This window comes from Ambystoma mexicanum, chromosome 14, assembly GCF_040938575.1.
Source record: "Ambystoma mexicanum isolate Mex_15411 chromosome 14, UKY_AmexF1_1, whole genome shotgun sequence".
Classification (NCBI taxonomy): domain Eukaryota; kingdom Metazoa; phylum Chordata; class Amphibia; order Caudata; family Ambystomatidae; genus Ambystoma; species Ambystoma mexicanum.
The window spans coordinates 300863357-301007535 of NC_090940.1; positions in this window are offsets into that span (position 1 = coordinate 300863357).

The following is a 144179-nucleotide window of genomic DNA, read 5'->3' on the forward strand; positions in this document are numbered from 1 at the left end:
TAGCATCAGGGCCTTCATGCCAAAGTCTCTTCATTCAGAGGGCCTGATATGACAAATAAACGATAAATTATTTCACTGTTTTAGATTATCACAAATACTCAATTTCTTAGGCAAGTCTCTGTTCACTTCGGATCCCCCTCAGCCGGGCTCAGACCCTTTCACCACAATGTTCGTACATTATGTATGCATCTAAATCTTTGCAGCGTATTCTTTCTCGGGTGACTCACCATTCACCCTGGTTCCCCTCAGTCAGACTCAGATCCGCCTCGGTCGGGCTCAGACCTCGGATCCCCCTCGTTTGGGCTTAGATTCCATTTAACACAATGTTCATGTTACTCACCGAACGGGAGTGGACAAGACAGGAGGCCAAACCGGCGAGACGGTGCTTTGATTGAAGAGCTCGGGTTGGAGCCTCCACCTGAGCCTCCTCTCCATGAGGGAAAAAACGACCTTCCTGATGATATGACCCACTGCTGTTTATTGTACCAGACAGAGGGACCGATCACCCGAAAGAGCGGGGAGAAACACGCCGCCATGGACCCAGCTGCAAGAAACAACACACGATTAATCACTTGGAATAACAGTAGTACCACTAAGTGGAGATAAGACAGAATAATACCGGAACAACCCAGTCCCTGTTTCCTGAACCCACAACGCCCTAGTCCCCCCCCCCTCCCCCCTGGAGTTCTAGACAAGGATTTAGAAACAACCTAAGAGGTGTAGATAACAAGGAGAACAAAATTAAGGGCACTGAAGGTCTTACCCTAGGAAGTCGAAGTTCCCTTATACTCCAGGATGCAGAACACAACGACAGTGTAAAATAATAAACGGGGAAATGTTAGTTGGGTAGCTTTTCCCGGGCGGAACGAGGGACGCACTAGATCCGGGTGGGTGCACAACTGCAAGGCGTCCCAAGGTGCACTTAAAGGGTGGAACCAGGTAGGCAGTCCTTACAACAATCCTCAAGTCGGTACACGGGCGAGCAATAAGTGAACATAATCAGCAGGCTGGCAGTCCTTACAGCAATCCTCAAGTCGGTACACGGGCGAGCAATAAGTGAACAGAATAAGCAGGCAGGCAGTCCTTACAGCAATCCTCAAGTCGGTACACGGGCGAGCAATAAGTGAACAGAATCAGCAGGCAAGCAGTCCTTAGTTTCAGAAAAAGGGTTCGATACACAGAGCGTGGTATGAAGGAACATACAACGATACAAATAAGCTTCAGGAACAAGGCGATAAGACGGAACTTTAACGCCGGCTGTAACTTTCAAACAGAAGCAGCGTCCTCCGGGTTACAGCCGCTTAAATCAATGAGGAGGTGGAGCAGAATGAGGGAGGCAATCGTGATGTCATGGACTACGGATTCCCTAGGTTTCATGGGAACCGTAGTTCGAAGACCGTCTGGCTGATGCGGTAGTCGTAAGCCTCCAGGGCATTCTCCACTTCATTAGGAATGGCGCCACAGAATACCGAACGGAACGGCGAAGCGCAATAGTCTTGCCAAATGCCCCTTTCCGCTGTCGGACCTGGGGTAAGTATAAAGCACGGGGTCTTAGTGTGGAACGGTGCCGAGGCGTGACAGCATCCACCCCCAAAGGCGGCACCAACCCCCTGCGCGCATGGAAGGAGCGCAGAAGCTTAGGACAGTGTATATTATGCAGCGGTTCCCAATACCTGTCTTCAGGACCGTAGCCCTTCCAGTCAACTAGGTAGAACGGGCGACCCCTGCGTAGTCGAAAGTCCAAGATATCCGCCACTTCGTATTCAACCTCGCCCTGTACCCGGACGGGAGAAGGACGGAGTGGCAAGCGAGTAGCAGGAGGACAGGGCTTCAGGAGGCATACATGAAAAACCGGATGTAATTTCCATGAGGCGGGTAGAGAAAGCCGTACTGCCACAGGACTAATCATATCAGTGATAGAATAGGGACCCACAAATTTGGGCAAAAGCATGCGTTTACCAGGAATTTTCAGGTTGCGTGTCGACAACCAGACCTTCATGCCCACCTTGTATGTTGGGGCAGGACTCCGATGCCGGTCAGCATATTTCTTGGCCCTATTCTGGGCAGCAAGGAGATGCAAACGAACTGCCGTGTGGATGGACTTGATGTCCCGAACGCACGCCTGGGCTGCCGGATTGTCCAAGGGAACAGAAGGGTCCAAAGGCAAAGATCGTGGATGCTGCCCATACATGGCGTAGAAAGGTGACACCCCAGAAGCCGAGTGCAAAGAGTTATTATAGGCAAATTCAGCGGGCAACAACATTGATAACCAGGAAGACTGAAAGCGTAGGCACAGACAACGGAGGAACTGTTCCAAAGTAGCGTTGGCTCTCTCAGTCTGCCCATCTGTCTGGGGGTGATAGGCAGTGCTGTACCGATCGTCAATGTGTAAAGAAGCAGTTAAGGCTCTCCAAAAAACGCGAGGTAAACTGTGGGCTGCGATCCGACACCACGATGGATGGTAGGCCAAAGAAACGGAAGATATTCTTGAGGAACAAAGATGCCAACGCTGGTGCTGAAGGCAGACCCTTACAAGGAATAAAGAGTGCCATTTTGGTGAAATAGTCAATGACGACCCAGACCGTATCAAAACCGTCCACCGGAGGTAATTCCACTATGAAGTCCATGGAGATCATATACCACGACTTGTGCGGCACCGGAAGCGGTTGCAATAAACCCACTGGTTTGGACCGTGAGATTTTGCATTGGGCGCACACAGAACAAGCGGCCAGATAGTCAACCACATCCCTGGACATAGAGGGCCACCATGCCCAACGACGCAAAGAGTCCAGAGTTTTTTGTTGACCCGGGTGGGCCGCTATCAATGAGTCATGAGACCATTCCAGGGCGCGGAGACGTGCTTCACCAGGTGGCAAGTATAAGCGACCCTGAATGTATGGCAATCCCTGTACAACATCGAGATTGAGGGCCACGCATTCCTCTGCATGTGAGGAAACCCATTCCGAGACCAGGGAACGAAGTGAAGGCTGGGGTGTGCAGCCACAAACCACTCTACAAGGTAACAATAGAGAACGGTCTGATGCAGAACTGCCCGGGTTGTGATCCAGACGCGACAATGCGTCGGCACATGTGTTGAGCCGGGCCGGTCGGAAGGTGATGGTGAAGTTGAACTGGGAAAAGAAGAGATGCCAGCGGGCCTGCCGAGCGGTGAGGCATTTCATTGATTTAAACGCCAGGAGACTTCGATGGTCAGAGAAGACTGTGACCAAATGACGTGCACCCAGTAAATGGTGCCTCCATTCCGAGAGGGCATCCTTAATGGCCAAGAGTTCTCTTTCAGTGATGGGGTAGTTCCGTTCATATTGGGTCAGTTTTCTGGAATAATATGCGACTGGATGGACCTCCCCTGAGTCAGGACAACGCTGAGACAGTATCGCCCCAATGGCGGAACCAGAAGCATCCGCCTCCACTAGAAAGGGTAAGTGAGGATTGGGATGTTGTAACACTGGAGCGGTGGAGAATGCAGCTTTCAAAGCCTCAAAGGCGTTCTGTGCTTCCTCGTTCCATCGATATGTTTTCTTAGAGCTTGTCAGAGCAGTGAGAGGAGCTGAGATGGACGAAAACGAGTGGATAAAACGCCTGCAGAAGTTTGCAAACCATAGAAAGGACTGCAAGGCTTTGGTTGAGGCAGGGACAGGCCATTCAAGTACCGCCTTAACTTTGGAACGACTCATTCTGATGCCCTGATTGGTTAGGTCATAACTGAGAAATTCGACCTCAGTAGAGCTGAATACACACTTCTCCGCCTTGACGAATAGATTGTTTTCCCTAAGTCGTTGTAATACAAGGCGTACATGTTCAGTGTGTTGTTCGCTGGAGGATGAGTATATTAGGATGTCGTCCAGGTAAACAACAACAAACTGGTCCAGACAGTCATGAAAGATGTCATTCATAAAGGCCTGAAAAGTGGCCGGAGCATTACAGAGTCCGAAGGGCATCACTAGATACTCGAACAGTCCATACCGGGTTTTAAACGCCGTTTTCCACTCGTCACCTTCACGCATTCTGACGAGATTATAGGCGCCCCGGAGATCCAATTTGGTAAAGATAACAGAAGAACCAAGTTGATCCAAAAGGACCGAAATCAGTGGAAGGGGGTACTGATTTTTTATTGTAATAGCATTCAATGCTCTATAATCAACACAAGGACGAAGGTCTCCCTCTTTCTTAGGGACAAAAAAGAGGGGAGACGCTGCCGGAGACTTAGAGGGTCTAATAAACCCTGTAACCAAAGATTTGTCGATGTATTCCTTCAGTACCTTGTCCTCGGGTATGGTAAGAGAATATACTCTCCCAACCGGGATTTTAGATCCCGGAACCAGATCAATAGGGCAGTCATACGGTCTGTGAGGTGGTAAATGATCCACCCCCCTTTATCAAACACATCCCGAAAGGAGAGGTATTCCGAAGGAATGTGCGTAGTGGTAGAAACGGCCCGATGACTGACATGGACGCTACCAACGCCTGAGAGGATGATTCTGGATACACACTTGTGTTCTGAAAACATTTTTCATTGCACACGGAGGAAGGAAACTGAACCACCCTGTTTGCCCAGTCGATAGCGGGGTTATGGTGTCGTAACCAAGGGATTCCCAATATGACCCGAAACTGAGGAGCTTTGATCAAATCAAACGATAAGGTCTCCACATGTCCTTCCTCTGTTTGCATCCGGAGCAGGGACGTGTTCTGGGTAACCAGACCGGAAATCAAGGACGTACCGTCAACTGCATGTACCGTTTCGGGTTGAGTTTTGGGCAGAACTGGTATGTTGTTTTTTACAGTATAATCGTAGTCCATATAATTACCGGTGGCCCCGGAATCAATAATGGCGAGGGATGTAAATGAAGCGCCAGGAGTCATGGTAAAGACTACCGGCAGGTTGACTGGGGCAAAAGCGACCTCGTGAGAGTCCAAAGAGTGTACCCCCGGCGTAGGGACTCCATCTATCGCCGGGTTCTGGCGTTTCCCGCCTTTTTGTTGGGTCTTTTTGGACAATCGCTTAGCAAGTGTTCGGCCGATCCACAATACATACATAAATTATGTGATCGCCGGTGCTCCCGTTGTGCAGGTGTTAAAGGACCTCGGACGGCCCCCACCTGCATGGGTTCCGGAACAGAGGAAGGAAGATTGACAGAATCCAAGGGAGGGGGCATTGGTGTGGTAGACTTACGTTCTCCTTTCCGTTCAGTCTTTCTAGCGTCAATCTGTAATACCAAGTCCAGAAGTTCACCGAATACGGTAGGGACTACTGGTACTGTGGCTAGGGTGTCCTTCAGCTCTTCAGACAGCCCTTTATAGAACACTGCTGACTTCTTCTCCTCGGGCCAGTCAGTCTCGGCTGCGAGTTGATTGAACCTGGTAAGATAAGTGAACAGAGAAGAAGTACCCTGACGTAAGTTCAGGAACTCTAAGTCTGTAGCTTGGGATTTATAACGGGTATCGGAAACCCTATTCATAGCAGTGATGAGAGCATCACAGTCATACAAGACAAAGCTATTTGTCTCGAGTAACGGATTGGCCCAGGCTGCAGCCGTCCCTCCTAGATGCGAGAGGACAAAAGCCGCCTTCGTGGTCGAATTGGGAAAGGCTGCAGGGCGGCAAAGGAAGTGCAGTTTGCATTGATTAATGAACGTCCGATAATGCTTTGGATCGCCAGTGAAGCGTTCCGGCGGGGCCAATGGAAACTGTGTAGCCATGAGAACAGGGGCTGCCGTGAATCCCGTCGTGGAGGCCGAAGAGACACCGGAACCAGAAGCAGTGGCACCAGACGTGTCTATCCCCAGTGTATGTGGAGGGGGGAAGCGTTGCAAACCATCAATTCGGTGGTGCAAGGCATCATGTGCTGCCGTCATGTCCGACCGTAAGTCGGATACCAAACGGACCAGAGCAACCAAGGGGTCCGTCTCTTCCATGGCTTCTGTTTCTGTTACTCACCGAACGGGAGTGGACAAGACAGGAGGCCAAACCGGCGAGACGGTGCTTTGATTGAAGAGCTCGGGTTGGAGCCTCCACCCGAGCCTCCTCTCTATGAGGGAAAAAACGACCTTCCTGATGATATGACCCACTGCTGTTTATTGTACCAGACAGAGGGACCGATCACCCGAAAGAGCGGGGAGAAACACGCCGCCACGGACCCAGCTGCAAGAAACAACACACGATTAATCACTTGGAATAACAGTAGTACCACTAAGTGGAGATAAGACAGAATAATACCGGAACAACCCAGTCCCTGTTTCCTGAACCCACAACGCCCTGGTCCCCCCCCCTCCCCCAGGGAGTTCTAGACAAGGATTTAGAAACAACCTAAGAGGTGTAGATAACAAGGAGAACAAAATTAAGGGCACTGAAGGTCTTACCCTAGGAAGTCGAAGTTCCCTTATACTCCAGGATGCAGAACACAACGACAGTGTAAAATAATAAATGGGGAAATGTTAGTTGGGTAGCTTTTCCCGGGCGGAGCGAGGGACGCACTAGATCCGGGTGGGTGCACAACTGCAAGGCGTCCCAAGGTGCACTTAAAGGGTGGAACCAGGTAGGCAGTCCTTACAACAATCCTCAAGTCGGTACACGGGCGAGCAATAAGTGAACAGAATCAGCAGGCAGGCAGTCCTTACAGCAATCCACAAGTCGGTACACGGGCGAGCAATAAGTGAACAGAATCAGCAGGCAGGCAGTCCTTACAGCAATCCTCAAGTCGGTACACGGGCGAATAATAAGTGAACAGAATCAGCAGGCAAGCAGTCCTTAGTTTCAGAAAAAGGGTTCGATACACGGAGCGTGGTATGAAGGAACATACAACGATACAAATAAGCTTCAGGAACAAGGCGATAAGACGGAACTTCAACGCCGGCTGTAACTTTCAAACAGAAGCAGCGTCCTCCGGGTTACAGCCGCTTAAATCAATGAGGAGGTGGAGCAGAATGAGGGAGGCAATCGTGATGTCATGGACTACGGATTCCCTAGGTTTCATGGGAACCGTAGTTCGAAGACCGTCTGGCTGATGCGGTAGTCGTAAGCCTCCAGGGCATTCTCCACTTCATTAGGAATGGCGCCACAGAATACCGAACGGAACGGCGAAGCGCAATAGTCTTTCCAAATGCCCCTTTCCGCTGTCGGACCTGGGGTAAGTATAAAGCACGGGGTCTTAGTGTGGAACGGTGCCGAGGCGTGACAGTTCATAATGTTAGACACAATTGCTTTAACCAAAAGCTTTTAGCTGATCTCCCTCCAACAAGTTTGGACCAACCTTCTATGTGATTTCATCAACTATCAAAGACTTTGAGATATGCACAGTGTTTTGATTGCCCCGTTGCAGTACCACTTCGATTTTGCAATTCTTTATCACTCTTCACATTTGCCACCTTTCAGCTGGACACCTAACAGAGACTTTCAAATAAGCACCCATGTGGTGCTGCACCACTCTGTTTATGGTATTGTATCTTGATTTCAAAGTTCAATCACTCATCCGCTTATTGATTGTATTCGCATTGCTTGCCACATACGTTTCATACACTGTTCTCTTTAGTTTTCATTATACAATGTTGCCGCTTGCAACCTTGGCTTCAACACAGACTGGTCTGGTATCAGTCTCCCCAACTCACCGGCGGTGCTGGCTTCATTAGCGCTGCTTTGTTGCAAGAGCCAAGGACAGTACCATGGCGGCACATGATTCATCCAGCCTTGATTGTCGACGCGGAAGAGCCCAGGGTACCTTCTACACACAATGCAGCGTTCTTCAGCCTCGATTCCTGGTCTTATGTTTGCTATTCTCAAAGGCGCCTGAAAGTAACAGTTGTCATGCCTTCGGGTCGTTCCTCCGGCCATGTCCCGTCACCCAGTCTTGTAACCCGTCTCTCCCATTCACCTGTCTCCCGGGGCTCACGCAGGCAACCCAGTTTGGCTCGCGCGCTGGCAAGACAAACGCCATACGCCTTACAGTCGCGGTTGCGGCCGTTTCTCCATTGGCAGTTGCCATGGAGATTAGGCCGCCGCTCGAGCAGTAACACACTCGCTCGTATCGTTGTGGCCCGATCACGTGACTCGATTACACGGTCATGTGCCCCAGGTTCGCGGTCACGTGACTACGTTTAGTGTCATGTGACCAGGAAGAAGATGGTATTTAAACGGTGCAGTGCCTGTACACCACGCTTCACAGCTGGTTTACTTGGAGACTCTGTTTGGCTTGCTTACCCGTGTTGCTTACCTGGCTTCCTTGGACCTAGCTTTTGTTTTCTGGACTTCTTGTGGATCGCGCTCGGCTATTGCTACGTCGGCTCTTCTGCTCATTACGGCTCCTGACCCCGGACTGAACTACGGACTTCCTCTGGATCGTGCTTTTTGTTCTTCCATTGGTTCGGACGGCTCTTCCTGGCTTCAGACCTTTTTTCTGCTCAACGGACCTCTCTTGGGCCTCCCTGATTGCACCTCTGCACGCTTGGTCTCACTTCCCAGTTGGTGGCTGTCATCTGATTACCTGGGGCCCTTCTACAAATCAGACACTCTCCAGGTGGAGACTGGCGAAGACCATCCGGACCTATCCCTTAGGGTGGGTCCTTTGCCTACGTGAGTCCCGGAACCATCCTCCCGTTCAGGTTCACCATCCCTTTCATCAAATCCTCGGTAAGACTCTGATTGCCTTCTGACTAATACATGTAGTATCCTGTCTGCTTGGTATATAATCATTGCCTTTTTTCACAGCTGCCTTGGGGTTCCTAGTACTTCGGTTCCGGCTCCGGATCTTCTCCACCTGTGGCCTCAAAGGTTGCACAGGGAGTGAATTAGTGATTCTCCCTGTGTGGCACTTGGGGACGGAGGTCTCCTATATCTTCACGACTCTCAACGCAAAACAGACTGTGAAGCCTGTCGTGTAAGATATGGAGGGTGCCGCTGAAGACCCCCTGGCCGCTGTCATCCAAGCAATCACGGTACTACGGGCCGACATGGTGGCTGCTAATACAGCAGTCCATCAGCGTCTTGACCTGTTACAGAGCGCCCAACATCCCTTACCCGCGGACCCGGAGCTCGGAGACGCCACTCCAGCACCGGTATCCCTTGCACACCCAATCCCGACTCCCTCGGCTCCCGTTCCGGTGGTCCTGCCCTCTCCCTTTCCTTTGGCTGCCCCAGAAAAGTTCCATGGGGACCCGAGGAAGTTTAGGACTTTCCTTAACCAGTGTAAGTTGCACTTTTTGTGTCGACCCCTTGCTTTTCCTGATCCTACCACCAAGGCGGCATTCACTCTATCTCACCTAGCCGGCACGGCTGCTGCTTGGGCAAACCCGCTGTTAGAAACCGATCATCCTGCCCTCTATGATTTCGACCAGTTAGTATCAGAGATGTCCCGAGTATTCGACACCAGGTATAAAGCACAATCCCATGATCTAGAACTGCTGGACCTGTCCCAGGGTAAGGGCTCCCTCATTGAGTACATTACACGATTTAACCAACTGGCAGCAGAGACCTCATAGCCCGAAAGCAAAAGATCGGTTGTGTTCTATAGAGGGCTAAGCAGCCCTATGAAAGACGCCTTGGCTATGGTACCGTCTCTACCAGTTCAGTTCCCGGCCCTGGTGGACTTGGCTCTCCAAGTGGACGCACGGCGCTCTGAACGCAGGGCTGAGGCCGGGTTTTCCCAGACTGCCAGCTCTGCCGTCTCGTCGTCTTCCTCTGAGTCCACCGGTGAGCCTATGCAAATAGGGGGTGTTAGGAGTCCCATCACCTCGAGAGAGAGGGAGCGCAGAAGGGCTGAGAACGCCTGCTTTTACTGCGGCTTGGGGGGGCATTTTGTGAAGGAGTGTCCCCGGAGACCCAGACCCAAGAAACAGGGTTTTCATCCAGCTCGATCCTAGATACGGGGGTAGGATCGAGTTCTCCATGCCCTTCCCCGAATCTCACTCCATCGTTTGGTCGAATCAGGCCTATTCAAGTAGAAGCCACCATACAGCCTGCCCCTGGTATCATCCACCCCGTGCAGATCATTATTGATTCCAGGGCCTCCGGGAACTATATTGATATCACTCTAGCCCAGACACTGAACCTACCTCTGATCAACAAACCCCGACCCGAACCGGTTCAAGCAGTCGACGGGACAGAACTTGCTTCTGGTCCCATTAAGCAACAGACCACCCCCCTCGTCCTGACCATCCAATCAGTCCATAAGGAAACCCTCCACTTTGATTTGATATCCATGCCTCAGTTCAGCGTCATAATAGGAATGCCTGGGTTACGGGAACACAACCCGCATATCGATTGGGGAACGGGACACATACATTTCGAATCCGAGCTCTGTCAAAACTTCTGCCTCCCCGTGGACAGAGAGGCAGACACCCCAGCATTAGCTCTTGGTGCTGTTGCCCAACTCTCGATACTGGGCGACGACATTCACCCTGCCTCGCATATAGTGGGTTTAGTCACCACTCACATCCCTGTGGTTTATCAGGATTACAGAACGCTATTCGATCAGGGCTCCTCTGAAGTACTCCCTCCTCACCGCCCCTATGACTGTCCGATTGACTTGGTTCCCGGGGCCTTGGTACCCTCAGGCCGCATCTATTCTTTGTCCCTATCGGAGGACCTGACTCTTAAGGAGTACATCGATAAAGCGCTGCGTCTGGGTCACATACGACCGTCTAAGTCATCTGCAGCTAGCCCCATATTCTTCGTGCCTAAAAAAGAGGGCGACCTTCGTCCTTGTGTGGATTATCGTCGGCTCAATGCTGTCACGGTTAAGAACCGCTACCCGATTCCACTCATCTCTCCTCTTTTGGACCGGTTAACCCATGCCTCCATATATACCAAGTTGGATTTGCGGGGGGCCTATAACCTCGTCCGCATCCGAAAGGGAGACGAATGAAAGACCGCCTTCTGTACGCGGTATGGCCTTTATGAGTATACGGTCATGCCCTTCGGCCTATGCAACGCCCCGGCCACTTTTCAGCATTTCATTAACGACATCTTCTCGGACATATTGGACACGTTTGTGGTGGTGTATCTTGATGATATACTCGTCTTCTCTCACACTCTGAAAGAACACATACAACATGTACGAGAAGTGTTGTCCCGGCTGCAAAAACACTCGTTGTTTGTTAAACCCGAAAAATGTTTGTTCCATGTGACTAACGTGGAATTCCTAGGGTTTAACATCACACCTGGTGGTCTGGCCATGAATCACACCAAAGTACGGGCGATCCTCGAATGGCCAACACCAAAGACCCTAAAGACCTTGCAATCCTTCTTGGGTTTTGCTAATTTTTATCGGCGCTTTATCTCTGGGTTCTCTTCTCTCGTGTCCCCTCTCACGTCCCTTACCAGTCCTCTTGTTCCATTCAAGTGGCAGGAGATACACCAGCAGGCCTTCGAGGCGTTGAAGAACGCCTTTACCACTGCCCCTGTGCTCCAGCACCCCGACCCTGACCAGCCTTACGTCGTTGAGGCTGACGCCTCTTCTTTTGCATTGGGGGCAATCCTGTCACAAGCCTGTCCCGCTACAGGGCGGCTTCATCCTGTAGCCTTCTATTCACGCAAGTTCAGCCCCGCAGAAACCCACTATACCGTAACCGAAAAAGAGCTACTGGCGGTGATGGACGCCTTCCGAACCTGGCGTCATCACCTGTTGGGGGCCAAACATAAGGTTACGGTATACACAGACCACAGGAAATTGCAAGACCTGGCAGCCCTGAAATGCGTAAACAGCAGACAGGTCAGATGGCACCTGTTCTTCGCCGCTTTTGACTTCCAGATTAAACATCGCTCTGGTTCAGAGCATAGCAAGGCCGACGCTTTGTCTCGCTCCCCTGGGGGGGTTTCGTTACCGGTGTTTCCTGACACGCTCTTACCCCGGGGGCATGTTGTCTGCACATGTACACCCCCTCTGGCACTACTAGAAGAGATTTGTTCTTGGGTTCAAAAGCACCCCGATCAGCTGTCGGAATGGGATCCCACTTATCACAACGGTCTGCCTTATGTACAGGACCGCCTAGTTCTCCCTTCCACTGACACCAGAAACCTAGCCCTGGAGTGGTCCCATGACGCCCCGATCAACGGTCACCCGGGCCAGGCCCGTACCTTGGACCTCTTGAAACGCTGGTGTTGGTGGCCTTCCATGAGACGTGACGTGGGCTGTTACGTAGACTCATGCTCAGTCTGTGCTCAGGGCAAACATCATAGGGGTCGTCCATTGGGGCTTCTGCGACCCTTACCCGTGCCACCAAAGCCTTGGCACACCCTGAGCATGGATTTCGTAACCGATTTACCCAGGATCCAGGGCTACGACACCGTATGGGTAGTGGTCGATGTCTTCACCAAGATGGCCCGTTTCATCCCTTGTCATGGTATCCCGTCTGCCCCTACCTTGGCCAAGCTCTTCTTTGATACCATTTTCTGTCTATACGGCCTTCCCTCTGTCCTTGTGTCCGATCGAGGCTCTCAGTTCACATCCCCTTTCTGGCGTGCCTTGACCGCTCTGCTAGGTATCGATGCACGGTTCTCCTCCGCATACCACCCAGAAACCGATGGCCAGACCGAGAGAACAAATCAGTCCATGGAACAATATCTGCGTTGTTTGATGCTGCAACAACAATCGACCTGGTTGCAGAACATACGTTATGCTGAATTCGCCTACAACAACGCTACACACTCTTCCACTGGTTTCTCTCCGTTCTACGCCATGTATGGCCAACATCCCCGAGTCCTCCCTGTCCCCGACATTTCACCCACCGAGAACCCTGCCGCAGCAGCCTGCGTTCAGGATATGTCAGCCCTCCATGCCCAGGTCCTCGTTCATCTGCAGGAGGCACAGGCATCCATGAAGGCTTCCATAGACGCTAGGTGTACCATGGCCCCTTTGTATCCCGTTGGTTCCCGGGTTTGGTTGTCCTCCCGACATCTCCGCTTGAAGGGCTGTCGCAAACTGTTGCCCCGTTTTGTGGGTCCTTATGTTGTTTGCCGAGTCATCAAACCGGCGGCCTATCGCCTAGTTCTCCCTTCCTCTTGGCAGGTACATCCTGTGTTCCATACCTCCCTCCTCAAGCCCTGCCCGTCCTCGACACGTCTTCGCCCCGCTCCTGCCCCTGTTTCCCTGGATGCGCCTGATGTTTTCGAGGTCTCAGACATTCTGGGGTCCCGTTTCCTTCGGGGTCGCCTGCAGTACCTGGTCGATTGGTTGGGTTTTGGTCTGGAGGAGCGTACCTGGGTCTCTGCCTCGGATGTCCATCCCCCCCGGTTGGTTGCTCGGTTTCATCGGGAGCATCCTTCCTGCCCACGGGTTCGTGGGCCTTTGGGGGGGGCTCTGTCATGCCTTCGGGTCGTTCCTCCGGCCATGTCCCGTCACCCAGTCTTGTAACCCGTCTCTCCCATTCACCTGTCTCCCGGGGCTCACGCAGGCAACCCAGTTTGGCTCGCGCGCTGGCAAGACAAACGCCATACGCCTTACAGTCGCGGTTGCGGCCGTTTCTCCATTGGCAGTTGCTATGGAGATTAGGCCACCGCTCGAGCAGTAACACACTCGCTCGTATCGTTGTGGCCCGATCACGTGACTCGATTACACGGTCATGTGCCCCAGGTTCACGGTCACGTGACTCCGTTTAGTGTCATGTGACCAGGAAGAAGATGGTATTTAAACGGTGCAGTGCCTGTACACCACGCTTCACAGCTGGTTTACTTGGAGACTCTGTTTGGCTTGCTTACCCGTGTTGCTTACCTGGCTTCCTTGGACCTAGCTTTTGTTTTCTGGACTTCTTGTGGATCGCGCTCGGCTATTGCTACGTCGGCTCTTCTGCTCATTACGGCTCCTGACCCCGGACTGAACTACGGACTTCCTCTGGATCGTGCTTTTTGTTCTTCCATTGGTTCGGACGGCTCTTCCTGGCTTCAGACCTTTTTTCTGCTCAACGGACCTCTCTTGGGCCTCCCTGATTGCACCTCTGCACGCTTGGTCTCACTTCCCAGTTGGTGGCTGTCATCTGATTACCTGGGGCCCTTCTACAATACAGACACTCTCCAGGTGGAGACTGGCGAAGACCATCCGGACCTATCCCTTAGGGTGGGTCCTTTGCCTACGTGAGTCCCGGAACCATCCTCCCGTTCAGGTTCACCATCCCTTTCATCAAATCCTCGGTAAGACTCTGATTGCCTTCTGACTAATACATGTAGTATCCTGTCTGCTTGGTATATAATCATTGCCTTTTTTCACAGCTGCCTTGGGGTTCCTAGTACTTCGGTTCCGGCTCCGGATCTTCTCCACCTGTGGCCTCAAAGGTTGCACAGGGAGTGAATTAGTGATTCTCCCTGTGCGGCACTTGGGGACGGAGGTCTCCTATATCTTCACGACTCTCAACGCAAAACAACAGTCTTTCAGTGAAAAGGTAAAGGGCACTTCCCTCATTGCAATCCTCTACGGTTTTGCCAGCTTTCTCCTTGTATTAAACTGCCATTTTGGAACCACTGCTTCCTTGTGTGCTTTGCCTTGCTCAGAGTGTGCTTTTGTGCTCTGCCTTTTATCCATGTGGGGAAGTGCGCTGGAAGTCAGGTGTGTGTATTTGTCAGGGATTGCCTGACCCTGCCTGACCATTGTATTGGGACATGGTATACAGCTCAGGTGTTAGTCCGTTTTCTCTCACAGTGAGCTGCCCATGGGAAAGTGTTCTTATTGGGAAGGTGTGGGGGGGGAGGAGGATTGAGCTCCTGAGTATCCTACTGGTAGGATGGGGTAAAGGTGTTAAAGGGAAGGGGATATCATGTCTCACCATTGGTGAGATATTGGTGGGCCACTTCCACTCCCAAAGGACCCATCACCCAGGTCATCCTCCCGCACTGGTCCCCCCCCCAGGAACTGGATCCAAAAGTGATGGGTGTGTCCTGGCAACCTGAATGACAGATCTCCAGGGACTAGCGGGTGAGACACCGTCAGGTATCCCACAGCACCTAAGCATAGTTGAACACATGTATGGATACAATAGAAGATTGCAGGATTCTGACAGGAGTGTACAGGAGGAATTTACAATTTAGAAATGTGGGGCCAAATAAACAGAAGGCTGTTAACCAAATACAGGGATTCCAACGTGATGCAATTGTGAGTCTTGAGCCAGATGGCAGATGATATGTGATCAGAGTAGAACAATCTGAAAAGAGTTAATGCATTTAAATGTGGAGACAAACAACAACAATATTTGACGACCTAATTTTGTGAATGGTTTGCATTAATTCTACTATCATGGTGTATATGTAAATAATCTTTAGTCATGCCAGTTTTTAACCGTAGAGATGCATCCCTAAAAGCTGCCTTTCTGGTCTTTCTGGACTTTAAAAATAGTGAAATTGAGCAAGGCAGTGTGTCTTCAAATATTTTCTGACAGTCTGTGTAATGTTGTACAAGAAAAGTATATATATATTTTTTATTTTAAATATTATACAGAACAGTGGCATTTTGAATTACAAAAATGCAAACAAATCAATGTCAGAATCCCGAACAACTCTCCTCCTGAAACCAGGTAAAGTTCTGATGGACAGCACTTCCTATCCGGCCATTACTTTATTCAACAGTGATGTTAAGAGTATTACAAAAGTCTTAGCCAATGGCCTGATGGAGGTGCTACCGAAGTTGGTGAAGTCAGATCAAACTGGTTTCATTGCTGGCCAATCTAAATTTGGCAACATAAGAAGAACAATACATTTAGTGGAGAGGGGGACATGTGCGGGACAGACATTTGTAAGCCTGGCTTACTCAAAAGAAGTGCTAACCTCATTTGGATTCAGGTCAAGATTTATAAAATTATTTTGAACTAACTTTCAGATTCCATACACTAGAATCAGGGCTAATAAAACATTCACCAACTCTATCAAAATTAGCAGAGGCTTGGAATCCTATTTGATGCCAGCCATCATCTTTTTACCACATGTAAGAATAGAGAAACTCTCCATCTGCCAATTCTGACTTGAAACTATCTTACACGCTCGCCCGGACTGACACCAGTGAATTTGACCCAGTGTCCAGCATGGTAAGAGTTTATGGAAAACTTCCCGAATTATGAACATCCCATTTCCATACAAGCTGGAGTTAATGCAATGGGGGGGACGTGGCTACATGGCCGCTTGAGTGGACGCGTTTTGCGAAAGCTCCCGTGGTAGGACATTGATCTTGGAATATGTAGGTGCTTTTCCTGCGCTGCATGCGCCTGCCGCACTCCCAGGGAATCATGAACATATGGGGCACGATCAGAGTGTGAAATGGGCCGGATCCGTTGCAGAACGAGTGTGGCACTGCCGATGGAAGAATTGTGATGCCCGTGTCTCGGGGCTCACCAAGATGGCGGAAGGAACACAAAGGGTCATAAACCCCCGCCACCGCGCCTGATGAGAGGTGGCAGATGAGGCGCAGCTGAGACCGCGCCTGTTGCGTCCTGGAAGGACGAGCGGAGCTCGGCGTGCACATCATTGGAGGAGGACCCGTGCTGGTAGGCTGGGACCCTGCCGTGTCAGGAAGTTGTCGCCGGAGCCCGCGAGGGGTGTTTGCGAGCGAGGTTGTGAAGGGGCTGAGCTGAAGTGGTTTGACCCCCGAACTGTGGCGGCGCCGGCACGCAGGACAACGGTGTTCCGGGTTTCATGCCCAGTGCTGGACAGTTGGCAGCGCTGATGCTGATCGGAGGGGGCCCCCCCGAAGCGTTGCGGCCCTCAGAGGCGCGGCTGCAGCGAGCGGCGCCGGCCTGAGGAGAGGCCCTGACTGAGGCGCTGCGGGTGGGGTCGCTGGCCCTGTTCCGCCACGGCGTTGGATGCAAGGTTAGTGTAAGCAGCTGGGACCGACCCAGAAGGAGCGCACAGCGTTCGGTGACGCCACGGGGGAGCCTGTGGATGCCCAGAGACTGGGGCCTGGCTCGGTGGCGAGAGGCCGGAGGAGGTGGGCACAGCGCTGGACTAAGGAAGCGCAGCTGGCCCCCCACGGACACCCACAGGTGGGGCGGCGCGGGCACCCATAGCTATGAACCGATCCTAAGGTTGATCATTGGAGCACACAGGGCTGCCGAACTGCATGCCCCTTCCGGATTGCCCCGGCTGAAGTGGGGACGCTAGTGCTATGGCCCAATGTTATGAACTTGTTGTACTTCGGTGGGGGATAATGCGGACAGGCAGCCTGGATGGGGCTAGCGATCTGGCCTCTGGCACCTGGTGACATTGTTTGCCGGGGCGCCGGGTGATGGCCGCCACATTGTATGTCACAGTGGGCATGCAGGCAAATAGAGCCGCCGGGAAGGGGCTTCAGCTTTGTGAGAGCAGAACAGCCTGAATTTCTGCAGGGGTGGACAAGGCCCGTTCCGAGGGCTGGACTGGGGGCTTGCGGATACCTACATACAGGTTGCCTGAGAAAGGTGACCTCCATAGGGCAGGTATTGACCGTATTCTGTGTGGATCGAAGGTGACGCGTGCTGGGCCAGCAAAATGCCGGGGGGGCTGTGCAAGCTCTAGAGGTACACACGAAGGCCCGGACTAATTGGGGCTGGAGTTTAGGGTTTGAGAGGCCTGAATAAATGGACATCAATACGTGGGAGGACACAGCCCACTCCTAGAGCAGATAAGCGGCTTCAAGGCACCCCTTATGTGGCCCATTTGGGCCCTGACACCAGTTGCAGCTTTTCCTCGCTGGGGCTGGTGGCCATAGACAGCGGGACCCGCCTACACGTGGCTGATAGGACACAAAGACTAACAAACCCCTAAGAACAAAGGGCAAGCATCCCACGTTGGATGAACAGGCCAAAACACCACCAGGTGCGGAAGGTGCCAGCAGCAGGGACAAAACCTCAGTCGCGGGTGCAGTCACTATGGGCACGAACCAGGACGTCCTTGCTGCGATTGCTGACCTGAAAGTGGCCTGGGAGACCAAACTGGGACTGGCTATGACAGAATTGAAAGCGGCACTAGAGCTCAAAGTTGGGGCGGTTCAAGAGGAGGTGAATCTTCTCCGGCAAGATGTCAGGTCTCTGGCAGAACGCACAGGGAACTTAGAAAAAGAGGTGGTCCCGAACACAGCGGATTGTGCAACTCACAAATTGGAACTTCACGCCCTAGTACAACGCGTGGGGAATCTGGAAAGCAGGGCGGAGGAGGCGGAAGGACGCCCCCGGAGGCATAACATCCGCATAGTTGGTTTGCCAGAGGGAGTTGAGGGACTAAACCCTACGGAGTTCTTTGAATCTATGCTGCTAAAGGAAATAACCGGAGGAGTGTTGACCCAGGGGTTTGCAGTGGTGAGGGCGCATAGGGCTCTGATGAGGAAGCCGCCGCCGGGAGCTCCTCCTAGGCCGGTGATCGCCAAGATCCTAAACTATCGAGATCGGGAAAAAATCCTTGAACACTTTCGGAAGGGTGGAACAATACAAAGGGGGTCGGCAAACATAACCGCATACGCAGACTACACCCTGCAGGTACAGCGTAGTCGCATGAACTTTGGGACTGTGAAGAGAAGATTGCGTGAGGCGGGCCACAGGTACATGCTGCTCTACTCAGCAAAGCTGAAGGTGTTCCACAAGAACAGAACCTTGTGTTTTGAAATCCCAGAAGACACCATGAGGTGGCTTGACACGCAGAGCTGCCCCCAAGAGTCGGGCAGCCAGACGGGAGAGGGAGAAGGAGGAGATAAGTAATATGTGTGTGTGGCACCACGGATGTCGCAGCCTAAGACATTGGGACTTGATTATAGTGTATGACATGGCCTATGGGCGTGCGTAGGTAGGGATATAAGTGTGTATGATCCGTTAGCACTGAGATCCATGATAAACGTGCGGGAGCCTTGCAGAGCCAGCCCTCATACCCCCACTAAGTTAAGCTTAGTTAGGTCACCGGTCGCCCGGTGACACCCTGCCGGGTTTCTGCCCTCGGCACTTCGAGGCAGGACCAGAAGCAGGGTCGCCTGAGATCCTGGGATGGAGATGGGCATTTGTTGGGGTTGGGTGGGGTTGGGGGAGGGTAAGGGTGGTGTGTTGGGGTTTGTTGTTGGGGAAGGGGGAGTATAGGGGAAGAGGGCGGGGAACGAGCCAAATGGAGAGTCATATGAGGCGGGATGGGACGCCAAGAGAGAAGGCGGGACATCATATAAATGGCGTTGGGGTGTCTTAGCGTGGTCACCTGGAACGTGAGGGGCCTCAATAGTTACTTGAAGCGTAATAAAGTAATGATGTACCTAAAAAGGATGAGGATTGACATAGCACTATTACAGGAGACCCACCTCACTAGGGAGAAATTGGAGGTGGTCAAGAGAAAGTGGAGGGGGAGCGTGCCGGGAGCTACATATTCAGCTTAAGCTAGGGGAGTGATCACATGGGTAGCACCTCATGTACCATTCCAATTGTTTCAGTCTACGGGGGACACAGAAGGCAGAATGATAGTAGTGCGGGGGATTCTGGAAAACCGGGAAGTGAGCATTATAAATTTGTACACCCTTAACCAAGATACAGCGGCTTACTTTCGGACCCTATATGGCAAAATTAGCGTACTATTGGGTGGCATGATCCTATGGGGAGGGGACTTCAACTGTACACTACATCCTAGGATGGACAGATCAGATGGTAAACTAGACAAACCCTCCCCGGCTGCAAAGGTATTGCAGGCACTGCTGAGAGCTTTTGAACCCGTAGATGTCTGGAGACAGTTGCACCCAGCAGACAGGCAGTATTCACACTATGCGGCACCACATGACTTGCACACGAGGCTGGACTATGTGTTTGCTGCTGCTGAGATAGTGGGCAAGACAAGGGGCGCGGAATACAAGGCCAGAGTGCTTTCGGATCACTCCCCCCTGGTTCTAGAGTAGCGACATCAACCCCCCAGAGCGCGAATCCCGACGTGGAAACTCAGAGGGAAGGCCCTGCAGGATTCGGGATTCCGGGAGGATCTGAGGGAGGCGATCACTGAGTACTTTGATATCAACACCGGTAGCGTTCGATCTACCGGAACGGTGTGGGAGGCATTTAAAGTGGTGGTGCGGGGCGCAGCCATTTCAAAATCCAGAGGGATCCAGGGTGACATAGAACGAGAGTTGCAGGAATCAGAGAGGGAGTTAGAAGACAATGCGCAGGGGAGGTGCCTCTCGGGAGGATGGGGCCAGGACGAGACAGCTACAACAGGCCAGCGGTGAGCACTGGGACAGATTATGTAAATTAAGCTACAAGAAATATGTGGAGAGACAGCATGCGGGGGGAGATAAGCCGGGCAGACTGCTGGCCTGGCTATATAAGAGCGAAGCATCACAGCCAGCGATCAGGGAAATTAGGGGAGTGGAAGGCCAGATCCTGGTTACCCAAGAGGGAGTTAATGAGGAGTTCCTCAGATATTATAAACGTCTGTATGAGGATCCGGGAGAAGAAAGAGACCAAGAAATCCAGGAAACGCTGGAAGACATAGGCTTGCCCACTCTAGATGACTCAGAACGAGCAGATCTGGATGCCCCAATCACATCAGAAGAACTAGAGACACTATCTCTAGATTCAGCACCTGCCCACGTGTAGAGCCCCGGGCTCAGATGGGCATCCTAGCGAATTCTACAAAACCTATAAATTAGAGTTGATCCCCACGCTGCTGGATATGCTTAATGAGGCGTTTGAGCATGGTAGGTTGCCGGAGTCCCTTCGGGAGGCGGTGAACATCCCGCTCTTGAAACCGGGTAAGCCTAACACAGTCTGCGGGTCATACAGATCCCTATCGATGCTTAATAACGACAACAAGATCCTCATGGCAGTGCTAGCAAACAGGCTCAAGCGAGTCATAGGCAGACTGATACACCCCGATCAAACGAGCTATGTCCCTTCTAGGAATATAACAGACAATCATAGGAGGCTGCACCATATTATTGATCAAACAGAGAAGGACCCAGGAGAACTAGCTATTGTCTCGCTAGATGCGGGTAAGGCCTTTGACTCGTTAAGATGGCGCTGGCTGCTGGCGACTTTGAAAGGATATGGAATGGGGCTGAGGTATCTTAGGTGGGTCAAAATGTTGTACAGCTCCCCAATTGAAAGGGTTAAAATGGGCGCCACTATCTCAAATAAATGGCAACTTAGCAGGGGCACCAGACAGGGTTGCCCTTGGCCACCTATGTTGTATATACTAACGTTGGAGCCATTGGCAGTCTTAGACAACAATATGGAGAGATAGGGATCCACACTGCAGGTGGTCCGCATCTCATATCCTTATACGTGGATGATATACTCCTGTATCTGCGCTTCCCTGAGGAGAACTTACAATACATCCTGGAGGTGATGGAACGATACGCTACCCTCTCCGGCATAGCCGTAAACCCTAAATTATCCAGCATGTTCCCCCTAGGGAGATATAGACGTGCCCTGCCAAATAGCTTACCAGTATTGCCAAACCCCTGGAGTACCAAGACGTTCCGATATCTTGGAATTGATATATACCACACGACAGGCGAAGAACACAAACACAACACAGAAAAGGCAGTCGCAAGCATCAAAAATAGCATGGGATTTTGGTCCAGGTTACTCCTGGCCATGATGGGGAGGGCTGCTCTGGTTAAGATGGTAGTCCTGCCCAGGCTGCTACATTTTTTTGTAAGTATCCCATATGTGATCCCTAGGCGCTTCTTCGCCAGCCTCCACAGCCTGTGTAGGGGTTTCATATGGCATAACTCCAGGAAGAGGGTGGCCCTCTGGAAATTACAGAATTCATGTGACAGGGGAGGTATAAATCTGCCGAATTTTGAGTTGTATTACTTGCCGGGAACGCTGCAATATGTGACTAGGTGGCTGTCTGACGTAGAGACGGCGGAAACCAGGCTGTTGTGTATGGATCCCGCTCCCTACTTCCTCAGAGTGACAGTGCGGCTACCTAAAACAAAGATAATGGGAATGGCGAGGCTGTTGGTGCTGGGCTGGGAGGTATGGCACAGAGCATGGCAGATGGTGGGATGTCCGGCTCCGTTCTCCTTGCAGGTACCGCTAGTGGCGCTATGCAGAGAAGATCCCCAACTGATAAAATGGGTCCGTAGATACTGGGAACCGTCGGGCCTGGCTACCCTAGGAGATATATGGCAGGAGGGGGAGGCACTGGAATTCAAGAAGCTAGTAGAGGACACCGGATGCATAAAGGCCAACACATTACCCATTCCAGAATTATTAAACCAGTGCGAGAAAGGTGGCCAGTGGTGGTGCTGGCAGAGCAGCCTGATGCCACCCTGAGACGATGTATGACTTCTCGGAGGGTGGACATGAGGTATCCCGCACATATGAGTTACTGGGGACCAAGGCGGAGAAGGAATTGCTCCTACTGAGGCGAGTTTGGGAATAAGAGGTGGGAGTACCCATGTCAGATGGGCTATGGGAGAGAGCCCAAAGGTATCAGAGGAAGGTCTCCCGGAACGCGAGACTTCAGCAGATCCAACTATATGTCACACATAGAGCATACTTGACCCCCCGCAAAATTGCCAGGTTTGGGCCTGCCCGGAGGTGGGCAGGTTTTGGACAGAACTGAAGACATGCCTGGCAGGGAAAGATATTACACTGGAGGTGGAGTCAGCTTGGGCATGCATGCTTGGGGGCTTTCCCAGACCACGTAATCTCAGGCACATTAGCAAGATGAAAGACCTGGGCTACATCCTGGCTAAACGAAGGATTGCAATGTGCTGAAAGCCAGCCCATAGGCCTAGTATAGAGTTGTGGTGGGCTGACCTCATGAAGTGGGCTGAGGCGGAAACGGCTGCTTGGTTTGAAGCGGCCAGTGGAGGGGGGGGTGGGACCCTTAATAGAATGGCGGCAACTGGGGGGGTGGGACCCTTAATAGAATGGAGGCAACTGGTGGCCTCAATGGTGGGCTCCTCCCAGGCCAACTGCAGGGACATCGACATAGAAGAGACAATGGCAACACACCCGCCTGAGGATGAACAGGCTCAAGACATGGACACAGGGGTTCGAGTTAATGGGGTGGGAGGGAGGACAGAAGAGTGAATTTTGTAATGTTGTGTGGTGAAACTTGACCATGGAAGTCGTAATTATTTGTAATGTTTGGTATGTTGTTATAAAAATTTTAAAAAAAATCTAAAAAACAAAATGCTATGGGGTGGGGGTGTAGGTCGCTATAGGTTGTAATGAAAGTTTGGTCAAGGTTAGGCACACATTTCTTGTATAATATGTACCTGGATGGCACATTTGTTACAAAAGAGCAGTTTACAAACAAAGTTGGCAATGACTTTCGATTGGGCTTTCAATATCATTGTACGTGTTTGGCAGTCAAATCCTAGTTCTCATTGTACCCAGGATACTCGCCACTCACCCATCCTTAAATAGATAATCACATCCATAAACAAATTCCGTATCATATCCACGCTCTACAAACTATTCCAAAATCTGACCCCCCATTACAATTCTGTAAGCAGGGAACATTGGGAAAGAGATCTAGGGAAGGAACTAGAGCATCATTGTTGACGAGCCAGTGCGAGCATACCTGGAGGCTGTCCCTTAATACCAAAAAGAAGCTAATCCAATTTAAAATCTTGCACCAGGCATCCATCACTCCCATTCCCCAGAGGAGGTTTGGCCCCACCGTTTGACCCCACCCACAGTGGAAAATGTCGAAAGTGTCACTCAGAGGGTGCAGATTTTATTCACTTGATATTGTCTTGGCCTGTAGTGTTTAGGTTTTGGGACACAATTAAGCTATTTCGAAAATACTTGATATTAATATCCATCCCTTATGCTGACTGTATGCTCAAATGAAGAGCTTGTCTCAAGTCACAAATAAGTTACTGCCTATATGCTTAATTGCAAAGCTCTGCATTGTTATGACCTGGTCCAGTCTGTGGCTCCATCTTGTACTCTTGGTTGAAGGACTTAACGTGGTACTGTGAGATGGACACCTCTTACCGAGCACTGACACCTTTGGAAAATATCCCATTGGATATTTTGGAACTTTTCTGACATTTCCTATGAAAAGATCCACCAGCGACTGCGGCTAACCCTGCACTGGCATGATACTTACTATTAGAAAGACCTGGCTTTTTACTTTGGAGGTTGTGGTGTAATTGACGTTCTTCATCATTCAATATTGTATTGTGAGCTTTGGAATAGATGGCATTTTCTAAGCATGTCCTGTTAGTAGTTTATAAATAAAATCTTGAAATAAATATTATCAGAGGCACCCGAGAGGGTTGCCTTCTGTCAGAGCAAATCTTTGATCCGGCCCTGGAGCCTCTGGCCTGTAAACTGTCAGATTGGAATATTTAAGAATTACGTTCACCTCCTTGTATGGAACACTATTGAAGTCGAACTTTCCTAAGTTATTTAAAGACTGTGAGAAGGACCTGAAGAGATGGGACCTTCAGCAGAATTCTTGGCTAATTGGAATTATGGCGATCAAGGTTCCTCTTCTCCCCAAATTGTTGTACACCGTTCCTGCTCCCCCTGTAAAAGTATCATCACATTGGATCACAAGACTTCATGAAAAGGTCTTCTCATTCCATTAAGGTAAGAAGAGGCCTATATCTCACAGAAAGTTTTATGTTGTTCACCGTTACAAGGAGGATTAGGTTTACCATCCTTTAAAAGACACATGTGTGGCACAGATTAGCTCATTATTTGACTGGATGAGTGAGAAAGAGATAAAGAAATGGCGAGATGTGGAAGAGAGAGCTTTGACACTGGCACTAGAAGAGCTCCCATTGTCATCAAAAAGACAAAGGTTATCTGGGGCCTCTTACTATCAACATTTATATTTACACTGTAGTATTGTGATGGAAGTTGTAAGATGATAGGCTTAATCAAAGGTTTGGGTCCTATAACTCCAGTTTTAAATAATCCTGATTTTTCACTGGGTACTATGAAGGCATCATGAAGCAGACACAGACAACTGAAGTAAATGTTTGGGATATAACAATTTATTTAATAAAGATGAGGTTGGAAAAGGCCTAACTTGCTTTATGCTTTGGTGGGATTTCCCTAACTAAATGAAACTAAGGATAGTCTGCATCATGAAGTCCAAAGCAAATGTCTGTCTGTGTCCTAAACCTATACTTGCCCCCACATCTACTTGTATATAATGTGTAGGGATGTCAGCATCAAAATGCGAAGTGTACAAATAAATGTTCAGTGCTTCTTCCAGCTCTTGATTGGACAAGGGTGGTTCCCTTCCTAAAAATTCAGGATAGTTCACTTTACCAAAATGAGGGATTCCATCCCCAAGCCTTCAAGCCTATCAATGTTCCAAAACAACACCATTTATCAGGATACTTCCCAGATTTTCTGGCAGTGTTGCCATTCATCAATTTCACCAATATTACTGAGTTCAATTTATTAACCAATATATGATTGAGGTTTTCAGCTGGGCAGTGATATTTCACAATGATTTAGACTAATACCCCATTGCACAATAAACTCCTGTGCGAGTGATATTTCGATGTATGCTACTGACCTGTTCTACAACTTCTCGCTCTGCAGGTTTGCAACTGAAGTTGCCTGTTTTTGTTAACCCTTTACACCTTTACCTTAGTTGAGAGGGGTGCCACTTATGCCACAAACCACTTCCCCTGCACGTTCCTCAAAAATGCAAATCGATAGCGAATTGCCAGGAGCTAAACGACATCTCTAAGATTTTCCTAAAAAAGAAATGGCAGGTTAGGGGTTTCAAAAAGTAATCACTCTCTGCCCACACAGAATGTAAAATGGATGGTAGTCCTGGCAGTGTCAGGAGGCAGAGTACATTTGCATAAAGCACTACCGCATGCCATTTCAGTTCTGCTCTGACGAGTGATTGATTGATTGTTTATTTATTGTGCGCTTATACACAAGTGTTTCAAAGAGCAACCATGCATGGGAAAGGAAGGCATAGGGAAACAAGACAAAGGATCTTACTGGGCATGGTACATTCAGATTATGCAGGTGAACAAAGAAGGAAGTGCGTGGGGGGAGGGCAATAGGGACAAGTGCGCCCAGTCCTGTCAGAAAATGGGTTAAGTGCAGAGAGATGCCACTCTCATAGGTTGTAACCGAAGTGCAGTAGTGCTGCGGCAAGTGCAAGGCCTGGGGGCAAGTACAGGAGACTGGCAAGGAATGCTTGGGACCTATGAGGCTCTGAAGGTATAGCAAACAGCCAGTCAGCAAAACTGAGCAGAAGTAGAGGAAAGAGAGCAGAAATAGGTGGTTAGCAGGGGAGGGAGAGAGAGAAGGAGTTGTCGAAGAGGAAAGTCTTGAGAAGTTTCCGGAATTGAAGGGGATCCGGCTCAAGATGGAGAGAGGCAGGGAGGCTGTTCCAGAAGGAGGCACCTGCAGAGGATAAATATCCCCCCCAAGTCTCTGCTCGGTTGTTGTAGTGTGTACTGACCTATCCCCGTGGTTAAACATAGTTATCAATGAGTTGTGTGATGTCAACAGGTGGTGACTTTGGTTGCACTAAATACAACAGGCTTAAACCTCAGAAAGGGTTCGTGATTTTTGCCATTTAATTGTCTGAAAACCTCCTTTATTTTGATTCTTGTTTGGGAGCAGTTAACAGTTTCACAGAAAAGGATGATCTGGACTTGAGTGGCCTTCAGGTTGTTAAACTAAATCCCTTTTTTAGCTTTCTTGATTTAGTGTATTCCTGTCATGGTCCATACCCCCACACATCAGGTGCAGACCAACATGCCCAGGACTTCGACTTCCATGAGGGCCTTTAAGGCCCCAAAGGCTCTCTCAGGGGCCTCCTGGACTTGGTCCTGGCGCCGTTGGCGCCAGGCTCATGCTGCCATCACCAACATGGCAAGTTTCAAACTAAGTGAAGCAGGTGTGGATCAATCTGAGGCAGGCTGAAGGAACTACTTGCCTACGGAACTATTTGCTTGGGTGTGGTTGCTGGGACTACTTTACCTGGGGACTACTTTCTGAAGGCTATATAAACCACACATTTAGTACAGAACACGTTTCGCGTTATTCTGCACTCCTGCAGCGTAACACTCACCGTGTCTGTTACCTTCAGGCCAGTCTGCTACAATGCCAGTCCAGTTTCTTCTCGAGCAACCTGCAAAGGAAGGAAAAGACAGCAGGTTAGCTGCGCTGGTCAAGGATTCCACATCGCTATCCAGCGCATCGTTCATACCTACCTGAGAGCTGCTCTTTCCGGCGAACCAACAAACCAACGAACCTCCATCTCTCGACCACTCCCATCTTTCGCCCTTCCGCTCCGGAGTCGCTGCACCTGTCGGATGCAAGAAGAAACATCAGATTACCGCATTTTGGGGAAAAGCCACTTTGAACAGTCAACTCATTGCAGCGTCATACTCACCTGAAGGCCGCTCCTACTAGCGATCCCGCTATCCTTCACCATGCGGTCCGAGGTACAGCACCTGCAATACAAGAGCAGCAGGCCTGTCGCACAGAAGAGCAATAGCACATATAAAGACTTATCACAGAACGCTGGTGTGAACTTACCTTTTCTCGGAAAACAACTCTGCGTTCTACGTACTTTCACATCAAAGGGAAACCTACAAGGGAAAGACAACGAAGAGAAACTTGGGCAATTTGAACTCTTTGGAGAACCATATAGATGGTAAAGACTTACCCATTGAATCAACGTTGTCTGAGACTCGACAGGATCAGTGAAGTAACTGGATCCTAGAACTCTACGCACCCCTGCATACTGTTGCAGGACGGAGAGCCTGCCATTCTTAAAACAAAGGTGAGACATAGCAGAGGGGCTTTAAGAAGACCACGGGAGGCGGGTGTGGGCCTTCCGCCTAACAGTTGGGTAACGTTTCATTTAACTATTTAGACGCACCTTCGTGACGGCACGGATATAGTGGAGACACATGAAACCATTTAACATCAGATCTGCCAGTCCCGTTCGGCGCCCCTGTGGAGACCAGGTGAGCGTAACAGAACACGAAGCCTCACACAAACCTCTACCTGGGCACCATGGAAACCTCTGAGACGGATCAACTAGCCCAGCCTTTGAGGGAACTCAGAGCACAGGTGCATTCGGTTCGGCAAGAGACTAATGCTCTAGGAAGGGAACTCATTGTGGCAAAAGAGTGCACTGATGACCTTGCCAGACAATTACTCCAAGCCCAGGCTAGTAATACGCCGTTACCCGCGATGGGGGGGATCAATCTCATCTCAACCCAGTAACAGGTGGTCCTACTGGGAGCCATACCCTTAGCTCCACCAGAACACTTTGCGGGAGACCCCAAGCGGTTTGCGGTCTTTATGAACCAGTGCCGTCTACACTTTCTATGTCGGCCAGGGGCCTTTCTGAAGGATAAATCCAAGGTGGCCTTTGTGCTTTCATACCTCAGCGGCAGCGCAGCAGACTGGTCAATACCATTAGTTAATCAGATGATCCTCTCCTCCGAGACTTCCAGGGGTTTCAGCAGAATATGGAAAAGCTGTTTGCCCGACACTCCCAAGGCCAGGCCTTAGATAACAAACTGCTGTCTCTTCGCCAAGGGAACCAAGACTTGTTAACTTACATTGCAACCTTCAATAGATTAGTGGTAGAGACCGGTTGGCCGGAAGACAAAAGGACTACCATATTTCATCGGGGTTTGAGAGGTGAACTGAAGGACGCCTTGGCCCAAGTCGTGAATCCTCCCCGAGACTGTTCGGAGTACATAGACCTTGTGGTGCAATTAGACCACAGGTTGCAGAACCGGAAAGCTGATGGAGCTAAATTTGATAATCGAGTGTTTGTGCGTCCGAAAGACAACACCCCCAAGAGTTCAGACACTTCGGAACCCATGCAAATCGGTGGTGTTCTAGGGCTGTTATCTAAATCTGAGAGAGAAAAGAGGAGACAACAACAATTGTGCTTATATTGCGGAATGGCCGGTCACTTCCTCCGAAACTGTCCTGTGAAACCTCCCAATAAGGCAGTCGGGGTTGCCGACAAGGTCAGTGACGAACCAGAGCCGGAAAACTACCCTGCCCGGCAAGCGTAGAGGTCCGCTTGTCGAGCGAGAAGAAGGATTCCCAGACCTTGCATCTAGCCTTACCAATAATCCTTATTAGTCACCAGCACCCGTCTCGTATGCACGCAGTTAGGGCTTACATCGACAGTGGAGCTATAGGTAACTACATGGATCAAGAATTGGCGTCAAGGATGTATCTTTCTATGTCTCAAAAAGCAACAACCGATTTGGTCACCACCGTCGACGGAACAGAGATCTCTTCGGGTCCTGTAACACACTCGACGGAGGAGATGACCCTGTTGTGCCAAGATGGGCATCGAGAAACCATTGTGTTCGACTTAATCAAGGCCCCGCAATTTTAAGTAATTCTGGGAATACCGTGGTTAGAACGCATAATCCTTGCATAGACTGGCGTGACAAGAGGTTAACCTTCTCAGAATGTGCTCATACTTGCTATCCAGAGAAATCACTGCCAAAGCAATCGCAACAGTCATGGGTCCAGCAAATCAGCTACCCCAGGAATACCAGGATTTTCAGGACGTTTTTCAGAAAGATCAAGCCAACACGCTACCACCTCACAGGCCATATGATTGTCAGATCGACCTAATACGTGGAGCTCAGATCCCATGCAGCAGAATTTACGCCCTCATGGAACCCGAAAATCTTCACCTAAAACAATACTTAGATCAGTACCTGGCTAACAGCTTTATTCGTCCGTCCAAATCCCCGGCGGCCTCCCCCTTATTCTTCGTCCCAAAAAAGGAGGAGGACCTAAGAACTTGTATCGACTACCGTACATTAAACCAAGTGGCAGTTAAAATTTGGTACCCCCTACCTCTAATCCCGGAACTGCTGGACCAAGTAAAGGAGGCTCGAATTTACACTAAACTGGACCTCAGAGGGGCGTACCATCTCGTACGAGTTAAAAAGGGGGACGAATGGAAAACCACCTTCCACACTAAGTATTGAATTTTCGAATATCAAGTGACGCCCTTTGACCTTTGTAACACCCCGGCAGCATTTCAACATTTCATGAACGATGTCCTTTGAGAGCTGATCGACGTTTGTGGGGTCGTATATAATGATGATATCCTTGTGTACTCGGCCTCAGAACAGGAACACGTAAAACACGTTTGTGCCGTACTTGAGAAACTTCGGCAACACAAGCTGCATGCCAAATTAGAAAAATGTTATTTCCATGTTACAGAGGTCGAGTTTCTAGGGTTCGTTCTAGCGCCAGGTGGAGTGCGAATGGATTCGCGGAAAGTGGATGCTATCCTTAAATGGCCCTCTCCAACTTCGGTGAAAGGAGTGCAAAGCATGCTTGGATTCGCAAACTTCTATCGCAGGTTCATTCCAGGTTTTTTCGCATTTAGTACATCCCATCACATCCTTGTTACGAAAGAACAAATGCTTCCAGTGGTCTGACGAAGCTGAAAAGGCCTTCCAAGACTTGAAAAAGAAATTCACCTCAGCTCCGGTTTTAAAACATCCACGCCCAGACCTCCCCTACGTGGTGGAGACTGATGCGTCCAGCTTGGCGATGGGGGCGGTTCTTTCTCAGAAAGATCCCAAAACAAGTCAACTTCATCCGGTGGTCTTTTGGTCATGAAAATTCACGGCACCAGAACTGAACTGTGCTATAACCGACAATGAGCTTCTGGCCATCAAGGCAGCATTCAAAGCATGGCGACATTACCTCCTTGGGGCCAGGCACACCATCACTGTGATTACCGATCACCGAAATCTACAGTACCTCAAGTCAGCCAAGGCCCAGTCCTCTCGCTAGCTCTGATGGGCTTTATTTTTTGCATAATATGATTTTGTGATTACGTACCGACCCGGTTGCCGAATCGGCAAGGCTGATGCACTGTCCCGTATAGGGATGGAAGAGGCATACTCAAATCCGGATCCCGTACCCATCATCGCAGGGGGAAGAATCCTTGGAATCATCACTCAACTAACCCTGGACGACATCCACAAGCACCTCTTCAATTCTGAGGCTTTACAAGAGTGGTCGACCAAAAGCAACCATCATTCTGTTCTTGAACACTTACCTTATTTTCAAGGACGGCTCTACTTACCTAGTAAGGAACTGCAAAGACAGGTTATCTCAAATTATCATGAGTCATTTATGGAAGGCCACCCTGGAATTGCAAAAACTGAAGCCAAGATCAAGAGACATTTTTGGTGGCCAACATGACAAAAATATATCAGACAATTTGTACTATCATGTGGTATTTGTGCGCAGAACAAGGCCCAAAGAAAGAAGCCACCAGGTCTATTACAGCCTTTGGCCATACCGCCTACACCCTGGCATATGTTATCCCTTGATTTTATCACGGATCTTCCTCCCTGTAACGGCTTCAACACCATATTAGTGGTGGTAGACTTATTTTCAAAAATGGCCCATTTCATTCTGTTAAAAGTCTTGCCCTCCGCTTCAACTTTGGCGAAGGAATTCCTAGAACAAATTGTCCGGATACACGGATTCCCCTCCGTCTTAGTCTCAGATCGGGGCAGTCAATTTATTTCACAGTTTTGGAGAAAATGTTGTCAGTTGGCCCAAATTGATGTCAGACTTTCGACCAGCCACCATCCCCAAACGGATGGTCAAACCGAGAGAACCAACCAAACATTAGAGCAATACCTAAGATGCATGTTGCATCAAACTGAAGGCAATTGGAAGGACATTTTATGGATAACCGAGTATGCCTACAATAACTCTTTGCATTCCAGCACAGGGCAAACTCCATTCTATACAATATATGGAATACATCCACGAACCTCAGAACTCGACCCACCTCAACATTTGGAAATGCCTTCCATGTGCAGTCTGCACACAACCATTACCCAAGCCTTCAAGAGGGCAACAGAACATTTGAAACAAGCTAAAGAAAGATACAAGAAATCTGCAGATCAACATAGGAGTGAAGCTCCTAAATACCAGATTGGAGATGAGGTTTGGTTAGCCTCCACACATATACCACTAAAAGGAACCCACACATTCAACCCCAGGTATTTGGGACCATACACCATCAAGGCCATCATCATCCCAGTGGCTGTAAAACTGGAGCTACCTCCAAACATGCGAGTCCATCCAGTATTCAACATTTCCCTTTTGAAACCAGTACAACCAGGAACTCGGAAAACAAAACCGCCAAGACCTATTTTGGTAGACGGTAAACCAGAATTCGAGGTGAAAGACATTCTGGACTCAAAGTGGGTCAAATCAAAACTTTTCTGTCTAGTTGACTGGAAAGGCTATGGTCCCCAAGAAAGGTCATGGGAGCCAAGTGACCACGTTCATGCACCCCGCCTAGTAAACCGGTTCCATCGAAATTACCCGACCAAACCCGGACCAGCGAGACAAACCACCTTGGGAGGGGCCTTGAGGGGGAGTGCTGTCACGGTCCATACCCCTACACATCAGGTGCAGACCAACCTGCCCAGGACTTTGACTTCCATGAGGGCCTTTAAGGCCCCAAAGGCTCTCTCAGGGGCCTCCTGGACTTGGTCCTGGCGCCGTTGGCGCCAGGCTCATGCTGCCATCACCAACATCGTAAGTTTCAAACTAAGTGAAGCACGTGTGGATCAATCTGAGGCAGGCTGAAGGGACTACTTGCCTAGGGAACTATTTGCTTGGGTGTGGTTGCTGGGACTACTTTACCTGGGGACGACTTTCTGAAGGCTATATAAACCATGCCTTTAGTACAGAACACGCTTCGCGTTATTCTGCACTCCTGCAGCGTAACGCTCACCGTGTCTGTTACCTTCAGGCCAGTCTGCTACAACGCCAGTCCAGTTTCTTCTCGAGAAACCTGCAAAGGAAGGTAAAAGCATCAAGTTAGCCGTGCTGGTCAAGGATTCCACATCGCTATTGTCAGGTTGCTTGATTGTCGTGAACAATATGATACCTCCGTCCCCAAGTACCACAGAGAGAGAATACAATATTACTCCCTATGCGATCATTGAGGCCACATGTTGGTAGTTCTTGATGCCCGGAACCATGGAATGTCGAAACCCAAGGCAGCTGTAAAAGAAAACCTTTATAAGCAATCAAATGAGTACAGTACAAGCAAAGAAGCAGGATAAAGAGCAGTACTTACCTAAGCTGATGGGTGATGGAGCCCAGAATCCTATGATGGGTGATAATTCTGTGGAGGGGCACGTGAGCTGGTTTCCCCGATGACAATAGGGAGAAGAATTGTAGACTGGGTATAGACCCAACCTGCCCTCCTGTAACTGATGAAACGAAAGGACCAAAATCCAAAGTACTTGGTAACGTAATGCATTGAAGAGGAAAATGCCAAGCCCATTCAGGGTAATCCAAGACAGTCCAGAAAGCATTCCGAGTTCAAATGATCCAGCAAACAGAGCCAAAGGACGTGAACAAAGCAAATCTGAATAACAGTTCAAGAGTCAAGAGCCGTGAAACATAAAGTATCCGAACGCCGTACAGAGTCCTCCAAAGAACAGCTGTGAAGCGCGGAAGTGCAGAAGTTCAGCGCTTAAGTAGTGGATACTTCCGCATCACCTGATCCGCGAGTGAGACGGATGAACGCGTCACGTGACCCGCAAGCGCGACACGTGAGCGTTGTTTAGATCTCAATGATCTCAATGATCGTGGAAATGACTTTCTGCGTTCAGCGTCCTGCAGCCAGCGTCTGCGAGCTCCCTCCTTCAGACGCCATGGCAGACGCCAGCGAAGGAACGGGGAATCCCTGAGTCTGCATATGTGGCCCTTGGGGTAAACCCGCTCACGTGACACCCGTCCACTGTGAGTGACAGGAAATGGGAACCTGGATGGGGTAACTGATACATTGTGAGTGTTGCCTGTCCTAGATGTTTGTGAAATAGGGACGGAATGAGAGGACACCGTGACAGAGCCCCCCCCAAAGGCCCATGACCCCGTGGGCACAATGGATTGTCCCTATGGAAACGGGAAACCAAACGAGGGGCATGAACATCACCCGCGGGAATCCATGACCACTCCTCCGGTCCATAACCCTTCCAATCCACTAGACACTGCAAACCTCCCCTGAAGAAGCGAGAACCCAGAATCGCAGACACCTCAAAGACATCCGGGGAGGTAGGGGAAACCGGGGCCCCAGGGGAACGAAGACGGGTAGGACCAGGGCAAGGTTTGAGAAGAGAGGCATGAAAGACAGGGTGAAGCTGCCACGAAACCGGGACTCGAAGGCGATAAGCCACAGGGTTGATCACCCGGGAGACCACAAAGGGACCAACGAAACAGGGCAACAACTTGCGGCAACCCTGCAGATGTAGATGACGAAAAGAAAGCCAAACCCTATCCCCCACAGCAAATGAAGGGGCAACAGAACGCTTCCAGTCCACGGCAGCCTTCATTGAATCATGGGCTTCTTTGAGGTGCAGCAAGGTCTGCGCATGGACAGTCTCTGATACAGGAAGAGGCAGCCGGATTACCAGAAAGCGAGAAATCCGGGATGGGCAAGATCTTAGGCTGCTGACCATACAAGAAATAGGGCCTCATTACACGGAAGGCGGTAAGGGTTAATGGCCACTGGTAATGGTACCGGTGACCGTTAACCCTTAGCGCCTTACTGCGAGGTCCCTTTGCGGGTTGGTACTTTAACGCCTGCTTTTTAGCAGGCAGTAAAAACCAACCCGCAAAGGGACCAGGGTGCTAATTACGGTACCGCAATTTGCGGTACCGTAATTAGCACCTTCCCCATTCCCATTATGCCCTATGGGGCAAAAATGGGAATGGGGAAGGGCAATGAGGGAAGGGGTAATTACCGCCCCGCCAACCTTGGAATAGGGCGGTAATTCCCCTTTCCTCCAAGGCGGTGCCGGTATTTTACCGGCATGGACCAAGGTGCTAATAGCACCTTGGTCCACTGCCTACCGTGTAATGAGGCCCATAGAAGGGAGAGAAACCAGTGGAGGAGTGCACCGCGTTGTTATAGGTGAATTCAGCCACATGCAAGATGCAAAACCAGGACTGTTGATGCTGGAGAGTCAAACAACGCAGGTACTGCTCCATGGTTTGATTAACCCTCTCGGTCTGTCCATCCGCCTCAGGATGGTAGGCCGAAGAGTTACGTGAATCGATCCCCACTAATTTAGTCAAGGCACGCCAGAAACAAGAAGTGAATTGAGGACCCCTGTCGGACACCAACACTGACGGCAAACCGAAAAGGCAGACGATGGACTTAAAAAACAATTCCGCCAGGACAGGAGTAGAGGGAATGCCCGAGCATGGGATAAACCGTGCCATTTTGGTGAACGAGTCTACCACAACCCAAATGGAATCAAAATCCTGAACCCTGGGAAGGTCCGTCACGAAATCCATCATCAAGGTATGCGTAGAGGCTGTAGGAGTCCCAACGGGCGTCCTTTCCGATGTTTGGATTGGGCACAAACAGAGCTGGTGTTAACATAGCATTCTACATCCCTTCTCATGGAAGGCCACCAACACCAGCGCTGAAGAAGCGAGAGTGTTCTTCGCTGACCAGGATGTGCATGAACAGGGAGATCATGGGACCATTCAAGAGGCAGATTGCGTACATCAGTGGTAGGCAGAAACAACTTGTTCTGAAAGAAGGGCAGACCGTCTTGTAATACCAAATCCCAATCTGGAAGTAAAGACGCCTGAGTGGAAACCCACGAGCGGACCATATGCAGCAGAGTCAGAGAAGGGGTACAAAGACATATCACATGTTTCTTATCTAGCAAGATTTCCGGATAGACTGGCAATGAAACCCCCCCAGGAGAGTGAGACAAAGCATCCGCCTTTCCATGAACGGTACCAGGACGATGCATGATCTGGAAATCGTAAGCGGCAAAAAACAGGTGCCACCTGACATGTCTGCTATTTGAGCATTTTAGTGATGCTAGATCGCGAAGATTCTGATGGTCCGAGAAGACCGTCACCCGGTGTTTTGCACCCAGGAGATGGTGACGCCAGACTTGGAGAGCTTCTTTAACAGCTAGAAGTTCTTTTTCGGTCACCGTATAGTGACACTCTGTGGGGGTGAACTTCCGGGAGTGAAAGGCAACTGGATGCAATCGTCCAGTAGTGACACACTTTTGAGATAGGATTGCCCCTAACGCGAACGAGGACGCGTCAGCCTCGACTATGAAAGGAAGATCACTGTCAGGGTGTTGAAGGACAGGAGCAGTGGTAAATGCAGCTTTAAGGGTATCAAATGCAATCTGTTGATCATTGGACCAATTGTATGGGATAAGAGGACTGGTCAAAAGAGTAAGAGGCGCTGCTATGGAGGAAAATCCAGAAATGAATCTTCTATAATAGTTTGCAAAACCCAAAAAAGACTGCAATGCTTTAAGATTGGTGGGAACCGGCCAGTCAATACTGCCTTGACTTTGGCACGGTTCATAGTGAGGCCGTCGGGAGTGATGTGGAACCCTAAAAACTCAATGTTGTCAGTGTGAAATTGGCATTTTTCGGGCTTTGCAAAAAGGGAGAACATGCGTAAACGTTTTAGTACCTCCCTTATGTGTAGGATGTGTTCCTCTTGAGAACGTGAAAAAATGAGAATGTCATCTAGATAGACCACAATGAATACATCTAGAATATCGCTAAATATCTCATTCATGAAACGCTGGAATGTAGAGGGGCATTGCACAGGCCGAAGGGCATGACCAAATATTCGTATAACCCGTAACGAGTGCAAAAGGCCGTTTTCCACTCATCACCCTTTCGCACACGTACTCGATTATATGCACCCCTGAGGTCCAACTTGGTATACACTGAAGCATGCGTGAGACGATCTAAATAAGGCGTGATGAGTGGTATAGGATACCTATCCTTTTTGGTGATGGCATTCAGGCGTCGATAGTCAACACATGGGCAGAGGTCTCCCTCCTTCTTTGGGACAAAGAAGATGGGACTGGCCGCTGGGGATGAAGATGGGCGTATGTGACCCTTACGTAGGGATTCTTGAATGTAAGCTTTCAAGATCTGTTCCTCAGTGGGAGATAGTGAGTAAATACGAACCTTTGGGACAACAGAACTTGGTAGTAACTCAATAGGACAATCTTACGTCCTGTGAGGTGGAAGGATTTCCGATGAACCCTTATCAAAGACATCCAGGTAGTCCCGATAGGGTTCCGGAATTGTCTCTGCTACAAGACCAATAATGTGTGTGTCCGCCAAGGCAACGGAAGAGGGTTCCAAGGAGAGTTGTGAAACAGTACTGAGGAGTTGGGCTGGAGTGTTCCCAGTAGGAGGTATAGTGAGGCAAAACTCCTGGCAAACTTCTGACTCAAAAAGCACAGAACCTATCTTCCAATTGATCAAAGGGTTGTGCAGGTGCAACCAAGGAATGCCCAAAATAAGGCCGTATTGGGGCATGGATATCAGGTCAAAACTAATGGTTTCTTTGTGGGTGGTTTGTATGACCAAAGTGAGAGATGCTGTCTGTTGTTTAACTGGGCCAGAAACTAAAGAACTCCCGTCTATAGTCTGCACGGGTTCTGGTCGGGTCGTAGTGATGAGAGGGAGATTGAGTGTGTGGGCCATATTGATATCTATGTAATTACCAGTGGCACCAGAATCGATGACGACGGTAACTGAATGTGAGACCTCAGTGCTGGGTTGTAACAATGCATGTACCATCACGGGTCTGATGGTGCCAAACGCAGGTACCTGGTCCGGGGAATGACATATAGCGCTCAAACCCGCCCCCGGCTCTATGGTCGAGCTGCCCGAAAACCCCCTTTGGGCGACGTGGACATTCTTTCACAAAGTCACCAATCAACCCACAATAATAGGAAGCATTGTCCACCCTCCTGCGTTCTCTTTCCGTGGAAGTTAAAGGGCTACGTAAACCTCCAACTTGCATATGTTCTGAAGCAGACTCGGAATGAGAGGATACTGCAGAAGGGATAGAACCAGAAAACCCAGCTTCAGCTTTCCGTTCTGAGCGTCTGGCGTCGACCTGGAGAGCCAGATCCACTAAATCGGGGAACGATGTGGGCAAGGAGGGAACTACTGATAGTGCATCTTTCATAGTGTTGTTCAGACCCTTGTAGAACACAACAGCCCTCTTGCTCTCGGGCCATGAAGTCTCAGCTGACAGTTGATTGAATTTTGTGATATATTCAATGAGTGTTCCCCTGCCTTGATGTAATTCTAACAGTTCTAGATCCCTGGATTGGGCTTTGTGACGGGTGTCAAAGACACGTGACATCTCGGTCACCAGGAGGTCAAAGTCGTATAATGCCGGGTTATCGTTCTCAAGAAGTGGGTTGGCCCAGGCAGCAGCTGTACCAGATAAATGTGACAACAGAAAGGGAGCCTTAGCATTAGGATCGGGGAAGGAGGTAGGTCGGCACAGAAAGTGTAACTTGCACTGATTGATAAATGTGCGGTACATGGTGGGATCCCCCTGGAATCTTTCAGGTGCAGCCAATGGGAAAGGAGTGGGTAGAATCACGGGAGCAGGAGTGGCTGGGCTTGGGGCCTCGGGAGCTGGGTGGGTGGTGCCACGTCCCCGAACTCAGCATCTGCAGGTAAAGGGTTGTGGGTACTCTGAATAGCATCTAAGCGCTGGTGAAGGGCTGTGGTGGCTGCAGCCATGTCTGCTCTTAGTAGTGTGATCGCTTGAACCATAGCTGCCATGGGATCATCCGTGGTACCCTGCATATTCTGCATGACAAGGAAAGGCTTCACAGTCTGTCAGGTTGCTTGATTGTCGTGAAGAATATGATACCTCCGTCCCCAAGTACCACAGAGAGAGAATACAAGATTACTCCCTATGCGATCATTGAGGCCACAGGTTGGTAGTTCTTGAAGCCTTTAACCATGGAATGTCGAAACCCAAGGCAGCTGTAAAGGAAAACCTTTATTAGCAATCAAATGAGTACAGTACAAGCAAAGAAGCAGGATAAAGAGCAGTGCTTACCTAAGCTGATGGGTGATGGAGCCCAGAATCCTATGATGGCTGATAATTCCGTGGATGGGCACGTGAGCTGGTTTCCCCGACGACAATGGGGAGAAGAACTGTAGACTGGGTATAGACCCAACCTGCCCTCCTGTAACTGATGAAACAAAAGGACCACAATCCAAAGTACTTAGTAACGTAATGCAGTGAAGAGGAAAATGCCAAGTCCACTCAGGGTAATCCAAGACAGTCCAAAAAGCATTCCGAGTTCAAATGATCCAGCAAACAGAGCCAAAGGACGTGAGCAAAGCAAATCCGAATAACAGTCCAAGAGTCAAGAGCCGTGAAACATAAAGTATCCGAAGCGAACGCCGTACAGAGTCCTCCAAAGAACAGCTGTGAAGCGCGGAAGTGCGGAAGTTCAGCGCTTAAGTAGTGGATACTTCTGCGTCACCTGATCCACGAGTGAGACGGATGAATGCGTCACGTGACCCGCAAGCACGACACGTAAGCATTGTTTAGATCTCAATGATCGCGGAAATGATTTTCTGAGTGCAGTGTCTTGCAGCCGGCGTCTGCGAGCTCCCTCCTGCAGACGCCATGGCAGATGCCAGCGAAGGAACGGGGAATCCCTGAGTCTGCATATGTGGCCCTTGGGGTAAACACGCTCACGTTACAACCGTCCACTGTGAGTGACAGGAAATGGGAACCTGGCTGGTTTAACTGATGCATTGTGAGTGTTGCCTGTCCAAGATGTTTGTGAAATAGGGACGGAATGAGAGGACAGCGTGACAGCTATCCAGCGCATCGTTCATACCTACCTGAGAGCTGCTCTTTCCGGCGATCCAACAAACCTCCATCACGACCGCTCCCATCTTTCGCCCGCCACTCCGGACGACAATGGGGAGAAGAACTGTAGACTGGGTATAGACCCAACCTGCCCTCCTGTAACTGATGAAACAAAAGGACCACAATCCAAAGTACTTAGTAACGTAATGCAGTGAAGAGGAAAATGCCAAGTCCACTCAGGGTAATCCAAGACAGTCCAAAAAGCATTCCGAGTTCAAATGATCCAGCAAACAGAGCCAAAGGACGTGAGCAAAGCAAATCCGAATAACAGTCCAAGAGTCAAGAGCCGTGAAACATAAAGTATCCGAAGCGAACGCCGTACAGAGTCCTCCAAAGAACAGCTGTGAAGCGCGGAAGTGCGGAAGTTCAGCGCTTAAGTAGTGGATACTTCTGTGTCACCTGATCCACGAGTGAGACGGATGAATGCGTCACGTGACCCGCAAGCACGACACGTAAGCATTGTTTAGATCTCAATGATCGCGGAAATGATTTTCTGAGTGCAGTGTCTTGCAGCCGGCGTCTGCGAGCTCCCTCCTGCAGACGCCATGGCAGATGCCAGCGAAGGAACGGGGAATCCCTGAGTCTGCATATGTGGCCCTTGGGGTAAACACGCTCACGTTACAACCGTCCACTGTGAGTGACAGGAAATGGGAACCTGGCTGGTTTAACTGATGCATTGTGAGTGTTGCCTGTCCAAGATGTTTGTGAAATAGGGACGGAATGAGAGGACAGCGTGACAGCTATCCAGCGCATCGTTCATACCTACCTGAGAGCTGCTCTTTCCGGCGATCCAACAAACCTCCATCACGACCGCTCCCATCTTTCGCCCGCCACTCCGGAGTCGCTGCACCCGTCGGATGCAAGAAGAAACATCAGGTTAGCGCATATTGGGGAAAAGCCACTTTGAACAGTCAACTCATTGCAGCGTCATACTCACCTGAAGGCCGCTCCTACCAGCGATCCCGCTAGCCTTCACCACGCGGTCCGAGGTACAGCACCTGCAATACAAGAGCAGCAGGTCAGTCACACAGAAGAGCAATAGCACATATAAAGACTAATCACAGAACGCTGGTGTGAACTTACCTTTTCTTGGAAAACAACTCTGCGTTCTACGTACTTTCGCATCAAAGGGAAACCTACAAGGGAAGACAACGAAGAGAAACTTGGGCAATTTGAACTCTTTGGCGCACCATATAGATGGTAAAGACTTACCCATTGAATCAACGTTGTCTGAGACTCGACAGGATCAGTGAAGTAACTGGATCCTAGAACTCTCCGGACCCCTGCATACTGTTGCAGGACGGAGAGCCTGCCATTCTTAAAACAAAGGTTAGACATAGCAGAGGGGCTTTCAGAAGACCACAGGAGGCGGGTGTGGGCCTTCCGCCTAACAGTTGGGTAACATTTCATTTAACCATTTAGGCGCACCTTCGTGACGGCACAGATACAGTGGAGACACGTGAAACCATTTCACATCAGATCTGCCAGTCCCGTCCAGCACCCCTGTGGAGACCAGGTGAGCGTAACAATTCCTGTTCGAGCCTGTGATGAGACACTTCTGTCAGATCACACAGAAAGAGGAAATTTTTATTTATTTTAATGTTATTTTTATTTTCTATTATGTATTGGTTAAATATCAAACCTTTCACAATTCTTAAAACAGAGATTATAATATTATCAATAAGTTAAAAGACTCTTTGATGCTTTAACGAAAAAAAGAGTAATACAATTGTACAAAATCTTAAAATTCCAATGATACAATTCATGTTTACACTCCAATTAAAACCTAAAAAACAAGAAGTAGCAATGCATATAAACAAGAAGTGGACACAATATGTGTAATAGACCCACAGGATTCCTAAGTAAGTTTCAACATCCACAATTTTGCAATCCTGTAAGCTGTTGGTCAAAGCTAATTTTAAAAAGTTCACCAGGGCAATAGATAGCGATAAAGATTTCTCCTCCATCAGGTGAGCCCAGAGACTATTGCTAAACACTGCAATGATGGAATGTACAAATCTACTAAAAGTCTTATTCGATGGTCAAGTGTCGTGCCGTACGAAACCAAATGTCGCAGAGTTTCAATCTGCTGGGATTTACGGATCTGCGTGATTTTACTGTCGCGGAATGGTCCACGATGGAAATGTCTGCATGGGAAATGTCTCACCCCCCAAAACACCCCCACTACACCCCCACCCCCCTACTTCCCTTCCCTTCAGACACACTGGGGGTCATTACGACCCTGGTGCTAAGGGGTTAAAGGCGCCGTAAAAGGCTGCGGTGCCGTTAACCCCTTAGCGCCTAATTACGAGCTCTCTTTCCGGGACCCGACCTGAACGGCTGGTCTGGACCAGCCGTTAAAGTAGGGACCCGCAAAGGGACCTTCGAGGTAATTACGGTACCGCAATTTGCGGTAGCGTAATTACTGCCTTCCCCAGTCCCATTGAGCCTATGGGGCAAAAATGGGAATGGGAAAGGGCCAATGTTCAATGGGGAATTACCGCCCCGCCAACCTTGGAATGGGGTGGTAATTCCCCATTGAACATTGGCGGACTCGTTACAACACCGGCAGCAACCATGGTGCTAATAGCGCCATGGGTTATCGCCAGTTTTGTAATGAGGGCACTGTGTCCCTGCAGCACTGGTTCCCTTTCACTTCCATGATCGGGTACCAGCACTGCAGGGTCCTTTTTTAAATGTTTTACTGTGGGGAGCTGTGGGGTTGTCCCGCGCAACCCCCGCCCACTATACTGTATAGTATAGTGAGCGGGGTGTTGCGGGGGACACCCCCACAGCCCCCAGCTTTTTTTTTTCTTTTTGCTCGGGTGAGCTGCGGAGGTGTCCTGTCCCCACAACACCCCGCTCACTATACTCTATAGTACAGTGAGCAGGGTGTTGATGAGGAACACACCCGCAGCCCCTGGCTTTTTTTTTTTTTGTTTTTTACTGGCAAGGGCCTGGGGGATGTCCCCCTCAACACCCCGCTCACTGTGGTGAGCGGGGTTTTGCGCGGTACAACCACCAGGGCTCATACCGACCCCCCCGAAACACTTAAACACATACCACGAAAAGTTCGAACATTTGGTAGTTAGAACTTTTCGTGATGTGTGTTTTAGGTCTTTTGGTGGGGTCAGTAATTTTTATTCTGACTTTTCGTCCGAAACCAGATTTACACAGCCTTCCTGTTCTTCTTTCGTGCGCTAAGCCAATCCTTGGGCCCAATACTTGTAGTGTTAGCATACAATTAAGTCAAAACTTAAATATCATCCTTCTAAATGCCCTAGGTGAAGATTTTAAGAGATAAGGCAAAGGAGGGCGAAGATTAACAGAGGTGGCCTTAAATTCTTCATCTCATTTATACATTTGGATCAAATCCCAATTTTCAATCCTGTCCCATTTTTTTACTTAGATTTTAGGGACAAGGAGCTAATCCTAGGCTTCACTGAGACTTCAATTTTTCACAACCTTCCATAAAATTCAATATCGGTACATCACCTGCCATCTCATAAACCTCCCCTAATTTATTAAACAGAGAGGCACCATTGACATCATTGCTCTCCTTGATTCTAAAATACAACTGTAGCTTATTCTGTTTAAGAGTGTACCACCAGGGGGGAAAAAGGCCCAGTGCCAAGTGAATAACTGCTAAAGGAACTGATCTAGGAAGACCCAAGACAGGTTGCCAGAGCTGATCGTCAATTTTTTCTATCCAGCTCTTAATAGAAATGGGTAAAAACTCAAAGCCATGTAAAATCTTGGGAGTGGCCTTCGGTGTATAAAACTGCTGAATTTGGTCCTAGTGTGTAGCAACAGAACTTTGCATGTATTATCCTCATCTGTATTATTACATGCTCCATTTGTATGAACAACTGACTGGGGCCAGTGAGGTGCAAGTAGTTCAAAATATGAGAGGAGAGAGCATGATGGGTTGAAGGGCTATACAAGAAACGTTGAGAGTGCTGTGTCTAGGATGAGAAGCCTGCAGAACCAAAGACCAGATGAGCGGCTGCTGATAAAAGTCACACTGTGTGAGAGCACAGCAAACCTACTGAGGTTACTAGAGTAGAAGAGACGAGGCAAGAACAAACTTCTATGTGAGCAGAATAGTAGACAAGCCTGAGTCACGGACAGAAAGTCGAAAGCCACTTGAGCTAGTGTGTTGGAGATCTGCGTGACTTGTCTGCTAATTGAGTGAGCGGGAGAGAGCCGATGCCAGCGTGGAGAGAGACCAGAGACAGCTGTCATTGAAAACACAGAAAGAGGAAATTTGTATTTATTTTAATGTTATTTTTATTTTCTATTGTGTATTGCTTAAATATCAAACCTTTCACAATTCTTAAAACAGAGATTACAATATTATCAATAAGACAATTTCATGATTTAACGAAACAAAAGAGTAATACACAGAGAGTGAGGAAATACTCAGCCCTGCCACTCCACAAGCGGTCTAGCAAACTCTAATGGGAGAAAAATGTGCAGAAACATCTTCTATCCCCATGGTAAGACATTCAACCTCTTCACAGGAAATGGGGCCTTCAACTCTTAGTGCACTGGCGGCTGCAGTCTTAACTCTTCTTACGCATCTCACAGTAGTATCCAAGTGGCCACTAATAATCTATTTAGCATAAAGGAAAAATCAGAGATGTTGAATTCTGGCTCTATGTGCAGAAGCATCTATTAGCAATTTCTTTGAGGCTGAAAACCGCTTTACCTTTTTAGGTTTCCTGGAAAACATGGGTGGCATTTTCAATCTTGCTATCAGGTTGGATACCAGACCACCAATCACGCACATCTGACAGGGACAGTGCACACCTGGGTAGCAATTGGCGGATGCAGTCTTTAGCAGTGACACCCACCGTGGCTTGAGTGAATTGAGTCTTGAAGAGGCGGGACCAGGGTGGAATGGGCCATTCATGGAAAGAGGCTTGCGGAAGAAAGTGACACATGGCAGAGCCCCGGAAGGGGAGGACTAGTCTGGAGTATTTAGGGCCTTGTTTGACGAAGAGCCATCCTCTTTTGACTGGACTCTGTTTTCGATGAAGGAAATTTTAATTGATTGAATTGTGATAAAAGATTTAGATTGCAAGCCCCTCACACAGCTGGGGTTACTAATCAAAATGTCACTTGTTAAAAGACAACGCAAAAAGCAATAATTCAACTCTAACGTTTTAGCTTAGTTTATATGTAGTATATCTGTTAGTTGGCTACCTCAATCAAGCCATCAATCAATCAAAAGTTTATTCGGATTCAAAACATCCATTAAACACAAAAAGCATCACATACACATAAAAATGATTGACAATAACCATTACATCACACTTTAAAACACACCATTACCATTGCCAGAACATATCACAGATAGAATGCAACTATTAAGACCAAGTTTGTTGTGACGGTTAAAACATTTTCTATTCACTTAAAAACCCTTTTCTCAGATACATAGCTCTTTTCAAATATGATAAAAGGGCCCAGGCAGTCAGCACTGATTCTGTCGTCAAAAGTAAGAGTAAAGCTGGCCTATATAGGTGGATATTAGTGAACTTGACCACCTGCAGGATGGTGGGCCGTCTAACATCCTCATATGCCGGACAGAACAATGCAAAGTGCTTCAGGTTTTACCTCGCAGCCTCACATGCTGGGCAGCGGGGGTCATTTGGGAAGTCAGGCCATTTTTCCGTATTTCCCATTAGCTGTAGGCAGTCAAACCATGACCATGTTATGAGTCATCTTTTCTTCTTTTTCGGGCTCCACATAAGGTAGGGCTGAATCTCAGATGCCCTACTTATCACCACGTGTTGACTCTCAGAGTAGGTTGCGCATTCCATCTTCCCTCTCCTTTCCTGTGCACCTCAGTATAGTGCCTGCCTGCTGACTCTCAATTGCATGGATGACGACAGTGCATCTGTGGGAACCGAACCTGAATGTTGCTGGATCGCAAAGACTCCTTCACGTATACCAGTCAGGGTATTTTACGCCAACTTTCCTTGTCCATGATGCTCCTAATGATAAAGTGGCATAGAGTTGCATGCTCATTTGCCCATAGGCGTAGCAAAACAAAACTTGGGGCGGCTGCCCATTGATCCTCCCAAAACTCCATCCCCAATTCCTTGTGAACTGAAGCACAGGGGGTTGAGCCTGCAAGGCCCAAGAGCTGTCTAAAGGACTTATTTTCTTTCACCTGTAGTTCTGGTATCTTCGTGTGGCCCCACAATGGGCCTATGTATAAAGTGTCTGCCTTTGTCTGGGTAGCATAAACTTTCAAAACTGGTTTGAAGGGCTGGTCATGGCACCTACTAAAAAAACTGGAAATTCCTGTTGTGTACTGGCTCATTTTCAGAGACTGTTTTTTGATGTGGGCATTGCCTGTGACTGCGTCTGAAAATCTGACCACCAAGTAGTCAAATTCTTTGACACTTGGTAAGATTTCCCCGTTGCAGACCAGAGGGTGCATTTTAGCAGGCCTCTTCCTTCCTACGTACCCCATCACTGTTGACTTGGTGGAATACATTTTTAGCCCAAGACTATTCATAAAGGCTGCATAGGCATCAATCACAGCCTGTAGGGTCCTTGGGGTTCTGGCCATAAGAACCGTATTGTCGGCATAGGCCAGAACCTGAAAGGCTCTCCCACCCAGACTCAAAAGGCTGACGCCAGTGTCCACCAGGGCCTTCTGGAGCCCATTAATGTATAGTGTATACAATATTGGTGCCAATACACAGCCCTGCCGGACACCCAGCCCAACGTCAAAACACTCTGTGCATTGCCCCCCACGGACAAATGCAAACACAGGCCTTATTATCCATATAGATTTCTCACACACAACCAATATTTCTTTGAGGCACTCCCACGACCACAGCACGGCCTACAACTTTGATCTAACTACTTTTTGCTAAAGGCTGTGCTTAGGTCTATAAAAGAAAGATATACCGCCTCTCCCTTACAGAACACAAAATTGGAAATTAGGAGGTACAGATTAAGAGCCTGTTCCATGGTTCCTAGGCCAGGTGGAATCCAAACTGAATATCTGAAAGGACTGACCCTTCCGAGAGCCAGGACTCTACATGTCCAAGTAAAGCCCTTCAAATGAGGTATCTAAAAGGGATATGGGTCTGTACGACATCAGGCTTGTGGGATCTCCTTTTTTAAAGATCAGGAAAATAAGGGCTGATTTCCATATAGGTGGGAGTTGGCCAGTCATTCGGCGGGCATTATAAGCTATGGTCAGCACCGGTGCCCATAAATCAGTTTGTACCTGAAATAAATCAGCGGGTATTGCATCTGGTCCAGGGGCTCGATTGCGGGCTTGTGCCCTGATTGCCATTGAGACCTCTTTGATTTTGAATCATAGGGTTGAGCTTCTATTCCTCCCACACTCAGCTGCTCCTCTAGCTCCAAACAAGGAGGCAAAATGCGACACTCAGGCTTCTGTTGAAACATGGGTGCCACTCTGGCCTTCTGATGATTTGTAGACCGACCCTCCCTTTACAAATTCCCAAAATCATTTGGAGTGATTTGTCCTGGAGGCCTCTCAAAAACCTTCCCATGCCTCGTTCTCTAACTCCATTTTTCTTTTCTCTACCACTTAGTGATAGTGGGCTCTTGCCTGGATAATCTCCCCCCTTGAAATAACTGGTGATTTTAGAGCATTCAAGAGGGCCTGTGTGGCATTCATACAGGCTAGGTCAAACCATCCCCTCCTTTTGACCTTCCCCTTTTGGTTGCACTCTAAGGAAGTCTAACCCCGTCTCCACCACCTTGACCCTGCAGTTCAATGATGTCTTAACCAGGGTGGCCATTACTCCATAGCACCTACCCCATCGATATTTATTAGCGGGTATACCATAGGGAACGTAACCATTCAATAGAAGGATGTCAAGGGCCCAGGTTTTCTGAAAAATAATTATTTCATGAGTCTTCAAAAACTCATTAATATCTGCCCTTTCCAGCTTCCCCTTAACTCCAGCTATGTTGTAGGATACCATCCCCACCACCCTAGTATGCTACTCTTGCCTAATCCAACCTTCCCTGATCTCTAGGCTATGTTGACCACATCCGCCTGCCTTCGCCCTCTTCTGCCTGCAGCATTATGGCTGACTGTCAAACCAGCTTGTCTATAGACAAGAGGGGTCAAAATGGTTATAAGACGTTAGACCCTGGGTAACAACACCCCTAATTGGCAATGGTGCCCTACTGGTGCCATTTTGAGCCCTCGGTTCTCACTTGTGGAAGTATGCAGCGTCGGGGCTCCCTGCTCCCTTTCTCCTATCCCCTCACCCTAATATCCACCCATGCCCCTTTGGCCATATACTGGCACCAAGTCCTTCCCTCTGAATGAGTAGAAGAGTTCCAACGTGACCATCCTGTTATCTAGTCTAGAGCAATTAGCCCTTAGCCCTCTTGTCAGGTTGGAGGTTACCATGTGCCTAGCTATTTGGGGGTTTGAGAAGGAGACAACAATGCAGCCCCCTTCCACCAATTATCGGTTAGGGCCCACCAACCATCACCCACCCTACCCTTCTGGCCATTAAGATCAGACTGGGATCAATACTCGAGCCCATCAGGTTGGTGTTTATCCAGTGTGCTGCTTTATTCATCAAAGATCTTGTAGATTCAAACCCCCCTTTTACAATCCCATTACTCCCATTATTACCCCTACCGGTGGTGCAGCTGCCCGCGGGAGGTTTAGGACACTACTCTCTGTTTGCACCTCCTTTTCCTCAAAAGCCCGCCCAACCCCTCTTGCCCCCAAGATCGGCCTGTTCCTAACCCCACCCGATAACAACGAGCTGCCTTCCATTCCAGCCTTGTAATTCCAAGCTTTATGGGGTACGGCACCTGAGGTTTCCTGTTCCCCCTTACTTCCCTCCTTTTCCCCTCACAGGGACCTGAGCGGAATGTGCTTTAGTGCTTCCTTGCACACCCCCCTGTCCTTTACCAAACTTAATTCCTCCCCTTTCTGCTTTAGGTCTCTCACCAAATCATCTAGGATGGCTAAAGTGTTCATGGCCCCACTCTTGAAGGATTGGAGAGAATCATGGATAGCCTCTATTATTTTCTCCCATTTTTCTCTATAGACTATGTCCAGCTCCTTCTCTTTGCGTGTACCAAGCTGGGTTGCCAGAAGCTGATATAACGGCTTAAGTTTCCCATCTAGGAGTGACTCCAGCCAGGCCTTCTCGTCCTCAGTCGTGGTTGATGTATACAAGACATTCATTTCCAATGGTTTTCCTACTGTCCCCCCCCCCCCGCTGGACCCTTTCCAACCATGACCCTTCTTCCCCCGCTTCCCCAACTACTCCCCCCACTCCCACGACCTCCTCTACAACAGCCCCATCTACCAGCACAATGTGGGGAGCTAATACGGGGGTTCCCAGTGGTGGGGTTGTCAGTTCTTTATCCCGTTCTTCTTCCATCGGGCCCTGATCATTCCTATTCATGTTCAAACCCTCAGTCAAACCCCCACTTGAGCCCCTCTTGTTAAAGTCTCCAATACAAGAGGCAGCTTCCCATATATCCTTTTCCGTAACCTGGATCCTATCTTCAAGATTCCCTGTCATATTTTTCAAGTATAGGTCCAGGGAGAGTTGGGTGGTTGGCAATTTGCCCCTTGCGATCCTTACAGCTGGTTCAAAGGGTTTTGAATGTTTTAATTTTTTTTGCAATGGTGGCCATTTTCCCTAGACCACCCTCGTCTTTTGACTTCCTTTTCACCATGTTGGCTAGGGACCGGAGTGCAGTACCGGAGCAAAAAGAGAAAAAGGAAAGAGAGCTATGGTACTACTGCCAGTGTCTTCTATGCTCCGTCGACTGTGGCACCTATACAAATGTTCACAGTGCCAAAAATGTGTGATTCCTATTTGAATCTGAGTTTAAAAGGGATTGAAAGATGAAAACCTGATTAAAAGTAAATAAGAATGTGTAGGAAAGCACTTAAACATTATTCAATCTGTAACGCTGTAATGCTGTTTGTTAAACCTTGGTTAGACCACCAACCAATTAAAAAAAAAGACACTTTTAAATTACATTTTGGATATTGCGTCCCCACGAAAGAAGAGAGAAGTTCTCCCTTGCTTAGGGCTCCATAAAACCAATTCCGGAACCCAGAACCAGGAAGGACAACGACCCATAGCCAAGGACTAAATCCAGCAACAAATGTCCAATGTCCAAAACCAGTGACCCGGCCCCCAGAGTTCCACAATGCCAGCTCCTTTCACTCCACAGACTCCAGGGACTTATTGAAAGCGGGCCGGGAACGCCTGACAGCTGAAGGAGCTGCAGCAGTCCGTCTCTGGCCCAGGCCCGCGCCCAGAGTTAACAGGGCTCATGCAACCTAGCACCTCCTATTGAGTACCAGCAGGCAAGCACGTCTTGTGTCCAAGGCTCAACGGTGCAGAAAGCTGCTTTTGCTGGCCGTGCTGGCTTAGCTAGCCTAATCGCCCTAATGTAGTTAGGGTAGATTTTATGTGATTTGCTTGCACGTGTTTTCGGAGCATATATGAGTCGTATATGAGGGAGACAGCCAGTCATTGAACAGCAGTCAAAGCGGGCATCAGGAGTGCAGAGCACAGCAGATGAAAGGGCGTAACAGACGTGTAACGGGCTGGCCGTAAATTCACGTACTTTCCACTGCCGCCCCACCATAAACCACCGAAAACCACTTCTACCTCCCCTTCCTCCTCCGTGCCTTGCTCCACGCTGCAAGGCTTATTAAATAGGCTCCTCCGTGCCTTGCTCCACGCTGCAAGGCTTATTAAATAGGCTCCTTCGTGCCTTGCTCCACGCTGCAAGGCTTATTAAATAGGCTCCTCCTACACCAGTGACAAACAGCAAGAAAAGGCTGGGGGAACCGCTGAAAACCACTTCTGCCTCGACTTCCTCCTCCGCCGCAGATGATTTGGTTTGCAATTTAGCGAGCTTGTCTGGTTATTGATGGCTGTGATAATCCCTGGTGTGAGTGGATAGCACATTTGAGCTGGGGCCTGGTCGAGAAAACAATTTGAGGCTGGCTCAGGGACACCAAGGGCATCAACCCCATCCGGTAGCAGGCTCTGTGTATGTCTTCAGCTTTCACTGGCAAAGCGTCTAACACCGGACAAACTCAAAGCGTGTCAACTCTTGTACATCACAATTCTGTTGTCAAGTGGGCAGCATGTGTCTGTAATTGATTAGGGTCTATTGAGATGGTTGCATTAGGTGTACAGAATGAAATAAAAAAAGGTAATGATTTAACAGTATATAAGACTTCAGATGAATTACGGAGATGTTTAAGCATGTGATGCTCCTAAGGCCCAACCAAATCATAAGTAAGCTTGGAGCTGCCACCGCTTTGCAGGCTGTCTCCAAGTTTTAATATCTGTGGGTCAATGTATATTTCCGTCAATGGGATGTGTGACAAATCTAGACAATTCGTCCATTCTCCCAAGAGGAGCCCCCCCCCACATTTAAGCTACGGAGGAAGAAGGACACTCCCTAGGGGTCTGGGCAAGTGGGACCTCACTGGGAGTGACTCCCTACTTGGGGACAAGGACTCCCATTCTGAGCAGTTACTCCCAGTCCAAAACAACATGTCTGCTTATGTGAGAGTTGGAAAGACTTTTGTGTCTCCCATTATGACTATAACAAACAAGGACCTTTATTTCACTCCTTTGGCTTTAGGTAATGCTGAACAAAGTCTGAATGCCATAATCAAAAAGACAGACACATTTCTGTTGTTTCTGATGACGGACATAAGAGCAGAGCAGACTACAAATTAGAGAGAGACTCCTACGGTAGAAGGAGAGAAACCCCTACGCAGAGGGCGAGCCTCTGTAGAGACGATGTCCTGGAAGGACGGAGCCACTTCAGGCCACGGAGCCAGCGGTGATGTGGAGGAAGAGAGGGACGCTAGCTGGAGGCTGAAAGGCAGTCATTCTGACCAACCGAGAGGCTCCAGTTGGGAGAAAGACAGAGACAGAAACACAACTGTCTTATCTGGTGGCATGACCACGGGAGAGCAGTGGTGGGTCTGTCAGCTGGCAAATGACGCTGAGACCAGAGGAAAGAATGGAGCCCAGATCTCTGAGCTCCATACGGCAAGAGCCTTTGCTGCAGAGCAACAACTGTGAATCAAACACTTCCGAAGTCAAACTGCCAGTAAGGGCTATGAACTTTGGTTCCTAAGATTGGCAAAACCAACGAGGTTATGGAGACTGAAACATCATGTACATAGAGAAATAAGGAAAAGCTGACAAAGGTACACGAGCTTGAGAGAACAGAACGGGCACATTCCCTATGTATAACACAGTGAAATTGATATGAACACTTTATACCAAGGCTGGAAAAGCTGACAAAAGTACAAGAGCCTGGGGGAGCTGTACAGGCATATGCCCTATGCAAAACAGAGTGAAAGAGACATGTGTGCTTTATGCCAGGGCTGGGAAAGCCGACTAAGGTATGAGGAACTGATAAAGTTGGACGGACATGCGTCCTATGTAAAACAGATTGAATGGAGTATAAACACTCAGCAACAATGTTGGAAAATCAAACTATGTTGCGGGAACCTGGAACTCCGGAGCGAACAGATGCCCTACGTCCATTTAGTTGATTGACATTCAGTATGCCTACCAAGGAGTCTGAGGAATTTGGGGGATCCAAGTTCCACGAAGGTTGGACATAGAGAACTGTGTTAAAAGTGATCCTGGAGGGAATGGATACTTGGCAAAAATCTGAGAAAATAATCTAAGGAGACCCCTTTGTTTCCAAGAGAGAAGATAAAACAGGACAGAGGATATTGTTTTTTACTCAATAGAATTTACAATATGATTGTGAACGGTGTCATTATCTTTGGAGACTGGAAATAAGTTATCTAACGGTTGGGCCAGAAAGAAACCAACAACAGGGGCCATTGCTATGCCCTCCTTCTTTGTGTTACGTTTTCTTAAGTGGTAGGGCCAGTTGTCAGGATTCAAACTCAAGACTATTTTATTTTTGGACTTTGATGAGAACCCTTAGTTTTGAATTAGAAGGTAGGGATCATCCCTCATGGCGGTAGGACCAGATAGGCATTTTTCTTTTATTTCAAATAAACACCCTTGAACAATAGCCCATTGCAGTCCAAGTTCTGATTCACCAAGTAATGTATCAGAAGTGGGATTAAGGCCATTTGATATAAATTGGGGACTCCTCACCTTTACCAAGTTGCTAGAGAAGGCTAACATTCCTACTCCCCAATCCACTGGCGTTGATATATATAGAGCAGAGACCATCTCCACCCCACAAAAGGAAAGGCATCTTATACCAACATGTCTGGGTCTTCCCCTCCACCTGGAACCTACATCAGACTAGCAACTAAAGTCAGACTAGTGTGGCGATATGGCTTAGAGATTGCCGCTGGGGTAGTTGAGCCCAATTGTAGCAAGGAGGGCAAGGTGATCCTCCATAACCATGGGACTACTGCCTCTCTAGCCAAAGAGGGAGAAGTCATAGCTCAAGGGATCCTTGAGAAAGCCCTCACCCCAATATCCCAAGAAGTGGAGACCTTGCAGGAAATCGAGAGACTGACCTCATTAGAAACAAAACTGTGGTGATAGAGGCTGAAGGCATTGTACCATTTTCCGATCTTGTCTTTGCTCATGGAACAGCCCCAACCCAATGCTTGACTTTGGGAGGGTAACCTTAGAAGAATAAGGGCATAGCCAAGCCGGTCCCTTTTTCTTTTTATAACAGTGGTTACTTTATCAAGGAGATGTGGTGTAGGATGGTCCTCACTGGAAACAACTGGTGCTTCGTCATAGTCATCGGAGGGTAGTGTTGGAGCTGGCCTACTCCTGTCTCAAGGCCACCCATCAGGGGATAAGAAAGACCCAAAGCCAGGTAAAACCCTGGTTTTACTGGTCCATAGTGTTCGCAGATGTGAAGACCTATGTCTCCAGCTGGGATATTTGCCAAAAGACTGCAGCCACTCCTGTTTCCCAGGCCCCATTACAACCACTTTACATTATTGAAGTACCCTTTTCCAGAATAGCAATGGACATAGTGCACCCGCTAGAAACATCTAAATTCGGGAATAAGTACATGTTATTGATCGTTGACTACGCTATGTGATATGCCCAAGCATTTCCTCTTAGGAATAATACTAGCCACAGACCCTAACATACCTCCTCCCCTTCCTGTCATGATTAGAATTCCTCAAGGAAATCCTCATGGATCAGAGTGTCAGACCAAGGAAGCACTTGAAATGGAGCGACTTGCCTCGTCGTGTAGATGACGAAGTCTTCCAAATAATGTACCTGTCTGGCTATTAGAAATAACAACCAGAATGGTCTATTATTGGAAAGACAGGAGACCGATGACCCAGGCGCCGTAGAAGTGTAGACACGGTATACAGGAGGACACACCACCAGCTGAAAACAAGGCAAGTATCAGACTTTGCATAGACAAGTAAGCCAATACAAAACAGCATACACGGAATACCACTAACCTGCTAACTGAGGTAAGAAAGGTTTAACCGGCTGGTAATGCAGGCACCTGCAGTCTAAGCAAAGAATAAGGCAATGAATCACTTATCAACAAGCATCAACAGAATAACTAGGAGTCCCTAATTACATTCATAGTCTTACCGTGTTGGACTCCTGTCTAGTGGTAACAAGGGTTCGGAGGGGCAGAGAAAGTTCGTGGCAAATCCTTATTTGCGAGGCAGAAGACAAGCAAACAACCCACAACGTACACCTGTGGAAGTCTCTAGTCCGTGTACTTGTGAGGGACGAAAGCAAGGAAGTTCAAAGTTCGAAAAAACCAAGAAGAAACAAAATCTTTTCAAAGCAAGGTAGCAGCGTGGAAGCAATCCAAGGCAAAGTCCAATAACATTCCAATGTCGTGCAGGGAGCGGGCAGTGCAGACCAAATCAGTATCCAAGGCAATATCCAATGTCAGGCCAATGTCAAGCAGGGAGCGGGCAGTGCAGACCAATTCAGGATCCAAGGCAAAACAGGGACGGTCCGTGATCAAGAGGGGGAAGGCAACCAGATCAAAGGCAAATTCCAAAGAGCAACCGAAGCAGTCCGAAGTCAAAACAGGGAGGACCAGAGAACTGAGATCAGGAAACAGGAATCAATGAATCAGGAAACAGGAAATCTGAATCCGAAACGCCACTGAAGAAAGTTCGGAAGCGCCGAAGAGTGTACAGGGAGGAGCTTATGAAGACGGTATCACGGATCTTGGTTTGCGTGATACCGTCACAGCAGGACGAGTGCTCCTGTAGTGACGCCAGCGTTGCCAGGCTACCTTCCAGGCACTGCGCTGCATCCGGGGTAAGTAAAGTATTTGATTGCTTGGATACACCTTTGTTTTGCGCTGAAGGCTTTGATCGCGGAAGCGCCGGTGTGCAACTGGCAATGCCGTGCTTTCTTTCCCAGCTAACAGACTGGAAGAGCAGAGAGATCTAACAGTATCCTCCCCCAAAGAGGCCCTCACCCTTCGGGCAGACCAGAACTGGAACACTAGAGCAGGAGCATGTATATTACACGCCGGTTCCCAGGTACGATCCTCCAGACAGTACCCCTTCCAATCTACTAGGTAAAACCGTCTACCTCTGCGTATCCGTGTGCCCAAAATAGCATTCACTTCATATTCATCTGAACCATGAACTCTAATAGGAAGTGGGCGAGATGGAAGCCTGGTAGAAGGATGGCAAGGTTTAACAAGAGAAACATGAAACACCGGATGGATTTTCCAAGTAGACGGGAGTTTCAACCGGACAGCCACCGGATTAATGACTTCCGAAATGACGTATGGCCCTACGAATTTAGGTGTTAAAGCCTTGCGACCCGGTATTCGCAGGTTACGCGTAGACAACCACACCTTGGTACCTGTTTTGTATTTCGGAGCCGGAGACCTATGAGTGTCCGCCGTTTCTTTCATTTTCGCCTGAGCCTGGAGTAAATGTTGTCGAACCTTTCTGCGTGTTTCAGACAAATCCCTCACACAAGCCAGAGCTGCGGGGTTATTCAGTGGAAGTTCGAACTGTATAGGAAGGGCTCTAGGATTCATTCCATATATAGCAAAGAACGGAGAAACACCTGTCGCAGTATGCATAGAATCATTATAAGCATATTCGGCAAAGGACAGAAGCGAGACCCAAGAACCTTGAAGCTGACTGATAAGGCAGCGTAGGTATTGTTCCATAGTCGCGTTTACGCGTTCAGTCTGCCCATCGGTTTGTGGGTGATATGCACTGGAGTATCTACCATCAATACCTAGGGTAGAGGTTAACGCTTGCCAAAAGAGAGAAGTGAATTGTGAACCCCGATCAGTAATGATGATTGATGGAAGACCAAAATGCCTGAATATGTTTTGGTCTTCCATCAATCCTTTCCTTTGCAAGGAACGAACAAGGCCATCTTCGTGAGATAGTCAATGATAACCCATATCGTGTCATATCCTTCCACCAGCGGTAGTTCCACAACAAAGTCCATGGAAATCATGGATCATGGTAGTTCGGGTATGGGCATAGGCCATAACAAGCCCACTGGTTTGCCATGAAGGGTTTTGCACTGGGCACAAACCGCACAGGTTGACAAATGGTCCGCAACATCTTTTGCCATACATGGCCACCAACACCAACGTTTCAGTAAATCCAGAGTCTTCCGGATACCCGGATGGGCGGCAATAGACGAATCGTGGCACCATTGCATCGCCTGTTGTCTAGTAGGAATATTGGGTAGATAGACCTTCCCATCTTTATAAGGGAGGGACTGCACTATCTCCAACCCCAGAGTGGATATTTCCGTGGGAGATGTCTCCACCCAGTCTCGAAGCTTGTCTTTGAGAAACGGTTGGAGGGTACAACCACATACCACCTGGTTAGGTAAAAGCAGAACCCCATCCATGTTACTGGGCTCAGGACTACCATGGTTACGAGAAAGTGCATCAGCTTTAGAATGGAGGGCTCTTGGACGATACGAGATAATGAAGTTAAACATTGAGAAAAACTTGTGCCAGCGAGCATGCCGAGCTGTAGTACACTTAACGGACTGGAGTGCAAGCAGGTTTCTGTGGTCGGTAAAAACCTGGACAGGTTCTGAGGTACCCTGCAAATGGTGCCTCCATACCATGAAAGCATCTCTTACTGCCAACAACTCTCGTTCCGTGATAGTGTAATTCCTTTCATATGAGGTGAGTTTCCCGGAATGGTATGCAACCGGGTGAAGACCATTTGTCTCGGGGCATAATTGCGACAGTATCGCTCCAAGAGCAATACCTGAGGCATCTGCTTCCACAATGTAAGGCCGTGCCGGATTGGGGTGCTGGAGTACAGGTGCAGTAGTGAATGCGGTCTTGAGACTTTCAAACGCCTTTTGAGCTTCCCCATTCCAGCGAAAAGGCTTCTTGGAACTGGTCAAAACCGTGAGGGGGCAGCAATGGTTGAGAAATCCTTAATGAAGCGTCGGTAGAAGTTAGAGAACCCCAAAAAGGACTGAAGCTCTTTCAAGGTCACAGGGGTCGGCCACTGTAACACTGCTGATACCTTGGAGGGACTCATTTGCACCCCATGGTTGGTAATGTTGTAACCTAGGAACTCCACCTCCTGTACATGAAATATACACTTTTCCAATTTGGCGAATAAGTGGTTTTCTCTTAATCGCTGCAATACACTGGATACATGTGAGATGTGTGTTTCCAGAGAGGGTGAATAGATCAGAATGTCATCCAGATAAACCACCAGATAACGGTCAAGCATATCATGGAACACTTCATTGATGAAGTATTGAAAGGTAGCCGGGGCATTGCACAGCCCGAAAGGCATCACACAATACTCAAAAAGCCCATATTTGGTTTTGAACGCGGTCTTCCATTCATCTCCCTTTCGAATTCTCACCAGGTTATACGCTCCTCGCAAGTCCAGTTTAGTGAACACCACTGAACTTCCGAGTTGATCCAATAAAACGGAGATCAGCGGGAGTGGATATTGATTTCTTATGGTAACCGCGTTCAGAGCCCGATAATCAATACAAGGGCGTAGGTCCCCCTCCCTTTTGGGGACAAAAAATAAGGGAGAGGCTGCAGGGGACTCCGATGGGCGAATGAAACCAGTTTCTAAGGATTTCTCAATATAGTGCTTTAGGATTAAATCTTCTTTGGGTGTCAGAGAGTATATACGCCCGGATGGTATCTTTGCCCCAGGTACCAGTTCTATCGGACAATCATAAGTCCTGTGGGGTGGCAGAATGTCTGCTCCAATTGCATCAAAAACGTCCTTGTATTCTTGATATTCCCTTGGTAATATTGTGTTGATAACAGCTCCCACAATGGGAGCGGTATCAAGCAAGGCGTGACTAGGTTTCGATGTGTCGGGAGTACTTTCCAAGCAGTTGTTTTCACGATGATCAGAAAGGAACATCACCTCCCCTGATTGCCAGTCTATTACGGGGTTATGTAACCGTAACCAAGACAGTCCCAATATGCACTTAAGCTGTGGAGCCGCAATGAGATCAAAAGTTATATTTTCATTATGCCCACAGCTAGTGGTCATTACCAACGTGGCTGTACACTCTGTTACGGGACCTGAAACCAGAGAAGACCCATCAACCGCACTCACGGTTTCAGGAAAAGGTCTAATCACAATAGGCAATCCCAACTCTCGAGCATAATTTTCGTCCATATAACAGCCGGTAGCCCCCGAGTCTAGGACAGCCAAGACCTCCTTTAGACCACCTGTGTCAGAAGAAAGGGTAGCCGAGAGGTAATATGGGGTGGAAGAATTAGAGTCCATGGAAGAAATGCCCGGCAGCTGGAGCTCTTGTACTGCCGAGCTTTGGCGTTTCCCTGCTTCTTAGCTGGTTTCTTGGGACAAACACGCAGAAGATGATCTGAGGCCCCGCAATAGAAACACAATCCGTTCTTCCGTCTGTGTTCTCTCGTCTCAGCGGAGAGAGGTCCCCGTAATACACCTATTTGCATAGGTTCCGAAGGACTAGACGTAGGAGCGGGGGGTGAAAAGGAAGTGGGAGGAACAGTTTGTTTTTCCCCTTTTCTTTCCACTCGTCTTGAATCGATTTGTAACACCAAATCAAGAAGTTCAGGGAAGGTATTTGGCACAACCGGAACAGTGGCCAGGGTATCTTTCAGGGGTTCTGAAAGGCCTTTGTAAAACAGTGATGTCTTCTTATCTTCAGGCTATCCAGTCTCTGCCACAAGCTGATTGAACTTGGCCAAATATGCAAGAAGGGACATATCCCCTTGCTTGAGGCCAAGTAACTCTAGATCCGTGGCTTGAGTAGCATAACGTGTATCAAACACATGACTCATTGCATCGATCAAGGCGTCACAATTGTACAGCAAATGACTGCCATCCTCTAGCAATGGGTTAGCCCAGGCGGCCGCTGTACCACCCAAATGGGACAGCAAAAAGGCGGCCTTAGTCGTTGAGTCAGGAAAGCAAGCAGGTCTTAAGAGGAAATGCAACCTGCATTGATTCAAAAAGGTCCTGTAGGATTTAGGATCTCCATTGAATCGTTCTGGGGGCGCCAATGGGAACTGTGCCGTCATGTACACTGGCCCAGCCCCTGGTGCCGGCGGTCCTACACCTGACCCGGATGCCATGTCAGACGGTGGTAGTTGTGCGCCTGGGGGTTGCATACCTGCTTGTAGCTCATCGATCCGTTGTTGGGTGACGGAATGGGCAGCAGTCATATCGTTACGAAGGTCTGCCACTAATTACAAGATAGTGGTCAAGGTCTCGTTCGCATCCATGATTTAAAGGCTTCTGAATCTGTCAGACCAAGGAAGCACTTGAAATGGAGCGACTTGCCTCGTCTTGTAGATGACGAAGTCTTCCAAATAATGTACCTGTATGGCTATTAGAAATAACAACCAGAATGGTCTATTACTGGAAAGACAGGAGACCGATGACCCAGGCACCGTAGAAGTGTAGACACGGTATACAGGAGGACACACCACCAGCTGAAAACAAGGCAAGTATCAGACTTTGCATAGACAAGTAAGCCAATACAAAACAGCATACACGGAATACCACTAACCTGCTAACTCAGGTAAGAAAGGTTTAACCGGCTGGTAATGCAGGCACCTGAAGTCTAAGCAAAGAATACAGCAATGAATCACTTATCAACAAGCATCAACAGAATAACTAGGAGTCCCTAATTACATTCATAGTCTTACCGTGTTGGACTCCTGTCCAGTGGTAACAAGGGTTCAGAGGGGCAGAGGAAGTTCGTGGCAAATCCATAGTTGCGAGGCAGAAGACAAGTAAACAACCCACAACGTACACCTATGGAAGTCTCTAGTCCGTGTACTTGTGAGGGACGAAAGCAAGGAAGTTCAAAGTTCAAAGTTCGAAAAAACCAAGACGAAACAAAATCTTTTCAAAGCAAGGTAGCAGCGGGGAAGCAATCCAAGGCAAAGTCCAATAACATTCCAATGTCGTGCAGGGAGCGGGCAGTGCAGACCAAATCAGTATCCAAGGCAATATCCAATGTCAGGCCAATGTCGAGCAGGGAGCGGGCAGTGCAGACCAATTCAGGATCCAAGGCAAAACAGGGACGGTCCGTGGTCAAGAGGGGGAAGGCAACCAGATCAAAGGCAAATTCCAAAGAGCAACCGAAGCAGTCCGAAGTCAAAACAGGGAGGACCAGAGAACTGAGATCAGGAAACAGGAATCAATGAATCAGGAAACAGGAAATCCGAATCCGAAACGCCACCGAAGAAAGTTCGGAAGCGCCGTTGAGTGTACAGGGAGGAGCTTATGAAGACGGTATCACAGATCTTGGTTTGCGTGATACCGTCACAGCAGGACGAGTGCTCCTGTAGTGTAGAGGACGCCAGCGTTGCCAGGCTACCTTCCAGGCACCGTGCTGCATCCGGGGTAAGTAAAGTATTCGACTGCTTGGATACACCTTTGTTTTGCGCTGAAGGCTTTGATCGCGGAAGCGCCGGTGTGCAACTGGCGACGCCGTGCTTTCTTTCCCAGCTAACAGACTGAAAGGGCAGAGGGATCTAACACAGAGTACCACTTTTATGTCAAAAGTCATGAATAACGTAAAAGAAAATCTGCACATCAAAACCCTATGGACCCCTCTCTATCATCCCCAAACTGATGGCCTTGTGGGGAGGTTTAATCAAACCCTAAAAATAATCATCCACAAGTTGGTAGAGGCTGGTGGTAGCAATTGGATTGTTATGATATCAATGGCTCGCTTTGTGTTTAAGAAAACACCTAATTTGTCTCTAGGGTATTCACATTTTGAGTTACTATATGGGTGAGAACCTCAAGACGTACTGGATATGTTGAAAGATACCTCAGAGGAGAGAGAGGAAGTCATGTTACCCATTTTCCAGAAAGCTCAGAAGTTAAAATCCCATGGTCCAGATTATCAAACATTTGCACACGTTCTAAAAAGTGATCAAATGCTTTGATGATATAGAATGGAGCAAACAAGTTTTGTCACAATCTATATTACCTAAAAATATTTGCACTGGGGCAAACATAAATCATACTGTTTTTTGTACTATGTTTGCTGCATAACATAAAAAGAAATCGGTTTGCTACATTTCTTTTCTTGTTACTCATAAAACATAGTAAATAAAACAGCCTGTTTCCTTTTTTACCCATGTGAAAACATTTTTAGATAGTATAAATTGGGGCTAAAGCTGATTGCTCCTTCCCAATTATTTAAGCAGAAAAATCAGTGCAAACATCAATTTGCTTCACTTTTTTGCACCAGTGCAAAGCTTTGATAATCTGGCCCCATATGGCTGCTGTAAAGAAAATTGTCAAGTATCACCTAGGTACGGAACAAGAACATAAATCCCTACATGATAGAAAAGAGTTAGCCAGGACTTTTTCCATTAGGGAAATCTGTCCTAGTGCTCCATCCCACCTCAGAGAACAAAATGATCTCAAAACAGTATGGTCCCTATACAATTCTCAAAAGAAAAGGTCCTTTGAATTATATAGCAGCTCAACAAGTTAGACATCAGAAAACCTAAATCTATCACATAAACCTGTTGAAAGAGTGGAAGGTTGACCCAGTGAAGGAGACTACTGTGACCATGGCCACCCTCCTTACAGACTCAGACCTTGACCAACAGTTTGTGCCTAACCATCTACCACTCTACCAACAAGAATACCTTCATGACGTTTTAGATCAATTTCCACAGGTCTTCTCTGAGCAACCAGGTAGAGGGCAGAATTTCTTCACTACATATGCACCCCAGTCAGGTAAACAGTGAATTAAACACCTTACCGGATCCTGGAGGCAAGGAGGAAAATTATTGAGACAGAGCTCCACAAGATGTTCAAGGCTAATATTATTGAGCCCTCAGAGAGTCCTTGATCATCCCCATCATGTTGATGGCAAAACCGGACAAGTCGTGGAGATTTTGTATACATTCTAGGAAATTAAATGTCATCTCCACTTTTGATAACTAGCCCATTCCCAGAATTGATGAGCTCATTGAAAATGTAGTGTCATCTAAATACATATTCACTCTGGACCTAACTAAAGGTACCCCTAAACCCCACCAAAAGGGAAACAACATTTAATGTCTAACCCAGAGAGGCTCGTTCAATTCAAGGTGCTCCCCTTTGGTTTGTAAGATGCTCCTGCCACATTCCAGCAATTGATGGTTAAGATCCTTAGACCTTACTCTAGCTTCTCCGGAGCCTATTTACATTACATCATTATACATAGAAAGACCTGCACGAATAAATGCCCTCTGGAGAGCAGGTTTAAGAGCCAACCCAAAGAAATTTTATCTAACCCAGTCTGCTGGAAAGTATCTGGGCTACTTCATGGGAAATTGACTGATTAAACCCCAGACAGAAAAAGTCAAAGTATGACAAGCAACACCTGTACCCAAAACCAAATGAGACCTTTAAGCTTTCCTCAGATTGACAGGCGGTTCATACTGACTTATTCAACTTGGCTGCCAGTCTTACCGATAAGCTCAAGAACTCCCACCCGCAAAAGCTTGTCTGGAAAAGAGAAGACCAACAATGCTTTGAAGGCCTCAAACAAATCCTATGCCAAGAGCCTGTCTTGAAGATGCCTGACTTACCGAGAATGTATTCTTCAGACGGATGCCTCTAAGGTCGGACTAGGAGCTCTGTTGTCACAAGAACATGATGGGTTGGAATACCCTGTCTTGTAAACAAGTTGGATGTTGTTCCATAGAGAAGAGTCAGATACTACTGTGGAACTTGAAGCCCTAGCCATTAAGTAGGCAATCCTGAACCTTAGTTATTATCTCACAGGAGGCGTTTCCAGCTCGTGACCAACCACTACCCCTAACCTGGATGAATCTGAGAAAAGCTTCTAACTCTGAAGGGACTTCGATTGTTATTGCAGGCGCTAGACCAACATGCACAGAGAAACTGCATAACAATTAACATCACCAAGTCAAAAGTGATGCAGTTTGGGTCAATTTATCAGCATAAGGCTGTTCTTTCATGGCCCCTCCAAAAGGAAAAAATATCATCGGTTTCCTCTTACACCTATTTAGGCGTTTTCATTTCTAACCAATTGAGCGATGACAGATACCATTATCAAATTGCCCAGAAACTACGAACAGCTGTGTCACAAGCTAGGATCATCAAGGCCAAATTCTGCAGATTTTCCATACTTCCCTTAATAACCTATTACAAACAAAAATGTACCCCAATTTTAACATATGGCTCCGAAGCAAAGCAATATCAGACGTATAAGTTTTGGGCTCTAAAAGAAGGAGCCTTTTGGAAACAGGTCTTGGGGCTGCCCATGTCCGAGCCAGTAGCCATTGTAAGACATGAATTAGGACCACTATCGTTGTATGCTATGGCAAAATGGAAACTTTGTTCATTGTACCGCAAATGTCTTATGGGTGAAGTAACTTCAGGTCTGTTGAAGGTTACCTCTGGTTATCTGGAAACCTCCATGGACCCATTTCCCAAGAGCTGGCGTCTGCAAGCGCAGAAGGTTCTTGAGGGGGCAGACATTTCTGTTTAATTGTTGATAGAAAATCCCAATAAAGCTAAAACCAAATTATGGGAGCATGATTGGATCAAAACAAGAGCCGCCTGTTGTGGCTATAAAAACTTCTTAGAAAACCGGTTTAATCTGATTATCTGCGCTTCAGACTTAATCTAAGGGCTACTCGTGAGGTATTAAGCAGAAGAAGACTGATTGATCGAAAAGATGTACAATGTCGATTCTGTCATATTGTCACACTCAGCCCCTGATCTCACCTGCTTGCCCTTTGGTCGTCTTCTTCTTTGGAGGTCTTTCTGTGTTCCGGGACATCCAGAACTTATACAGGTAAGGGCGGTGATCCTCTGTGTCCAGTGTGGGGACCGCGGGCAACCTCAGAAAGAAGACAGGAGTTCAGGATTCCAGGACAGTAAGAAATGGGCAGTTAATATCTGGGATGAAGCGTAGAACCAGGAAGGGAGTTGAACTACTCGCAGAGTGCAGGGATATGGCTGCGAGCGTTGAAGAACAGGATAGGGGTCCAGGAAGGAAGGGAACGAACGGCCTCAGGAAGAAGTCTAAGGGCCGCTCCTAGTACTCCAGGAAGGAAGAAGGGGTAAAAAATATTGAAGAATTGGCACAAGGAGAAGGAAGGTAACTACAAGCACACTAGCCACGAACTCGGAAGGGAGCGTTGAGACGCGCAGCGCCGCTGGGGCGTGCCCATTTTCTAGGAAGCCTGGGCTCTTGCGTAAACACTAAACTGCAACGTGTCTGAGGCGCCGGCCATGTTGCGAGGATAACAGCTCCAATGTTGCGGTGCACCATGGACCAGGATGTCCAAAAGGGGCTTAAACGGCAAAGCATGACAGCATGCCCCCTCCTAAACCCCGATCCACCGGGTTTACCTGGATGAGTTAGATGGAATCTCTGCACTTAACCAGGGGCAATCATGTTGGAGACTGGTTCCCATGTTCGTTCGCTGGGGGGATATCCTTTCCATTCCACTAAATACTGTAGTCAACCTCTTCTGTATCTAGAATCACATATCCTGGAAACCTCAAATCCAATCTGATCATTGACGAGCACAGGGTTAGGTCGATGAGCTGATCTGGTGGATTGAATATAAGGTTTGAGCAAAGAAGTGTGAAAAACGGGATGAATCTTCTTCCAGGAGTCTGGTAACTGAAGTCAATATGCCACTGAGTTGATGACCTCTTTGGTAGAAAAAGGTCCATAGAATTTGGGGGCCAGTTTATTAGGTTGCAGATGTCGAGGCAAGAGTTTAGAAGACAGCCAGACCTTGTCACCAATTCCATACAAAGTACCGGGTCTCCGTCTAGCATCAGCATGTTTTTTGACATCCATTCTGGCCTTTTCTAAATGTTCTTTAACATCCTTATGTACAGTGACCAGTTGTTCAATCCAGGAATCGACCGACAGAACTGGGGTGGAATGAGGTAGGATTGTTGGCAGGACAGATGGATGGAAACCTTGACTGCAGAAGAAGGGGCTTGTCTTGATAGCAGAGTGGTCAGAATTGTTATAGGCGAATTCAGAAACTGGAATTAAAACCGACCAATCATCCTGGACCTTGGCTGAAAGCACCACAAATACTGTTCTAGGGTCTGATTTACTCGCTCTGTTATCCCATTTGTCTAGGGTTGGTATCCAGAAGACAAGGCACGTTGAATACCTAACATGTGACACAGGTGTTTCCAGAATTGGGAAATGTACTGAGGACCATGGCCTGAAATAATCTTGGAAGGGAAACCATGCAGCCTAAAGATGTGATTTAAAAATATTCCTGGCATGGATTGGTTCTAGAGGTGCACTCGTATATTCCACTTCAAGGATAACTTGAGCAAATTGAGTAAGTAACCAAATAATTCTTGGTGCTGACCTATTAGACCTGTGCTACCAGATCTGACAAACAATTGGGAAACAAGAAATGGTGCCTCAGAAACTCATCGAGACACAAATAGGTGCACTGCTAATACAGTAAATACTGCAAAAGTATTGTTTTTTATAAATAAATGTAATTAGATGTCAAACACATACATCAAAAACATATAATATTGCATTTCATAACTCAAAATCATTCATAAAACTCTATATAAACACTTTCAAGGAGTGAACATTCACATAGAAAAACAATTCAATTCAAACTATTTTGAATAGTAAACACTGTTCAAAGTCACAGTAATATACAACATAAAATAAGTCAATGTATAAGGTAATTGCAATAGTCAAATGATACTCCAATTCCTCTTTAGGTTCCTTATAACTGTCACAATATCTGGACCAGGAGTTTTGCTATAGATGTCTTATTTACACATGCTCCCCTAGTCTTGTTACTACGCGTTTCGGGCTAAATGCCCTTCTTCAGGTATTAGATATCGTTTCTTCCTATGATTAAATAAGAGAAATAAATCTTGTCAATATATAGTAGTGCGGACTATATTTGTGATTAAATTTAAAATCTAAAGAAATGTGAGTTTTACTAAACTTCCATACACTAACCTGTGTCTTCTACACTCTTCAACCAGGTCAAGACGCTGTTGCCTGTAGGTGGTCACTAGCCACCCTAAAAACAAATCAAAGTTTAAGGATTTAGTTCAGAGATTAACCCCAATGCTCCATATTTTAACAAATAAAGTACATTTTCTGCACACTGTAGGGGATCTGAGGCGGGACATTACGCAGGGGAGCGCGGTGTCCCTCACAGTAAACAGATCCCACCACGGTGCAAGCTCACAGTGAAATTATTTATAATATAATGCTTTCAAACCGGGGCTCACCTCTTGTTGTTTGTCGAGCCCCAATAGGATATGTTGGCTTGGCCAGGTATTTCTATGAGTTTACGGAAACTCCAACTGTGAAAGAGATATATTTAAAGGTGTCACCTTCCTGGGTTCAATGAATCTAGGTCAATCATTCAAGAAAAGAGAGATTATTTAAGAAGTCGCACAGAAAACACACCTGCACGGAATTCAAATCGGATCCCTGGCTTTATTTGTGGGATTGTCTGTATGTAGAAAGTGACATTCTATCCAGATCTTGCCAAACGTTTTCAATCCCTATTTAGAGTGCAAGTAACATATAGTTAATCTTCTAGGGGCGGTGCGCTTCTACAGAAGTTGCTTTAAAGAGTAATTCCAGTTAAACTTTACCTGATATTTCTAACTGCAGTAAATGCCATGCGTCCTAGCGTCACTCGAGTCCGCTATTCCTCCGCGTTTCCGCGATGTTATTACGAAAAGTTACAAAAAATTACAAAAACGTATTACTACAGTCCCCCGGTAGCCATGTTGCGGTAAGCCGTGCCGCTTCTCTTATTGCTACCCGGAAGAAACACACTCGTTCCAAATTAGTTACCAGAGACTAGACATGTCTCCATACTTCCGCTATGGTCCTAAATCAGCGCCATCTTGAAAAGAGAAATGGCGGACGCCCTCTCACGAAAAACGTTCACGAGTACTTGTAACCTGTCACTGTTTACCTGTGCGCTTCAAGAACGATTATCAATCATATTATGAAGGATTACTATTCAAATGCCCCTTTATTCCATCAAAAGATGACGATGTTCGAAAAATAAAAAATTAAAAATTAAAAAAATTAAAATTAAAAGTCCTCTCATAAGGAATCCCTTATCTCATTGAATTCAATTACGTGGCAGTGGGAGCCTCTGCATGTGTTGTTGGTTAAATAAATACTCCGTAACTCCATGATCCATATACCATTTACATCATCATATCTAACTAAGTCCCTAGATATTTTTCGTCTGTCATAGTTGTTCTTTGATACATATGTTGACATACTGTTCACAAGCCAATTCTTTAACACTATATCATAGTGGCAAAGTGTCACTACCAGCGCACGGGTAAACAGTGACAGGTTACAAGTACTCGTGAACGTTTTTCGTGAGAGAGCGTCCGCCATTTCTTTTTTCAAGATGGCATTGATTTAGGACCATAACGGAAGTATGGAGACATGTCTAGTCTCTGGTAACTAATTTGGAACAAGTGTGTTTCTTCCGGGCAGCAATAAGAGAAGCGGCACGGCTTACCGTTACATGGCTACCGGGGGACTGTGGTAATACGTTTTTGTAATTTTTTGTAACTTTTCATAATAACATCGCGGAAACGTGGAGGAATAGCGGACTCGAGTGACGCGAGGGCGCATGGCATTTACTGCAGTTGGAAATATCAGGTAAAGTTTAACTGGAATTACTCTTTACAGCAACTTCTGTAGAAGCGCACCACCCCTAGTAGATTAACTATATGTTACTTGCACTCTAAATAGGGATTGAAAACGTTTGGCAAGATCTGGATAGAACGCCACTTTCTACATGTAGATAATCCCACAAATAAAGCCAGGGATCCGATTTGAATTCCGTGCAGGTATGTTTTCTGTGCGACTTCTTAAATAATCTCTCTTTTCTTGAATGATGGACCTAGATTCATTGAACCCAGGAAGGTGACACCTTTAAATATATCTCTTTCACATTTGGAGTTTCCGTAAACTCATAGAAATACCTGGCCAAGCAAACATATCCTATTGGGGCTCGACAAACAACAAGAGGTGAGCCCCGGTTTGAAAGCATTATATTATAAAAAATTTCACTGTGAGCTTGCACCGTGGTGGGATCTGTTTACTGTGCGGGACACCGCGCTCTCCTGCGTAATGTCCCGCCTCAGATCCCCTACAGTGTGCAGAAAATGTATTTTATTTGTTAAATATGGAGCCTTGGGGTTAATCTCTGAACTAAATCCTTAAACTTTTATTTGTTTTTAGGGTGGCTAGTGACCACCTACAGGCAACAGCGTCTTGACCTGGTTGAAGAGTGTAGAAGACACAGGTTAGTGTATGGAAGTTTAGTAAAACTCACATTTCTTTAGATTTTAAATTTAATCACAAATATAGTCTGCACTACTATATATTGACAAGATTTATTTCTCTTATTTAATCATAGGAAGAAACGATATCTAATACCTGAAGAAGGGCATTTAGCCCGAAACGCGCAGTAACAAGACTAGGGGAGCATATGTAAATAAGACATCTATAGCAAAACTCCTGGTCCAGATATCGTGACAGTTATAAGGAACCTAAAGAGGAATTGGAGTATCATTTGACTATTGCAATTACCTTATACATTGCCTTATTTTATGTTGTATATTACATTGACTTTGAACAGTGTTTACTATTCAAAATAGGTTGAATTGAATTGTTTTTCTATGTGAATGTTCACTCCTTGAAAGTGTTTATATAGAGTTTTATGAATGATTTTGAGTTATGAAGTGCAATATTATATGTTTTTTGATTTATGTGTTTGACATCTAATTACATTTATTTATAAAAAAACAATACTTTTGCAGTATTTACTGTATTAGCAGTGCACCTATTTGTGTCTCTGCGAGTTTTTGAGGCACCATTTCTTGTTTTTTAAAAATATTCCTGCCATTTCTTGTGCTGAAGGCAACTTGTACAAGGGGGTGAAGTGAGCCATGTGGGTGAATAGATCGATAGTAACCAGTATTGTAGTAAATCGCATGGAAGTGGGCAATTCCACGATGAAGTCAGTGGCGATTATTTCCCAAGGACGCTCTGGCAATGTAGGTTGGTGGAGAAGACCTGCAGGTTTTCTATCATTACACTTATTCTGACTGCAGACAGCGCAGGCTTGGACATATGCCTTTACTCCATCGATCATGTTAGGCCACAAAAATTGTCTCTGAATGAGGTGGAGTGGCAGTAATGAATCAATGCCCAGAATGGAAGGTATCATGACAGAGGTTTATAATCTTGGTTCTCAGTTTTTGCGTGGGTACCGCCAGTCTCTTGTCCTTGAAGAGGTAGCCATCTTTAGCGACTAAAGTCCATTGGTTTGCCTTGATGTAATCCTTCCAGAGATCAGAAGGTGTTGTTTCGGCACAGATATTTTCCAATAAGGAGTTGGACTGGGCCACAAAAACCGTATTGGGAAACATCTTCGGAAAGCTGCGGGCCTCAACTGGCTCGTAATCTGGACGCCTGGATAATGCATCAGCGATTACGTTATTATTTCCAGGGACATGATGCATGCGAAAATGATACTGGGGAAAAGAAAAAGGCCCAAAGAGCTTGGCAACTGTTCCTGCACTCTAGGGATTGCAGGATCTGCAGCTTTCTGTGATCGGTTTGCACTTGTACAGGGAATTTGGCACCCAGGAGTAAATGACGCCACTCAGTAAGGGCCTGCCGGGTGGCGAGCAATTCTTTTTCCAGGACTGAATAGTGGGTTTCGCTGGGAGTTAGTGTTCGGATAGGTAAGCAATGGATGTTATCGCCTTATCCTCGGATTCTTGTTTTAGCACAGCCCCAATTGCATGATCTGAGGCATCAGTTATCACCAGGAAGGGTTTATTGATATCCGGTTGAGCCAGGATAGGACCTTGAGTAAATCTTCGTTTTAGCTCTTGAAAGGCTGTCTCTTGAGCATCAGACTAATTGAAGGGAATGTCTTTCTTCAACAATGCAACTATCGGCTGTACAATGTCAGAGAAGGTTGGAATGAATTTCTAGTAAAAATTGGCAAGTCCCAGGAAGAATTGAATCTGTTTTACTGTTGTAGGGGCTGGCCATGAAAGAATAGAGTCGACCTTGGCGGGGTCCATTTCTATTCCCTTGGAACTCAGAATGAACCCCAGGTAATGAACAGTTTGGACATGAAATATGCATTTTTCTGGTTTAACCAGGAGCTTGTTCTCTCGTAGACGTTGTAAAACCAATGTCACATGTTCCTGATGTAACTGGGAATCATTGGAATAGATCAATATGTCATTCAAGTATACTATGACAAAGAGAAACAGCATATCTGAAAAGACTCTGTCCATGAAGCGCTGAAACACTGCAGGGGCGTTGGCAAGACCAAATGGCATTACCAGATATTCAAAATGTCCAAAGGGCGTCCTGAAGGTGGTCTTCCACTCCTCGCCTTCCTTTATTCAGATGAGATGGTAGGCGCCGCGTAAGTCAAGTTTAGTAAAGATTACAGCACCCCGAACAGCTTCCCCTATATCAGAAATGAGGGGCAGAGGGTAACGATCCTTAAGGGTGCATTGGTTAAGGCCCCGAAAGTCCAGGCAGGGCTGAAGTTCCCTAGTGTCCTTCTTGGGCACGAAGAAAAAAGAGGCACGGGCGGGAGATTTAGAAGGTGGAATGGTTCCATTGGCGAGATTGGTGTCCAGGTATTCCCGTAATGCCTTTTTCTTAGGTTCGGAAAGAATAAACATTCTTCCAAGCGGTATCACTGCAGAGTCTTCAGTATCGATTGCACACTCTTCTGGTCGATGGGGTGGTAGTGATTGGACAATGGCTGTTGAAAGCACATCCTAGTATTGTTGGTAGATCTCAGGTACTTGGGTAATGTTGGAGACACATATGGATGTTTGTTCGAGGATCTGGGGTTCCATAGAGGTGGTCTGCACCACATTTTGGGATAAACAATGGGACAAGCAGAATTTGGAGACTAGAAATAAAGATCCGGCCGCCCAATTGATGTAAGAGTTGTGTTTTTGAAGCCAGGGCATACCCAGAACCATGGGGTAATGTGCTGCCTTGATGATATCAAAACGAAGTATCTCCTGATGATTGTTTATTGAGAGCAACAACTCTGTGGTTTGCTGGGTTATGGGTCCCGAAGACAGTGGTTTCCCGTCAATCCCTTCGACAGCTTGGATTGTTTCTTTGGATTCTCAAGGAATGTTGTGCTTCAAGGCCAATTCGTGGTCCAAGAACATGCCCATGGCACCGCAGTCCACTAGGGCCAGGTTGGAATGTGTCTCCTTATTGGCGGTGGATAAGGATGTTTGCAGAACCACCAAAGTATTCAATCAGGGACAATTAAAGGAAGGAGCAGAAGCGCAGAAAGTATCTTTTTCCCAAAGTTGGGCTCCGCTCAAGATCGGGAGCTGGCGTTTCCCGAATGCCTGGGTAGAGCTATAGGACGATTCCTTACAAGATGTTTATCAGAAGCACAATACATACAGAGTCCAATATTGATCCTACGCATCCTTTCTTGTGATGATATCAGACCCCGTAAGGAGCACAATTGCATAGGTTCTGGATCAGGAGAGTGCAGTGTGGTCGTTTTCCTTGGGCTAGAATGATCCACGGAAACTTTTGGAGGAACAGTTTTTGTTTTTCTCTTCTCTGCCTTTCTTTCCTGGATTCGGAAGTCGATTTGGAGAGACAAATCTATCAAAGCCTGGAAAGAACGTGGACGGGCTACTCTAGCTAGTTCATCCTTGATTTTGTCATTTAACCCTCTCCGAAACAGGGTAAAACTTGTCTCCTGGGACCAATCGGCCTCTTTAGCCAACTGCTTGAAAGGGGTTACATAAGAGAGAATGTCTTGGATCCCTTGTTGGAACTCCAGGAGCTTTTCCTGAACACTGTAAACTTGTTCAGTGCGGTAAAAGATGGTTTTGAAGGCTTCCACAAATCCGTCATAATTGTCCAGGAGTGGGTCTTCTGCATTCACCAAGGGAGTTGCCGAGGCTAAGGCATTACCATAGAGATGTGAGATTATAAATCCCACCTTGGCCCGGGGCGTGGAAAAATAGTAGGGTTTAAATGTGAAATGCACCAAACATGAAACAAGGAAGGATCGCAGTGTTTTGGAGGAACCGTCATATTCGTCCACTATGCCCCCTACCAGGGCACTTTCCTGGAACGCCGAGTCTCTGGAAAGCACAAGTTGTTTTAGCGCTGCATTTTCGGCCTTGAGGTTTTGAACCTCTGTTGTCAATTCTTGCATTCCTCTCATGAGGTACTGGACAGCAGCCTCCACGTTGAACTCAGTATCAAGTCTTTGGCTTCTCAAACTGTCACCCACAGCCCCTGATCTCACCTGTTTGCCGTTTGTCGTCTTCTTCTTTGGAGGTCTTTCTGTGTTCCGGGACGTCCGGGACATATACAGGTAAGGGCGGAGATCTTCCGTGTCCAGTGTGGGGATCGCGGGCAGCCTTGGAAAGAAGACAGGAGTTCAGGATCCTAGGAAGGTAAGAAATGGGCAGTTAATATCCAGGATGAAGCGTAGAACCAGGAAGGGAGTTGAACTATTTGCAGAGTGCAGGGATATGGCTGCGAGCGTTGAAGAACAGGATAGGGGTCCAGGAAGGAAGGGAACGAACGGCCTCAGGAAGAAATGTAAGGGCCGCTCCTAGTACTCCAGGAAGGAAGAAGGGGTAGAAAAATATCGAAGAATTGGCAGAAGGAAAAGGAAGGTAACTACGAGCACACTAGCCGCGAACTACGAAGGGAACTTTGAGACGTGCAGTGCCGCGGGGGCGTGCCCATTTTCTAGGAAGCCAGGGCTCTTGCGTAAACGCTAGACTGCAACGTGTCTGAGGCGCCGGCCATGTTGGGAGGAAAACAGCTCCAATGTTGCGGTGCACCATGGACCAGGAAGTCCAAAAGGCGCGTAAATGGTGAATCATGACACATATTGCTGTCGAATCACTTAAACACCTTTGTACAGAATGTCCTATGACAAGTGCACAAAGAATATTACATCTTAAACATTTGTTTGTAGATCAATGTGTCATGACAAGCGAAAACCTATGGTTATTGTTATTTCACACTGCAAGGAAAGCTGTTAGATATGCTACACTCAATCTGTTGTACCAACTAGGCCTGAAAGGGAAAGTTAATAATTATAAAGCGGGTATTTCCATTTCCAGTAAAGGATTAGAATATTACAGTGACCTGTAAAATTTGGTAGAAAATCGATTTCAATAGTCTTTAAATTCGGCCAACTGCAGGCAATGATGAAGTAACAAATTTGTTCTAATTAGTTATAATTTTATTAATTTTTGAGTATTTTGATTTAAAGAAATAATAGAGAAAAGGAAGTAATTGATTTGGTAATTAAGAAAACCTGATCTGATTTTCCTATGTTTTCTTTTTATACATTGGAAGATGGTTTTATTCTCTTTGTTTTTAATTATTGGAATTAAGTGTGATGTAAATTTGTTTTTCATTTTTGTAAATTATTGAAAGGTCATGAATTTTTCATGACCAAACCAACTGATCTTAATTTAAAAAAAAAAAAAAAGCTTCTAATGTCTGAGCCAAAAGATGATTTTTAGTTCTGCAACCATTTTGTTTCTTGGTGGAACATCGAAAGGGGAAAGAACATGGCAATGTGGACTTTTTAAGTTGTTCCACACTTCCCACTAAAGGGAAGCCTCTCATTTAACGGGAGGGGTATGTGATGAATCTAGACGATTTGTCACTTCTTGCCAGTGGAGAGCCACCCACTTTAAGGCTAGGGAGGTGAGCCCGCTAAGCAAGACCATCCCTAAGGGTCTGGGCAAGTGGGACCTCACTGGGAGTGACTCCCTTCTTGTGGTCAAAGACTCCCATTCCGAGCAGGAACTCCCAGTCCAAAACACTATTTTTGCCTATATGGGTGTTGGACAGACTTTGGTATCTCCTGCTATGACTGTAACAAACAAGGACCTTTCTTTGGGCCTCATCACAAATTGGCCGGTAATTCAGAGCAATTTCCGCAGAGCAGAAATAGCGGTACCGTCGGGCCATGCAGAAGTATTAGCGCTGCATAACAACCTGGCGTGAACGCATGCCCCACCCCGGTGTAACACTATTACCGCCTGCTGGAAACAGTGCCGAAATAGCGGTTACCGCCAAAGTATCAGCCCAAATACAACTACCACCGTTGATGCCTGCACTATTAGTGCCGGTGGAAATTGCTTCAGTGCTGAAATGGGATGCATTGCGGTGGCCATTTTGAAAAACACAATCCATCAACAATCGCCACTTCCTGTAGCCATATGGACTTGGAAACAGGCCAGAATGTCACAGGAGAGGACCAGAGGCAAGATGCTTGAAAATCATTTGCGAAAACCCATGTTTAGTGAGGGGGAGCTAGTGGTTCTCACTGACGAGGTAATTGCCCACTGTGTTTAGCTATATGGCAGTAGACAGCATAAGACTACAGGACAGTGCAGGGCAGCCATCTGGCATGTCATCAGTCAGAAGGTGACTGCTGTGGCAAGTGTACTCTGCGACGGAGAGGACTGCCAGAAATGGTGGAATGACCTGAGGGTCAGGGTGTGTGGACTGCTGTCCCAACCCCACCAGGAGTCTCTGGTGACTGGAGGAGGCCACGTGGAACCACTGGTCCTCACCTCCTGGTAGGAAAAGTGCAGCACAGTCCTGGATATGGAGGGGATAGAGGCAGTCAGAGGTGCAGAGATGGGTGCCAGGAGGCAGGAGGTGAGTCAACTCCCCTCCAGCCCAAGTGCATGCACAAATGACAGTTTAGCATAAAATACCCCAGTGGATAGGAACACATATCAGCAGAAGCTGGGCAGGCCAACTGGGTGAAGTGACGGGGCAGCACAGCAGCCACCCTTCACAGAAGCCCTGGTGTAGGGCACCAAGGGCACGCCTGAGCTTTACAGCAGCGGAAAGGGGTGGCAAGTGACCTATCCAAATGCTATGCACACCACACCCCTGCTGGTGCACCCTCTGCTAGCAGGATTGTGGTGCATGAGCAACCATGCCACCGTGCAGCAGTCACACCAGCCATGTGCAAATCAGTCAGCAGCGGGCTAAAAAACGGTGGTGTGGAAGGTTGCCCAGAGCAATTGCCAGTGGTTTAGATTAATTCGAAACCTTCCACCCATCACTTTTGTGGTCAGTATGTTTCTCCTTGTGAGAGAGGGTATGCCCAGACGTGGGTCCCTTGCTTTTGCAATGGCGCAGACGGGCTAAAAAACGGTGGTGTGGAAGGTTGGCCCAGAGCAATTGCCAGTGGTTTAGATTCATTCGAAACCTTCCACCCATCACTTTTGTGGTCAGTTTGTTTCTCCTTGTGAGAGAGGGTATGCCCAGACGTGGGTCCCTTGCTCGCTGCGCCACAGGGAACCAGGCTGCACCTCACTGAGGAGGTCCAACAAGGCCGAAACATGTCTGGGGTTGCTTGGTTTTCTGTGCGAAGGGGACCTGGCCTAGCAGTTCGGGCTGGGCTGCTACCTTCGGTGGCGGCAGCTGCTGACTGATTTGCACATGGCTGGTCCCCTTTTGCAATGGCGCAGACGGGCTAAAAAACGGTGGTGTGGAAGGTTGCCCAGAGCAATTGCCAGTGGTTTAGATTAATTCGAAACCTTCCACCCATCACTTTTGTGGTCAGTATGTTTCTCCTTGTGAGAGAGGGTATGCCCAGACGTGGGTCCCTTGCTCGCTGCGCCACAGGGAACCAGGCTGCACCTCACTGAGGAGGTCCAACAAGGCCGAAACATGTCTGGGGTTGCTTGGTTTTCTGTGCGAAGGGGACCTGGCCTAGCAGTTCGGGCTGGGCTGCTACCTTCGGTGGCGGCAGCTGCTGACTGATTTGCACATGGCTGGTCCCCTTTTGCAATGGCGCAGACGGGCTAAAAAACGGTGGTGTGGAAGGTTGCCCAGAGCAATTGCCAGTGGTTTAGATTAATTCGAAACCTTCCACCCATCACTTTTGTGGTCAGTGCAAGACACACATCAGCTGCACCAGCATGGACACCCTGCCCTGCCTACACACAGGCTAAGGACCGGCAAGTCATGTGTCACACACTCATTGCAGCAACCATCCTCACAATGCTGTGCCCACATGCAATCCCCCCTGACCAACCATGTCCATCTGCACGATTGTGTGGGGTCCCACTCTGTACCATAGCAAATGTGTCTTTCATGCCAACACACATGGTAAGACCATGCCTACCAAAATGTCCTATGTCTCCTACAGACACTCACGCATTACGTAAGGCATCGGAGGAGGACGAGGGGCAGACCCATCTGGGAGTGGCACATCCAGGCCATCAAGGTCAGCCACCACCACCAACTCATGAAGGTACAGTCAGTCAACGCCTAGGTGGATGGCCCGCTGTGAGACACTGCGGCCCAGCAAGGCCAAGCTTTGGGAAACACCACAGCCCACCAGAACATCTCAAGGCCCACTGCATCCACTCCCGCAGCTGGTGAGACTGACACTGAAGACACACCTCCAGGCAGGGCAAATGCAGAAACACAGGGACATCAGCCCAGTGTGAACGCTTGCTGAATGGCCTCAAACCCCTGAAACTTCTCACCGCCTCCAACGTGCCCAGACACCTGAGCCAGACATCAACAAGCCTTCCTATGGCACCTCTGCCCACAGCACAGAGCTGATACACAGCCCCACTCCCATTTGGCACACGCCACCAAGCAACACCGTGCTGCAGAGGCTGGAGGAGATGGAGAGGCCTCAGAGGGAAATTGAGGCAATTGGGCATGCACATACAGAACCCCTGCAGGCAATCTGTGACTGCCTGCAAGGGGCCACCCGACAGATTGTGCAGACCATCACTAGGAACCGGGTGGAGGCATCTGCCAGTACTGCTGCCCTGACAGAGTATGGGCAGAGGGTCATGGAGATGACCGAAGGCGTCTCTGCGCTTGCAGAGGCCATCCGCCAGAGCACAGAGGTCACACTCCAGCATATGCATGGGGCTAGGCTCGATAGGTTCAAGTTCAGCCCCATCACTGAGGAGTCGCATCAGGGTACGCCCAGGAGCCGGTCTCAGCGCCATTTGGGCTTAAAATCACTGGGTGCTGGTATGGGTGTAAGAAACCACGGATGTGAATAACATTGAGACACCTTTTGCCCTGGTGGCCGTGCAGAGGAGTTGGTGGTGGCAGGTGGGAGGGGGCATAGTGTACTGGGGAGTTGGCGGTGGGAGGAGAGAAGGGGGATAGTGTGCTGGGGAGTTGGTGGGGGGATAGTGTGCTGGGGAGTTGGTGGTGGGAGGGGGTCAGTTGGGGCACATATGATCCTTGAAACTGTTAAACTTCATCAATGCAAGGACATTCCTGATTGTGTCATTGTCGTGTTTATTGACAGAGGTGAGTGTCACACAGGGGTGCATGGCTTGTGCCATGTGAATGTGTCAGAAGAAGTTGTTGAGCCAGTCTCCCTTCCCTCATGTCATCTCTGTCAATGTGTGCATTTGCCTCTGCCACAGGCAATGCTTCCTCATCCTCTGGGGGTGGCATGCCTACCTCATGGGGTAGCGGAACATTTCTCTTCAGGCAGATATTGTTCACCATTGCACACACAAGCACAATTTTACCCACTTTCTCTGTAGCGTACATCCGGGCTCCACCAGTGCGGTCAAGGCAGCGGGAACGTGTCTTCAGGAGGCCGAAGGTACGCTCTATGCACACCTGGGTCCTGCTGACAGCATGGTTGCAGGCAATATCCTCTGGTTTTTTGTGGATCATGCACAGGAGTCATTAGCCTGGGCATCTGTGGGTATCTGGAGTCCCTTGTATGGGGGAAAGCACAGCCATTAGTCATGGTTTAAAAGGTGGGGGTGGCCTTACACTATCTCAGGGCAATGGACATATTGTGCATGCATATTGGGCCTTCATTTCGCAACACGTGTCTATTCTATGTCTGTGCATGCTGTGTCAATTGTTTCTGCATCACATGCACCCTATTCCCTTGCGGCATATGTTATGTATGGTGTCTGTCGGTGTCTGTCGGTGACATGTGCAGCTGACATGGTGGCTGTCATGTGACAGTGTATCTCCCCCATGTATGTGCCATTCTGGGTTACCTATTAGCTCTCAGTGAGCTTCTGGGCCACTGGGCCACTGGGTCCGCACTGTGGACTGGGCGCACATGATTGCATTGTTGTGTGATGCAATGTGGCCATGGGTCCATGTGGCCATTTGTCAGCATTGTTTTGGTTGTGCATGTTGCATTGTGGTACCTGTAGTCATGCTTGTGTTTATAGTTGTGTTTATAGTTGTTACTGTATGTGTACATCAGCTTCTCCATCCAGGTATGTCTGACATGTGCATTCTCCCTGGGGTGTACTGTGACGTCAGTGCCGGAGGTGATCAGGTACAGATTTTGCATTTGCTTATCATGCCATGCTTTGTGTGGTTATTCACATCCCCCCCATTTGGTCATGTACTTTGCAGTGCATGCGTGCAGGCAATTTTCCTCACCCACTATCCAGGTCTGTTGTCCTCTGTGTCTCTCCATGTATTCTGGCAGTGTGCTGTTCCACAGGATCATGGAATCATGGGTGCAACCAGGGTAGCGGGCACAGCAGTAGGCGATGTACAGGTTGGGGTTGCAGGTCATCTGCACATTCAGGCAGTGGTAGTGCTTGCAGTTATGGTACACTGCTTCACAAATAGTTCCACACAAGGATAGAAGATACTTACCTCTAAAAAGCACTCTAAGACTGATGATAGTTCCATCTGTCTTTCTTCTTTTAATCCCATAGGATTCAGTGATAGACTCAATGATAGTGATCTAGTGATAGACTCAATAAGCCCATTGGACACCTGAAGACACCTGAAGACACCCTCTCAGCATCCATGAAATGGAGATTTGAAAAAAGGAATCAAATATCGCACGCAGAATGCAACACCAAGAAACATTTGTCCTGAAGAAAGCAGCCACTAACTAGTTCCGCTGAAACCGGTTGACCATTGTTGAAGTAGTATTGGACTGATAACCCATACTCCGAGACCCCACATACATTGATGAAAGGAATTGTATAAGAAATGTACCAAAGCTATCTATACCCAACACAAAATCACTGTCTGGTGAATAGAAAACTAGCTTTTTAACTACTCTCTGACCTTAGTGGTCATAGAAACAACCTTGATAAGACACACACACTGGAGGCGGTACTAATAAAGGCTAACACCGACCACTAGCAAGTGCGCACTTACCTTTTTAGAAATTTAGGAAAGTAGTGATAGAGGAACGGGTCAGGACCTCAACATCTCTTTCTCCCTCTGACTTTGCCAATTACTTTTCCTCTAAAATCATCTCTCTCAGGCAAAAAATGATCTCCCTCTCCGACTCCTCCTCTCCCCTCTCCCCCATCTTCCATCATGTCTGCTTTCTCATCTGTTTCCCCTTCTGATATCTCCTCCCTTTTATCTAAAGCCCACCCCAGGTCCGCCCCCTCTGACCCTCTCCCCTCTATTCTCATCCCTAAGATCTACCCTCTTATTCTCCCCTACCTCACCACGTTCTTCAACTCCTGCCTATCCTCATCTACCTTTCCCTCTGTTTTCAAACATGCAACGATTATTCCTATTCTTAAGAAACCCTCTGAAGATCCTCTGCTCACTGCTAACTACAGACCTATTTCTCTTCTCCTTTCCTCTCTAAAATCCTTGAACGCCTTGCCTACTCTCAACTCTCCTCCTTCGTCTCTACTTCCTCTCTCCTTCCTCCTTCTCAATCTGGCTTCCGTCCTAAACATTCCACTGAAACTGCTCTCACCTCCATTCTCAACTTGCTCCTGTCTGCTCGTCACGCTAAGCAATCCTCTATTCTTATCCTCCTTGATCTCTCTGCCGCTTTTGACACTGTCGATCACCCACTCCTGCTCCATACTCTCTCCACCTTCGGGTTCAAAGGCCCTGCTCTAAAATGGCTATCCTCCTACCTTTCCGCCCGTTCCTTTACTGTCTCATAGAGAGGCCAGACCTCTCCTTCCTTCCCTCTAACTTACGGTGTTCCTCAAGGCTCTGTACGTGGCCCTTTCCTCTTCTCTCTCTACATCTCTAGCATTGCCCCTGTTATCTCCTCTTTTGGCATTTCCCATCATTTTTATGCGGATGATACTCAACTCTTTCTCTCTTTCTCCTCCTTCACACTTGACATCCATCTTAAGCTCTCCTCTTGTCTCACGGCCATCAAGAACTGGATGTCCTCCCGCTTTCTCTCTCTCAACACTGATAAAACCGAAGTCCTTTTCTTCCCCTCTAATACTCTTTCCCCTCCCTCTCCTCCCCCTTTTATCCATTTTCCTCCTTCTGATCTCCCTATCTCCACCCATGCTCGCAATCTAGGCGTTCTTTTTGACTCCTCTCTTAACTTCTCGCAATACATCTCACTCACCTCCCGCTCCTGCCGATACCACCTTTACAACATTCGCAAAATCCGTCCCTCCCTAACTTTCCACGCTACTAAACTCCTAGTCTCCTCACTCATCTTTTCCCGTCTCTTCTACTGCTCCACTCTTCTCTTCGGACTTCCCTCTTCTCATCTTGCCCCTCTTAAATCCATTTACCACTCTGCTATTCGTACCCTTTGTCTCCTTACCCCCCGTGATTCTATCTCCTCTTCGCTCTCTCACCTTGGCTGGCTTCCTTTCCACCTACAACAAAAATTCCACTTTCTCTGCCTTGTTTTCAACTCCCTCCATGGTCTTGCTCCTCCTTATCTCTCCTCCCTTCTCTCCTTCTACACCCCCCCTCGCTCCCTTTGTTCAGCTGACCACTTCCTTCTCACGTTACCCCCTTCCCCCTGCGCTTCTTCCCGGTTCCGCTCTTTCCATCTTCTTGCCCCTCTGCACTGGAACTCTCTCCCCCTCCTAATCCGATCTTCCACCACCCTCACCTCATTTCGCACCTCCCTTAAATCCCTTCTTCTCCATCCCCCTCCGTGAAGCCCCCTCCTGCCCTCTCGTATCCTCCCCCCTGACTTCCCCTCTTCAATTCCTCCCCCCCTCTCCCTTTACTCTCTCTCTCCCTTCCTTTTACACTTTATCAATCCTTCTCCTGGTCCCCTCAACTCTCCAAATCCCACTCCACTTCTCCCCCCCTCAAGTAATTGCTCTTTACACTGTTTTATGGAATGATTCAAGTTGTAATTTTTTCTGCTCACACTGTTCATTTGTTGTTATTTCTGTGTATTTGTTGTTCCAATGTACAGCGCTTTGGTGCAAAGCGCTCTATAAATCAATCAATCAATCAATCAATCAATCAATCAATCAATCAATCAATCTCATTGTAGGCGGCACACCAGCGCACACTAGGGCTGGCTCCAACTCTGTAGAAGGTACCTCACATGTAGGGCTAAAATAAGTTTTGCTAGGGACTTAGCTGTGGGAATACATTGTTTTACAAATATTCTTCTGTTTATGTGTTAAAAAAACACTGCTTCATGGGACTCGGGGGGCACCAATGCAACATGGGTACAGTCCAGGGCAGCAATCACATTTGGCATTTGGGCACCAGCATAGAACTGTGCCTTCATGGCATTGACCTGGTCTGGGGTGGTTGGCAGTGAGATATGACATTGCACTTGCTGCAGGAGGGTTTCAAGCACCTGGGCCAACACTGCACAGAATGTGGGCTGTACCATGCCGTGCATCATGGCCACAGAGTGCTGGAAGGTGCCAGTTTCAAGGAATTTTAGGACAGACACTAGCTTCAGCAGTGGGGGCACAGCTGTACGAATGTTGATCCTGCTCCCTATGTCATCCTGTATTGTGGTAAGCAGCTTGGTTATGGTCTCCCTGTTGAGGCGGTACAGGGTGACCAACAGCCTGTAAGTGAGAGTCCAGAGTAAGGACCTGACGCTGGGGTTCGGTGCATGCCTTGCTTGGGCTCTCCTCCTCCTCCTTCCCCCCACCTGTACTCCCTGTGCCCTGGCCTGGATGTCCTGCTGCTCTGCTTCCAGGCACAGCACGAGCAGCTGCCTGTCACAGCTCACAGTGGCTAGTGGCAGTATGGTGCTGGAAACAATGTTTGGGGTAGGGGTGTGCCTTATGTTGCCCTCTGTAGTGGATTAGGATTGCCTGTGGCTTCATTTCTGACACCTGTGTTAATTTACCTCCAGCTATAGGCTGGAGGTAACTGCGCCGTGTTTTGGGCGTTATTAGTGCCATTTTTTGTCACTTTTACCACTGTAAATGGACTTGTGATGCAGCTGTATTTGCGCTTTGTGTGGCTGGTGCACATATCGCTGGCTGTAATAGTGCCGGCTGTAATTGCACTGGCTGATTTTACAGTCTGCGGTATTCGCGTCGGCTCATGATCTGACAGAGCGTTATTGGCAGCGCTAATTCCTTTACTGACACTTTTAATGGTTACCGCCAGACTTCTGATGCAATCCTTTTGCTCTTTTGGCTTCAGTTAATGCCGAACATAGTCTGAAAGACACTTTTCTGTTGTTTCTGGTAACGTACATAAGAGCATTGTAGACTGAGAATCGAAGAGACTACTTTGGAGGGAGGAGAGAAATTCCTATGCAGAGACGAGCCTCTGTAGATAAAACGTTCTGGTGGAGCCACGTCAGGCTGTGGAACCAGCAGTGGCGTGGAGTAGGAGATGGCCTCTATCTGGAGGCTGAAAGGCAGTCGTTCTGACCAAGAGAGAGGCTCAGTTTAGGAGAAAGACGGAAACAGAAAAATAACCATCTTAACTGGTGGCGCAACCATGGGAGAGCACTGGTGGACCTGGCGCCTGGCAACCAACGCTGAGACTAGAGGAAAGAAGGAGCCTAGGTCCCCGAGCTCCACGCGGCAAGAGCCTTTGTTGCTGAGACAAGCAACAACTGGGAAGCGAACGCTCCAAAAGTAAAACCGCCAGTGAAGACTATGAACTTTGGATTCCAAGATTGGCAAAATCCACAAGGTTACGGAGACTGGAACATCACGTACAGAGAGAATCACAGCTGGGAATGCCAACAAAGGTATGAGAGCTTGAGAGAATGAAAGGGGTACAGGCCCTGTGTAAAACAGAGCGACAGAGTTACAAACACTTTATATCAATGCTGGAAAAGCTGACAAAAGTATAAGATCCTGAGAGAGCTAATAGGGCTTAGGTTAGGAGAACCTGGAACTCCCGAGTAGACAGACACCCTATGTGCATCAAGTCGATTGAGAGTCAGTATGTCTACCAAAGAGTCACAGGAATTTGGGGAGTCCAAGTTCCAAAAAGATTCGACATAGAGATTTCTTTGAAAGTGATCCTGGAGGGATTTGAACACTTGGCAAAAATCTGAGAAAGTGATCTAAGGAGACCCCTTCTTTTCCAAGGGAGAAGATAAAACAGTACAAAGGATATTGTTTTTTTTACTCAATAGAATCTAAAATAAGACTGTGACCTGTGTCATTATCTTTGGAGACTGAAAACAAGTCATCTATGTGTTGGGCCAGGCAGAAGTCAACAACAAAGGCCATTGCTATGGCCCACTTCTTTGTGTTAAGTTTTCTCAAGTGGTAGGACAAATTAGCTGTTTGGATTCAGATTCAGGACTGTTTTCTTTTTGAACTTTGACGAGCACCCTTAGTTTTGTTTTAGATGGTTGTGAACTTCCCTCATAGCAGTAGGGCCAAATAGACATGTTTCTTTTATTTCAATTAAACACCCTTGGATCATGACCCGCTGTAGTCCGCGTCCTTCTTCTGGTTCACCACAGAAGAGACATCAGCCCTGAGAGGGCAATTCTGCAATTATTGGTTAGATAAGAGCAGGTGCTGCCTAAGTGTCAGTGACAAAGGGAAGTGGGGGAAATAATTGGGGCAACGGGGGGTGGGGGCAGTAACTACTTCATGTTCAGCGGGATTGCTACCCTGACGTATGAATTGTCTATATTTATGTTGGTTGTTGATAACTGCTTTGTTCACCAGTCTTATGATTTCTTGTGATTCCAGGATTACATAACAAGCATTATGCTCTGGGGCAGATGGTGAGCTCTTGGGGTCAAGGACATTGAGGGCAGGACTACGGTATGGTGACTTTAAAAGGGGGTGGACAGGGGGATTGGGGGCAAGTCTGTGAGATGCTTGCTAAACCATGCACAACAGCGGTAAATGGCAATTTATGGAATCTTATGATATTCATCTAAGAAGAGCTTTTGATGGTATAAATTACATGAACTCTCTGCCCCACCTCTCAACAGGTAGCAGAATGTTTGAGCAATGAAGCCCCTGCCTCGGCATGTTGCATGCTAACTTTTGGGGCACCATTTTACCTTGGCCCAAAAAGTGGCTTGGGAAATAGCAATGGCAAGGTTGGGAGGTGCTCGAATGGAGGTCATAGGAAAATGATCAAAGGATCTGGACTCCAGCAGTCCTAATTCTAGCATTGAGTGTCAAGTGACAGTAGTAGGTGCTGATGTGCATAGATCCCAGAAAAGACAGGAGAAAATTAGCGATACACTCAGAGTGAGAAAAACAAAGAAAGAGCTGGAGGAAGAATTGGCCACAGTGGCGGCACATTTTGGTCTAGTTGAGAATGCAGAGTCGCCCCCAATGACACACGTGGAGACTACAATGAAGACACCAATTTCAAACTGCTCTATCTCGGATAAGCTGATTTTCCACAAAGAGATTGGGATCATGTCATGGGATACTGCAGGGATGGTGGGTAAGTCTAACCTACATTTAAAAAAGAAAGTTTACATGATTATTGTTTTTTTGCAGGATGACAATGCTTTAACCTAGACAGTTGCACAGGTCAAGAAGGCCTCAATTCATCACCCTGTGGAGATAGAGGGACCAACGGATAAGAGTGAAGCAGGCACACCATGGGTCAGCAGTCCACCAGGGGGGCTAGGAGCAGGAGCTCGGGGGAAACACACAGGTCCCACAAAAAATGACCACAGAAACATCACTGGAGGGTATTTGTTTTTGCCTACTAGCCAAGGGGATGGAGGACAGTATTCCCGACAATAACTGAAAGTAATTTCCAAACTTGGCCCATCCCGTAATTGGTCAAAGTGAAAATTCGGAATAGGAGATTTATTGACATGTTCTCCCTCTTTGAACAGGAAACAAAGGGTCATGACACATCAGAGGGAAATACAAGCAGGGGAGTGGTAAAGGCTAGGAAAAGGTTGAGGCCTGAGGAAAAGTGGTTGGAAGCGTTTAAGATGATGGTGCAGTTAATTGTCCACAAACACCCAGACAAGGGGCCAGCATTCTTCTTAATGTACTTTCGTCGTTAGTTATCATCATGACGTTATTCCAAAATCGAATAATCGTAATCACCAGCAGGATCTGTGCCCATCGTTCCCCTGGTTCCATCTATTTGTTCGAGGTCAGAAACATATTCCTAAATAAGTTTTGCTTCTCTGTCAGTGCTGGGCATTCCATTTTTATATAATGAATTGTTTCAGCCTTTCCAATTTGTTGACAGAAGCAACATGATCGTAGAGTTATCGAGGCAACAGGTTGAGGCAAAGTTTCAAGAATGTATCTCGAATCTGTTGGTCTGGAAAAATCGTGAGATATCCTGGGAGTTGGTTAATCGCTCCTATCTCACGTTCAGAATTTAAATCCAGTTGATATGATGCTTTGAGATATATAGTCTTAATCCAGTCATTTCTGAGGATACACTTTTTGGCGTATTGTGGTTGTAGTATTAGCATTTCTATCGATATGTTTGCGTCCTTGTAATTTTTGTTCTGCATCTCTTTTCCATTCGTTTAGAGCTGTATCATCACTAGATTGGGGTTTCTCACGCATTTTTTCTATTGCCGGTATTGCCGCAATCTTCATTCGTCACTTTCCTATAGAGGTCAAGCTGTTTCCAAATTGCAATTGACTCTATGGACTGAGTATCGATTTCGTATCAAATAGGCGGCATGGGATATGACACTGGCAGTGCAAGTACCTTTCTCCAGAATATTGCTTCCAGTTGTTGCCATATTGAACCTTCTAGATTGATCATAGTTTCGCTTTTGTACGTCAATACTGCCACTACTTTCTGTCTGTAAAATAATATTACAGGTTTCATGGAAAACTGCCCAAATTTACGGTGTATAACTGCACCTTGACGGGCTAAGGAATAAGCCTTTGATTTGAGTTGGTCTGCCAATTGTTTTTCTACCCTTGACTGATTGAACCATAGTTCGAGGTGTTTCAATGTTTTTACTTGTATTCGTTTTTTCCGTTATAGGAAGAAGGCTGATGTTTTCAGTTTCCTGGTAGACAATTGGGTTAAAGTCATGTTTGTTTTTTTGTGCGTTGATCTTCAGCTCATTAATTTTGATATAATCTTCCAACCTATTGAAGCTACTTTGAAGCTCTCTCTGTGTTTTATCAAGCATGACTATGTTGTCAGCATACATCATACAGGGGAGAGGGACAGCATTGAGTTTCGATGGATTTATAATCACCACTTGTGTTCATTCTTCAAAGTCTGACGTGTATAAATTGAAAAGGGTAGCTGCTAAGGGGCATCCCTGTTTCAGCCCGTGCTAAGGGGCATCCCTGTTTCAGCCCGTGCTAAGGGGCATCCCTGTTTCAGCCCGTGCTAAGGGGCATCCCTGTTTCAGCCCGTTCCAGGTGTCAATCGGTGCCGTTAGGACTCCATTCTTTGACATTCTGATTGTTATCATTGTGTTGCTGTAAAGCTGTTTTATCGGTTCCAGAATGGCTTGTGGGCATCCCCATTTCGTCAGTTTTTCCCACAGTGTCTGTCTGTTAACCATATCAAACACTAGCTGCAGGTCGATGAACGCAGTGTAAACTTGGGTTTTTTTCTTTATCGCTTCTTGTTTCACTAAATTCAGGAGCAATACTAAAAAAAACGAAATTCTGTTGCTGGATTGCTGCAGGAATACGAGTGGGGGAAGCAGACAGCTGCTTCTGTGTCTCCACCTCGTGTGCGCGGCTCAGCGCATCTTTGGCAAAGTTGTAAAGAAAACAATCCGACTGTCGCGGGTGAGAAGGTTTTTTCACCCACGACAGTCTGATTCTTTTGTATTCCTGCAGCAATCCAGCAATCCAACAACACGCTGCCCCGACTGCGATAAGTCCTACCCAGGAGCCATGAAAATCTGATTGATGTGGCCAGCGCAATAAATACTGCATCACTGCACACCCGTGCAGCAAGAAAACAGATTCCGGCGTTCTGAAAATACAAGGCGTTGTAGAGAAGGTCTACAGTCACAACAGCCTGTAAGTGACGTTGGAATTGAATATCCTGGCCCTGCTCTGTCCACCACAATGAGAAACTAGAAGTATCACTGGGGTTAGAAGACAAAAAGATCCCATAAAACCACTTATCCTTGTCCTGATGAAGGCCCGGCATGAATAGTGAGTAGACCAAGGCTGGATGCGGTCTATCTCTACCACAGGCGTGCACAACTGATTTTGACAGAGGGCCGAAAGAATCTTACATGATGGCTATAGTGGGACGAAAAGTAAATGTGGGTGGAGCGGTAGGCGGGGCATGGCAGAAGGCTTTTTCAACCCCCAATTTTTATTAAACACATGGAAAAAGAATATGTTTTTGAGGTGTAATGATTTTTATTTGTAGGTCAAACTTACATTTTGTACTACACATTTTCCATTGTTATCATTTATTTCTATTTAGTTATTGCATATCGTCTAATGAAATTATATATATTTTATTGTCCCTTGATTGGACATTCCGTTATTTTGGACTGCTATACTTTGCTGTTTGGGTTGCCCTAGAGGAGTATGGCCTTCGTTGAGTCAGGTTTCCTCAAAAAGCAAAGGATGTACACCTCCTAACTGTCCCTGTTTTAGCTTTATTATTGGGTTCACTCTCGGGGTGCGACACTATGCCCCATGGCCCCACCCCCCAACCAAACACTATGCCCCATGGTCCCTAACCCCAACCAAACACTATGCCCCATGGCCGCACCCCTCAACCAAGCACTATGCCCCATGACACCCACCCCTCAACCAAGCACTATGTCCCATGACACCCAGCCCTCAACCAAACACTATGCCCCATGGCCCCCACTCCCCAACCAAACACTATGCCCCATGTCCCCCACTCCCCAACCAACCACTTTGCCCCATGGCCCCCACTCCCCAACCAAACACTATGCCCCATGGCCCCCACTCCCCAACCAAACACTATGCCCCATGGCCCCCACCCCTCAACCAAACACTATGCCCCATGGCCCCCACTCCCCAACCAAACACTATTCCCCATGGCCCCCACTCCCAAACCAAACACTATGCCCCATGTCCCCCAAGCCAACCAAACACTATGCCCCATGGCTCCCACCCCCAACCAAACACTATGCCCCATGGCCCCTAACCCCAACCAAACACTATGCCCCTTGGCCCCGTCCCTCAACCAAGCACTATGCCCCATGACACCCACCCCTCAACCAAGCACTATGCCCCATGACACCCAGCCCTCAACCAAACACTATGCCCCATGGCCCCCACTCCCCAACCAAACACTATGCCCCATGTCCCCCACTCCCCAACCAAGCACTATTCCCCATGACACCCAGCCCTCAACCAAACACTATGCCCCATGCCCCCCACTCTCCAACCAAACACTATGCCCCATGTCCCCCACTCCCCAACCAACCACTTTGCCCCATGGCCCCCACTCCCCAACCAAACACTATGCCCCATGGCCCAAAACAAACACTATGCCCCATGGCTCCCACCCCTCAACCAAACACTATGCTCCATGGCCCCCACTCCCCAACCAAACACTATTCCCCATGGCCCCCACTCCCAAACCAAACACTATGCCCCATGGCCCCCAAGCCAAGCAAACACTATGCCCCATGGCTCCCACCCCCAACCAAACACTATGCCCCATGGCCCCCACCCCCAACCAAACACTATGCCCCATGGCCCCCACCCCTCAACTAACCACTATGCCCCATGACACCCACCCCTCAACCAGACACTATGCCCCATGGCCTCCACCCCCAACCAAACACTATGCCCCATGGCCCCCACTCCCCAACCAAACACTATGCCCCATGGCCACCACTCCCCAACCATACATTATGCCCCATCACCCCCAGTCCCCAACCAAACACTATGCCCCGTGGCCCCAACCAAACACTAAGCCCCATGCCCCCACTCCCCAACCAAACACTATGCCCATGGCTCCAACCAAACACTATGCCCCATGGCCCCCACCCCTCAACCAAACACTATGCCCCATGGCCCCCAAACCTCAACTAACCACTATGCCCCATGACACCCACCCCTCAACCAAACATTATGCCCCATGGCCCCCACCCCCAACCAAACACTATGCCCCATGGCCCCCACTCCCCAACCAAACGCTATGCCCCATGGCCGCCACTCCCCAACCAAACATTATGCCCCATGGCCCCCAGTCCCCAACCAAACACTATGCCCCGTGGCCCCAACCAAACACTAAGCCCCATGGCCCCCACTCCCCAACCAAACACCATGCCCCATGGCCCCAACCAAACACTATGCCCCATGGCCCCCACCCCTCAACCAAACACTATGCCCCATGGCCCCCACTCCTCAACCAAACACTATGCCCCATGGCCCCCACCCCTCAACCAAACACTATGCCCCATGGCCCCCACCCCTCAACCAAACACTATGCCCCATGGCCCCCACCCCTCAACCAAACACTATGCCCCATGGCCCCCACCCCTCAACTAACCACTATGCCCCATGACACCCACTCCTCAACCAAACACTATGCCCCATGACACCCACCCCAAACCAAACACTATGCCCCATGGCCCCTACTCCCCAACCAAACACTATGCCTGATGGGCCCCACTCCACAACCAAACACTATGCCCCATGGCCCCCACTCCCCAACCAAACACTATGCCCCATGGCCCCACCCCAACCAAACACTATGCCCCATGGCCGCTACCCCCTCCACCCAACCAAACACTATACCCCATGACCCCCACCCCTCATCCAAACACTGTACCCCATGACACCCAGCCCTCATCCAAACACTATGCCCCATGGCCCCCACCCCAACCAAACACTATGCCCCATGACACCCACCCCTCAACCAAACACTATGCCCCATGACACCCACTGCCCCCACCCTCTCATCTCAACATACACTGCACTTTCACCCAAAAACACACACTCAGGCAGACCCGACACACCCCCCAACCCCGCATATCAACATACACTACACCTCACAAAAACTAACACTCAGGCAGACCCGACACACCCCCCACCCCCGTCTCTCAACATACACTGCACTTCACAAAAACAAACACTCAGGCAGACCTGACACTGCCCCCACCCTCACATCTCAACATACACTGCACTTCACAAAAACAAACACTCAGGCAGACCCGACACCCCCCCACCCCCGCATCTCAACATACACAGCACTTCACAAAAACAAACACTCAGGCAGACCCGACACTGCCCCCACCCTCGCATCTCAACATACACTGCACTTTGACCCAAAAACACACACTGAGACAGACCCGACACACACCCCACCCTCGCATCTCAACATACACAGCACTTCACAAATACACACACTCAGGCAAACCCAACACTGCCCCCACCCTCGCATCTCAACATACACTGCACTTTCACCCAAAAACACACACTCAGGCAGTCCCGACACCCCTCCAGCCCCGCATCTCAACATACACTGCACTTCACAAAAACAAACACTCAGGCAGACCCGACACCCCCCCCCAACCCCGCATCTCAACATACACTGCACTTCACAAAAACAAACACTCAGGCAGACCCAACACACACCCCACCCCCGCATCTCAACATACACTGCACTTTCACCCAAAAACACACACTCAGACAGACCCGACACACACCCCACCCTCACATCTCAACATACACTGCACTTCACAAAAACAAACACTCAGGCAGACCCGACACCCCCCCCAACCCCGCATCTCAACATACACTGCACTTCACAAAAACAAACACTCAGGCAGACCCAACACACACCCCACCCCCGCATCTCAACATACACTGCACTTTCACCCAAAAACACACACTCAGACAGACCCGACACACACCCCACCCTCACATCTCAACATACACTGCACTTCACAAAAACAAACACTCAGGCAGACCCGACCCCCCCCTCGCCCCACAACATACACAGCACTTCACAAAAACACACACTCAGCCAGACCTGACACTGCCCCCACCCTCGCATCTCAACATACACTGCACTTTCACCCAAAAACACACACTCAGGCAGACCCGACACACCCCCCAGCCCTGCATCTCAACATACACAGCACTTCACAAAAACACACACTCAGACAGACTCGACACCCCCCAGCCCCCACATACACAGCACTTCACAAAAACAAACACTCAGGCAGACCCGACACGGCCCCCACCCTCACTTCTCAACATACACTGCACTTTCACCCAAAAACACACACTTAGGCAGACCCGACACCCCCCGCCCCCAGCCCCGCATCTCAACATACACTGCACTTCACAAAAACAAACACTCAGGCAGACCCGTCACACACCCCACCCCCGCATCACAACATACACAGCACATCACAAAAATACACACTCAGCCAGACCCGACACTGGCCCCACCCTCGCATCTCAACATACACTGCACTTTCACTCAAAAACACACACTCAGGCAGGCCCGACACCCCACCCCCACCCCCGCATCTCAACATACACACACAAACATACAGGCAGGACAGACCCGACACACAAACAATCAAACAGCGCACCCCCCAAACTCCTCACTTACCGAACGTGCTGGAAAGCAGGCTAGCTGTAACGCTGGTGAGGTCTCTGGCACTACGGCTGGCGTGGGCATGGCAAGGCTGAAATGTCTTCCGGCATCAAGCCTTACTGGCCACACCAGCCGTAGTGCTGGCCCTCCATTGGTGCAGCACACGCGCACTACATGACTTGTAGGAGCCACGTGGTGCGTGTGCCCTGAGTCAATGAGGGCTAGTGTTTTGTCCGGCCTGGAAGAGTTACAAAGACTTTCCTAATGGAGGGTGGCCGATGCTGCTTGCGGGCCGCCCTCCAATAGGAAAGTCTTTGCTCCTCGCAGGCCAGACAAAACTGCATGGCGGGCCGCAACTGGCCCGCGTGCCGTAAATTGTGCACCCGTGCTCTACCATATGGGCCGAAACGCACCGTGTTGACATAATGTTTTGCAATTTCATCCATTGCTAATCATCCCCTTAGAGGTGATAGGTAGTGAGCACTTCAGAAAAAATCAAACAACTGTGTGTCTTCAGTAATTTGATACAAAAACCTTAGAGAGTCTATCCTCTGGAAATTAAATGAGATGGTACACTTTAATGCACCACTCATACCTGTGATACGAATTTAGATTCAATGTATATGGTTGGAGATGTGTTCAGTACAACTGTATTGTGTGTGATACATGTTTTTATGTATTTGTATATAAACAGAAAAAAACAATAGTTTTTTTTAAAAACAGGCACTCAAGATGAGTAAAGAATAAAAATATGGTTTCCTGTTTTCAAAATCGTTTTCATTTTGAGGTCTGGAAAAAAGAAGTTAATATGGTCACAAACTTCAGGATGCACATTTGGTTGTGATAATTGAAAAATCACTTGATCTGCAGGAGCAGGAGGTAGTTTGTGTTTCCTTTTTTGTTGTAGACATCATTATTACCCTGATATAACACAAACCCCTCGTTAAACAAAAATACAGGGTAAACGTCTGTTGTATATGTAGGAGGACAAGAGCTACATCCTCCAGGGCACATGAGACACCACAGCAAACTGAAGCAAGACTTGCCGACAAGAGGAACATCCTGCGGGGCACAGGAGATACCACTCGATCAGGACACGGGCAACGCGGGTAACCCAGCTAGTTGACTATAGGGAAGACTCCTAAGGGTTGCAGATTATTACAATCAGTTGGTTTGGGATAAATGTTAGTCAGGTAACCTGTTGTGTCAGGTTCAATCTGAACATCTGAGAAATGTATACCTGGTTTACCAATCTCATGTAAAGTATTACATATACAATGATTAGCCTGTAGACACGACATATATTCCTTTGTTTTTGCAATATTTGTAGAATCCGCCCCGACTTTGGACATCATGTCCGAAATGCATTGGCTACACGATTCTGACACTCGAGTACAGCACCAATAAAGATTCCATTAAGCAAATGAAGTCAACGAGTTTCACTTATTGATTGAATTTATCAAACTACAGTAGTATTTACTATAAGGGTGTAACCAATTCTGGTGGAGTTCCATCAGTGGTATTATACATACAAGTTCCTTAACAAGTGCATTCCAGGTTTTTGGTGCACACCAAATACTAAACTATATATTTGATTAACAAGCTTACAATAATTAGTGGTGTCTGCTTACATAGTCTTTAAAGTATCCTTTTTATGCACAAATAATGGCAGTATTAACTCCTGCATCAGTATCTGGAGTCCTTCTGTTCAGCCAGGAAGCGCCTAGAGGCAAATGTGCTATACCAATCTCTAATGCGCTCACTCTAAACAACGCAATTAAAAAATAGGATATTAGTTGAAATATTTCTATTTAAATTGCAGTCTGTCGTTGTTTTGGCTATTTCATAATGTTTGTTACACACTTTTGAACCCATAGACCTGGGTCCTTTAAGATGAGGTAGCAATACTTAGAGATGGATGGAGATGCAGAACTTACTCATACATCAATATTCAAATTGACTCAGGAAGTTGGCAAAACTTAGTACTGTTTTATTTGCACTTATCTAAAACAGGGAGTCACAAGAAATATCAACGGACGTCGCAAAGCACGATCTTGATGAATTTAATACCACAACTTTTATAGTCTAAATTCGTTATCACTGAGGTCACACAACGTGGCAAACTACAAAAACCTACTTGGGGATGGGATAGACTTACAGGGAACATCTAAGTACACGTTCCATACTGACAGGGGCTGTGATTGGGACTCTAACGTCAGGTGGACAACTAAGCCCTCCTCTAGTGCAAGTCATCTTCATCACAAAATATACGACGATCCATTGGTTACACAAATTATAGGGCTCTCTGTTATATGGCCCTCTACAATTGGTTGGCATGCTTGTACCCTTCTGGAATATTCCACGTGCTAGCAGCACACAGGCTGGTACCCAGGTTCCTGTGGGCTGATCTTGCCATAGCTTCCAACCCAATTAGCCTGACATCTATCATCACTCTTGCGGTCTGCCATTCAATTAATTCTTTGAACTTGGCCTTGCAGAGCTCTGTGTGCCTGAGAATAAAAGGGAGTGTGGCATGGTTTTATCTTTTTGGTTTCGGTGTAGCTCGACCCAAAGTCTATTTCAATCTGACCATGTGAATGGAGACCACATTTTCAAGCTCTTTGCTGCACATAATACTCTTAAATGATGAACTCTTGATGCCTTCTGTGTTTTTTCATTCTACCTCAAACTGACGTTTGTTCCTCTCTCACGTTCTTTGAGCTACTTGACAGACAACCAGGCTCACGGTGGCCTCGACTCTTGGTGATGGGCCAGCCAGCCTTTCTTATATGCTCCTTAGCCATTAGCTATTTTCCAACTGCGCCAGACTGAAACCCTTTCCATTCACAGGGTTCAAGCTTTGCTAAAGTGCATCGTAGAACATCCAGGTTCTATACATTCCTATGTATATACATTGGCACATCGCCGTAATCTATTCACTATGTAGCCAGCCTCAAGATTACTTTGTCTACTTGCGTTACTGCATCTGCACAAGTGTAAAAGGACTTTGCATTTTCTCCAGCGTTTCTTTGCATGACCATCTTCATTTCGACCCTGAAATGTTGCCCATCTTTGACACCTCCTCTTCAGATCTTATAGAATGTCTATGTTCTTTTGTCTTGTGTATCTTTTCAGGGTGCGTAAGTTCTGTTCTGCATGACGTCACTAGTCGTCTTTCTCGCTCATTTTCACACTTCTTCCGGGACTCTGTCCATAAAACCATCATATCTTCGTGAATGCATATAGGGTTTTCTCAGTGGATACCTTGTTTCAAGAATTCTTTGCGGTACAGGCATCCTCACTGGTACTGCACGTGTCGCAATTTCCGGTTCCCAACATATAGGCAGCATGGGGTCGGGGCTTCTGGTAAGGGCTTTTGGCACTTCCTCTACACTTTTATAAATCAATCAGTGTATTAGTCATTTGCAAGGCCCCACACAACACTAAAAACAAGCGCTAGGCAGTCAACTGGACCTAACTCATGGGTGAGCTTTTGTTCTAAATCTGGTTATCATCCCAACATTACTCATAAATCAGGCAGATGTATTCAGCCTTCAATGTGTTGTTTTTCACCTTTTCTGGGTAATGTTGATTTATATTGGCATACTACCACCTGAATGTAATGCACGGGTTTGGCGCCCTGAAGTGGCTCTGTTTTGCAGACGGCACCATATAAAACCCTAAAATAAAGGAATGTTGGTCACTGGCAATGGCCGATTTTTAATATCAGGAACCAAGAGTCTTCAGATGCAATTTTATTTCAACCAACATGTTCAAATAAGCCAGAGCAAGATGCATGGAACATTGTTAATTTTAAATAAATTATAGTTTAGTAGCCACTGCTGCAATTCCATAGAAGGTTAATCAGTAGATCTATGTATCTATGGATTTTAAAGAGAAATGTCTTCTATTACACTTGCATCGCTTTCCACATTATTTAAGTTCATGCAATTTCAGGACAACAATAATGTGTTGGGGTGTGTTAAAACATGTATGCAGGAAACCACCAATACATGTGGTGCATTAACATGTGGCAAGCGTTTGGAAATATTTAGTCGTGTAGAAGTCTAAATTCACAGGGTCTGAAAGCGTTTAAGTGTTTCTCCCCCATATACGGCCCTAAACTTTACAGCCTCGTTGAGTATTGGGTGCTGAAAAGCTACACCTCGGCATTAGTTCCAGATAAGCCCTTAATTCTGGCATCGGGCAATAATTTGTCACTTTATAGGCGACCTCGCGTTAACCCTAGATCCCATTACAATTTTGGAGGCCGTTCGGTAACCTTTGGGTTCACAGTGTGACCTCAGAATGTCTAAGCTCTTTGTAGTTGGGCCCTAGAACTTATACAACCTCTCAGTCTGAAACCCAAGTCCACACTGCCAGCCATCATTCAGGCCCAAAGGAGCCGGGCATGTAAGTCAACCCTAATTGGGCAAAACAGGGTGTCCACGTGCACGCGTTAAGGCACGAACCACAAATGTTGAGCTGCTGGGGCTTCCGTAGTTTTGTTTAGAAACGGGATGGGCCAAATCCTATGGGTTGAAATCATGAGAAGTAGAACGATTTCTCTGAGCCCCAGCAATGCATGGGTTTTTCTTCTTATTCGTTTGTCTCTTACTCGTCCAGAAGGAAAATGTGGACAAGCAGCATTCACCAGACACTGGTCCAACCCGGAACCTCCATTCAACTGAACTCGGTGGTAGGTCCATCGACCCAGTAATAACGTGTTATTAATATAGCGCTTTTATCCAAAGCGCTTACATAGAACATTTTTATACACGCATATACCCGATCGAAATTGGTTCTGATTTTATCGACCTGAAGGATGAAAGGCTGAGTCCACCTTGCGGGATTTGAACCTGCAATCAGCAGATCATACACAGATCGCAGCCATGAGCGCTTAGCCCACTGAGTTGCCCTAATAGTTGTCTGAATGATATCAGCTCGACTTGGGGGAGAAGAAGAGAAACACCTCGGCTACGGAGGACTTTCTGAAAACTGCCTCATGACGCGAATATTGTATTGTGGAAGCTTGGTAGGACTTCATACCAACCTGCAATTGGCCTTTTTCGGAATACTAGTCAGCTACAGAATTTTAAACCTTTTTTCAATGGACTGATAAATCAATATGGCCTGTCTCGCCTCCACCAGAGAGAGTATGTTCAGGCGAGCTAGCCAGATGTTTTGGACTACAACTGCCACTATTGCCCAGCATTAACTGTGATAGCTCAAGGTATTGGGAGTTGTAGTCCAAAACATCTAGAAAGCCAAAGGTTGCAGGCCCTGCCCTAGATCATGATCAAAATCAACGGTACAAAATAGCTAACTCCTGCTACGTGGGTTGTATGCTAGGTTATAGGATAAAAGGCAGCAAACATCCATGGGGAGACATCTTTGCACTATGAAGAGCATAATCAGATACCAGCAAATAACATGCATTTAAGAAGAGTAGTGAAAGGGTTTAACAGCTCTGCAGAAAGCAAGATAATGATCTAAAAGTCTGATAGGGAGATAGAGCGTGTGCCAAAAAGCTGCTCCCTGCACCAAGGATATCCATCCACCAATATGGGGTTTGTTGCTTTCACAACGTGCCGTTACCAGGGTCTCTTTTTGGCAGGGACAGTATTTCATTCTCTTGCATCAATGAAGTCAAGATCTGCTAACCTTTGGCTTAGCAGGAACCCATCAGCAACTAAGCGCTATCCTATGCATTCCAATGTTCATGCTGCCAAGAAGATATTCTCTAACAAGTGCCTAATACGTACTGATCTTCGTTTCCCATCATTCATGGCAAAGGCTATGTCTTCCAGATGTACGGTGATTCCTGTTTGCAAAAGCTGTCCACGCTCTTGTTTTCAGACTAAAGCAATCCTCATGCATGGTTCGTCGTTTTGTGCGCGCTGGGGGTTGCCATGGCGATGCTGGTATCCTGCTCATGTGAGACGTGGTACATCGTCATGGCAGGACCCCGTTCCGCGGATCAAGTGATCGCATTTAAGTACTGCCTCCATCCGTCTCTGTGCTTCAGAATTTTCATTCAGTAGTTACGTATTGTTGTCTCGTAATATTGTGCTATCGAACCCTTGCTTTGGACCTTTCTGCCTGCTTATCTGGATTGCCTCGCCTCACCTTTGGTATTGTTTGGAACCCTCTAGTTTTGACGCGGAACGGCTTTATTCCATGACTGCTACTGTCTCACGTTCTACACGGTCACCGCACACTCAACGCCGCATCAGAACTGCTCACTGCTTTCTGTTTGGAACGTTGCTGCCTGCAAGTTACCAACCCAGTTTCTCTCCCTGGATTTGCTCTTGATTTTGGATTTTGGTTCTAATAAGTGCTAGGACTAGAGACTTCCATCAAAGCACTGACTTTGCACTAATTAGGCGTCCTCGTGCCATCGGGACAGGGGGTCCTTCTGCTGCCTAGGCAAAGGAGTGCTAGGACTAGAGACTTCCATCAAAGCGATGACCTTGGACTAATTAGACGTCCTCGTGCTGGCGGGTCAGGGGATTCCTACGCTGCCTGAACAAGTTTCTTCAGTCATCATCTGCACATCACTCTCCAAGACTACTGTATTGTGAACTTCTTCTGGATACTTGAACAACCTGCCATGGTAAGAAGCCTCATACTTCTGTGTTTTTTTCTCTTGCAAGTATTCCCAAGTCTAGTTGTTAACTTCACCTGTCCGGTTACAGGGTCACTCCCATTCTGGCTGGTCTAAGGGATCCAGATCTGGTTTACGTACTAAGGAATCACCTCTTTCACACAGCACTGAACAACAGGTTAGTCCCCAGAGAATTCCCTAACGACAGAAGTTAGGTATTTCGTGACCTGGTTTTGACATTGTACCTTTTCCTTTTCAGCCAGTGGTGTCCCCGGAGCGTCCAACACCTCTTTCAGTCAATAAATCCCTCAGGTTGTTGCTTTTGGAACACCTGAGGGGTACATTGGCAGGAAGAATATGTCATCTGCACGACAAGTTCAACTGCCTGTCCTAGTACACCTTCCCATATTATAGAGGAGGGCGTATTTGACAGTCAACTGCATTGGCTCTCTGTGACAAAGAGGATTGCCTTCAGGGTAATTAGTAGTACACCTGAGATCTGAAGCAGTGTTCCATTGTTGTATGGTCCCGGGGCTTCAACCATCGAGTTCTGGACTGGCTGAAACTAGGAGAGAGATCTCATAGAGGGACCAATAACATTCAGTTTGCACTAGATGAGGAAGATTGACAAGAACACATTAATATGCTTCATTGAGTGAAGACCATAAAAGATATGAAGGACAAACTTTCTTGCACAACAGAACAATGAGGGTATTTGAACGAACTGCATCGACCGAGCCTGCTCCGGTCTCATGCGGAGTACCTCATGGGTCCTGTGTCTCTCTGACCCTTTACAATATTTTCACCAAGCCCCCCTATTCGATGACTTCGACAGTCTGGGTGTCACCTACACTAACTACGCAGATGACACCCAGATTCTCATCCCCATCACCGGGCACTACGACACAGACTCGACTTTGCTCGATAAAATCTACCTCACTATTCAAGCATGGATGGCTACTCACGATCTCTGTCTTAATAATGATAAAACAGAGCTACTTCTCACTGGTTCCTTGGCTAGACTGAATAAACTGGATAACAAGTTTAAATATTTCCAAATAGACAGTATTAACATAAAAGTTTCCAAGCAGGTAAAAACCCTTGGAATTCATCTTGATTCAGCCTTGACCTTGACAAGACAAGTCAATGCTGCAGCTTCTGCCACAGCATACACATGCAAACTAATCAATGCTTGTATACCATTTCTGTCAACAGCAAGTTGCATTACACTGGCAAGAGCACTTATCCTGTCTAAATTAGATGATTGCAACACCTTCTATCTAGGGACTAGTAAGCACAATGTTAATAAACTACAAATAATGCAAAGCAACGCAATAAGAACTGCACTCAACATCCTTATAACCCAGTATATTTCAGAAACAAGACACAATGCTCAATGGTTCTCAGTTAAAGACAGAATTGCATTTAAAAACGTAGCCCTCACACACAAATGCCTCTCCAATTCTGCCCCTAAATACCTAGCATGTAAATTCAATAGAAACACATCAGACTGGCCTACTAGATCCCCACACCTACACTGCCTCAAAGTACCTAGATACAAGATACAAAAAGCAGGTGGCAGTAGCTTCCCCGTTCTTGCAGCTAAACTCTGGAACTCCTTGATTGCCTACCTCAGATCTGAACTGTCCTTCTACGGCTTTCAGAAAAACACAAAAACATGGCTCTTTTCTCAGGAAACATAATCAATGGGCCAACTGTCAACCTTGTACATACATGTAATGCACATGTAAATAATTTCATGTATATCTTTGTACATTTCTGTAATGGTCATGCAAATAATTTACTGTATATGCTCTGACTGTTCTTGTAACTATATATGCTATGATATAATGCGCCCAGATACCTGAGGGTTTGGTGCGCTATATAAATAAAAAATAAACAAACAGGAAGAAACATGTCTGGATCCACTTTCTAATCTGAGGTTCCACCATCAATTGGGAATTCAAAATGGCTCCCAAATTGTCCAGCTGATCATCCAGAGCTGGACAAGAGATAAATATGTTTAATGTTAGCAGGTCATGGGCTTTCAAGCTGTTCTTGTCATCCAGAGTAAATTTTTATTTTGGCAACCAAGTGTTCTGGTGGTGCCTTGTTAAGTACTGGACATAGATCTGTGCATGAAGCAAAAACACCAGATTTAAATACTGTTCTTGCTGTTATGTCCAATTTATAATTCACACAGAATGGGAGTAGGGCACACATAACTTTAAAATTAGACATCTCTTGAGTCACTAATACTAAGAGTGTCAGCGGCAGTACTCGGTTCAACAGTATCAGCCAGACAGCCCTGCCTCAGACCTCAAGGGGGGCTTAATAAACACAAGATCATTAGTTGCACGTGCAATGGAGTTAGCTGACCTCATTGTGGCAGAAAATTATGACTTCTTGGCCATCACCGAATTTTGGCTGCACGCAGCAGCAGGTCCTGCCCTTATGCTAGCAGTCCCTGATGATTACACTATCTTGAGAGCAGACAGATGTGAGGCTCGAGGAGCAGGCATAGTTATTATTGCTAAATCTAATCTATCCATGAGATTAGCCCCCTCCTTAGACATCAAATCCTGCGAATCCCTCATAGCCAAAATACCTATCGCCAACTCCCAAACACTCACCATCCACCTCATATATAGACCACCAGGTCCATTCGGCTCTTTCGACGAAGATATCTCCACCATCCTATCGCATAATCTAAAAAGTACGTCACAAGTCCTACTGCTAGGGGATCTTAATTTGGGCATTAAAGACCAACAAGCAACCATCGTGGCCAATATCTTGGTAGAACTTGGCCTCACCCAGAGAGTGAACTTACCTACACATAACAAGGGGAGAATACTCGACTGGATGGCAGACCACAACTGCAATGTACTATCCCAAGTAACCTTAAGGAGTCCTTGGTACTTCCTCTCCTTAAAAAATAGACATTAGACCCTACTATACCGACTAATTACAGTCCTATCACCACTGTGCCATTCCTCCTTAATATCTTAGATAAGGTGGCATTTCTTCAAATACAGAAATATCTGGAGCTCAACCATCTCCCGGAGCCCGCCAATCATGGCACGGAAACGGTACTAATTGATCTTAAGGCCCAAATTGATGAGCTTAGGGACAAGGGAAAATCAGCCCTACTTCTCTTTCTCGACCTCTTAGCTGCATTTGACCTGGTGGACCACAAGTTCTTAGGCAACCAATTGGATTCAGCAGCACATTTTACAAAGGAGGCTATAGTCTGGATACAAACATTCCTCAGCAACAGGACTATGAGAGTCTTCTCTCCCTCAGCAGCGGCAGACCCTATCCCTATCACTTGTGGAGTGCCTCAGGGATCCTGTGTCTCACCTACTTTATATAACATATTTACCAAGCCCCTATTCGATGATCTGGACCATCTGGGTATCATCTACACTAACTATGCAGATGATACTCAGATTCTCTTACCACTTTCTGGGGATTATGACAAGGATTTGGTCTTGGTAAATCATTTTTACATCATCATTCATGCATGGATGACTGTACGGGGTCTCTGCCTTAATGATGACAAAACTGAGCTCATTATCTTGGGCACCACACCCAGCCTCAAAAGACTTGGCCCTGAATACACGTCCTTTAACATCGACGGGAACCTCATCAAAGTTGCCAAAGAGGTAAAAGTAGGTTTTTACCTCAATTCCACCCTCAGATTTACCAAACAAGTAAACGCCATGGCGTCTGCCACTGCATATACATGCAAATTAATTAGAGCTGGTAAACCCTTTTTATCTACGAATAGCCGCATTATCTAGGCCAGACCTCTAATCCTGTCCAAATTGGACTATTGTAACTCTCTTTACATTGGTGCCAACAAATACATTGTGAAGGGAATACAGACACTCCAGAACAATGCCCTCAGAGCTGCCCTAAGTATAGCAAGGAAAGAGCACATATCAGAGATCAGAAGACAACACAACTGGCTATACACCAGCGACAAAATACGGCTGAAAATGGCCTCTTTCACCTACAAATGCCTAAACAATGCGGCGCCATGCTATTTGATTGAGAAAATCATCAGAAAAACCTCAAGTAGGCCTACTAGAACAGTTAATACTAATTGCCTATCCGTGCCAAGATTCAAATTATCTAAAGTTGGGGGTAGCAGTTTCCCAGTTAAGTCAGCACAGCTTTGGAACTCCTTGCCACCTCCCCTACGAGCTGACCAAACATATACTAACTTCAGACAGAATTTTATCAAATGGCTTAAAGATAATGACCAGCAATGCCTTTACATTTAGCCTGTATTGTAAATAGTTTTCAGAATGCCTTTTACATCATGTCCTGTCTGTATTGTATTATTCCTATATTGTATGTATTTACGCATTCACTATAGACCAGTTATGCATCTGCCTCCCATTTCACCTTTACTGTAAATAGATATCAGAGTGCCCTATTTATTTAACTATGTCCTGCTTGTATAGTTCCTTATTCCTATATTGTATGTATCTATGCACCTACTATACCTTGTATTTTATGCTGCTGTATATACTGACTTGTACTCTATATGCCACTATGTAACCTAATTTGAAAGTCTTCTTGTACCTTTTGCACCCTGGTACCCTCGGGTCTGGCGCACATTATAAATAAATAAACAAACAAACAAACATCAGTACTTCTGGTCTTCTCTGGGGTCCTTCTGTTCCGGATATGGCTGTGGTCCCTGGCTTTGAAGATAAAAGGTCTATCCCTATGGGATGCCAGACTAGAGACCGAATTAAACTAGACATGGGACGGACCAGCCCCAGGAAATAGCCCAGTTTGGGTGGGGGAAAACGTATGAGGAAGAACACCCCCAGCGAGCTCACAGACTGCAGGAGCTGGGCTTGGCAGTAAGAGATGGTACGATGAGGTTCTGGCAATGTTAGGTGGAAGGATCCAGTCAGAAATCCAAGGAATGGAATCCAGGCCAAAGGACGGCAAGAAGGGCTACAATAGCAACAAAGGAAGATGGAGCCGAGACGAAGGCAGATGCAGGGGTGAGATAAGCAAACAAGAATGGGACAACATCGTACCTGCAATGCTGGGAGCGTTGTGATATGAGTGACCTGTTCCTAACAATGCTAAAGAAGCTTCCTGGTATGTACGTAGTGCGTGCGTGCTAACATACCCGGCCTATCTACACTACCCTGCTACCCAATGGTATATTTACTGACCACGTACCAAACCCTTAGAGGACCTCGGTACAGTAGAAACATGACAAAGAAGAGCAGGCAAGGTATGGGGTTCTAAGTCTCTGGATTCACACAAGCAGGCATGGGGGTCCAAAGTAAGCCATAGGGTCAGGGGTCAAGTCCTAAAAAACAATGGGGGTCTCATTAACATACCAATTGAATGTGGAGTCACCAGAAATGAGCATATCAAGGTGCCCTCAGAAAAAAGTGGGGAGACTCCTGATAAAAGTTGGGGAACTCCATCCACCCACGTGTACTTTTGACTTGAGCCCTGCATAGGGTTTGCAGTACTGCCCCCTGTGATCCCGAAAAGACACAATTGGCGAATTTGGAGAAGTTCAAATGTTTGCATGGTTCATAATGATCTGAGCCTTAGCAATCTAAGAGAAATCCAAAGTATGACCAAAGTGAGATGATCATTGTATAAATTGTGAGATGATTGTTTAGTTTTTTGCATTTTGTAACATGCACACGTCACCTTAAATGGCACTTCACAACACTGTTGAGGCCATACACGCATCGAGGCCCGATGGCTTGTTGTACCATTTTCTCTTTGTGATCGGGATTATTTGTAGAGGTTGTCTTGACTTGTGTATTTTATAAGTGTTCTCCATTGAAACCTTGTGAAGCATTCATCGTTGATTTCTGAGGTTGGTAGTTGGCTCTTTATGGGCACCCTGACCCAACAGTGAGCCCAAAAGCATAAAGCTTCCCAAAAGGACCATTTTCACATTCTTCTTGAAGAAATGCAGGTTAACTGGTGATCTAAGGCAAAACAAAAGCGGCGATGACTGGAAGGTTTAAAATAAACCTTAACCTCTGGCATTGCTCTGGCCAGCCCTCCAGACCATTGTCCTTTACCTGTTATGCCATTACAAAATGGGATAACTGCTTGGTCACATCCCTTCTGCACGAGACCACAAGCATCCCCAAACATGTTTCGGCCTCGTTGGGCACCATCAGTGAGGAGTAGCTTAGATCTCTCAGCCCAGCAGGCACCGGACGGACGGCTGGGCATACCCATCCCACTCAGGGGGACTAAAGCAAAACAATAGAGGTGATGGCCGTAAGGTTCAGAATAAATCTTAATCTCTGGCATTGCTATGGGTAACCCTGCAGACCATCGTTCTTCAACAGCTAAGCCATTATAAAAGGGAAAGGCCATATGCAAATCAGGCTTGGTCCCACCTCAAAAGGGGCGTTCCAGCCTGAACTGCTTGGTTACATCCCTTCTGCACGAGAACACAAGCACCCCCAAACATGTTTCAGCCTCTTAGGTCTCTAGGCCCAGCAGACACATCACCCACGACTGGGCATACCCGTCCCACTCAGGGTGACTAAAGCAGAACAATAGAGGTGATGACTGGAAGGTTTAGAATAAATCTTAACCTCTGGCATTGCTCTGGGCAACCCTTCAGACCATTGTTCTTTGCCTGCTAAACCATTACAAAAGGGGAAAGACCATATGCATTTCAGGCTTGTTCCCACCTCAAAAGGGCGGTTCAGCCTGAACTGCTTGGTCACCTCCCTTCTGCACGAGACCACAAGCATCCCCAAACATGTTTTGGCATTGTTTTAGCTTAGGTTTCTAGGCCCAGCAGGCACGAGACCCACGTCTGGGCATACCCGTCCCACTCGGGGTGACTAAAGCAAAGTGGCAGTACCTGACTGATTTGCATATGGCTGGACCCCTTTTGCAATAGCGCAGGTTCAGATTCATTCAAAACCTTCCACCCAACACTTTTGTGGTTATAGTTTGTCTCACTATGTGAGAGAGGGTATGCCCAGACGTGGGTCCCTTGATAACTGCGCCATAGGGAACCAATCTGCACCTCACTGAGGAGACCCAACAAGGCCGAAACATGTCTGAAGTTGCTTGTGTTTCTGTGCAGAGGGGACCTGGCCTAGCAGTTCCGGCTGGGCTGCTACCATTGGTGGCAGTACCGGACTGATTTGCATATGGCTGGACCCCTTTTGCAATGGCGCAGACAGGCTAAAAAATGGTGGTGTGGAAGGTAGCCCAGAGCTAGTTCAGATTAATTAAAAACCTTGCAGCTATCAATGTTGTGGTTGTAGCTCATGATCTCAGCAGTACACAGCCCCACTCTGGAATGCTTTGGACTCACTGTGATGGGTTGACTTGTGTTCTTGGCCTTCCTGGAATTAGTTTAATAGTTTTGCATCTCGGATAGTGGGCTGCTGTGTATTTGGGGCTATCTTTTTTTTTTAGAGTAGGTCTTGGATATCATATGCAGGTTTCAAAGCGTGATTCTCCATCCCCTTGCTAGCTGATGGCATGCATTAACGGCTAGTGTGATGTGGCCTGACTTCCTGAGATTTACTAAACTTGCTGCTTGGTTTAGATTAGTTTAACTTTTTGAATAACACGGGTTAAGATGATTTCTGAACACTGACCTGGTGGGCAGAGGTTCAGAAGGCCAGCCTAGTTTCTTGGAACAAGGTAACCTTCTGGACAAGCCAGACCAATCAAGGTAGCATGGGCGGCGGTCAAGACTAGATCTCAGGAGGGGTGAGGTTAATTGAAAGTCCACAATGAGCACACACAGCAAACGACACCACAAATTACTCTCAGTCAGGTGTACATTTCAAAAGTACATATACATTTATTAAAGGCCTTTTAACTCAAACACAAGATGAAACATAACAATTTTTAACAATGCTAACAGCACACTATAATAGGGAACATATATACAGTAACTATTGGTCTAAAGGAATATTCAACAAGTAAAGATCCACAACCTGTAATAGAAGATGGTCAGGCAGTGCAAATATACTTTAGGTAATTCTTCAAGAGTCTCAACCCTAACTAATAGGCAGTCCAATCCCTATTAAGTGTGGAACCTTGAGCTCAAAAGTACGTTCAGCACAGCAGCACTCGATTGTGCATTAAAGTACACAAGGAGTCTCTTCAAGGGGCTGTAGTGTTGTAGGAAGGGGGGTAAGGTGGTGAAGAATAGAGTTCCACTATTCGAGGAGGGTCTCCACCAGGGCGCATAGATATTTTCAGGAATCTGGAGTAGGATGGTAGCACAGGCTACCCTAACAAAGGAGAGTGACCCTTGGCGGACACTCATGCGTAAAAGTCTGTGGATGTGCCGGGGGCCACCGGTAAGTGCTGCAAGTATTCACCGACCCTCGACGCAGTCCGGACCAAACTTTGCCAGTCAAGGCCACTTCGCTTGCAGGTTCGAGTCCAGCGGTTGCGCGTATCTCTGGCTTTCAAGTGCCGCGTTCCGGGACCTCAGTCCATGGCAGGATAGTGGTGATTTCTCAGCTTCTGGAGAAGGGATCGGGCTAGTTGTACTGCAGTTTGTCTTAGGGCACACGGTGGCTCAGCAGCAAGGCCCCCTCGAAGCTTGTCACCACAGCGGGGCAACACAGGTAGCTCATGGGCTCAGGTTCAGGCGGACTCTCCTAATTCCAGAGCTAGGAATGCTAGGTGTATGAAACTCGGTGGGAGAGTGCCTTCTACCAAGAGCGTACGTTTCCCAAATTCTCAGGTTGAAACTCGAGACGGTGGCGAAGGCAAAGGTCCTGTACAAGCTGGTCAGTTCACTAGGCGGTCCAGGAACACTTCCAAAAGGACCTGCTTGCAGGTTAAGCAGGAGGTGCTGAGGGTAGTTAGTCCTACTACTCCAACTGGTCAAAGCGCCCTTGCAGGCCTTCTGTGATCAATGAGAAACTACGGCTCCAACGGGACAACAGCAGGGTCACAGTGACAAATATTCCAGCGGGTCACCATCAGTTCCACGGATCTGTTTCTGCGGTTCAGGATACTTCGCTCCTTTACTAAGTTTGGTGTGAACTCAGAAGATCGACCTGGAATAGGTCTAGAGTGCCTTCTCTTATCCAAATTCTCCTTCCTGCCAAAACAAAGAGAAACCAATAGGAGATCTGCTTGCATTCAACCATTCCAGATGTGGACCAATCATGGACCACTGTGGTCCCAGTCATCCCAGCACACCAGATATCTTGGCCCCCAGGATGTGTATTGGAACTAGACAGCTCCAGCCCACATCATGGGCGCACATACACACGACATGAAGAAGCCTGCAAAAGCTTCGGTTTGCGCTGGGTTCTGCATGACCAAATAAGGAATTTCCCGGGTCTGCTCGACCTGGGGAAGGCAAAGGGACAAAATGGCCAAAGGACAGAACAAAGGACCTCGTGGCATGGCCATTTTAGGCACTGGCCATTGTCCTGGTGCAAACACTGTTTATGCGGTTTGGACCTTTGAAAAGAGTCAAAAAATGCTTTAAAAGTAACTGCGGCCCCCAGCTCTGTTTTGGACACACTTGTACATTCACCAAAAATCCTTTGAGGGTCTCTAGGTCTTTAAGAACGAAAAAGCAACCACAGCTCACTGTACTGGAAGGTACATTGTGCACTGATAAAATGTTGCCAAGAAATAGCAACAAAGTGAAAGAATAAGGGAAACAAAGTCTCCCAGTACACAGTCTGAAGGACATGTCAGTTTCCCCTTAACACGATGAGCAAAGCCCAGCAGAGTACTGCAGAAGGCTGGGCTCCTCTGGTAAGGCAGGCTAGGATGGTCAGACAAAAGCAAAAAGTTGGGTGGTTCACAACTGGAGGGAAAATTACCCATACATGGAAATCTTTCCTAACAACACTCCAAAAGGGGATCTGAGTAGACAGCATTGCAGTAACTATTTGATGGTTGAACAGAGGGTCCTTTATAGAATAAGAAGTTGTTGGTTTGTGTTGTTCACAACAACCTTTAGGTTTGGAGAATGAAAAGTCCAACTTGAATTGGATTCCCTAATTCTTCAGTTTCTGAGCTAGCAGTGGGGTTACTCTTAGGATTTGCGACCACATAAATGTATCCCCTTGCTCTTTGAATTGCCATTCACTCCGATCACCCTCTTAAAGGAGAGTTCCGGGACTTTTTTTTATTGTCCCTACGGTTCGGCCATGTGTTTTTAAGCATAACTCGGTAGATCGTGGAAAACTTTCCTATGGACCTTACCCGACTTTTCGTCCATTAACGCACTCGAAATCAGCCGCCATTTTATGATAATCCTATCACTTGCCGCATCGCCCTGGCTCACCTGCTTTTGCGGCACTAAATCAAATCCCCCGCCCCCGAGGCTGACATCAGCAGACGCGTACCGCCCATTTCCCAACGCCAAAGCACGTTTCGTGTCAACAATCGCTGCGCCTCAGCTAATGAAGTGTCGCCATGGAAACGGCAGGACGCCTCTTCCCTCAATAAGTATAAACACACCGTTTCACAACACACAGCAGCAGATTTTCGATTCCATTACTCTCGCTGTGTTACTTTGAGTATTCTGTGACTCGTTTCTGTGCTCTGGTCAGCTACCTTCGTTGATTGTAGCCCGTGTGAACAGATACCAGTACCACCGCTATAAATTATTTTACTTTCTTTACCACACAATGGCTACAATAATGGCGTATATGTACGAGCCCGAGTACACCGAGGAAGAACTACTGGAAAGGCAAGCACGCGAAAACGATGGGGATTCGGACGGCAGTTGGGAGGACCAGTCAACGGATGAAGAGCCTGGACCATGTCGCATGGACGGCGTCTCCACCTGGTGCACGTGCAATCGTTGCGAGCTAATGCCAACTGAGGAGGAGAACTGCTGCTGCCGTGAAAATTCCGGGTGCTTGGCCTACATTTCGGAAGGCGAGCCAAGTCCGCAATGCATCACCGAGCTGCCAGAGTTCAGGGAAGCCTGCCTCTCACGGACAGTGTTGAGGATGATGATGGTGCTTATGCACGAACTTTGCGGCACTGTTCGTCCGCGTAATCCGAGTAACGAGTAAGTATACTCTGGTTGTGATGTCAGTGATGCCACTACTATTTCATGGTCGTCTCCCACATATAAAACTACATCTACATATCATTCGAATGCATGTAAATTGGTTCCATGTTGTGCATTTTCTAGATAGAATTTTTTTCAAAGCAGAATGACATTTTTGTACCTGAATCGACAGTGATAAGAAAGTTGTCATTTTAATACAGTTTGCATCTTTCATTTTCACAGGTGGTACAGGCTGGTGGCCTATCGTTGCTTCACTTGGTGGCTTCACGGGAGGCTCGGACACCGCGTTCGGAGAGTAATACCTGCCTGTGCGGTACTTGCCATTAGACAACATTTCCCCAGCGACAGTGGACAATACCGCGGCTTTTCCCGGGATGTGCTGCAACCGCAACTTTACAATGTGTAATGTTTATTATTTATGTTCAATTGAAATTAAGATCTAAAATAAAACCCAACATATATTTTAACAATGGTTGTTTTGATTTTTTAAATGAATCTAGTGTGTCTCCATTGAATAGTCTTCCTGTGCCTTGTCTTGTCACACCACATGTCTCCGGCCAGCATCCTCCCTCACGCTGGCCGCCCACCTTCAATCCACATAACCGTTGAACCCATATGCAGCAGACATACATATGTTATTTTGCGGGTTGGCATCAAGCCTCCCGGCCTTGCCTCCTCCCCCAAAAATACTTACCACACCACTTTGTTCAGGGTCTCCAGGGTGAACTGCACCCATATATTCTCCTGGGAGGCTGAGGTATTTATAAACTCACCCCCCTGCCTTCCATGTACTAGATCCTGCAGCCTGCCTCTTACATGCAGTTAGATGGCCTCTCCTTGGTGAGGCCCTACGGCAAACGAGTCTTGTCTGCACGACCACCGCCCGCACCGGGGTACTTGCGCTGGCAAGTGGAGCTGTCAGGGAGCGATAAAGGCCAAGAGGTGCCAAAGACCATGTACACTTCAAAGTGGTCTATAGAGCATGGGTTGTTGTTCCCATGTCTACCGCCAGACCCCGTGTCTCCTGCCAAGCATCTCCCCTCACGCTGGACGGCCCCCTGCAATCCACATAAGTGTGTCTCCATTCACGAGTCTTCCTGTGTCTTGTCTGCACGACCACCGCCCCAATCCACCCCCCGCCCTATCAAAGGCAGTTCGCACCGGGGTACTTGCGCTGGCAAGTGGAGCTGTCAGGGAGCGATAAAGGCCAAGAGGTGCCAAAGACCATGTACACTTCAAAGTGGTCTATAGAGCATGGGTTGTTGTTCCCATGTCTACCGCCAGACCCCGTGTCTCCTGCCAAGCATCTCCCCTCACGCTGGACGGCCCCCTGCAAACCACATAAGTGTGTCTCCATTCACGAGTCTTCCTGTGTCTTGTCTGCACGACCACCGCCCCAATCCACCCCCCGCCCTATCAAAGGCAGTTCGCACCGGGGTACTTGCGCTGGCAAGTGGAGCTGTCAGGGAGCGATAAAGGCCAAGAGGTGCCAAAGACCATGTACACTTCAAAGTGGTCTATAGAGCATGGGTTGTTGTTCCCATGTCTACCGCCAGACCCCGTGTCTCCTGCCAAGCATCTCCCCTCACGCTGGACGGCCCCCTGCAATCCACATAAGTGTGTCTCCATTCACGAGTCTTCCTGTGTCTTGTCTGCACGACCACCGCCCCAATCCACCCCCCGCCCTATCAAAGGCAGTTCGCACCGGGGTACTTGCGCTGGCAAGTGGAGCTGTCAGGGAGCGATAAAGGCCAAGAGGTGCCAAAGACCATGTACACTTCAAAGTGGTCTATAGAGCATGGGTTGTTGTTCCCATGTCTACCGCCAGACCCCGTGTCTCCTGCCAAGCATCTCCCCTCACGCTGGACGGCCCCCTGCAATCCACATAAGTGTGTCTCCATTCACGAGTCTTCCTGTGTCTTGTCTGCACGACCACCGCCCCAATCCACCCCCCGCCCTATCAAAGGCAGTTCGCACAGGGGTACTTGCGCTGGCAAGTGGAGCTGTCAGGGAGCGATAAAGGCCAAGAGGTGCCAAAGACCATGTACACTTCAAAGTGGTCTATAGAGCATGGGTTGTTGTTCCCATGTCTACCGCCAGACCCCGTGTCTCCTGCCAAGCATCTCCCCTCACGCTGGACGGCCCCCTGCAATCCACATAAGTGTGTCTCCATTCACGAGTCTTCCTGTGTCTTGTCTGCACGACCACCGCCCCAATCCACCCCCCGCCCTATCAAAGGCAGTTCGCACCGGGGTACTTGCGCTGGCAAGTGGAGCTGTCAGGGAGCGATAAAGGCCAAGAGGTGCCAAAGACCATGTACACTTCAAAGTGGTCTATAGAGCATGGGTTGTTGTTCCCATGTCTACCGCCAGACCCCGTGTCTCCTGCCAAGCATCTCCCCTCACGCTGGACGGCCCCCTGCAATCCACATAAGTGTGTCTCCATTCACGAGTCTTCCTGTGTCTTGTCTGCACGACCACCGCCCCAATCCACCCCCCGCCCTATCAAAGGCAGTTCGCACCGGGGTACTTGCGCTGGCAAGTGGAGCTGTCAGGGAGCGATAAAGGCCAAGAGGTGCCAAAGACCATGTACACTTCAAAGTGGTCTATAGAGCATGGGTTGTTGTTCCCATGTCTACCGCCAGACCCCGTGTCTCCTGCCAAGCATCTCCCCACACGTCATTCATTCACAAACACACCCCTGTTTCGAATTCTTTATAACCCACTTCATATTTCTAATGAGAACTTCTTTGCGCTTTGCTAGTCAACCCGTGAAGGTGCTGGTTGTCTGCTCTTCGTCTCTGTGAACTTCCGTGACCACTTTGAGCAAACTCATCAGTTTGCAACCTGTGAACTGCTCCCTGTTCTACGACAAGAAACTACTCTGATCCCTGCATCTAACTGTTTGCTCGTCAAGGTAAGGCCATGTACCATACTCATTTTGCGTCCAATTTCTTTTCGTTCAAGACAGTACATGCAAGGAACTAGTCACATGTTCTGAGTTTAGTCAAATTATTTTTGTATTTTTTTAAAGTTATTCAAATACTTATCCGCATGTGAATACCGTGTATAGTTCCAAAAACCAAAACATACCTTGCATTGAACCTTTTATGTATTTAATTTTTTAACACATTGGTATTCATAGAGAATTGTTGATCTTTACTTTTCAGAACTTTCCACAATGCCTGCCTGTTCCATTGGCGGTTGTCCTTCGAAGACCCATAATAAATCTGAAGGTACTATAATGCATGTTTTCCCTAAGACAATAGATCAGATAAGAGAATGGGTCCGATATTGCGGATATCCACCCTCTGAGCTTGAAAGTAGAGTCCTAGAAGTCTTTGCGGACAAGAGGGGTGATCGATACCGCATCTGCAGCAGGCACTTTACCTCTGACATGTACTCCACATCATTGCTAATAAAGAAGAACACACCGCGAGCGAGGCGAAAATTGCTCTCAACCGCTATTCCCACTCTATTCGTCCACATCCCTCCACTGGTGAGTCAAGTTTACGTATTTATCTCTCGGCCTTGCGGTAGTGTGTAGCATTAGCTAACAATAATTTCCCCATTTATGTATCCACTCAATATGAAGGCGGAAGATTCTCCATCCGTGTCGTTATTGCAGTCATCAGCCACTTCAAGCGCCTATCGGGTAATATTACTTGGCTATTCTGCCACTGACTTGTTTTAGGCATGTAAATCAATAGTTTTAATTTATCGTGTAATTATTTTACCTAATGGTACACCCTTGTACTCGTCCTCTAGTCTTTGTTTTCAGTTATAATTATTGTTATCCAAAATAATTCAAGTACTGTCTTTCAGGGAGATGCTGAGGAGTCCAACGTATTGACGACTACCGTTGATGTCACTCAGATGCTCGAGGTACGTTTCAGGACAGTTCCATCGATGGAGATCATCAGATCTTGCATTCTTGTAGCGTGATTGTTACACACAATGTTTCTTTCGTTTTTAGCCATTGATATGTCCTTCTGTCGTCGCCCTCCTATGTGTCTTCTTTTTTCAATATTGTGTTCATTACTAATGAAAGTCCTATGTTTCAGGGAGTCGATGGAGCATTAGTCCAAGAAGAATGGGGAGCGTGCAGTTACAGGTCGGCGCAACAGCTTGCAGAAGTGTGCACCGCAGTTACATCGTCCCTTGATGTTCTTATGCATTTCGAGGTATGGATACTGACAGCTCGATCAAGCGAGATCATATGACGTGATTACATCCGCTATACTTCCTTCTTTATTAACGCAAGTACTATGTTTCAGGGAGATGACGGAGCTTCTTCTACAAGAACATCACCCCTAGTAGTTGATGCAGATTTCTGGGTGGTGACACTTCCAACGATCGAGCAAATCGAATCATATTTAGATATCCATTATTTATTTTAGACAACTGATCATTTGTGCAGGTCTATTTAGATGAGCCGTTCACGCCTGCACAAACTTTCTGTTCTTTTTATCAAAATAGAAAACCATACTAATGCAATTACTGTGTTTCAGGGAGTCACTGAAGCATCATCTTCAATAATATCATCAATGGAAGTCTATGAGGAGCCCGAGGTATGGATCTTGACAGTTCCATCTAACTAGATCAACAATGCGTGAATAATTGTCGTTTGAATGTTCTACACAAAGCGTTCATTCGTGTTTTGCTATTGAGATGTACGTGGGTATTGGTCCCCAAGTACATTTTGTGTTTTCGATATTATTATACATACTAATGAAAGTTCTATGTTTCAGGGAGTCCATGGAGCGTCAGTGCGTGATGGATGTGCTTATCAGGAAAACATAGTCGTTGCAGCGCAAGAGGAAGTGGAGACATGCACACACGAGTCGGAGCAACAGCGTCCTGATGTTGAAGTTCGAGGCAAGAAAGTTTCAAAGAAAAGAAAGCAAAAGAAGATTAGTGTCCTGATCACTATATTATGTTGTTTTTCACTGTTAATAGTGCAATACTGTAAGTTGTGTTTAAACTGAACATCCCTTTTCCAATCTGTCCTCTAGTTGCGAGTGGTTGTACGAACTAGATCTACACAGACAGTGAAGCGAACGAGAGATGTTGCTTGTCAAACCTTTTGGCAGGGACTTGAGACTGGAGATGCATCGTGCCAATGGGAAGAATATGAAGTGATTGACAACGGAGCTATACCACCACCAGCCATTGATAGTGAATGTCCTCCTGGTAGTTCGGATGCAGTCGGAGATCAATTCACAGAATCCACACCCGCAAAAACTAAGACGGCGAGAAAGTTGAAGAAATTGTTTTATTCACCCATCGCCGGAGAAGGAACAGATGTTGCAATGGAAGAGAATGAAGTGGACGACAATGAAACACCATCAATATCACTGAACATAGCGGAAGACGATATCAGAGATTCTACCTTTCATGTGAGTGACATGTCCTCAACGTTACAGGCCGAACCAGCTGGGATGCAGAGTGACAGTATAAGGAAAGAGGCCAAATTCATTGTATTCGATAGTTGTTTGATTGATATTATTATTCGGATTAAATGTGGGCATTTGGTAGGTGGGGAAGTATGTGGGGAGCCATTGATTAATGTGACTCGTGCAATTCGAGGCACTAACCTTAAAATACATGCCACCTGTACAAAATATCATCCTTTCACATGGTCTGCACAACCTATGCTGGGACAACTGCCAGCAGGCAATCTACTTTGTGCAGCGGCTGCACTTTTTAGTGGTTCAAGTTTTAAAAAATTAGAGTCTTTCTTTCAGTTTGTGGGAATCCATTTCATTGCGAAAACTCAGTTCTACAAATACCAAACCGATTATCTATTTCCAGCCATTAGCGAAGCTTGGAGAATGGAAAAAATGTCTATTGATAGTACATTCGCGGGCAAACGGTTCAGGCTAGCCGGTGATGGACAGTGCGACAGCCCAGGATTTTCAGCCAAATACTGCACCTACCACTTTCAGGACATGGAAAGTAAGAAAATTGTGAGTTCAGTGGTCGTGCAGGTGTCACAAAGTACATCCTCAGTGGCCATGGAGAAAGTTGGCTTTGTAGCATCATTGCAAGAACTACAATCGCGGGGAATGGTGATCGACCTGATAGCCACGGACAGACACGTTTCAATTGCCAAGACAATGAGAGAACAGTACAAAAATATAAATCACCAATTTGACGTTTGGCATCTTGCAAAATCAATCAATAAAAAATTGTCGGCTGCAGGTAAAAAAAAAGAATTGCAAGGTATTTCACAGTGGTCCAAGTCAATCAGCAACCATCTTTGGTGGAGCTCAAAAACATGTGGAGGGTCGTTGGAAATTCTACTGGAAAAATGGCGGTCAGTAATGCCACACTGTACAAATGTTCACCGATGGAACACGAACCAACATTTCCACAATTGTGAACATGGCCATTTGTCCACAGAGGAGGCACGGAAGAAGAAGTGGTTGATTCCTTCATCACCCACTCACAAAGCCATTGAAAAGATTGTATTTGATAAAACTATAACAAAAGCTTTGAGGGGACTCACGGAATTCTGCCACACAGGAGATTTGGAGGTGTTCCACAATATGTGCCTAAAGTACAGGCCAAAACGATTGCATTTTGGCATGGAGGGCATGATAAATCGGACTCTTTTAGCGGTCTTGGCACATAACCATAATGTTGGCCGTCAACAAAGTAGGACGACCGGAACTTTAGGGACGCTTCGCTACAATAAGGCCTTCACTAAAAGAAGTAAACAATGGGTGATCAAACCAGTGTTTGAGGATATGCAATATGAGTTTATTGAGAAACTTATTGTTGACGTCCTAGATAGGCACATAAATGGAGTTGTGAACGAACCTGTGCAGGGGACAACTGCATTGCCACCCAACATTGCATCTGTTCCATGTCCACCTAAAGAAGAACTCATTGAGAAATACACATCACGGTTTAAATGATTGTAATTTGATTGTCTGTTCTCTCAAGTCTCCTCATGTCGCAGGCCCATTGAATATGTGTATCTATGTATTGTGTAAATAAAAGTGATTGCTCAGTGTACATGCAATGTGTCTCTCCACCCTTGTTCATTTGCGCATTAAATTAAACCAAACAGTAATATAAATCATTTTTCAATAAATATAGAATCTCTCCGTATTTATGGTTCTGTGTGGCTGCAAAGCACGCAGACAAAATGCAAAGATGGAGTGTAAATTTCAAGTCCTGTGAGAATGCCTTACACTGAATGTAGCTAACTTGGAATGTGTGCTCGTTCGAAGTGAAGGTCAGCTGCTTTGATTTTTTCTCGGGTGCCAGAATGGCCCACGACTCAGAATAAGGTTCTATTGTATTTTGACCTTGACAGGCCTGGACCACGTAAGAAACGATAATGAATATAATTTCAGAAACGAAAGCCATTTCATGTTCGTTCATTAGAAGAAATAACGTCGGCATAGAAGGAGTGGTATTTCGGGGCTGCCCTACGCACAGACGCAATGGAAAATGCAAATATAATGTAAGTAACTCTTTAGATGAGTTTATACCGCAATTTAATTACTATACAGTTGCTTTAAAGACGGGTTAAGTTGTACTTGTTCGTTCTATGTGGCATGTTGTTTTGTACCGCGCACTATCTTGGGGAGAACCGTCTACTTGGCCCCCTTCCCGCCCCTACCTGCAAGGCTAAAAACCTCGGGGTCATCTTCGACTCCACACTCTCCTTCTCTCCTCATATATCTGACGTCTCTAAGAAGTCACACTACCAGCTGCACCTCCTCAGAGGTATTCTTCCCTTCCTCTCCTTCCCCCAGAAGCTCACTGTCTCCCGAGCCCTGGTTCTCTCTAGGCTGGACTACTGTAACAGCCTCTATCTTAATCTGCCTGCCTCCACTCTCCGCCCTCTGCAATTTATCCAGAACAGAACTGCGAGACTTGTCCTTGGCCTCAAGCGGGCCCTTTTTATTTATTATTTATTATTTTATTACGCTACTTACCTTGTACTGCACTTCCCCCCACCTCCTCTCCTTGCACTTTCTCCTTTTCCCCTTACCTCTGCACTTGCGCGATCTGAATGACACCTGGCCTAGTAGGATCGTTTGTCTGTCTTCCCCTTGTTCCCCTCCCTCCCTGCCTCGTCGCGCCTTGAAACACTTGTGTATAGGCGCGTTACAAATACCATATCATATCATATCATACTTTTACGGAAGCACCTCAAAACCTTTGCTTCTGCTTTCTCTCTCCCTCTCCCCTGCTACAACTGGTCCACTGTCTGCGATCTCGGTCCTGGGCCCTTCCACTCTCCACCTGCACTCCCTGTCAACCCCTGCACTGGGGGACTGTCTCAGTATCCTACAGCCCCCCTTGACGTTTAAAACCCAGTTGCACTGTCCTAGCTATGAAATAATTTCCAGACCTAATATATAAAATGAATAATTTTAATAAAGATCTGATGGTGAGACTAATTTCCTTTTTTTTATGTTTTTCAAATAGATACATCGTCCATTATTGTCTGTGTCACGAGTACCAGACACCGGCGGATGGCTTCTATAATCGCCAGTTGCTTCTCCGCGTGAACAACGTTAGCACCCTGACCATTTTGTGGGACGATCGCCAAGTACAAGTATGCCCTTACGCGGTACTAATGGCTAGATGCAACATACAGACCGTTGTGGTGCCCTAGTGCCTCGTTGTTGGAATAGCCATGCGATTATCAGTGCGACCGAAGAGCTTATTTTATCGTAAACCAACACCATGTCTACTGCACACGAACATCGCTTGCCTCAAGACGAAATATTTTGGATCGAGAGCAAATAAAAATTCATTTATCTAAGACCCTGTGTACAGCAAAGGAACATCGTGTGCCTCGAAACGAACTTTTCGGAACGTGAACAAATAAAAATGCAAATCGCTGAATATTCTCAAAACATTTGATGTCAAATAAATGTACTTTGCCAAATGTACAATCTTGCCGTTTGCTTTTAAACCACTGTTTCATATTCCGAATTGTGGCGCTGTATTGTGAGATGATCTAAGACCCTGTGTACAGCAAAGGAACATCGTGTGCCTCGAAACGGAACTTTTTGGAACATGTGCAAATAAAAATGCTAATCGCTGAATATTCTCAAAACATTTGATGTCAAATAAATTTACTTTACCAAATTTACAATCTTGCGGTTTAATTTAAAAGTACAGTTTCATATTCCCAATTGTGGCGCGCTGTGTTGTTTGAGCTCATCTGTGTTGATTTCCTGGTTCTGTGTGGAGTCGCGTAGAAGACGCCTGGGCGCGTTTGCCTACGCAGCTCAGTCACGTCACGGATAGAGGCGGGGAATATGAATGTTTTGATCAAGTCTGTTTCAGGGGCGGGGGATTTGATTTAGTGCCGCAAAAGCAGGTGAGCCAGGGCGATGCGGCAAGTGATAGGATTATCATAAAATGGCGGCTGATTTCGAGTGCGTTAATGGACGAAAAGTCGGGTAAGGTCCATAGGAAAGTTTTCCACGATCTACCGAGTTATGCTTAAAAACACATGGCCGAACCGTAGGGACAATAAAAAAAAAGTCCCGGAACTCTCCTTTAAATCTGCTCATGTGTAAAGACATACCCTTCATGTAGAAGTGCGTGTCTAGCACTTTCAGATGTTGCACTTATCTGCAGAGTTGGAGTGTGAATAACATGCTCTGGCTTCCCATGAGGAGGGAGATGTGGGGACGAGGGAGGGGCAACGGTGTTATGTGGCAGGGCTAGGAGTGGAGTCAGGTGACAGGTTAATAACAAGTGTAAACCCATTGGACTAAAATAAGAGATGACATGAACTGTGCAGCAGTAACATAATAAACCAACTTGACAATACAGTTGAGCAAAACAAGACAATCATGATTGCTTTATTTCCCACATCCTGCATGGAACCTTGCAAGTAATTGCCTCTGAGCCTAGAAAAAAACACAGTGCAAAGAAAAATCAACTGCTTTTTGTTATGGTCCAGCTCACACATGTATGTGTATGCATCGCAGACCTTTTTAATCACCCACCCTTTGCATATGTTAGGGCACAACAACCGCTGCGAGTCATTCACTGCTGCCGTGTCTGCCACCATGGAAACTTTACTGCACTTTTATGTACTTAAGATGAAAAATATATAAAAAATAAACAAGCCAGAGCAGAGCGCTCTGTCGTTGGAATGACTCAGACCGCTGAAATCAGATGACCACTGCTGCTGCAGTGGATTAAAGTGGCTCAGCAAGGGCATGGGCTCTGTGTTTCCCTAGATTTGGGAACCGTGGAGACATTTCTTGCCAGATTCCGAATCCGAGAATTTCTAACCCAATTCCAGCACTGTTCACCTTCACATTTGTCTCCCAGGTATATCTAATCTGTGCTCACCTGGAAATTAATGTCCGTCCGAGGTGCCCAGTGAGGCGCTGGGGGCTACACGTAAACGACGAGTGGAGTGCAACCTGCTTGGTTATGGTGATGGATGCTGCTGCTCCAATAGAAATCCAGAGTATGCAAAGACTCAGTGAATCGTTGTTGGAACTGAGAGGAGAGACTTAACCTGACCATGACCTCTGTTGAGAAATGAACACTAGAGAGAGAAGCCACCTACCATACTGCGCTGAAATTGGTGAGGTCACTGAGGAGGATACCCAAATGGATAGCTCGAGAGATCTGATGCAGGAGGGTAGCTAGGCTAGGGGAACATGAAGAGCCTAGGTCATTACTAGGGGTGGACCCCAAATCTGAATCCGAGGAATGCATGAATTTAGGGCCCGATTCATGGAAATCAATGCATTTATCCCCTAAATCCTGCATGCAGAGAACGATCCTGCGCGAGCTGTGGTGCAGAAAAAAAATGCATGCCCCGCGTATCCATGGATTCGAAGGTACATTCTAGCCGTTGTGCAAGTAAAAACAAGCTGAGAGAGGAACGCCCACAACACGCCGCCACGCACACCAAAAAGCAAGCAAAATCCCAAACCAGGCGCATCCCTCCACGTCCACCCTTGACTCACCACCAGTACCCCTGTGTTAAGGCGCGCCCGCCCTCGCAAGCCCAGGCTGCACTCAGTGGTCGAAATGTATGAAAAGAAGTAGTGGAACTATGTTCCCTACTGGCCTGCACCGCTTCCCTCAAACCCCATCGCCACCCCCCTCCCACACACAATACAAACCCAAAACAAATGGGCCTGCTATTTAGGGGAACGTTCAGTGCAGTGCACTATAAGTGCAAATTTCAACTTCTTCCTACACTTTTATTTTAAAACGAAACCATTCTGGAAAGTTTTCTTTTTAAAATAGAAGTATAGGAACAGTAAAACCTAATTACAAGAAGTAGAGGAGCACCTCTCACTACTGCTCCCCTCCACTTCGACCACTGGCTGCACTCCTGCAAAAATGCAGGCCTCCCTCATAAGTAGAGGCAGCACCCCAGCAAAATAGCGCACCTCACCTCGCAAGCCCAGGCTGCACCTCTGTGAGAACCGGCGCCCTCCCTCATAAGTGGAGGCAGCACCAAAGCGAAATTGCACACCTCACCTCGCAAGCCCAGGCTACACCCCAGCAAAAACGCATGCCATCCCTTGTAAGTGGAGGCAGCACCCCAGCGAAATTGCATACCTCACCTTGCAAGACCAGGTTGCACCCCTCCTAAAACGCATGCCCTCCCTCATAAGTGGAGGCTGCACACAAGTGAAATTGCGTGCCTCACTTCGCAAGTCCAGGCTGCACCCCTGCAAAAACGCGTGCCTGACCTCTCAAGCACAGACTGCACCCTTGCAAAAAAGCATGCCTTCCCTCGCAAGCTTAGACTGCAACCCTGACAAAAATGCTGGCCCTCCCTCGCAAGTCCAGGCAGCACCCCTGCGAAAATGCGCACCTTCCCTTGCAATCCTAGCGTGGACCTCTGCGAAAACACGGGTCCTCCCTGGCAGGCCCAGGCTGCACCCCAGCAAAATCACGTGCCTCACCTCGCAAGCCCAGGCTGTACCCCTGTGAAAACGCATGCCTTCCCACGCAAGCCCAGGCTGCACCCCTGCGAAAACAGAGGTCCTCCCTCATAAGTGGAGGCTACATCCCTTACAGAAACGTGAGTCAACCCACCTACACCCTAGGCGCCCATTCTGCCGGCATACACCTCTACTGCACAACAACCACTCTAGGCCAGACACCACACACTAGCCCCCTCATCTCCAACACCACCCCAGGCAGCCCCCTCCAGTCTGGACGCCACCAACCAGCACCCCCTCACCTCTGACATCACCCCAAGCAGCCCCCTCCACTCTGGACACCACCCATTAGGACCCTCCAGTCTGGACACCACCGACCAACCCCCCTCACCTCCAACATCACCCCAGGCAGCCCCTCCTCACCTCTGACATCACCCCAGGCAGCCCCCTGCAGTCTGGACACCACCCACCAGCCCACCTCACCTCAGACATCACCCCAGACAGTCCCTCCATTCTGGACGCCAACCACCAGCCCCCTCCAGTGTGGACACCACCCACCATCCCCCATCACCTCTGCCATCACCCCAGGCAGCCCACCTTGCCTCCGACATCACCCCAGGAAACCCCCCTCACTGCCGACATCACCCCAGGCAGCCCCCTCCAGTCTGGGAACCACCCACTTGCCCCCCTCACCTACAACATCACCCCAGCCTCCCCCCTCACTTCCGACATCACCTCTGGCAGCCCCCTCTAGTATGGACACCACCCACCAGCCCCCCTCACCTCCAACATCACCCCATTCTGGGAACCACCCACCAGATCCTCTCACCTCCGACATCACCGCAGGCATCCCCCTCCATTCTGGGCACCACCCACCAGCCCCCTCACCTACGACATCACACAGACAGCCCCCTCCATTCTGGACACCACTGACCAGCCCCCCTCACCTCCAACATCACCCCAGGCAGCCCCCTCCCATCTGGACACCACCTACCAGCCCCCCTTACCTCCAACATCACCCCAGGCAGCCCCCTCCATTCTGGACAGCACCCACCAGCCCCCTCCAGTCTGGACAACACCCGCCAGCACCCCTCACCTCCAACATCCCCCGAGGCAGCCCTCTCACTTCTGACATCACCCCAGGCAGCCCCCTCCATTGTGGACAGCACCCACAAGCCCCCTCCAGTCTGGACAACACCCGCTAGCCCCCCTTACCTCCGACATCACCCCAGGCAGTCCCCTCCAGTCTGGACACCATCAACCAGCCCCTCCAGTCTGGACACCACCCACCAGCCCCCCTCACCTCCAACATCACCCCAGGCAGCCCCCTGACAGTCTCCCACAATACCAGTGCAATGCATGTCAGCAGCTCACCTGAACATCCAGGGTGTGCCAACACGATGAAGTGGACCACCAACATGTCCACCGCACCACGATCAACGGGAAGCACCGGAGATCTATCCAGGACTGGAGCATCGGCTGACACACCCTGCCAAACCTTAATCCGCCCACCCCATACACGTGTGACAAGTGAATGCAATGCCAAGTGGGATGTGCATGTTGTCCATGGCACATTGCTAGAGCATCGAAGCACACCAAATGAATGTGTGTCCACGAAAGAAGTAAACCTACTTAAAAATGTGCCAGATTCACAAACAATGGGTAGGCATGTCACAGCCTGAGCATCAGTGACCTGGGTGGAATGGGTGGCAAAATCCCTGTCAGGGAACAACAACATGACAGGCCCATGCATGGGTAATGGGACAAACTAATGTGCAAGTGACGTGACCAGGCCACCCAACCACACTGACCACACCACCCAATGCAGCAACCACAATGCCAAATAAACTGTACAGTGAATAGAGGGTTTGCACATACACATTCCAAAGCATTTGCAAAGTGTACACATGAACTACAGTGGACTTGAAATGGAAACCATGTTGAATTATGTAAACCCAATGGAACCTGTGGCATGTCATCCACAATCATATCCAAACAAAATTCAATAAACACATCTGCACTTCACTGCAACAATACATGGATGTAGATTATTTAACAAACACCCAAACCCTACACCAATGATGCCAAACACACATTGATGCAGCACATGTAAATGCAATTTCAAACATCCTGTGCAACACCCAGTTGAATGATGCACCCACCCCCACATGTTTTGCACTAGTCAATCCCTCCACCCGCAAACCATCACAGCAACAGCCACACACACACAGGCACGCCACACCACACATGACCTGCAATGGAGAAAATCACTGTCTGAAATGTCACCAATGAAAGTTGCATACACACAAATGAACTACATGAAGAGTGGAATGCAACCATAATAAATTTGTATTTACAAAAAGAAAGTTGTTTTAAAAAAATGAAAATGAAGGTCCAAGTCATCCATGTGCATATAAAATAAATACAAATAACCTTACACCTAAAGAACTATATACAGGAAAAACAGGCAAGGAAAGTCATAGCCATCCGGAGAAAAAAAAAGGAAAACAAGAAATGAAACCTACACCTAAACAACTATATACAAAGGTAGCAGGCGAGCCCTCATCTCCAATATCAGCTAAGCTGTTCAACAGGGCTGAGTTGCACGCCACGTCCTCCTCCATCAGGCGGGCTTCCGTAGACTCACGGAGGGCTTGCAGGGTGGAAAGCCTTTGTTGTTCAGTCTCCTGCACCACCCTGCAAGTGGCCTCCAGGATGGCAGCCCGCCTACTTCTTGTGCGTCGCAGCACGACTTCGGCCACCATCATTCTTGCTTCCCGTGCCTGCTGCCTCTCTGCCATCATCCACCTCTCATAGCCTCTGAACACGGAAGACATAGCCTGCATCGCAGCCATGTGTTCCTCCTGTCCCAAAGGTGCAGCCTGCCTCCCTGGTGTTGTATGCCCTGTGACTGAACACCTCCTCCTTGTTTCCACCTGCTGCCTCTGTTTATGGCGCATGCTGCATTGGTACGCCCTCCGACATGATGATGATTGTGGGGGGCATACCAATCCTGCACTGCACATAGGAGCCTGCTATCCCTCCATTTCATGTGACCCTGTCGGTGCCTGTATAGGCATGGTGATCACCTCTGCTGCTGTGCCTGGGAATCCCACCTCGGGCAGTGATGAGAGCTCCACCAGATGGGGCGTTTAGGGTGTGACTGGTGCACAGGGGTTCCTGCTGGTATGTTGGCAGGAAGGCACCCTGGAGGATGACTGGTGCACAGAGGAGCAAGACGAGGAGGTGGATGCAGAATTGAGCAGTCCATGGAGTCCACCAGGGAACAGACCTGATGTAAGCAAGGTCATGAGGTGGTATAGCTCATTGTGATAATGGGCATGCAGACTATGCGTAGCCTGCCCGTCTTCACGAATGACACCTGTCCGCCTCGTCAACCTGGCCAGCAGGGGCAGCACATGATCCTGGATGGACACACCAGCTGGTAAGGGTGTGTCGGTCTGGGTGGACACACCAGCCGTCAGGGGGGTGTCTGTCTGGGTGGAGGCATCCTGGAAGGCGCACACTGCAGCATTCGATGGCCCAGGGACAGGATTTTGTACAGGCACCTCCACAGCCTCATGCGTCTGGGACAGGACTTCAGCAAGCACACCCACCTCAACACCCCCACCTGACCCCATCGGCTGGGCTACAACGGCCACCTCCTCCGCCCCCCCCTCCGTCAACCTGGATGACTCTGGGGCGTCTTCCACCAGGAATCACCCCTGTGTGGCATCACCTGGCCCACGTCTGCTGATGAGTCCCCTCCCACATTCACCTTCTTAAACTCACCACCAGTAGCCATGCCCAATGTCACCAGCGCTGCCACAGCCACATCGATCCCTGAAGATGAGCTGGCGTGGGGGCGTGGCTGGGGCCTGCGCCTCTGTCTGGTGTAGTCATCCTTGCATCGATGCTCCACAGCACTGCTTCCGCCCTCTTCATCGGATGCATCTGGCAAAAGGAGACACAGAACAGCAACCTTAGTGTACTGCACCAAAGCTGGTGTGGCATCACCAACATTCACAGGAAAATAACTTGTCAAAGGAACAACCATCAACCTCCACACCCACACACATGGACATGCAATCCACTTCCATGCAGACACAACAACCCAGGCATGATGCGAAAGACATACATGAGACATCCCCATGTAAATACAGCACAATGTGGCCATCGCACAGAACAAACCAAGATGAATCACATGACCCTAGGGGAAGGTCTACCTGACCCAACTGCAACTGGATGCACATCCATGGGAGAGATAGCACATGGGTGGGCAGGGAGCTAACTGGAAGGAAGTACACACACATGAAGCATTGGAGCACAGAAGTGGTGGGCCACCGCCGTGGACACACCAGTGGCCAACCATACTGGCACCACTCCCAGCATGGCCATGCAGACACCTGCCTGGCCATCACTCCACACAATCACATCAAACTACATGTCACTGTCACAACCAAGCAATTGTGTATGCTATTCACACATGCATCAATTGCACATGCACATCTGAGCATGCCACAGCACCAAGCACATACACATGTCATACACACACATAAACTCAGAGTGCCCAAGCAGCACCATGAACAATCACATCAGAGTCCCTGGAACTGCAATGCCTCAATGTGACAAAGCCAGACATCCAAATACATGTGGTGCATCCAGGCGTGAGTGATGCCCAGTCACACATTCCCATTGTGGGCACATGAGCATCATGCATGCACATGACGTGGGCAACACTACCTCAACTGGCACACTTGCCATCCTGGCACGTCTCAGACACAATTAACATTGCATGTGCACAGTCTGCAAGACAGCACTACAACACACAATGCAAGTAAGAGCACATTTTTAAAACCACTGATGTCTGAATGCACATATGGGGAGACATTTCTGGGGCATGCATGCAGACATCCGTCTCAGAAACATACTTGCTGCAAGCCTAAGGGGGTCACTGTCATCATGCAGGCACATGCACACCACACATGCACCGTAGAGCAGTTCACCACATGCCTACTCACCAGTCAACTCCAGACATTGTCGTTATTCGCAGACCAGTGCAGCGCCGGGTAGAACCTCTCCAGGACCTGCATGCTGTTGCTCGACAGTCTGCACCTGCATGCATGGAGCCCCTTGTGCCCCTCTGCGGTAGCACCAGCCTTGATGTTGCGCTGGGCCTTGTGTGGGTCCTGGATTTCAGATCCTCCCAGCGCTTATGGACTGTCTTGAATGTGCAGACTGCCAACCCCTCCGCATTGATTGCATCCGTGATCTCGTTCCAGATGTGCTGACGTCTTTCCTTGCCGCGTTGCATCACTGGGTTGAAGAGGGCTTCATGATACTACAGGACCTTCACCACCAGGATGTCAACTTCACTGCCGCTGAAGTTGACAACCCTCTGCCTTGCTGCCATGAGATTGGCACTCTGGTCAGATGAGGATGGTGCTGACATGGCAACCCCTGAGGCAGGTGTGGGTGGGCAAGGTGGTCCTGGAGATGGGCTGTGGAGCGGTGGTGATCGAATGGCACGGTGGGAATCCAGCAAAGCAGCTGAGGTGGTCATAGGGCTGGAGACAGGAGCCCAGGTAATGGTTGGACGGCAGGCACTCCAAACGCAGTGCAGGTGGCCAGCAGGCACACCCACTGTACAGGCAGCAGCAGATAGCAAAGTTGGAGGCAGCGCAGGGCAGGAGGAGGCAGGTAAAATGGCACAGAGGCAGGAGCGTGGGTCTTCTGTGTCTCACAATGAAGGCAGTCTCCAAACAGAGTGAAGGGACTTTGCGTGTGAAAACATAAAAACGGAGAAAAGTGTGGACACCTGAAAACAGAGGAAAGGCCCTCAGCGCATAACTTACATGAAACGTGCTGAGGGCAGGCATTGACCACGGCCTAGTCGGAAATACATAAGGACGTGGAAAAGCAACTCCGAATGTCTGTGCAAAGGGGAGGAGATGGACGAGTGCAGTACATGCGTATTGTGGGATGCAACGCATTCCATTCACTTCAGGTACCTACATACTTGTTATTTTAGGGGGCTTTACCTCCGCGCCTATGCGCATTTACTTTTGTTTATTGCGAGGTGAGTCACGTATGCATTTGTTTCACCTCTGGGTACCACTGTGTATCACGTTCCACTATTTTTACATTTCTTGTAGCTTTCCGGGTTTCGCGTACACATTTTTTGTGTTGGTGTGTGCCACTGTGTATTGCGTAACACTTTTTTCTTGATTCGGAAGCTATCCTGGTATCACGTATGCATTTGTTTTGTTTTCTGGGTGCCTGTGTGTTATGCGTACCACACTAACCACATCTGGGGTACATTTGAGCCTTGCTGGACCACAGAACTACGTCTCACATCACATAGACTGCCCCCTACTCATATTGCCCAGGACAATAACTTGGTGTGCCTTCCGTATTTCAGTTACAGCTGTGACATGAGTGGAAAGGCCCCAAGAGGGAAAGGGAGCAGACAGGATTGGGGTCAGGGGTGTGCTGTGGAAGCCACTGCCCAAGGCCAAGGAGGTCCGGGATGTGCTGTGGAAGTAGTTGCCCAAGCCCCAGGGGTTTAGGCACGTGTTGTGGAAGCAGCTGCCCAAGCCCCAGGGCTTCAGGAACGTGCTGTGGAAGCAGCTGCCCAAGACCCACAGGATCAGGGACGTGCTGTGGAAGCAGCTGCCCCAGCCGAAAGGGGTAAGGGACATGCTTTGGAAGCAGCTGCACCACTCCAAAAGGGTAAGGGATGTGCTGTGGAAGCCACAGCCCCAGCCTAAAAGGGTAAGGGACGTGCTGTGGAAGCAGCAGCCCCATCCCAAAAGGGTAAGGGACGAACTGTGGAAGCAGCCACCCCAGCCCAAGTTGGTCATGCCATGCCCAAGGCCCCAGGCCACCTGTGGTCTGGCATCTGGACCCCAAAGTGGTCCCAGCCACACATGGGTGGCACCAACACATTGTGCCACTCGTGGCAAGAAGGTAAAACCTGCACAGTAGGAACAGGCTCAACCACATAACACGGCACAGGACACTGGCACTTTGAGGAAGAATAACTTCCATGATAAAGAACTCCAGATCCTCATGGACTACGTGACCATTCACTACCATGACATGTGCCTGCATCCGGGGAGCACCCATACAACTGCTCAGTGTATGGTGCATTGGCAGCATGTCACAACAAGATCAAGGCCTTAGGGTTTGAGAAGCGCACTGCTGCACAGGTAGTGAAGCGCTGGAATGATCTCACCCGTTGCACCAAGCACAAGCTGAGTGTCAACATGGGCTCTCCTACGACAACTGGAGGGGGATCACCAGAGGAGGAGGAGCTGACAAAGCATGAAGAGGCTATGAGCCAATTCATACTACTGGAGCAGGTGCAAGGTGTGGGAGGCCTGGAAAATTACAAGGACATGTCCGGTGAGTGACTAACATTGTGCATCCTGAGTATGTGAAGTAATGTATTACCAAGATTTATATTTGTGGTGCACATCTGGTTGCACTGGAATTACTGCCCTAGGTAAACCATGTCATGTGGTGGACTGACTCCTGTCCAGTGGATACAAACCATGTGGTGTACATCAGTGGAACATGTCCGTGTGACACTACTCCTCCCCCACAAGCATGCCCCCAACATCTGCAACAAGATACCACAACGTACAGAGTTGTTTGCTGTAACCTTGATGTGAGTGACTCTGCTCTGCTAGACATGTGCATGTATCCTAAATCCTAGTTACACTTCATGCAGGGTATTGAATCTCTTTTCACACATGTATGTATGTGCTGCCATGCCACATAGACCATTGAAGCTGACACACAACACGCTTTATGGCGTGCCTGAGTGAGTGTTCATATGTTCAGACTGTACACATCCCCACTGCCCTAATGGCAATGACTCCAGAGGCAAATCGTTGTGACGCCTGCTCCCTGCCACCCTCCCACACTCAGCCCACACTCCATGAGCCTACACCCCTCTCCCTCTTGTGGTTCACTGTACCTTGTTCCTATCTACAACTCCATTAACTTACTCTCTCCACTTCACAGGCCTTGTCCCTGAGATCCTCCTACAGCCATACATCACCTGGGACTTTTTCCTATTTCTCAAACTTACAGCATGTTCTCATTGTCTTCAGTCCCTGTACCAAGACAACACTGGTGTGGCATGTGATGGCTACGGCCTTGTACATGGATATGTGTGCCTGCCTGTTGCCAAGTAATGTGATTACACATCACAGAGACACATGTCCATCACCATTTCACTGGTACTAGTCAACAGTGGCTGGAACCAAGTCCCATAATTTGTTTCCTAATGACCCTGTTGGTTGGCAATGGGTCTACTGCCAGCATGCTCCTGAGCAAGGGATTTAGTGGTCAGTCTGAATATGAAATGCTCCCATTGCTTGTTGGCCATAGTGTGTGGATGCTGTATTTTGTATGACTACATGCCCTGCATTTTGTTGCATGACAGCAATGTGATACACATGTTTACTGTAGACACGTTACACATGACTCCACGTGTGTTTGTCTGTCCATGTGCAGGTGAGGATGCACCAGATGCAGAGGAGGAGTGGGATGAAGAAGAGTTTGTGGTGCATCAGACCACCAGTGGAGGACTTGGCATAGCAGGCAGTGAGAACCCACTGGTGCTCCAGACCATCCTCAGCCATGCTGCACACTCTTCTGACTCTTTGGACTCAGCTGGCTCTGATGCTGAACTACATGTGCAGTCCCCAATGCTGGAGAAGGTGAGTGCACCAATGGGTGGAGCAGTTGGGGATCGTGAGTCTGCAGGGGGTCTAGTGCCTTCGTAAGGCCAGTCAGTGGTGGCCCCCCACCTGCAGTGGTTACGGCTGCAAGGCCATCCTCCCATGTACTGGTTTCTGGTCCTGGAATAGATGTCCAAGGGAGGATTGCAGATCTGCAGCCAAGGACAGGGGCATCACAGCAAGGGCCATGCTCCCTTGCATCAGGAAGACGTGGGGCCCGCACACATGGGGGATGTGTGCAGACTGGGGAGACAGAGTGGGAGCAGCAGATATTGCGTTCCGTACACCAATAGAGTGATGCCTTTCAGAGGTTGGCTGAGGGCATGGATCGGGTGGCCACTTCCATGACCCCCCAGCAACACAGGTAGTGCAACAGCTGCAGGTCATGCAGTCCACATGCCACTCCCACATACTGCGCATGGACACCAACATCAGGGGCTGACAGGCAGATCTGCAATGTCTGCAGGCATCCCTGCTTGCAGACGGTCAGGCACACAGGGATGCCCTGAGGCATGAGATGTTGGCCCACATGACTGTAGTCCGTGAGGAACATGCAGCCACCAGAAGACTGTTCCACCAGGAGGTGTTTGCAATGAAGCAGACAATCTCTGAGGAACTCTGTGCCACCCGTGAGGTTGTGCATGGAGACCTCAGAGCCCTCAGTCTGCTAGTGCATTCATCAGTGTCACGCCTAGCGGCTGCCACTGAGGAACAGGCAAGGGCACTGGATGGCCAGCCTCCAGCACCACCTCCACCTGGTGCTAGCACAGACATACCTCCTGGTCCACCATTGTCGTGAGGTCCATGAGCCCATGGAGGGGATTTTTAAAAATGTTTTAATTTTTTTTAAATTTGATGTCCACCCATGTGTACGTTGACATGCACCTTACCCCTAACCCCTCCTGGGTAGACTCCCCCCTCCCTGTCCATGAAGACATTTTTTTGTGTGTCCCTTTTGGAGACCTCAGGTCCGGATGTTGCTGTGTTATTTTTGAGTTGCTCTTTTCAGGTTTCTTTTTTTTCTTATTTTAATTTTAATTTAAATTTAAATTTTTGACTTAAGTTGTGCAGTTGCCCTCTCAAGGCCATGACGTATGCAGTGGTGGAAATGCAGCCATGCAGAGTGAGGTCAACTTGCATGTTTGTATGGCGGTGCTCAGGATGGCATGTGCAGGTAACTGTGGGTTCAGTGTATCCTGACACATGTGTGCTGTGTGAATGGTACTGTAATATGCCTGTTGTAATGTCTTGTCCCATGTTGTTTCAGTAATCCATAAAGGCAGTGACTGCAGTCCTTCGGGAGACACCCTGCACCCTTTGAGGTCCATTCTCCCCATGCCCTCTGCCAGGCACTGGCCCTGCTCTCACTCATTTGGAGGCATAGTTCCCAGTGGAGTTGATGCAGGATTCACATCATGCCGGTTCAATCAGCAGGTAAGCATGAGCATTGTCTTGCATGTTGAGCATGTATCATTGTTCCCTGTTTTTGATGCATGTGGCAGTTTCCTTATATGTGCTTTGCATACTACCATGCCAGCATGGTTTTTCAAGTGGTATTCATGTCACTGTCTTCCTCCCTCAGTCAACTCAGCTGTGCCCGTACCTACCGTGATGTAGTGCATGTCCTTGTGTACCTTCACTCCAGACAATGTACTCCTTGATGTGTTTTTTACTCGGCCTTCCCTCTCCCTCTCACTCTATCTGTTGTGCTACGCTGCACTTATGGGTAGATCACAATCTGTGTCCTATCAACCCCTCGAGCACCCTGTGGTCCTTCTGCAGTAGGTGGTCTCTGTATATTTTTGACATCCATTCATGTGTTGTCATGGATGTGCAGTGAGTTGCATTGTATGTAAGGCAGGTGGGCACCCAGTGCGCAGGTAAGTGAAGGGCATTTTCAGACACTTGTGTGGTGTCTGGCTGGGAGTCGTGCACTGTGTATGATCACTATCAGAGAGTGGTCAAAGTGGGTGGGAGCGGTGCTCCTCCACCTCTTTTAATTAAGTTTTACTGTTTCTATACTTTTATTTTAAAAAGAAACCGTTCCGGAATGGTTTCGTTTAAAAATAAAAGTGTAGGAAGAAGTTGAAACTTGCACTTACAGTGCACTGCACTGAACGTTCCCCTAAACAGCAGGCACGTGTGTTTTGGACTTTGTATTGTGTGTGGAAGGGGGGGGGTGGAGATGGGGTTTGTGGGGAGCAGTGCAGGCCAGTAGGGAACATAGTTCCACTACTTCTTTTCGTACACTTCGACCACTGCTTTCAGATTGACTTGTCTTGTGGGGTACGGGTACTACTTTATGGGTGCATGTGTCACATGATGCGGTTCTGGTCATATGTGTGGGCATGGTGTGGTTTCTATGAATACATGGTGCCACAGGTTGCAGAGTTCATATTGTGGGTGTTCCAGCTGTGTGGGCCTTTCATGGGGGGTTGTGTGTGGGTGGCAGAGCAAGCTGTTTGTGGCCTGTGATAGGTGTCGATGGTTGTGCTGGTGTGTGTTTCATTGTACTTTGCACATGTGCACTGAGTGACACTTCGCATCTCATGCAAGGTTTGTGGGGTAATGGTTCCATGGCACATTTGGCCTCTCTTGCTCAGGGTTCCCCATTGATGTTGTGCAGCCCCAGGTACACTCCACAAACATGGCACCATTGATGTACATTTTTGGGATGCCATGCTGTGAACAGGCACACTACGTTGTGCAGTGTTGGGGTTTTCACATGAATGTCCCATGTGTGCTGCACCATGGTGTTTTCAGCTTCAAGTCGACCGTAGCTGGGTGCATGGTGATGATGCATTCAATTCAATGCACAATTGAACCAAATGTATGCTGTCACAATGAAGTCTGCATTGACATAGCACTTTTCCCTTGCATCCTACCTTTTGTGTGCAATTATCCTTCTTTGCAGTTTCACATTGCTTTGTCATGTCTGCTTTTGTCTTCTATGGCAGTTGTCTTGGTGGCCAGCCTTTCAATCTGACATCGCCCTCTGTGAAATGCTGCCTCCAGCATGATCCTGCCTGGAGTGCAAGAGGTGAGTATTTGTGTTCTGGCCTTCTTGTGCTTTGCATCATGGGCTCCCATGACTGTGTTCACTGCACTGTCCCACTACTACGCTGGTGATGGCAGGCCTTGTCATGTCATTGCTTATCTTCCAGTGGGGTCCCTGCTTTTTTGGGGTCTCATTTATCATTTTTTCTGATATATTCTCGTTTTCATGCAGGATGTTGACTGATGTGTGTCTTGTGCGTGTGTTGTGTATGTGCCATCAACTTGGAAATGGGGATATGCGACATGCACATTCACTACATGGCATTCAGGGGGTTAGGCAGTGTGGGGGTTGTGGTGGTTTGTCAGTGTCTGTGTTTTGTGTGTTTGAATTGCATTCAGTGTGCTGGTGTTGCTGCATATGTGCTGGGACACATGTTGATGGTTGTCTTGTGAGTTGTTATTTGCACGTGTTGCATGTCACTGAGGGGGGCACGTGTGTCTGTACGTTTTGGGTGCATGGATGTTTTGGCTGCACTCATTTTGAATTTTTTCATTGTCTGCACATCCTTCCATCAGGGAATGATGGCTATTTCATGGGATGAATTTTGACTATCGAAATGCATGTCCAGGGGATAGGTAAGATATGCATTTATCTTGAACCATATGGAATGGCTACAATAGTTTCTGCATGTGTAGATGTGGCCATTCTGGTTTGTCACCCTCTTTGTCACAATTGTCCATTACCTCTTGTTCAGTGGTTCATTTGGGATGGGGTGCATTGTGGTCCTGTTGCCAGAATATATTTCACATGTGGATACTTACTGCACTGCTTTTCCACACACTATGATAGGGACATGTTTGTGCACATCATGCACATTCTCTAACAGGTGTGCAGCAATGTGCCATTGGGCTTCTGGGATTTTGGGGACATGTTACTTCTGGAGGCCATGGATAGCTCGCAGCTCAGATATGATAGTTGTTGAGTTTATGGAATTATCGCTGGTTACACATTTGACGGGTATGTTAATTGGTATATGGGATGTGTTTTTGTGCCTAAGGGGTTATTTCATTCAATGGTTGCCATGGTTGTAGTGGTGTACTCCCTCTTCAATGTATTTCTTTTGGAAACACAAAATGCATGTCTTTTTAGTTTTAACCGATGCACACAAATTTGCACTTCCAAGGGTACATTCTCAGGGTGGTTTTGGGGGCACAGAGGATTGGCCCATTGTCATCATTGAAGGGCACCTGGGATTTGGCTGGATCGTGTGCACTCCACAGGGAGAGGGTTTTAGGTGATAAAAGATTGCACAAGCTGGGTATGTGTAGCCTCTCTATGTGCCCTTTACACAGCCATAAGCAAGGGTGGTGCCTGTGGGTGTGTATGGTGGGCCACCACCATGCCCGCCGGGACGCCTTGCTGTGTTGCGACATTGTGTTGGACACATGCTGCCACAATGATCCTGCAGACTACTGGTGGTGCATAGAGCAACACACCACCAGAGTGGTCAAGGGAGCGAAACATGGCTTGCGCCACTCTGAATGTGCGCTACACTCAGGTGTGGTGGGGTTGCATATGGGTGTCATCATGTATGTGCTCAGAGGGTAGGCACTGTCCTCTGTAAAGGTGAGAATGGTTGTCATTGGCATTTGTTGGCAGTGTATATTGGTCTGTGTGCAACGTGCATGCATGTGCATGGCTATTCATGCTCCCCAATGAGCCGTGTGCTGCCATGCTTCTCAGCTTCCAGGGCCCGTGTAGCGGGGAAATCCTGAAGATGAAACCATCGTATTTGCTACCAGGATAGTTGGCAAATACTTCATTAATGATGCCCTTAGCATCACACACAACTTGAAAATGGATGGCGTGTCAGTGTTTCCGGTTGCGCTAGATGTGCTCTCTTGCTCTAGGTGGACGTAGATCAATATGGGTTCAATCAATAGCACTTAGCACTCGGGGAAAGTCCACCACCCCATAGAAATCATGGAGGGTGATGTGAGGTCATCTTCCCACTCCCTGACAGGTCTAGGATGATATGGGGGGGAAGGGCAATACCTGCCATAGACCTGGTCATCAGGCATCAGGCATCCCAAAAAGGCTGGTCCGTGGGTGGAAGATCTGGGCCCTGGCCATCCTCCTCCTGCGGTGTCCCAGGATGATTGCTGCAACGAATAGTGCATTCATTGTGGCTGTATCCATTCCTTTGATGTGTCTTGCATGCTTTATAGGCATTTGTTAGGGTGCGCGTTGACATTTACGCCTTGTATCACGTGGCATAGGTGTCCCGGGATTTGTGTATGCTTTTTCACAACCTGACGTTCCCAGTTCAATTCCATGAATATGTTTATTTTGCGTGCATATGGGCAGTGCAATTGCTTGACGGTGGAACATCCGTCGTAACGTCCATATTTTCGCTTGTTGTAGCACATTCCACTTGTTTCGCCCCCTTTTTATGTGGCTGCAAAGGTCGAGCCCAAGCCCTTCTTGGAGTCTCGCGCAAGGCTTTTTCTTCGACTCGCAGTGATGTGGCGGACTGGCGCGGATTCCTTGCAAGACCCACGTAAGCCGTGCGCATTGCTTTCCATGAATCAACTGACAGGGATTTGCGTGCGGTTTCGCGCGCCAGTCTCTCTTCTTCTCCACAGAATATTAAATGCATCAGGGCATTAGTACCTAAAGAAACGAATTTTTCATGCCTGAGCTGTGATTATAGGGCTCTAAATACATAGCACAACAATGCTCACAAAGTCAAAGGAATCTGAAGTGAAGGGAATTGTGGTGCCAACACCACAAAAGGCAGAGCACAACGGTGCTGACAAAATGCAAAGAAACCAGACACGGATTGCATTGGAGGGCTGTGAGTCAACCCTACAAAAACATAGCACCGGAGCACTAACCAATGCAAGTGAACCAAAGGAACATTGCCTATTGGGAGTTGTAGTTCAATTACACCATTGGTAGAGCACAGCAACACTAGTCAATTAAAAAGAGCCAAAGTCATAGTGCAAGTGCAACAGGGAGCCTTTTCTGTTGGGTGTAAATGATGTCAAAGCACTTTAGGTGAATCCGGGGGACATTGCCGATTGAGAGCTGTAGATCATTCACTCTCAAGACATAGTGCAAAGACGCTGACTGAGTCAAGTGTACCAGAGGTTAATTATTTAGGGCTGTGGGTCAGTCACTCTCAAGACATAGCGTAAAGGTGCTGACCGAGTCAAGTGAAACAGAGGTTCATTATTGAGAGCTGTGGGTCAGTCACTCTCAAGACGTATCGTAAAGGCGCGGACCGAGTCAAAGCCAGAGGTTCATTATTGAGAGCTGTGGATCATTCACTCTCAAGACACAGCGTAATGGCGCTGACCGAGTCAAGTGTACCAGAGATTAATTATTGAGAGCTGTGGGTCAGTCACTCTCAAGACATAGCATAAAGGCGCTGACTGAGTCAAGTGTACCAGAGATTAATTATTGAGAGGTGTGGTTCAGTCACTCTCAAGACATAGCGTAAAGGCGCTGACTGAGTCAAGTGAACCAGAGGTTCATTATTGAGACCTGTGGGTTTGTCACTCTCAAGACATAGCATAAAGGCGCTGACCAAGTCAAGTGAAACAGAGGTTCAATGTCAAGGGAACCAGAGGTTAATTATTGAGAGCTGTGGGTCAGTCACTTCAAAAACATATCATAGAGATGGGCACTAAGTCCAGTGAACCAGTGGAAAAATGCCTTTTGGCACATGGAAGTCGTTACTGACCTCTAACTACTGGTATTGACTGCATTCTGAATATTCAGACTTCAGAAGCAGACGGGGAAACAGCAATGCCAATTCCAGACATTAATTTGTATAACAAAACACTCTTCCCCTGGAAGGATCTTTTTTCCACCATAACATCCAATTTACCACACAATTGAGAAAGCTAAACATGTGGAAATGTTTTTACTTTTTTAATAGAGAACCAGTATATTTTTGCATCACGCTTAATGCATGGTCATGTTAAAACCTTTCCAGTTCAACCAAGTTTGCAATTTAAATGCTTAACTTATGGAGACAACTTTGATTTTTGAATATTACAAAATAAAAGCACATTTAATTTGCTAACAGTTTGACTATTTATTTAATTCACCATTAAACGATTTTCTACGCAACTCCAAAACCTATAGTTCTATTATCATTAGCACCCTGGGCGGGGGAGCCAGCCAATCAGGTGGCTAGGAACGCGGGATTGAACCGCTGGTGTAAGCCCGCGTTTCAAACCTTCTGACAGCCCATTCCCATGCCGCCATCTTCCCCCATCCCCTTTTTTTAAATCGTAATCCCCCCGCCCCCAACTTACCTTATATCGGCAGCACTCACCGCTGCAGCCGCACCTTCCTCTATGCACAGAACGACTTCCATGGAAATGAAAAAGGGCCTCCGTACGGAGCCCCACCTTCCCTTTCCATGGCGGCCATGTGAGTAAATGACTTTTCTTCATACAACTAGATCTGTAAGGAATAGCATATTTCGTATTCGGCCGAATACCGAATAGTTTGTCAACTATTCGGCCGAAGCCGAATATGAAGCCGAATAGTTGCTTTATTTAATAAATCATGTTGCAAACTTCAAAAAACACACTTATTAAAAAACAAATAAAGCACCATTTTCAATGCATTCTATACTTTTATTTCTTTTAATTGTAATTAATGTAGCATCTTTATTTAAAGTATAAAAGCCAGAAATAAAGCAGATTTAACCAAAATGAAGGGACCAAATGTACAGAAGATTGTTGCATATTCAGTGCAAGTTAAAGTAGGAGGCTTCACAAATGCAAAAGGACTGCCTTTGTGAATCAGATGCATTGCATTCTCTATCCAGTTGCAAAGTCGATGCGGTTGAGTTTTGAAACTTCTTTTCAGCTCACATAGAAATATATAAAATGGTTCATGTCGGCTCATGCAGGACACAAATCAAGAGGAAATCTGAAATACGTAAACTCCATCTCATAACTATTCACCCGACCCCAACAAATGCTGCTCACTTTTCACGTATCCTAGCCACTCTTTCTCGCCAATAAACAAACATATGCAACTTATAAATCCTGATGAAATATCAGATAATGTTAAACTCAGGACTCAAGTCCTTAAAAAAAGAAAAGGGAGGACTATGACGTACGCAATGGGAAGTGACTTGACAGGAACTGAAAGTATCAATGCACATTTCTTTCAGTTTGTGTTTTCCAACCGAAAAATGTGCACATTGCATATAAACATTCACCAAAAGAAAAGATGTTCCTGTATTGTTGCAGGCTAAATATAAAAGATGAACACCTTTCTTGTATAAGAATCCAACAAAACATGCCCTAAAGAGCAGATTACAATATAAGATATTTTTCAGCTGTGTGATAGCAATTTGTCTGGTCTAATTCTATTCAGTTTTTAAAACTGAAGTCTATATTTGCCTTTCTGAGTTCATGCTGCATTGTATTCAAATGAAAATGTCAAAGTATGCAGCAAGAGCCGAACAGCAAGAAACTATTCGGCTGGAGCTGAATAGCTTTTTTTCTCAGCCGGAATTCGGCCGAATACTTACTCGAAGCCGAAGTTCGGTACACCCCTACGTACAACGGAACGCCACACATGCCCCTTTGTAGGAAGGAAAATCCTTTTTTTTACCACCCTGGGTTGCCGCTTTGGTAACCCAGGGTGCTAATGGCTTTAACACCCGATCCGATAGACCGGATCAGGTGTTATTGGGTGTTAACACCACAGTGTGTGCTAATAACCGTCTTAACCTCGGAAGGGGTCATTACAGTTTGGGATTGTTAGGCAGAAACCTGTGCAGTTCCCTTAGGGACCACTGCAAAAGATTTAAGACTACAGGTGTTGGCAGTAAACCCACTTGGTAGCAGTCTTTACCACCCAGATTTACCTGGTAGCTGTGGCTGAGCAGTCAGACTTCCCTCAAGAAGAGTTAGGCAGTATGCAAAGTATACTCAATAGGCACTCAGATACAATAATACAAGCAAACACTGACCAGAGCTTTGGTACCAAAGTATATAATTATTTATTTAAAAACACACAGTTGAAACACTCCAGCACTCTTATTGTAAAATATTCTAAACACAGTTACTATTATGATATATACACCCCTTTTCCCTATTAGAAAATCACAGTAAAACACCACTTATTTTCATACAGAGGTGAGCGCTTAACTAGATTGCACTCTAATAAGTTTGTGAAAAAGGGAGGGAAAAAGACAGAATAAGAAGAGGTACACCACTCTACGATTCCAGAACACTGTTAGCAAGGCAGAGAGCAAAAAGTCACTGGTGAGCCAAAGTCCAAAGGCTGGGCCCACTCTTAGAGAGAGCAGAGCACAAAGGCGCCCAAGATCACACAGTTACACTAGGCTTAGAAAGTCTTGCAGAGGGTTCAGAAAAGCATTTAGAGAGGCTTAGAAAAGTTTAGCCAAGGTGTCCTAGGCCAACCCAGGTTTGAAAACCGGGGGCTAAATCTACCCCGTACAGTCGGTAGCAAGGGAAGCCAGGCGGGACACGGTACCTTAAGTGGGAAGGATCCTCCAGCGGTGGCAGTTGTTCCTGGTAGTGGGTGCAAGTTGCGTCGTTGTCCAGGCGAAGAGAAGATCTCGACTTGGAGGAAAGATAAAGGTTGTTGCACTACCAGGGCAGAAACCAGCCGCGGAGTTTTCCGGTTAAAGGTGGTACCTTGGTTTCGCGGTCGTGGTAAAACGTGGTATCCCGGTTGCTGGGGTGCTTGGCACGGGCAAGGCGGCCACGAGATACGTCGGGAAAGCGAAAAGACGGTGAAACTGGTTATCACCACCAGTTAAAGGAAGAAGACTCTCCGGCAGGAGATCTCCTCTGTCGTTGGGAAAAAGTGGTGAGACGGTCCAGCAGGGCTCCACCGGTTGTGGTGTCGTGGCAGGTCTGATCAGCTTCTCCCTCGTCGGATTCTTAGGTCCTTTGGCGACTTCTGAAGTTCCAGTCCCCAAAGCCCTGCTTTTATGCAGCAAACCCCCATTCACTCAGCCTAGCTGTCACTCAAACATGCTAAGTGGTGAGCCGTTCGGCTCACCACTTGGGCCAATCAGGATGGAGTGCGACTTGAGTTGCCTAGGCAACTCAGTCCAGGGTGCCTAAATTTCCCTCCACCCCTCCTAAGTACCCCAGGCAGAGTGGCACCACTTTGGAGGGCTTCTGTGGAGAAGCCCGCCAAAAAGTGGAACAAAGGGCTCGACTTGGGTTGGAGTCACAGAACAGTACACAAACGCCATTTTAGAATCAAGTTTTGGCAAAAAATACCAACCGGAGAATTAATATTAATTAAATAAACCGGCGGTATGTTCGAGGCTACCGTAAATAATTAAATAAAGATAGTAGCCTAAAACAATGGGAAATCCCATAGGAAAATATTTGCGGTTGAATATAAAAAGTAGTATCCACTGCCACCAGCCAAAACTCGATCAGGGGGGACGGAGACGTGCCCCCTCGACTAACAGACCCCGGGGCAATTGAATTGCCCCAGCCAGTACGTCCACAATATGATGGTTTGTACTGGTTCTGTTCAGAATTTAAGACTAGTAAAGTCAATGGTGACTTTACATGCCCTGGGAGACAGTAGTCAGTCCCAGGGTATGGAGTCTATACTGGGGGGTCACTATGACACCCCTGTGTCACTGCACTGAGGGTGCTGTGTAACACACATCACAAAAACACATGAAGCCCTATGGAGTAAAAGACCCCACAGCCCATTAAACACATCTAGCTTCAAAGAAACACACTCAAATCATGCCCAAGAGTGAGGGTAAAAGAGTCTCACTCTTGGCAGGAGAAAAAAATAAACCCCAAAAATCCAGCAAAGCTGCTGGGGGACTCACTAGGTTAGGAAATTCAGCCTAAACAGAGAAATCTCCCTAACAATCGCCCCCCCCCCCCCAGACTAAGGGAGAGGAGGATTTAATCCACTCCTGGATGAACCTCATACCTCTAGTCGATGACATACATCCTAGAGAGTCCATCAGCATTTTGATGGTGACACCTTGACCTATGTTCTATGGCCCAATCAAATGTTTTCCTTTGTAAGATATATGACCTACAAACCCTTTGAGGAACATCAGTCTTTTTAAAGTTATAGGGGATCTGGTTGACCAGTACCTCAGAAGTTGGTACAACTTCTGAACCTGTGTTAGGCTTTTTCAAGGGGTCCTTATAAAGGATTCCCTTAGATCTAGAGGGGCCTCCAAGGTTCCTCACCGCCTCTCTTGTGGGAGCAGGTTGGGATTTAGGCCTCTTGGTTGGAGGGGTTGGGGTTAGGCAATGTACCTGCTTCCCCTTCCTCTTAGATCTAACCTTACCTACTTTAGGAGTTTCCCCCCTAATACTAGGTTTTGAGTTGGGGTCTTCAGTAGAAGTTCCAACAGTCTGAAGGTTTTTGGCCTTAGACTTTTCTTTCCTGGTTTTCCACCAGCATTGAGAATTACCAGTTCTCTCAGGCCTAGGTAAGGGTCCAGTAGGTCTATCCTCCTCTTCCTCAGAAGCAGGGGGAGTCACAGACTCTGAAACTGGGGGAACAATGATGGAGCTTGGTTGGGGCTCCCATTTCCCTAATGTACTAGCCTGAAATGTGCCTGGGTTAGAGGTCAACTTACTAACACCAGGGCTTGTAGTGGGGCTCTCAGTAGAGGTTCCCACAGGCTTAGAGTGGTCCCTTAAGGTGGCCTCTCTAGCCAATTTGGTTAGGTTCTGGTTCTCCATACTGGGAGGCCTGGGGGTATGTGACACTACTCCTAGAGTTCTCAGGTCATTCCCCAACAGGACTTTCCCAGGCACCTCAGTCTGAACACTGACAGGGATCCTCACTGTCATGTTGTTACACTGAATGAGGGCTAGTAGAATAGGAACCATCTGGACAGGGCATCCAGACATCTTAGTGGGACCTTTGGGTGCTCTTGCCACATCCTCAGGTTGAAAGAAGCTTTCATCCACTACTGTTCTGCTGGCCCCAGTGTCTCTCCTGGCAGGAGTATCCTGGCCATTGACAAGAACACTGTCCACATAATACACCTTAGAGTTAACAGGTAGGGAGTTATACACAACCCTATTCTGGGGACTAACCAGACCCATAGGCTCTAAGTTTACAGTTGCTTGAAGACCCAAGGGTTCTTCAGTAAAGAGTTCAAAGTGGGCACTAGCCATCTGTACTTCATCCTCAGGAGTGAAGGCTAAGGAGGCTGTGCTGATCCCTGCAGGTTTACCATTGCATCTGGGATCCCCTTTGATATGGTCAGTAGCCTTACAGATATAGCATTGTCCAAATGCTCTCTGAAAGGGTGGCTTGTTCTGACTTCCTTCTGGTTGTTGACCAGAAGGTACACTAGCCTGATTTGGTTTACCCTGGGGGCTTACCCTGGTTATTTGGTTGTTTGTGGCCCTCTTTGGGATGGGAGGTATTAGAATTCTCTGGATTCACTTTAGGTGGCTGCTTTCCCTCATCCTTTTTCTGAGTGACCCCTGAATCCTTGTGAGTGGCCCTGTTGGCAACCCACAAGTCAGCAGCCTTAGCTAGTTTTCTGGAATCTAATTCCTGTGAATCAGCCAAGTGTTGTCTGAGCTCAGGAGAGCAGGCCTCATAAATTGACTCCAACATAAAAAGATTCTTCATACCTTCATAAGTGTTCACTTTGTAACCCTTAATCCATCCCTCTAAGTTTTTCAAACATTCACTCACCCAGGTAGCCCAAGGGGTACCATCATTCTTTTTGAGGGTTCTAAACCTCTTAAGATACTGGGAAGGGGTCTTCCCAAATCTAGCTATCAGAGCTAGTTTCACACGTTCATACTCTTTCCTATCCTCCTCCCCCAACTCCATTACCACATCAGTTGCAACAGGGGGAAGCCTAGAGAACAACCAGGTGAGTAAGTCATTTCCTGTGATGTTCTGGAGCCCATGATTATATTCAAACAGAGACAACCAATCCAACACATCCAACTTAGGCTCATACATACCAACCAATTCTTTAGGCATCCGGGGTCTTTTAGGACTGGAACTTCTAGAGGAGCCAGAGAGAGAAGCATTTTTCAACAGATAATTTCTTCATTTCTAGCTCATGCTTGAGCTCCATTTCCTTTAGCCTTAGTTCTTGATTCATTTCCTGATGTCTCTGTTCAGCCAGAGTATTCAGTCTCTTCAACTCTAGTTCAAGTTTCATTTTCTCTAATTTGAGATATTGAGGACTTAGTGTGGGACTTAGTAAAGGCCCAGTAGGTACAGCAGGTAGAGCAGACAGAGGCCTAGGGGGGACAGTCACAGCAGCCTCACCCTCCTCTTCTGACTCTTACTCAAGATTATCAACATTTGGATCAATATCAATTTCTATACTGTTATCTACATTTTCTGGCATGGTAGGTTCCTCAGACCCATCATCCAGACTTTGGTTAGCTAACAACCTTTCTATTAACTCAATTTTCTTGCATTTAGTCAGGAGGTTCTTATGCTTACACAATACTCTTAAACAATCAGCAGTTTTTGTAGCCAAGGACTCTTGACTATAAGTTTCCATAGTTGACATGTTAGAAAGATTACTTTTTCAGTGCTAAACTTTGTGGTTAGTTGTACTAAGGTATCCTCAAGCACTCTAAAGTGTATACTCAATACAAATCCCACCCCTGCACACCAGTGTTAGGCAGAAACCTGTGCAGTTCCCTTAGGGACCACTGCAAAAGATTTAAGACTACAGGTGTTGGCAGTAAACCCACTTGGTAGCAGTCTGTACCACCCAGAGTTACCTGGTAGCTGTGGCTGAGCAGTCAGACTTCCCTCAAGAAGAGTTAGGCAGTATGCAAAGTATACTCAATAGGCACTCAGATACAATAATACAAGCAAACACTGACCAGAGCTTTGGTACCAAAGTATATAATTATTTATTTAAAAACACACAGTTGAAACACTCCAGCACTCTTATTGTAAAATATTCTAAACACAGTTACTATTATGATATATACACCCCTTTTC